Below are 128,011 nucleotides of genomic sequence, written 5' to 3'. Positions count from 1 at the left end.
CCCTTCCACCTCCAGCGTCCCCGGCTGGCCGGAGTCTGCAGAAAGAGAACAGGCAGAGGGATCGGGGAAGGGAGGGGAAAGGAGGACTAGAGGAACACCCAGTCCTGGAACACTTAAAATCCCCCAGAGCAGAGCGATTGGCAAATCTCAGCCCCACCACTGCTCACATGCTCTAACAGGACCCGGGGCTATCCACGCTGCCAGCCCCATAAAGGAATCTGGTGACCTAAAGAGAAAGGAACGGGCATGGTTCACATATGCTTTTGAAAGCAGAGGAGGGAAGTCGGGAAGAGAAGTGAGGTTCTGGAAACAGATTCTGGAAGACAGAGCAAATCTGAGTCCAGGGCTCACGCACAACCTCCAGTCCCCCTCTGCACCCCTGGGAACACCTTGCAAAGAGCTCAGAGAAGGCACCGATGGCTCCCTTTCTCTCTTCTCTGAGGGGCGAGGAGCCTGTCTTTATCTCTGAGACACAGGGTTGCTGATTATTTGGAATGAGGTTGTCTTAGCAGTAGTCAAAGATCATGATTTTTAAAAAATATCCCCTTTCCAAGCTTTCTTTCTCTGGTGTCCTCAGGGCCTGTGAGGCCAGACTTCAGAAAGCTCTTGGGGCAGAGTCAGGAGCAAAGGGCCTGCGTGGATTCCTAGCACTCAGGTTCCCACCAAACTCCAGTGAAAGGGACAAATAAATCTCCATGACATGAAGCTGTGGCCAGGATTAATGATTGGAAATCCCAACTGAGCCCAGGGTTAACAGGAGTATAGAGTAATTCTGGGAAAGGTAGGAGACACCAAGAACAGGAAGTGGGCGGGGCGTGGGGGGGTGGGGAGATGTAGAGATATGGAGGGGGGGGGAGGATAGAAATCACTTAAAAAGGAAGCCCAGAAGGCAGTTGAGAACTACTGGACTATTATCTGACTTCAAACTTATCTGACATACTCCAAATCCCACGATGACTCAGGCCACTTGAAGTCACTGTGGAAGATTTGTCCTTGTTTCAGAAATGGACAGAACATGATGTCTCCCTTCATCCCAGCTGACTCCAGTTCTTACTGGTTCCTTCGCTGTTAAAGAGCCCCATCTGGGCCCACGTTTCACCCCCAGGCAGAAACACCCAGCCTCTGAGCTCACCAACACCGGCAGCTTGCCGAGCTGACGGGCAGCAAGTAGCAGTGGATAAAGACTGCATCGTCTAGGTGTTTGACTCACCATCCAGCCAGTGAATGGATTTGACTGACAGATTTTAAGAATGCCTCGCTGCCGGCCCGAGAGAGCTCTGCTTTTGCCACTTATCACCAAGGTCACTGGAGAATCACACGTTTCTTCCCAACTCTGCTCTCAAGGGGAGAGGGGAGAACCGCTCAAAGTGGAAGTTAGAGGGGTTTGAATTGCCCAAGTTAATACTCTTTGTAGTTAAACACTAGGCAAATCACCATAATCCTGTTCTACCTGGGGGGCTGCTGTGTCCTACTGAGCTGTTCCACCTGATAAATTTAGCCACTGTTCATCCGTGCAGCTCCCTACGGTGGTTCCCTACCAAGGGTGGGTACACTTAAGATTTAAATTCAACTCCTGTTGAACTTAAAAACATAAACAGATTCCAGAGCCCTCTCCCCCAACCCCAAATCAATGATAGATTGTTCTGGGAAAAACCTCAGGTAGTTTTATTCTTTTTAAAGCTCCTCAGATAAACCGTTATCAGTCAGTTAAGCGTCCAACTTCGGCTCAGGTCATGATCTTGCCTTTTTTGAGTTTGAGCCCCACGTTGGTCTCTGTGCTTGACAGCTCAGAGCCTGGAGCCTGCGTTAGATTCTCTCTCTCTCTCTCTCTCTCTCTCTCTCTCTCTCTCTCTCTGCCCCTCCCCTGCTTGGGCTCTCTCAAAAATAAATAAACATTAAATTAAAAAAAAAATAAAACTTCTCAGACGGATCTGACTCATTTCTGGTTAAGAACCACTGTATGGAGGCACCTGGGTGGCTCAGTTGGTTAAGCATCTGACTTCAGCTCAGGTCATGATCTCACAGTTTGTGAGTTCAAGCTCTTCATCAGGCTCCGTTGCTGATGGTGTGGAGCCTGCTTGGGATTCTCACTCTCCTCTCTCCCTGCCCCTTCCCCACATGCATGTGTGCTCTCGCTCTCAAAAAAAATAAATAAACAACAACAAAAAAGAATCACTGTATGTTTTTAAATTAAGAAACTCTTTCTTAATAGCATTTACACATTCATGAATCCAGTACCCTATAGGTACTGGATAAGTATATGGTAGGTAGTTGTGGATTTGTGTTCAAATCCCAGTTCTGCCCCTCACAAGGTGTGACCTTGGACCAATTGTTAATTTCCCTAAGCCACAAACCCTTCAACTGTAAAAGTACCTGTCTCAAAGGATTGTTAGTATTCAGGATAACAGTATCTTCCTTCTTTGGTTGGGTGAGGATTATGTAGGTTGGTATCTAAAAAGGCTTAGAACACACTAACACCTAATAAACGTTAACTAATTAAAAATTATCCTCACATGATAAGTTGCTCTTCAAATAGAATGCTTAATAAGATAGTCACCAATGAGTTAAGAGAGTCACTGCCTAAATACCAAACCCCTTGACACTGAGGCATTCCTTACTCTACACAGTCCATGTTTACTCAACCTTGTCCTGTGGTTTGTCACTTTTTAAACTGATAAACCATGTTATTGGTAAAGGGACACTTTGATTTCTTAAAAGTTTAAGGAAATTTTTTGCCCAGTTTGGTATAGGCCTTAGGTGATTAGTGTCGAACTTCTCACGTTTTTTGCCCCTCCCTTTAAGCCAAATGCATTTCAGGGAAAGGGCGACCTCTTGAGGCCATCCGTGTCTGTCAACAGATTGTCATCAGGAAAACCGAGTTCCTCAGACAGAAGGGAATTTACTAAACTTGGAATGAATTCTAAACTGCTTTTAAAGGTAGCTGTCCCATTCTTGCTTTTCCCCAGGTCTTTCCGTGCTCTGTGGTTCTGTTCTTTGATCAGAGAGGGTAATCATTCGCTTCCTGTTTCCTTCTCACTTCGCAGGTGGGACTGCTTCCTAGAGAGCCTGGAGGGGAGGGACCCGAAAATCCAGAAGAGAGAGAGAGGGTCTGCACCCAGAAATCCACTGGAGTACTTCTCAGCTGCAGAAGCCCCGCCTCCCCAGACAAGGTTCCTGGCTGGGTTAGGTGCCTTCGCACATTCGGGCTCTTCCTCCAAAGTAAGTTGTTTGAAGGATTAGCTTCATTTAAAAAAAAAAAAAAAAAAAAAAAAAAAAAAAGGCACGAACCCGTACTAAGTGCCCGGCACCCTGGCCCATCCGTGTCTGCCCAGTGCCTGCACATTGTAGGTGCTCACCTTTCCTTCTCTGCACCACTTGGCAGCTTACATCTCTCTTCTTAAATGCTTTTTCACCTGGCTGATAGGCCTGCTCTCTCTGTTCTGCTCCTGCCTCACTGGCTGCTCCTACTTAGTCTCTGGCTAGTTCCTTTTCATTCTGCCGACTTCTCTACCGTGGGAATGTCCCAGAGCTTGGTCCTCTGTCTGGTTCTTCATCTACGTTCACTTCCTAGGCGGTCTCCTCCAGTCTGAGCTTTAAATGTCCATAGGCTAACGACTCCTAAATTTGTGTCTCCAGCCTATGCCTGCCTCTCTGCTGATCTCTAGTCGTAGGTCCACCACCAACTCAACATGGCCACAGGGTGTCTCACAAGCACCTCGGAAGACAGGAGCAAAATCAGACTCCCGACCTCTCCCGTATCTGCTCCTCGAGCCAACTCCCAGCTTCTCAAATCCTTTAGAGTCCTTAATTCCAGTCTTTCTCTCACACCCTGTATCCAATCCACTGACAAATCCCCTCAGCTCTGCCTCCACCATACTTCCAGAATACACCTTTTCGTCTGCACTGCCAAGTTTCCAAGCCACCGAAAGCCATTGCCTGATTTACTCCAGTAGCCTCCTGCCTCCTGGCCTCCTCTTGCCCTGCTCCCCTGGGTCCACACAGAGCAGTCAGTGCCCTCTGTAAAGGCCAGTCTGATACCTCTCCTCCAAACTCCTGTCGCCTCTCCTCACCTCTCCTCCAAACCACCCAATGGCTCCTTACCTCGTTCAGGAGTCACAGCCTTTAAAATGGCCTGCGAGGCCCTCTGTGATATGCCCCTGCCCCATGCTTCTGTGACCTTGCCTGCCTCAAGCCTCCTTGTCATCTTTGCTGTTCGTCAGGAATGCCCTTCCCCCAAATATCCACGAGGCTCACTCCCTCACTTTCTTCAGGTCTCAGCTCAAATGTCACCCACCTCATCACAGGAGCTTCTCTGACCGCCCAAATAAAAGAACAACCCTGCCCCCTCCCCAAGCCCTTATGATCTCGGAATCCTCCTCTCTCCACTGAGGGCAAGGGTGTAGTTCTGCTTACTGTTCAATTCCCAGCATTTAGTATCACGTGCCTGATGCTGTAGGCACTCTAGGAATATTTGCTGAATAAATGGGATGAATGAATGTTCTATTATTAAAGGCACATGGTCAGGATGCTACTTTTGAAAACATGAGAGTAAAATTCCTCAATCCACGATCTGGGTGCATTCAAGAAAGATTGCTTCAGTAAACTGCACTTGCAGAAGGTCAAGTGTTCCAATGTGAGACACTCATGTGAAAGCTGGCCCAACTGGGTCTAAGCAGAGTAATTTTTAGCCTCAAGATTCATATTTTGAGAAGATTTTGACCGAGGTGTAAATACTTAAAATTGATTCCCATGAATCTGGAATGCTTAGCCTTCGTCCAAGTTTGGATTTCTTCAACAGGTTACTCAGCCACTGGAACTTTGTCCTGACACCACTCCTCATGACAACTGTGAAAGGAAGGTGCATCTTTCTTCATTCCCTGGTGACTGTTCTGTTAGCATACAGAATTAAGTAAACAACCAGGTCACCTGATTGAAAAGCAAACTAAAAAGGACTTGAGACTTAAAGATGAGGAACCATCTTTATTCAAGTAACACGCTAAGCCCGATTTGCTCCACTCTCGCCAGTACAGAAGGTAAAGCAAGACACAGGTTGTGGAAGTGAGGGGGTGGGTGGTAGACACCTTTACAATAGAAACTATAATGGCCTCAATTAGTGGTTCTCAAAGTATGGTCTAGGGATCTACTCTTTCAGGAAGTCTGTGAGGTCAAAACTACTTTCATATTAACATGTTAACCGCCTTTTTCATGCCCATTCCCCTAGAAGTGTAGTACAGAATTTTTTAGAGATCACACAACATGCAATGTTCACAAGAGGCTGAATGCAGAAGCAGATAGGAGACTAGCTGTCTTCTGTTAAGCCAAACATGAAAGAAATTTGCAAAAATGTAAAACACTGCCACTCTTCTAAGATATTTTGTTAATTTTTCAACTAAAAATGTTAACGTGTAATAAAACCACTACTTCTAAATCGAGTAATACATTATTTTTTTTTAATTTCTTAATTTGAATTTCTGACATGGTAAATATTTTTAAGTATAACCCACATGAACAAAATCTCTTTGGCATCCTTAATTTGTAAATGAGTCATGAGACCCAAAGGTTTCACAACTGCTGCCTTAGGGATGTGGAACAGCATTCTTTCGGCTTATCATTATTAAGAAATCTCTCCGCTTCCAGGGCTATGATGGCAAGGTATCGTGCTCCCTTGCTTGAACCATAGCCTTCAGATGTCACTAAACTCATGCTAGACTAGGAACGAGCAGAGATCTCCCACTACTTATGTTCAGGGCTTTTCCAGGCAATACCCTTCCCACCTCACACAAGTACCAATCACATATGTGTGAAACCCAGACCTCACATTCTTGAACCAATTCCAGTCAGTGGGATGTTTTAGTAAAGAAGAAAACTTGTTTCGTAATCTACATAAAAATGAAACAAACTTTCTGTTAACATGATGTTAAAATGGCTGGACAGAGTCTCACTAAATCTGATGGGAATGCTTAGGATGGTTTGAATTAAAATGTTATGTGGGGGGCACCTGGGTGGCTCAGTCAGTTGAGCGTCTGACTTCGGCTCATGATCTCCCATGCCTGAGTTTGAACCCTGCATCTGGCTCTGTGCTGATAGCTCAGAGCCTAGAGCCTGCTTTAGATTCTGTCTCCCTCTCTCTCTGCCCCTCCCCTGCTCTCTCTCAAAAAAAAAAAAAGGCGTTAAAAAAAATCAAAACATATATATATGTGTATATATATATGTGTGTGTGTGTGTATATATATATATGTTATCTGGTATATGTAAAATCCACTTGGAAGCCACCTGAAAAAGTGGGATTCATCCTCCAGCTGAAACTCAGGATTGTTTTTTTTAAACCAAATTTTGGAAGGAATCTCGGGATGGCCAACCAGAAATACAGGATACATAGCATGTACAAAATAGTTTCAGGGTTGCTGCCAGGGAGGAGGGCAGTGCGAAGAGATCATATGCATCCAGAAGATTTGAAACTGAGGTATGAGATCCACATTACAACTGACTGAAACATGCCTCACGTGTTAAAATGCCAGAGCTGGAGAAGATGCATGCTAGTTTCAAACGTTATACCCCCTCCTTCCACTGAAGCAGCCCGCTCCCTGCTGCTGCCTACCTGAGGAACACGAAGGTAACACAGCCTCCAGGAGCCAAGCGCCAACAGGGGTGTTTTGGTGATGGTTAATGATTCTCTCAAACAATACAGGGCAGGCCAGCTAGTTTATTCATATTGAATCTAAACCTTAGGTCTCTGGCTTAACAATAACATTAACAAACCTTGAAAGACACAATCAACTTGTGTTAACTCAGAGATGGTTTAAACCAGTCATATAAATTCTAAGATTCTGGGCTGGCGACTACAGCATGACGAATGTTCGGTCCCGTTACGAAACGTTTCATTTTCCTTGGCTAAAAAATCTTAAACAGATCTGAAAAATGCACTGCTTTACAAAGGCTTTTACCATATAACCACTGCTACCAGTCAAGCAATTATGGTTTCTTCAACTCCCAGAAACTTTTCTAAATGAGAGGGGTTTTCCTTTGATCTGCTCGCCTTGGTGCGTATGTAAGAACGCAGGGAGTTAAGTTTAAAGAATGAAGATGAACTGAGATGCCAAGAAAAGTTTTTATTGCAAGCACAGTGAGCAGAAGGAGACGTCTTCTCACACAACGTGGCCGCAAGGTCTGCCATTAACTAAATCTCTCTGACAACCCTTCATTGGTTTAAAGCATATTAATGAGCTTCTTGCTATCAGGTGTACATCATTTCTGCCATGTGGGACATTTTCTTGGGAATATACAAGTAATATTCCATGTAGCCTGACAAGTCCTCAATGGTCACATCATCCACATAGACTCGAGCTTGCTCAGAACAGGAGCGGGGGGAGCCAGACAGAGTTCTGGTGTGGAGCGACTGAGAGTAGTCCTCAAGCATGGATCTTCGTTCTGGGGCCAAGGGAGGGACACTCTGCAGGCCTGAAAAGGAATATACTTCCATGTCCTGCCATCTCTTACACTGGCACTCCTTGCCTAAGCATGCACATGGCTTGCCCTGGTTTAGCTTGGAAACGGATTGAAAGTCAGAGAGATCATTGGCCTTGAGACTTGCTTGGGAGACTTGGGTAGCATCAGAGGAGTCTTCCTTCTTACTCTCTGATGGGAGCCTGGGAACCGAAGTTCTCAAAGGCTCAGCAACTGCCCCTGTATGATTAGTATCGAGAGAAGTAGAGCATTCTCCTGCATTGAACTCTTTAGGGGTGGAAATTCCCAGCCCACTGCTGCTATCAGGGGAGTCAGTCTGGCTTTTGTGCTTGAGCTGGCTGCTGGAAGCAGAAGCTATTGTACTGCAATGTATAAACTTTGGAGGATGAAGGACGGGAGACTTAGAACGTCGACGGCGCTGGGTCCTCACTGCTCCTCGTGAAGACTTCCTTGAAGACCTAAGAGGAAAACAACGCACAAGATGTTGGGATACACAGCTCCCCTAAACAGATTCTTTGCAATAGCTGGAAATTTACCTCCTCTCCTCTGGAGTCTAGGGTCATAAGTTTCCCCCAAAGAGATGTGCTTACCTCCATCTTCAAGCTGCCTAAGTCGGCATCTCAAAAACTTCAACATCTCCCTATCAGCAAGCTACAGAAATAGGAGAGGTAAAGGGTAGTTTTTAATTGCATTTCTTGGGCCAAACACTGGGTGCAGAACACCTGCCCTGTCCCAACCCTTGGCCTGGGAACCTTTGGCCACTGGGTCTGGGAAAGCACTCTGCACCAAACCGCTAAATGCTGTAAAGTCCAACTGTTGTGCTCTATGCCGTGAACGTAGCAGCTTCCGGACCACTGTGTGAGGCTGATGGTGCAAAGGCCACTGTGTCATGACTACCAAACAGAGCAGCAGATTTAGGATTCATTTTTTTTTTTTAATGTTTTTATTTATTTTTGAGACAGAGAGAGCATGAGCAGGGGAGGCGCAGAGAGAGAGGGAGACACAGAATCTGAAACAGGCTCCAGGCTCTGAGCAGTCAGCACAGAGCCTGACGTGGGGCTCAAACTCACAAACCGTGAGATCATGACCTGGGCCAAAGTCGAATGCTTAACAGGCTGAGCCACCCAGACACCCCTTTATTTTTCTTTTAAGAGAGAAAAAGAGAGGGAGAGAGGATCCCAAGCAGGCTCCATGCTCAGCATAGAGCCTGACACGGGGCTCAGTCCCATATCCCTGGGATCATGACCTGAGTGGAAATCAAGAATCTGACGCTCAACAAACTGAGCCACCCAGGTGACCCAGCATTCATTTCTATCACTAGTAACAGCTGACAAACAGATTTAGACTCCCTCAAGTTTTCAGATAGTGGGAATTATCAGACATTCTATATAACTTTTAATAAAATATTTAAATAAGAGAACTGAGCAAAGGCAAAAAAAAAAAAAAAAAGAGAGAGAGAGACTCAAAACCGCCAAGCAAAACTGACAACAGAACCAAAAAGAACTTTAAGAAATAAAAAAACTGTATTTGAAATTAAACTAACTGGATGGGCCAAGCAGCAGAATACATAGAGCTAAGGAAAGAAACAGCGAACTGGAAGATAAATCTGAATTATTCGTAACAGGACTGAACCAACTGTGGTCTGCGGGTCAAATCTGGCCCCCAGCTGACTCGCACTGTGAGCCACGGAGACCGGGCAGGGACACAGTCCACCCTGTCCTCTGCTCCCTGTGCCTGCCTTCCCGGCCAGGAGATGTGTCACACCACTGCCTGGTCCCACGCTGGCCGCCATCTACATGCTGGGGCTCTGCTGTCAGTAACTGCTGGGCCCTGAGAGGTGGAATCTCAGTTCCAGTCTGGCTTGTGCTGGGCTCTCTGGAGGAAAGAGGGGAATGCTGGAATCCGGGTACCACTGGGGCACAGGATAAAACTGACTCCGGTATTGCCAGGCTAGTCATTTCACGCGGACACTAAGCAACTGAACACAAAGTATGTCCACCAGCCAGGACAGTGTGCATCAGGCAAATGGGGCAGGGCAGGAATTTTCTCGCTTATATAAGTACCTACGTAGTATCCTTAGATCTCACCTCTTGGCCTCCAAAACCTGAAATATTTACTATCTGGTGCTTTACAAAAAAAGTTTGCCTACCCCTGACATGAGAGGTAGTAGAGGCTTGAAGACTTGGAAAAATGTAAAAGAAGTTAAAGAGATATGTAAGGGGTGCCTGGGTGGCTCAGTCATTTAAGCATCCGACTCTTGGTTTAGGTTCAGGTCATGATCTCGCTATTTGTGAGTTCAAGCTCCACCCACATCAGGCTCTGTGTTGGCAATGCAGGGCCTGCTTGGGATTCTCTCTGTCTCCCTCTCTCTCTGCCCCTCCCCCACTTGCGCTATCTCTGCCTCTCTCAAAATAAATAAATAAACTTTAAAAAAAAAAAAGAGAGAGAACTATTGGGACCTCATCAAAATATAAAGCTTCTGCACTGCAAAGGAAACAATCAACAAAACTAAAAGGCAACCGACAGAATGGGAGAAAATATTTACAAATGACATATCAGATAAAGGGTTAGTATCCAAAATCTATAAAGAACTGACCAAACGCAACACCCAAAAAACAAATAATCCAGTGAAGAAATGGTCATAAGACATTTTTCCAAAGAAGATATCCAGATGGCCAACAGACACATGAAAAGATGCTCAACATCACTCATCATCAGGGAAATACAAATCAAAACCACAATGAGAGACCACTTCACACCGGTCGGAGTGACTAAAATGAACAACTTAGGAAACTATAGATGCTGGCGAGGATGTGGAGAAACCGGAACCCTCTTGCACTGTTGGTGGGAATGCAAACTGGTGCAGCCGCTCTAGAAAACAGTGTGGAGGTTCCTCAAAAAATTAAAAATAGCACAACCCAGCAACAGCACTACTAGGAATTTATCCAAAGGATACAGGAGTGCTGATTCATACGGGCACATGTACCCCTTGTTTATAGCAGCGCTTTCAACAATAGCCAAATCGTGGAAAGAGCCCAAATGTCCATCAACTGATGAACAGATAAAGAAGATGTGGTTTATATGTACAATGGAATACAAGTTGGCAATGAGAAAGAATGAAATCCTGCCATTTGCAACAACGTGGATGGAACTAGAGGGTATTATGCTAAGTGAAGTCAGTCAGGAAAAGACACAGATCATGTTTTCACTCATATGTGGAACTTGAGAAACTTAACAGAAGACCATGGGGGAAGGGAGAGGGGAAAAATAGTTACAAACAAAGAGGGAGGCAAACCATAAGAGACTCTTAAATACAAAGAACAAACTGAGGGTTGATGGGGGGACAGGAGGGAGGAATGGGTGACAGGCACTGAAGAGAGCACTTTTGGGATGAGCACTGGGTGTTGTATGTAAGTGATGAATCATGGGAATCTACCCCCAAAACCAAGAGTACACTGTATATACACTGTATGTTAGCTAACTTGACAATAAATTATATATTAAAAAAAAGAGAGAGAGGGGCGCCTGGGTGGCTCAGTCGGTTGAGCGTCCGACTTCAGCTCAGGTCATGATCTCGCGGTCCGTGAGTTCGAGCCCCGCGTCAGGCTCTGGGCTGATGGCTCGGAGCCTGGAGCCTGCTTCGGATTCTGTGTCTCCCTCTCTCTCTGCCCTTCCTCTGTTCATGCTCTCTCTCTCTGTCTCAAAAATAAATAAAAAACGTTAAAAATAAAAAAAAAATTAAAAAAAGAGAGAGAGACGTAAGATAGAACAAGAAGTCTGGAGTCTCTGAAGGTAAGAATACAAAGCATGGGAGACAAGTGATTTTTGAAGAGGTAATGGCTGAGAAATTTTCTGAATTGATGAAAGAAGAGATCTACAGATACAGGCAGCACCCTGAAACAGGACAAATAAAGAGCAATCCACATCTAGACACACTGTAACAAAACTGTAGACTCTCCAAAACTGTAACATTTTAAAAGCAGCCAGAGACTAGACAGATTATTTCCAGAAAGAACAACAGTAAGACTGAAAGTAGACTTTTCAACATCAACAATGAATATCTTCCAGTGCTGAGAAAAAATAACTCAGAACTACAGCTTCAGCAAATCAGGTGTGTCTTTCAAGAACAAGCATGAAAAAAAGATATTTTCAGATAAATCAAAGCAAGGTATATTTATCTGAAAATATCTTTTCAGATATTGAACTGATGTTGAACTTGATGTTATACAACAGGGAAGAAGGGTGAGGGGGACACCATTCAAATTTATTCTATGGGTAGTTCTATAAGAGGCCCTATTTACTAACAGACCTTTGCTAAAGGAATTTCTGAAAGAAATACTTCAAAAGAAAGGCACCCTGTATGGAAGGTCTGAGTTGCAAGAATGGTGAGCAAAGAACTGTAAATGAGATAAAACTAAGCAAACACTGCTTATTTAAATAATAAAACCTAATTTGTGAGATTAAAAAGAAGCAAGAAAACTAAAATATTGGGAAACTACACATGGACATCAGGAGGTCAAAGTGAAAAGATTACAAGGAGGAGGATTAACATACAGTTGGGCCCTTGAATAAGACAGGTTTGAATTCCATGGACTCACTTATACATGGATTTTTCATAGTACTTGTAAATGTATTTTTTATTCCTCATGATTTTCTTAGTAACATTTTGTTTTCTCTAGCTTACTTTAAGAATGCACTATATAATATATAAAACATCCAAAATATGTGTTAGTTGACTGTTTACGTTATCTGTAAGGCTTTGGGTCGACAGTGGGCTATTAGTAAAGTCTGGGGGAGTCAGAAGTGATACATGGATTTTTGACCTGCAGAGAGATTGGTGCCCCAACCCCCATGCTGTTCAAGGGTCACTGTAATAACTTTTGTCTTTGTTAAGCATGTATGGTGGAATTTCAAGGCGAATTACTAAAAGAATAGAAACACAGCATATAATTTGTAAGCCAGTAGAAGGAAAAGTGGTAGAGGGGGAAAAAAACACACCCATTTCAAACAATTTTTTAAAAGGTGAGGAGAAGAGGGAAGGTATAGGAAGAGTAAAAAACTAACAAACAAACACAAAAACAGAGAGCAGGACAAACAGCATAAAGTAAAATTGCAGAAACAAGTCTAAATTTATCAACAATCAAAATAAATAAATGCACTGAACTGAGCAGTTAAAAAGATTATCAGATTGAATAAAACAAAACAAAATAAGCCATATGTATATGAGACACACACATCTAAAATTTTAAAACACACAGTGGTTGAAAATAAAAGATTAAAAAAAGATGCAACAGGCAAATACCAACCAAAATATGACTGGATTAACTATATTAATTCTGGACAAAATAGACTTTCTACAAAAGCCATTAGGAGGAATTAAGAATGTCACTATATAATTAAAAATCTCAATTCATCAGGAAAGAAAACATTCTAAGCTGGTATGAACCTACACTGTAAAAACCCAACAAAACAGCTTCAAGATACATAAAGCAAAAATACAGAATTTAAGGGGAAAATAGACAAATTCACTCCCATGGGGAAGATTTCAACATATATGTCTCAATTACTGATAGACTGAAAAAAAACTATTGAAAAAAAATTACTGGAAAAAGATTCAAATACATTTAAAGGCTTGATTTAATGGACATAAAGAAAACCCAAGAATGATGACAGAAGACCCATTCTACTCAAATACACATAGGACATTTAAAAAAACTGACTATGGACCAAGCCATATAGCAAGTCTCAGCAAATTCTCCATTAAGAACAGCTCTTCTCTAATCACTGGGTCTTGGGTTCTGTATCTAACATACTCTTTTCTGGATATTCAGGGAAGAAAGTCCAATACTAATTTAAAGTATTTGGGATCGGGGTGCCTGAATGGCCCAGTCGGTTAAGCATCTGACTGGCTCAGGTCATGATCTTGTGGTTGGTGAGTCTGAGCTCGGTGTTGGACTCTGTGCAGTTTGGAGCCTGGAGCCTGCTTCGGATTCTGGGTCTCCCTCTGTCTCTCTTCCCCTCCTCAGGTCACACTCTGTCTCTGTCTCTGTCTCTCTCAAAAATAAACAAACATTAAACTTAGAAAAAAAATAAAATAAAGGATTTGGGTCAAACGCCATCTGCAGTAAGACGCTCTCACCCATGCCAACTGTCTTTCGATGCACATGTGGTTTTCAGTTTGGCATCATCTGCTGCTGTTCTGACCGATGCTCTGGCATTTGTGCCTTCTCCAATAGACAGAGATGCTATGGACCTGAAGAAGAGAACAAAGTTTACCGCTTACAAAAAACCGAAAGGAGGAGAACTTACTGCTGTCACCAACTTAAACACAACTTGTATTAATACCTTTCTTCCTTCTCATTTGGGTTTCTCAAAAAAGTGCTGCTTTTATAGCAAATTTTCCTCTAAAACCAAATTTAGGGGATGCCTAAAAGCCCACGGTTGCAAAATCACAAACCAAATAGTAATTCCTGAGTATGACTAGCAACAGGATATAAACAGACTTTTAGGCTGTTTATCTGGGGCAGATAAGGCCTTATGTCCACAGAGAATGCTCATGACACTGACCACTTATTGTAGGTAGAGGCCAATCAGAGCCAGGAAAACTAAGCTGAGGGCAAAACCTTCAGGGGACTAACTTAAAAATGAGTATTTTTCACAACCAATAAACTTGAAATATTACTGACAGTTCAATCTTTGCAGTTTAAAACTACACAAGTAATATGGGTTCCCAGTAAAGAAGATGAAAAAATTTGAAAGAAAATAATACCTATAGTCTCACAACCCAGAGATTAAAAACATTAATATTTTGGTATAAATCCTTCCAGACCTTTTCAATGCACACACACACACACACACACACACACACACACACACACTGGGCTCCTGCTACACATGCTGTGGTAGTAATAAAAATCCTTTAGAAGGAAATATTAACCTACTAAAGTAAAAAGATGTTCACTGAAATAATCTAAAATAAAAAGTAACTAGGAATAACTTAAATTCCCAGTAGAAAATAGAAAATACTACATTATATAAGTGATGACACATCTATTCAATGGAATATTAGGAATTTTAAAAAATTAGGTGTACAAAGAACTTCTAATGACAGGAGAACGCTAATAACATTAAGAGAAAATAGCGTAGATAAACAACTATACGTGTATTATGATCTCAACTATGTAAATATACTGTATGATATTACGTACTGATGGTCTAGATGTTAACAACATTAATATAAACTGTGATTTTTACTTCCTTTTTGTTTTTGTGAATTTTTATAATAGAATGCATTATTTTATAATCAGATAAAAAAGATTATGTTGTTTTATAATATATATATAGAAATTTGTCCTGATAAAACAAATACCATTGGGAATCAAAACCTGTTGAACAGGATAGTGCTAAATTCCTGGCAAGGCTTGGTTAGTTTATGAGTCAGGACCTCAGATGTCCCATTTGTAAATCAGCAACAATATGAAACAACTAGAAACATATGATACATTACACAAGTCCTATTCTGCTTAGTCATGGTAATGACTCACCCCTTCTACTCTTATTTGATTTTCTCAAATGTTCTCCATCGCTCCTTCCCTTTCTGTAATTTTACTCCAGGCAGATCACACACTACAAAGATATAATATTTGACCACAGGCTTGAAGAGAGATATCTTCAAAGGTTTTTGTTGTTTTTTTTTTTAATGTTCCATGTCCCAGGTAATTTAAGGGTAGTGAGATAGCTTAATTTTATGTTCAAACTTCCTCAAACACCAGGAAAGAAATCTGTGTATGAAGAGTAACTCATATGAATTGATACATTAAGGGATTTATAAGTATATGTGTGTGTGTACATTACCAGCATTATTCCTATACCAGATATCACAAAGGAACGTGACCATAATCTGGAACTCCGTGTTTCTCTGCTTTTTGTTTCCCAAAATGACTTAAAAGGTACTGTTCAATTTTAATGGCAGATGACCATATTGGAAAAGCTACTGGGTGGAGAAAGAGATTTATTTGAAGTGTCAGGGAAGCAAATGTGAGCACCTTTAGCAGTTCTTGTGCAAATCCATTAGCACAAATCTTCTCACTTGGCAGGCCAAACCCAAAACAAATAGTATTAGCAGTAAGCAAACAGCTCGAACAACAACCATTTCATTTTTACTGTGTGCCAAGTACTGTATACAACTCTTCATGTTGTCTTCAAAGCAGCATATAAAGGAAGGGTTAAAAGCACTGGTTCTGGAGACAAACTGTCTGGGTTCAAATCCTGACTCTACCACTTCTCACCAAAGTGACCTTTGGCAAGTGACCTATCATCTATAGCTCATCAGTAACCTGGAATAAGAGCAGAACCCATCTTCTAAGTCAGTAGTGAGGATTAAGTAACGTGTACAGATGCTTAAACCAGTGTCTAGGGCACAGTAGGTGAGTGATAAATCTCAGTGATTATTACTTGTTGGGAAGTGTTCTACTCTCAGCTTCCAGTGTTTATTTTCCATTGTGAAAAGAAATATTCCTTATCTATCAAAGATTTGAGATTTTTTTTCTGGCCTGGGGTGAAGAATGGGGATGAAAAGAGTCCGGCACAGAACATTTTGCAAAGAGTGAAATATTAACATTCAGACAGCAGCTGGTCTGCAGGTGCTCTAATTAGTTTGGCCAAAGGGTCCGAGATTATTGATCTCAGTGACAGAACCCTAATGAATAGAGGTTTCCATAGTGATAGGCTCAGCAATCAGAGCCCATGAAATCAAGAATGTCTGCAGATTTCTATCGAGCCAATTCACTTTTAGGAAAAAATTATGGTGATTCCCTAGAGACGTATGAGGAAATTCCCAATGGGACACTGCTTGATAATTTTGATGAAAGACAGAGGTGGGGAACCCTCCTCAAAGCTAAGGGAAACCAAAACACCCAACTTGGAGTACAAATGAGCTGCTATTTTTTCAAAATTTAACATTAAGAGTTTCTTTAAAAAAAAAAAAAAAAAAAAAAGAGTTTCTTGTATAAGTAAAATAATGTTGTGCAAAATTAATTTGGTAGAATGTCACACCATTAATGTTTTTATCTTCTATGAATAATGAGAAATTTCAGAACAAGATCTTCTTCAGAGGAAAAGGCTATTTAAATCTAGTAAACAATCCCCAAATAATATATTACATATTTAATTACCCTGAGGCATCCACTCTTAATTTCTTGAAAGCAGTCTGTAGACTCTCCTCCTCTCCATCCTTGGCTTCAGATTTCATTGTGAAAGTTTTTACGCTACTATGGATGTTGCTGTTAATACTAAAAAATAAAATAAAAATAAAATGAGCAAGATGAAAACAGGCAGGTTCAAAAGTATACCTTTTGTTAAAGTCTATATTCCTGATACTATTACTGCTTGTTGGGGGGGGGGGGGGGGGAAAGCAAATTTCTATTTCTAAAAGGAAAAGTTTCAGTGTAGACAACAGGGGACCGTAGGTTTTATTTGTTAAGAAAAGAAAAATGAAATGATACAGAAACATATATTTATTAGAACAGATTTTTTTTATTGTAGTTGACACGTTATATTAACAGTTTCAGGTGTACAACACAGCGATTCAACAATTCTGTATCTTACTCAATTATTATCATAGAATTTAAACTGTCCAAAAATACTTGATGCCAATATTCTATTACACAGTTTTGGAAACTACATCACCTGAAATCTGTTTAAGTACACTTCTTAACAGGAAAGTAAAAAATCTGGTTGTAGAGGTCTAGAAACCCACAAACAAAATGTCCTTTGCATCAGAAATACGGTAAAAGTGAAAATCTCAACCTATATAGCACTTCCGATTCTTTAAGATGATACTGAGTATTTGTGTAGTCCAACCCTAAGTATATCCCGTTAAGTGTAACTTCATGACACACAATAGCATTTCTCTAAAGCAATACTGACCCAGACATCAATATTCACATTCATTTAAGTATCCATATTCAGATATCAAGATGTTACCATTGTGAAAGCAGCATTACAAATATGTTTCAATGATTACTGATTATTCCAGACTCTACCAATAAGGCTGATCCCTTCATTTTTATTAGCTTTGAAGCATTTTAATTATTACACAAGAAAGAGAAAATAAATGAACTATGCTTGCAACTCAAAAAGATAGATAGAACAAAGTTAGCCAAAATATAAAGGTGGGAAATAAATATATATAATAAAAAAATAATTTATATATATATAATTATAATAAAAAATAATTAATACGTATAAATTTATATGTATATGCATGTATACATATAAATATATTTATATGTATAAGTTATTTTTCTGATCTATATATATACACACATATATACACATATACACACACATATATATGTATATAAATTATTTTTCTGTAGAGGCACCATTAAATGACCTCCACTTAATCAACCAGTTTGATTAGCGAGAATTCTCCATTCTTCCACCTTGATTTTTATATTTAAAGAAAGAAAAGGGGAACAGGGCCCAACCAAAGCAATAAGAGACACAACAGAGAAGTCTGTTAATAAATCCTTCGAAATCTAGTTTCCTGACTTTTTCACTCAAGACAATAAATTAGCTAATATCAAATCTGAACAAAAAAATAAACAAATTAGTATCTATGAACATACCACAAAGAATCAAAAAGAAAAAAAAGGTAAAACAAAAAAAAGATGGCGGATTTGTGAATTAAAGGATTAACTTTACCTCTTCCTTATTTCTAACCTGCTAACCCCATCAAACCTCCCCCCACCCCCCAACCTCCCTACGGCACTCTCAGAAGGAGCAGTGCCTCTCTGTGGACCCTTGTAACTTCTCTGATTCCTTATCTGCTCATTTCTCAAGAGTGAGTTTGAGGTTATTGTGAGACCTCTAATATTCCAAAGGTCAGGGTGTCATAATATGTTTGATATAATGTAATCATGTAGTGCCAGTGGTAGAATAAAGAAGCAAGAAATTAAGACTATTCCTTTCATTTCACTTTTTTATTTACTTACATGTAGAAGAAAGTATTTTAGGCAGATCTTTCTGGCGTACATTGAAAAGTCTCCAAAGAATTCAGCTAGCTTTTACTGTAACTTCCTAAGTCAAAAAATTTAAACACACTCCCCACATATTTGGCTGATTTATTTAATCAGTATATGAACTTGAGGAAACATTATCAATTCCCTATTTCACTGGTTTCTAATTCTTTTGGATTTAGAGCAGGATCCTCCCCCAAATACGCAATAATATCCTACACATCTGGGGAGGGAGGTGAGCAAAGATCACAGATCCCAATATTTTTGAAGCTCCACAGAACCTAAAAGAGTGCTACTGTAGATTGTAAACAAATTCTTCCTGCTGGCAGAACTAAATTAAAGTTTGGCTTATAGTTTTCCTCAATTATTTTATGACCAGTCAGTCAATGCTCAGACTATTGGCCCTGACAGAATCAAACAATCTGAGACAGTCTCCCCATCTCCTAAGACCCCACACAAAACCTCTTCTAGGACTCTCTGGAAATCAGTACACATCACATCTAAATATACACTGCTGAATTCCACAGGCAGAAATGTATTCTGTCCACAAATATTTACAGAATTCCCACCATGTGCTTTAACACCAGACTAGATGTTAAAACAGAAGGATAACCTGACACATAACAGGGCTGTGAACGCCGTTCCTGTAAGGACTGGACTCTCATTCCTGCCCTAACATTGTGCTAAAAAGCTCTGCACCCAGATATGTAATTTTTAATTATATAGTGCTAACTTAATTGCACTGCAGGTGACCTCTAGATGTTAATACAAACTTAGTTAACATTCTTGTCGACACACTAAAAGATTATTTGAAAATCAAAATAAAAATTGGCTATAGACTAAAATTTTAGGAATGAAGCTCTAAGCTATTTCCAATATTCTGACTAGGCATCTTTTCCCTAAGTTATATTAACCAGAGCAAAAGTGAGTCTTAGACATGATCTTAAGAGCTAAATCAGAGCATGTTTGTAATTACAAAAGGCTCATAATGCTCCTCTGTATTCCTAGCTTCCCATTCACTCAAAACTAACGCCGGGACACTTATAATTGGTTTGGCCTTTTTTCATTAATATTAAATTTGTGAAGACATTCTTGCCGTTTTCACTGCGCTGACTTCTTGAAAACGGAACAATCCCCAAAGAGATCAAAGGCCTATTAGAAGTTACTTTGTATTGTTTTAAGTTAAATCACAAGGGGCAAAATTTGCCTCGGATTTTCCCAAACCTTTCAAAAATGACAAATAAAAATTTTCTAAGTTCCTCCATCAAAAGGGCAAATTCCTGGTTTTCTCTGACTTTCAACGAATAGCATGTGTCACAATCTTATTTACATCTTGTAGTTTTAACCAAGACCTCTTTGAACTCAAGCCTAGGTCCAAACATCCAGGACCCTGAAAAGACCGGAGATCGATCAATAAAGGATCCCCGCGTAAGCGTGTCATCACAATGTTAAAGATTTAGAAACTTTCCCAGCCTCCGGGTAAGCGTGGAGTGCGGGAAATAAAACCCTGTACAGCAACTCCCTAAGACGCAAACAAGTCTTGGTAGAAACAATTGGCCCCCAGATCAAAACACACATCTCTCTCTACCCACTCTCTCACCCCCTACACTCTTGGTGCTAGAGTCAAAGCACGAGGTTAATTTTGTCTCCCTCCCCCCCGCCCCGAAACTGGGTCGGTCGCGATTAAACGCGATCTGGGGAAAGGTCAGAACTGGGGTGGAGGGGAGGCTCGGGAAGTGGGGAGCGAAGGCCCAAGCTACGTCCGCTCGGGATCTCCAGCTGGAAAGGTGCCCCTGCTGGATACTCCCCGAGCCAGGATGGGAGGCTGGAGTGGCGCCGAGGCGCAAGGGATGCAGGAGGAGGCGGGAGCTGAGCCGAAGAGGCAGCCAACGAGGCTGGGTCTCGGAAACAAGCAAGAAAGGGCGGGAAGGGGCAAAGGGCGGCCAAGGAAGGCGAAAAGGGGAAGCTACAGCCGGACGGGAGCGAGCGGAGGGGCGGGACGCTGCGGGGTCCACGGGGGCGCGGGAAGGGGAGAGACAGCGGAGCTCGAGCCGGGCCAGGCCGCGGCGGCCAAGGGGGCGCGGAGAGGCCCAGGCCCGGCCGGGCCCAGGCAGTCAGCGCCGGGGGACGACGCGACGACAGGCGGGCGGGCCCAGAGGAAGCCACCAGCGGCCAGGCCGGGCGGCCAGGGCGAAACGGGGTGCCGCGGCCCCTCCCGATCACCTCCAGGTACTCACCTCCTCGCAGCTGGGGCACTCGGGGATCCACTCCCGTCGGTTCAGATCGTCTCTCCCCGATCGCTGCGCCTGACTGACCCGGATCCAAACCCGCGGAGGGGGCAGCCCGCGCCTCCGAGGTCGCACTGCGCCTGCGTCACTCAGGCACACGCCCCGCCTCCAGTTCATGCTCCACCTAGCCTAGTGACTCGGCAGCGCGGTAGGCGGTGGCTGCGCAAGCGCGAGGCGGCGGCCTAGCCTCTCAAACACCTCGCACCCGCCCCTCTCGGAAGCACGTGCATCTTACGTCATTTCCTGTTATTCTCTTCTCTGATTCCTCGGTCCTAGGAGGATTCGCTGGGGACCGCGTTTGGGGCGTGCCCGCTTCCTCCTCTCTGTCAGGTGAGTGAGTAGGCGCTGTTCTTCGCTGTCGCCCAGCAGCCTCACTTCCCGGGGTCTCCCTGCGCTTGGTGCTCGCCTTGGAGTCACGAAGGCAACGGAAATTCCGGTGCCTGAACCAGGGTGGGGAATCTTCGCGGCACCGGAGCCCCGCTGAGCTCTTGGCCTGAGTCTCCTTGGTGCTAAGGAACCGGACCGCCTGCGACATCTCCAGAGATCGGACGATAGCCCTCGTGTCCTGGACATCTTTCAAGGCCTGCAGAGATGAGGGGAGGTATCAGACACGGCCAGGGCTATGGATGTGAGGCTGGAATTGGAATGGCTCTCGTGCCCCTGTTGTTTGACTTGAGACATCTGCTTTTACCTGGCTGGGCCTCGGTTTCTCCAACTGTTAAGTGTGGAGGAAGTTAGACTATATATCAGCGAATCTCTCTCTCTCTCTCTCTCTCTCTCTCTCCCTCTCTCTCTCCCTCCCTCCCTCTCTCTCCCCCCGCCCCGTCCCCCTCTCTCCCCTCCCTCTTTCTCTCCCTCTTTTTCAGGCATGGACTCCTTTAAAAATCTACTGAGAACTCGACGGAGAAATGCACACATACACACACACACACAGACACTAAATTTTGCAAAAAGGTTTATAGGGCATTCACCCAAGTAAGTGATTTTTCAGGGATCTTTCCATTTGTATGACTCTGACAGTTGCTCAAATGAAAGGCAGAGAAGGGGTGATGTGTGCAACAGTTGCAATTACCCCCTCACCCCCCCCCCCCACCACCCGGACTGGTTCCACTGAAGCAGCTGTGCCTCTCTCATCACTCGCCATGGCACGGTTCCACGTCTGTATTTCCCTGGGCTTTGTGGAAAATATCGCTTTCCTGTATAGAATTGGTTAGAATTGGTTGTGGCCCAGCACTAGGGTGAGGGTTGTTACCTGAACCAAAATGGGACCCTTCCACCCCCACCCACTGATACTTAGGTATAGTCACCTAACTAGAGAGGCTGTGAGAAGTAGTTCAGTCTGTCCAGCTTAACCACGGCCAGACTTTGGAATGCCTGATCCACGTCTAGGAATTGAATCGACAGGTCATTGTACAAGGTTGTTGAGCATAAAGTGTGTAGTGGGCTTTGGGTATAACATTTTAAATTCTCCTTGTTCATACCAAAGGTTTAATAATTGACAGGGGATGAAAAAACTTGCTAACTGTAAAGTTCCAACATCAGGTCTAATGATGCTGATTATAATGGCTCCCCTCTACCATGCAGCAGCTGTGTGCATGTTCTCTCATTTAATATTCCTGGGATTTTATCCATCTTACAGATGAGGATGCCTGGGACTCAGATCACTTGTTCTAGCTCCCCTTGTCCTGTCACCCAGTGCTAGAAGTAACTGAGTCAGGATTTAATATGTCTCAAAAGCCTGTCTGTATACTGCTGCCCCTTTTTCAACATCTCTTAGGAAAGAAGAAAGGAGAGGGAAATGTGGTGCATTTTTTTCTCAGAAGTTGTGAGGTGAGTTGCATCAAGGCTAAATATGTGGTATTAAGCTATCATACTTGAGGACAAGAACTGTGTCTAGGTCAGTAATGAATCTCCAAAGCCAAACACAATTCCTGAGGTTAGTATGTGCTAAATACAATTTTGGTGAATTCTTCCTTCTACCTTAGTTCCATCCATTATGGCATTAAATACTAACAACCAAAAAAGTTTTAAGCACTTCATGTAAGCATAGCTCCATCATAAAGTCAGATGCTTTCTGAGAATGTGGCTCATTACTCAGGGAGTATTTGGAAGGTGAGAGCCTCTTGGGAATACCAAAGTCTGTTAACTCACACCACTTGCTATGGCCTGAGATCTCAAGTCATTACATACAGGCCTGACTCATTGTGTGGTACCTCATGACCGAATGAGAAAAGCTACGAAACATGTGATCGAGGAAACAAAAAGCCAGATATGCCTCCTGTTTTAGCAACACAGGGTCTTTCTAGCCATGGAGAAACCTCTGAGCTTATTTGCAGACTTTATATGTATTTAAGAAATTGACTTGGTATTAACGTAATATACATAGCAATGTCATTTAATCAGAAAGCTATAGCAGCTATAAAATTCCTTTAGCAGTACTTTTTATTTCATGTATCTTCTAACTGATTGAATAGAGGAGACTTAATTTCATCAAATTATACTGCAAAAACAATCTGTCTACATAGGAAGATAGCTTTCAATTTTAAAAAATAACTTTGGGGGTGCCTGGATGGCTCAGTCTGCTAAGCATCCAACTCTTGATTTTGGCTCAGGTCATGATCTCATGGTCATGATAGCCTGCTTAAGATTCTCCCCCACCCTCTCTTTTTCTCTCTCTGCCTATCCCTGCCTGTGCATGCACTTCCTCTCAAATAAATAAATAAATAAATAAATAAATAAATAAATAAATAAATAAATTTGGAGAAGGCAAATTCAAAACCTTAAAAAAAATTATTTTCTCAACAATGTGGCTGCCATCCTACCAGTTGGTAATCTGGAATCAGGGTCTTAAACATTTTATTTTGTTTTTTTAATTTTTTTAATGTTTATTTATTTTAGAGCCAGAGAGAGCACAAGTGGGGCAGGGGCAGAAAGAGAGGGAGACACAGAATCTGAAACAGGCTCCAGGCTCTGAGCTGTCAGAACAGAGCCCAATGCGGGGCTCGAACCCACAAACCGTGAGGTCATGACCTGAGCTGAAGTCGGACATTCAGCCGACTGAGCCACCCAGGCGCCCTGGTCTTAAACATTTTAAAGCTCAAATAAGTTTATTTGTTCCTTACCTTGATGTAATATTTAAGATGACTTTGGAGTAGATGATGGTGATGATAATGATCATATGTATTCTGATTTACAAGGACTGTTTCATTTAAACTTCATAATCAATTTGCAAAGCAGTTGCTATTTGTTTCCGCATTTTACAGCTGAGGAAACTTAACGATCAGAGCAGTTAGATAATTTGTCCAAGGTTACACAGCTTGTAAGTGGTAGAATTGTGATTCAAATCTAGGCCACCTGACTGTACACCCAACTTACTGATCACTGAGTTACACCACTTTTCTTAGCCTCAACCCATCTCCCCTTTATACACCCTAAGGAGATCAGGCATACTTACCTTCACCTAGAAAATACACTGGGCTTGAGGAAGTTGGCTGCCCAGGGTCTGGGACTGTGCCAGCTACACTTGACTTGCCTGTCCTTGAACTCACCAGGCACATTTCCCTCTTAAGTGTTTTGTATTTGATGCTCCCTCTGCTTGGAACGTGGTTTACTCATAACTATTCTCTTCATTCAAGTCTCTGCTCATATTAGTTCCCCAGCAGGACTTTCTTGGCTACCCCAGAATGCCTCTTCATTTGTATCCCTTCAGCTGGCTTTATTTTTCATTATAGCACCTAACACCTCCTGACGATATATATTCATTACCACTCCCCTCACTACAATAGAAGGGACCTGAGAACAGATACTTTGTCTCTTTTGTTTATCACTACTTTTGTCATTGAATCTAAGATGATCTTTCCCACAGTTTAGCACTCTAAAAATCTGGATGTGTCTTATAATTGACAGTTGTGACCTGATAGCATTTGGTTTTTTTCTTAATTATACCTACAAAAGATAGTGAGGGTTTAAAATGACGGTGTCTTAGAGTTGATGAAAATACAGTGTAGGGGCGCCTGGGTGGCGCAGTCGGTTAAGCGTCCGACATCAGCCAGGTCACGATCTCGCGGTCCGTGAGTTCGAGCCCCGCGTCAGGCTCTGGGCTGATGGCTCAGAGCCTGGAGCCTGTTTCCAATTCTGTGTCTCCCTCTCTCTCTGCCCCTCCCCCGTTCATGCTCTGTTTCTCTCTGTCCCAAAAATAAAATAAAAAACGTTGAAAAAAAAAATTAAAAAAAAAAAAAAAAAAAGAAAATACAGTGTATTCTCAGGGCCCAAACTCTTGCCTGGCACAGAGTTGGCACGCAGTAATTACTGGTCAAGTGAAATCATTGACTGTCACTATGTGCCAGAAACTATTTAAATATTTTTAATCTCCCCCATCATGCTGTTATGAAATATTTGTTACCAAAGCAACTTGGTAGTGGGTAGTAAATATGTGGTGTCATTTTGGAAGTCTGGGAAAGAGAGCTGTATCCTGGTCTCTGCTGTGGGACTGCAGTGTGTTACGTTTCCTTGTTTGTCCTCTGTCCCCACTCTTCTTTCACAGACTTTAGTGACTGCCTGCTGCTTGCCCAGTGCTGTGTATAAGCAGAGGCATAGGGTGCTGTGTGTAAGCAGAGGCACAGGGTGCTGCGTGGGCACCCAGAAGGGTTGCCTAGCCTGGTCTGGAGGTGCAGAGGGATGTCTCCAGGCTTCCTGGAGGAAGTTCTGTGTAAACTGGGTTCTGAAAGGCAGGCATTGACCTCGAATGTGAGAAGGGACTGGGTGAGAACGGAGGGCATCCAAGCCAACTCCAGGAGAGAATCGTGTTAAATAGCTTGCATTTTGTCCTTAAGCAAAGAAGTGATGTGCCAATGAGCCATATATATCACTCTGGCAGCCTCTTAGAAAGCAGGTGAGGAAGGAGGGGGATGTAAGGCCAGTTTGAAGACATTTGAAATAATGTAAATGAAGGCCAGAACTGGAACAATGGCTAAAGCGGGGAGAAGCATCTAAGGAGCTCTGGCATTTAAAATTAGCGCACTTGGCTGGGTATGCTGGTCAGAGAGCCGTCTGGCCTGAGTGAATGAGTGGCCTGTAGGTGGCACCATTCACCAGGGAGGGAGATCCATGAAGTCAGTAAGCTTGGGGAATGGGTGAATTTAGTTTTGGGCATAAGGGGTTTAATGTGCAGATCGAAAGCAGACCCATAACCAAGGGTCTTCATCTTAGAGGCCATGTCAAAGGGTTTATTTTCAGAATCGTGGAGACTATGGAAGAGAAGAGAAAGGACCACTTTATTTTAGAATGATTACTCTGGTTTCAGCCTGAATGTCACAGTGATCCCATCCTGAGTTGGCAGTGATCTAAAGAGCAGGTGGCTATAAGAATGGAGAGCATGTTAGCAGATTGAAAGGTGTATACATTAGGCTTTGGTGAGAGATTAAATGTGAGCAAAAGTGGACAATGAAAAGCTGCTTTCTGGATTGAGCCACTGAATGGGTATTATTGCCTATTTCTAATGTAATCCTACTGAATCCATTTGACGGGGAACAGATGAAAAACGATATTTAGATGGAGGATAATAATAAAAGCTAGTACTTTTACAGTCTGCAAACCCCGCCTGATCCTCCCAACAATCTTACGAGATTACCTTTATCATCTTCATTTTCCAGATGAGGAAACTGAAAGCAAAGTACAGTAACTTGCCTGAGGTCACAAAGTTAGTACATGCTGAGCTAGAATTTGAACCCAGGCAGTCTGGCTAAAGTCTGCTCTCACCACCTGACTGGAGTGAGATGCCTCTACATGAGGAGCTCCCTTTAGTCACACTGAACTTGAGAGATCTTGGGGCAGCCCTGTGGAGACCTGGGTTGGGGTGGAGACAGCCTGGACCTTGTGTTCTGAGTTTTGGATCCTGGCAATGTATTACTTAGGCAAAATAACAACCAAAAATGTAAAGAGCCCCTGCTCCAAGGCTGTTGGGCTAAGCATTTATTTAGGCGTTCATACTTTACCGCATCTGCCAATTGACTAGGCAATGGCAAGTTGAGTTTTTTAACTTAAGTCTTGATAAGTCTTCAACTTATTCTACATTTGAACTGTTGGATTATGGTTTCCTGGCTCCAAGAATTCTTTCCTTGCCCTGCATGGTCTCTTAACCAATCTTCCCTCTCAGGCATTGATGCATAGCTATAATTTGTCAAAATATTTCTTCATTCTCTGCTTATACTTTCATGAACATCTAGTTCTGCCTGAGGGAAAAAGAAAAGGTTTCACTAGAAAGGTGCACCTGTGTCCTGAGAAGCTTTGGATATGAGGTCTGTTTCTGTCTGGGCCCGTCTCTAGAGCCATGCCTTCCCCTTTTCTCTAAGACCGGTCCCTACTCTGACACCACTTTGCTTCCCATCTTGCCCCCGTTCTCAGGAGACTCACTCCATTTTTCCATACGTGCAAACACATACCGTGTCTTCCCCCATCCTTTAAAAAACAAAATCAATGGGAAAAAACCCACAAAACCCAAGCCCACAAAGCCCCCTACTACTCAGATCCCCCCTAAGGCTCCTGTCCTATTCTCCCCCTTAGAACCATAGTCAGTATCCCTACTTCTTCAGTTCTCTCTCTCTCTTCAGCCCACTGCAGCCCGACTTCCATCCCTACTGAAACACTTCTTGCCAAGGTCATGAGTAACTTTCTTCTTGCCGAAACTAGTGTCTCTTTCTCAGTTTTTAATGTTGCTTGAGTTCTGAACATTGTCTGACACTAGTCATGACCTCCCTCTTAACTCCACTTCCCTTCTAGTTTGTGTGGCCCTGCACCCAGGGCCATGCTCTTAGCTGCTCCTCCTCTGTCCAGCTGCTGGTCCTCAAGGGCCTTGCCCTGCCACCCTTCCCATCTCACATCCTTGTCATCCTGGGATGACGCTGTGACTCTCTTGGAGAGGCTACCAGAAAGCTCACTCTGCAAAAGGGAGTGCTGAACAACCAGGCTTTCTCAGACTGGAGACCAGAGCTTCTCCAGATGCCAGGAGTTCACAGGCAGCCTCTCTGGGGCATCGTGTGCAGAGTGATTTGGTCCCACACATTTTTCATTCTTCTGTGTCCCCCTGTACAGTAGTCGGGTTCCTCGTTTGGCCCCTTAGCAGCATCACATTTTGCCTGCTGCTCCTTGGGTGCGAAACCACACAACTTCGTGTTTCATGCAGTGTCACCTTGCTCAGACTTTCATCCTCCCCCAGTCCTGGGGGGCTTCCCTCCCTTCTGGTTCATACACAGTTTTGCACAAATATGCAGTATTTTAGAGTTTTCTTCCCTCCCTCTTCTCCTTCCGTTCCCCCCCGCCACACACACACACACACACAGAGTATCATCTGGGCAGGAGAAGGGGGCAGCAGATGAGCTTTGTGGTTCAGATGTGTTCCCTCCCCTTTGCTGGTCTCCGCTGCCATTTGGCTGCCCTAGACTTGTCCCTAGGCATTATGGATTCTGGTGGGGCCCACCAAGATGGGGCTGGCCTGATTTCGTTTTCTGAGCAAAATCATGGAAAGTGCTAGTGTTTGTAGTCATGAGGTCCTCGTGTGCCGCAGTTCTCACAACTTGTCTCCTGACCTTTCCTCGTCTGCTCTGCACGGCACTGGGACAGGTGTGCACTTCCAAGTCACTCACATGGCACACTGGTGAAGGGGAAGGGAGAACTCCTCTTGTCCACCACATCCTCTCTTGGGGCTACTTGTGTAGCCTGGGTGCCAACCTGGTGCCACGACCCGGCCAGCGTGGGTCTTCTCTGAGCGGCCCATGCTTGCCCCTCGGCTGTGCTCAGAGAATGGGGCACCAGTGTCCTCCAAGCCTGTCTAGATGCTTCTAAGCCCCATGCAAGGGATCTGGCCTTAGAGAAAGGTGGACCAGAACACTTGTATCTGGTTCTTGTCCTCCTCTTTCTCCTGAGCAAGCCTAGAAGGCCTTTTATGGGAACTTCTCTTTAATCTTACTGTGTCACCTCCACACTGTAACTTCTAGAACGTCTGTCCTCTCACCCTCAGTTTGTGCTCTTGATCTATAAAGAGCTTGGAAATTAAAAAACCCTTTTTCCTCCCCACAAGAGCCAGATTTTAAGACTCTTATCTCATTATGGACTCAAGAAAATGGAATTTCAGACTCAAAACCGAGCAATGGCTTCCCAAGCAGCGAAGGCCATTCACTAAATGGCTGGGGGCACTGGAGGCTTACTAGGAATCGTGAATTACCTGCAACAGAAGTACAGACTTTGACCTCAAGAAAAGTTCTCCTTTAGCTCGATAGATGTGCCCACTTCTTGGATAGCCAGGCACTTTGATTGCCAATCTCACCAGCACTACAGAGAACAGGTAGGGTACTTCTCCAAAGGAAAAGATGGGTTGTTGTTACGCAAAGAAAGGGATCGGGGGCAGGCGGACAGAGAGTATATGTACAGGGAATCTACACAGACAGCCAGAATAAATACATATGTCATTCTGAACTAAGGAGAAGGGAGCAGGAGCCTGGGACTTCAGAAGAAAGGAATGCGTTTCCCAGAGTGATAAAAAAAAAGTAGATGTTGGTAATCAGACGTTTGTCCTGCCATGCAGATGGGTCACTCAGATAAAGTTTATCTCTGCTAATAACCCATATTCTGGGAAAGATCCCCAATTTAGATTCTTTTGTATAGTTAAAGGGAGGGGCAAAAGTTTCTCTTGAGCTCACAGGGTCTCTGTTGCCTTCAGCTCACAATAATCTTCATGTCAAAATGGCCATCTTGGGGCAACCTGCCCTTGGCCCCTGCACCCCTCACCACACTTCTGTGTCCCGTGTCCTGCTGGTTGTCTCTACATGGATGTTCCACAATGCCTAGTGAAACGAGATGTATTCAGAATCTAACAGGTTATCTTTCCCGCTGAGCCTAGTCTTCTGGCCTTTCCTGATCCTTTCCCACTGTACTGGATCAAATTGGATCTGATTCACCACCTCCCATCCATCTGGCTCCTAAGTTATTTAATACCCTTTGTACTTTGGAAGTATTTTTAATGTATTTATATATTATTTTTTAATAAGGCATAATTTTCACAAAAGAAAAATGTACCTCTATAGAAAATTTAGAAAATATAAAGAAGAAAATTGTATGTCCTTCAGCCCCAGCACTTGGGGACGACCACTACGAGCATTTTTGTCATGGGGCTGCAGAGTGCCTAAGAGCCGGACCAGCTCTGTTCACACTCTGGCTTCACCACCCCCACCCCTGTGTGTGGCCCTGGACATGCTGCCCAAGCCCCTGTGCTTCCATGTACTTTTCTGAAAAATGGGGATAATGATAGTACCCACTTTAGAAGGCTTGGAGAGAGTTGAGTGAATAATGGGCTAGGACACTGCCTGACTCATAGTACCTCGTAGCTGCTATTATTAATATTACTATTATTTTAAATGTATATATTTTAATTGCTGATAAACTGTATATACCGTTTAATATTCTGCTTCTTTTCATTATCTATTGTAAGCATTTTCCAGGTCACACATATTCCCCAGAAACATGACTTACATGACTGTATAATGGTCCATCACTTAAATACGTTCATAATTTCCTCTGTAGTTGACCATTCCTCTATTTTTGGATAGTTGGTGTGTGTATGTTTGCTATAATAAAGAACTCTGGTCTGAAAATCCTTGTTTATGTGTGTATGTACATATAAAAATGTTTGCGTTTGTGTCTGTATCTACATCTGACCATAAGCCTGATTATTTTCTTAGAATAGGATTTTACACCTGAAGAAGGTATGGGCTGTCTAAAGTCTCCAGTAATGTGCTTAGAAATTACATAAAGGCAAGGTTATCAACCACTCACACACTCAGGGCCCCCCTCACTACTCCCCCTCCGGCATGAGATGAGCTCCTTTAAGTCTGCCCATTGTTGCTGCCATATTCTTCACAAGGCTTTGCTGCATTTCACTGGGATGGTAGGAAATGGAATTTTGCCCCATGTGCTTCTGCATACCTTACTTTTTATAATGTTAATAAATTGGAGTACCTGGGTGGCTCAGTAAGTTAAGCGTCTGACTTCGGCTCAGGTCATGATCTCGCGGTCCGTGAGTTCGAGCCCCGCGTTGGGCTCTGTGCTGACAGCTCAGAGCCTGGAGCCTGCTTCTGATTCTGTGTCCCTCTCTCGCTTTGCCCCTCCCCCGCTCAAGCTTTGTGTGTGTGTGTGTGTGTGTGTGTGTGTGTGTGTGTGTGTGTGTGTGTCTCTCTCTCTCTCTCTCTCATGAATAAATAAACATTAAAAATATATATACATAATGTTCATAAATTAACTGAATACTCCCATAAATCCTGGATGGACTATTAACTTGCTTACTGCCCAGTCCATTTTCCTGTGAGTAGAAATACAATCCATGGTGCTGGCAATACTCTTCACTTGTTTCCTTGTTCTTCTGCCCTAAGATGTTTAGCATTTTGGCATCTATCCCTGGTGACAGCACAGGTCCCAGAGCCCTGTAAAAGGTTCTGTGAGAACCTGGCTCAGGTAAGGTACTAGCTTAGGTGGACTGACCCATTTTCTGAACTCTGTATGGCCTTCTCAGCACATTGCAATATATTGCAAATCATTGTAGGGTGTTTCAGATTCCAGTTTCCATTCAATGCCTTCTCCCTTGCAGTCACCCCAGCAGTGTTCATTCTAATCAACCCCATGGGAAGAGAGCTAGAGTTTTATTTTGCTAAAATAAAATCAACTGGGGGTGCCTGGGTGGCTGAGTCGGTTGTGTCCAACTTCGGTTCAGGTCATGATCTCACGGTTCATGGGTTTGAGCCCCACGTTGAGCTCTGTGCTGACAGCTCAGAGCCTGAAGTCTGCTTTGGATTCCGTGTCTCCCTCTCTCTCTGCCCCTCCCCCTCTTGCACTCTTTCTCTCAAAAATAAACATTAAAAAATAAATCAACTAATATCTTCAAGAGCTTTATATTTTACAAAATGCATTCACAAATGTGATTGCTTTGAGTCTCAAAACAATTCTGGGAGTTAGGTACATTTATCTCCATTTTACAGATGAGGCCCAGAGAAGTGAAACCACTAGTTGAACTGGTGAGTGACAGGGACAGATCTCAAACCGGCCTCTTCCTAAAAACTGACCTTTGCCTGCAGCAAAGGAGAGCCAGAAGGAGGAAAATGCCCTTGGGGGCAGGAATATGAGCTCTGCTGGAGTGGATTGAAGGGGCCACAAGTAGGAGCACTGGGACATGGCAGACTTGTTGGGCCCATGGTTATGAGAGCCTGTGGCCAGACCTGCGCCTGTGACTTTGGAGTCTCTGGGACTGCTCCCTGGTATGGACCCTTGGGCAAATACTGCACTTCCCTGAGCTTCAGTTTCCCCATTTGCAGGATGAAAATAACTACTCCTCTGCCAACTAGAAGAATTGCTTTGATGATCTGGTGCCGTGGTGCCTATGATGCTGCTGTGGGATCTTCAAAGTGCAGGGCACGAGGAGTCCTTTAAGCCAGGTTTACTTACTCCAGGTGAGAGCAGGTGGGACTCCGATGAGGGTTCCTTTCTTTCTCTCCTTTTTTCCTTTTCGACTTCTTATTTTTACCTTCGTTATTTTATAATGTCCTTGTAAAACGATGCAAGTGATTATGAGATTAAAAAAACCCCTTTTTTTAATGTTTCACTTAATTTTTGAGATGAGCGGGGGGGAGAGGGGCAGAAAGAGAGGGAGACACAGAAACCGAAGCAGGCTCCAGGCTTTGAGCTATCAGCACAGAGCCCAACGTGGGGCTCAAACCCACGAACCATGAGATCATGGCCTGAGCCAAAATCCAACTTAACGGACTGAGCCACCCAGGTGCTCTGATTATGAGATATTTAAAGTAGAAATAGAAAACCCCAGGTACTCCCTCACCATCCCCCCCACGCAGGCCCCTCACCCCCACATCCTGCTCTGCAGAGAGATAGCCACAGTTTGTGGTTTGGTGCACCTCCTTCCAGGCTTTAAAACCATGTATCCATACATATTTTTATGCATATCTTTATATATATACATATATATGTATATATACGTGTATATATGTATATATATACATATATACACATATACATACACACACACTCATTCATACAATTTTGTTCTTTAAATTAAAAAAAAAAAATGTTCTCTACACTGTTCTGCACCTTGCTTTTTTCCCCTATAACAATTTTATCTTGAAGACCTCTATCTCAGAGCTGCCTAATTCAGTTGTATGTCTGGGCATTTTGTAGATAGATAGATAGATATATAGATAGATAGATATTTAACCAATTTCCTACCAATGTTATTTAGATCATTGCTAATTTTTAAAATATTACCAATAGTACTGTATTAACCATTAGTGCCATTAACCATTGTTACCATGAGTGCTTGATGGACAAGTTTGTGCCCCTGTAAATATATTTTGAAGGGTTATCCTTGTGATACACATTTTAATACCTGATAGGTATGTTAAACTGCCAGATTCCACTCCCACCGGTGGTGTTTGGGGTGTCCTTTTGTCTTCAGTGGCTCTGTTGGGGGAGAGGGTGATTTTGTACCCCTTCAGGGGACATTTGACAGGCATTGGAGACATTCTTTGTTGTCACAGCCTGGGAGGTAGTGCTGGATGCTACTGGTGTCTAGGGGACTGAGGCACCCAAGGATAAACAGGACAGCTCCCGCTGCAAAGAATTATGTCAGTAGTGCGGAGGTTAAAATACCCTGGCCTACACCTGTGCCAGTGCTGGATATTACCAGTTTTTTAAGCTGGCTATTTCTGATAGTTTGAAAAAATGATACCTTATTTTGTTTTGTACCTCTTAAAGAGAATGGAGTTATATTTACTGCTTATGTTATATATTATTTGAATTTGTTATGACATGTATTAATTTTGTAATTTTCTAGTAAAGCCACTGAAGATTTTTTAAGCAACACCTCTTTGATTATTACTATGCAATCTGTCCTTAAGATTTTGTCATGTAGGGGCACCTGGGTGGCTCAGTTGGTTAAATGTTCAACTCTTGATTTCAGTTCAGGTCATGATCTCACGGTTTGCGAGTTAGAGCCCCGTGTCAGGCTCTGCGCTGATGTGCAGAGCCTGCTTGGGATTCTCTCTCTCCCTCTCTCTCTGCCCCTTCCCTTCTCCCTCATGCTCTCTCTTTATCAAAAAACATTAAAAAAAAAAAAAGTCATGTAAGTGCCTGTTTGTCTTTCCCTGAGAAGGTGTAGAAAGAATCCCTCAGTGTAGGCCTTGAGAACTTGTCAATGCTCACATCCTCTGGCCTTCAGAATTTCTCTACTGCACTTCCAAGGCACCTTCTCCCCGTGAACACCCAGACCCAGGAGCCAAGTCCAAGAATTATATTAGCCCAGAGATATTCTTTATCACAGACCAGGGCCCCAAAATGAAATGTATTCTGCAGCTGACTTCAGGACACCTAGAATACCCACCATGGACTCATCTGCCCAAATGCCAGGAGAAAAAAACAACAACAATAAAAAATCCTCATGCTTATTTCTCAGCTGTGAAACCTGAGATCCATTCACCCTGTGAATTGTCCAGCCTGTCACAGCTGAGCCAAGCCCGTGGTGCTTCTGCAGAGCCTGAAGCTGCTGGCATAGGTTCTGATGCAGCATGAATGCTTTCACCTTCCCTCTGCTGGGTCCTATCAAATGGAAAAGGAGTGGAGCCCAGTCCTAAGTGCTGCTCAGCATGTCAAGGACTCCTGGAGAAGTGCCTACACCTTTCACTTAGCTCAGGGAAGCCGGAGCCATCCTGGAGGAAGTGTGCATGGACAACCTCTCAATAATCCCGGATACTCCCAAGAAAGTGTCCCACGTGGCAGAAATGGCACAGACTTGCCTGCAGCCTTTGAAGATCACCCAATAGCAGACTTTCAAAGTGGGAAGATCGCTCCTGGCCTAGTGCCAGGTCCAGGACTTCTGCCAGAAGTTCTGTGCCTTTGATCTGCAACCTGTTATGGTTATCCAGTAAGCAAAGGCATATGCGGAGGCTGCCTGGTCTGATGGCTCTCTCTACTCTGAAAGCCACACAAGTCATGTCAGTGAAATGAAGCATCCAACCTGTGAGGCCAAGAATGCCTGGGACACCCCTGCATTGCTATCTTCATGAGAGAAAACATTTAGAGGTTCAACATGGGAAGGGAGGGGAGTGATCTATGAGAAAGAACACTCATCTGCAAATCAGGGGCTGAGTTCTGCTCTTATCTCATGTACCCTGGGACAGACAACTGTTTTTCTCTAAGGGCCTCAGCTTCCTTGTTAAGTGGTTATTGGAAGCATTCACTCTGTATTTCAATGTGCAATTTTCTCAAATAATAACATTGCCAACTAGATAAAGCTGGCTAAGATAAAGGAGAGATCTAAAATAGAGTTTAAAACCAGTCCAATATCTGCTGGTTGGTTTTTCTCATTCAAAAGTAATAGATGTTCAGAACAGAAAAAACAAAACAGAACAAAACAAAACAAAAAACCAAGATATGGCCAAGCACAAAGTAGTTCATAGAGAACATTGCCCTGGAGATCATGCTGTTGGCATCTTTCTGGGATCCTTCCAGATAAGAGGTTCTTAACTTGGATTGTTTGGATGGGCTTTGTGGGAAGAGAGCCCCTGAATGATTCAACAACCCCCTTTTGTGGTCCATTTAGGATATTTGAGTTGTTTTGCCATTACAAAGAATGCCATGCACATACAAGCTGGATGAAAAAGAATTAGCACTTAATGAGAAAGCAAGCAGAAAAAATGGACAATTTGAACACCTGACAAAGGTGCTTTAAAGGGCACAAAAGGATGCCAAATTGCCCCACAGTGCATAGAAATTACCGATAAGAGACAAATAGATCAATGCTCACTTTAAGCCATTTACGTTTAAGTTAACACATACTTACTGGACAGGTGCTGCTGTATCTGTGCCAGGTGCTGTGGACTCTACAGGCAGCCCAGCCACTGACCTCACAGCTTTCAAACTGGTGGAGACCGACACGGAAATTATTTCATGCAGAAACCGTCATTTGTGTTTAAGCAAACTACCTTCATGCATGATTGGCACAGTAAAACCCTGAATCATTTTGTTCCCCAAGCTCTTCCTGACCCAGCCTCCCAGCCTTTGAGGGCCTGTGTGTTTCAGGTTTCAGCCTTGAGGAGAGTTCTCCTTCCAGCTCACATCCAATCCAGAGGTTCCCTCCAGGTGCCCCTGAATGGAGGCCATTCAACATTTATTTGTCCTCTTCAGAGAACAGGAAGTTTACTACCCTGGATTTGAACTCTACTTGTTTGAAACTTTTCCCTCTATTGAACTCCATCCTCCCTCCCGGTAGGCTCCTCTGATTGGTCCCAGAACCTCACAAAACAAGTCTGCATTTATCTCCAACCTGCAGGTCTAAAGAACTTTTAGATCTTCGGGGGAGGCACCCAATCCCATGGTCTGCCCCCAAGACAGTACCCAGCATCTGTGTCTTTCCCTGGCAGAATAGGCCTGCAGGTCCCCTGTTGATTCATCAAACCATGCGCATGCCCAGACTAAACAAAGTATCCATGAACAGATGGTCATGGCATGGGGGCAGCAAGGCCCAGACCTTTGAGGACAGATTATGCTAGTGACACTAGAAAACTTCCTGCAGCTTCAGGAGGGTGGATGGGGACAGAGAGAAGATGAGCCAGCCCTGATTGGAGGACCTAATTGGCTGTCCTCCCAAAAAGAGCCTGTGTGCCTGGAACAGTGCCTCCCACACTAATGTGTGTGCTAATCTCCTGGAGGTTTAATTCAGCAGGTCTGGCGTAGAACCTGAGATTCTGCATTTTTTCCAAGCTCCCAGAGGTATACTGATACTTCAGGGGATACTTTGAGAAGCAGAGCCCTAGGGCAGTGGTATCATAATACCCTGGAGGAGCTTTAAAAATACAGAAAGTTTGGCCTACCCCAAATTGACTGATTCAGTCTTCTGGTCCATTTATTGACAAGGTCTCAACCTAGACTGCACATTAGAATCATGTGAAGAGTTTTTAAAATGTTGATTCTCAGGGTAGAGACTCACTTGTCTTTCTCTCTCTCTCTCTCTCTCTCCCTCTCTCTCTCTGTCCCTCTCTCTCTCTCTCTCTGTCTCTGTCTCTGTCTCTTGCTGCTTTAGTTTGAAAACCTGACCGGCCTAATTTGTTGTGGGAGCAGAGGTTCCCAGCCCTAGCTGCACATCACCTGGGAGAATAATAAAATGTCAATGTCAGGTCACCTCCCTGCAGACCCACTGAATCAGAATTTCTAGGGGTTAGAGCCAAGAGATGAGCATTCCACAAAGCTCCCTAGATGATTCTGAGGCAAAGCCCCTGGTGTGGAGTCTGAGGGAAGAATATTCTGGGATTCCTGATACAGATACAGGTTACCACATGCTCCCCTGAACATCCGGGGACTTGAGTGTTTAACAAGTGCCATGGATGACTTATGAAATGGCAACTTTGGGAAACACTGGGGTAGAGGAAAGATCCCTGGATCAGAGTCAGAAAGACCGTGCTCCTGGTTCGAGACTTCTCACAGGTCGCAGGCTCATTTCCTCATCTGTAGAATGGAGGTGATGGTAATTGCATGGGGCAGAGATGGATAACTACCCCAGAGGTCTACATACGCAGTCTATAGGACAGTTTGTGTTGAAAACTGGCTGTCACAGGCTGTCACAGAGACTACATTTCCCAGCTCCCCTTTACATTTAGGTGAGGCGGCCACATGACTGAGTTCTGGCCAATGGAACAAGGGCATAAGTGAGGAGGGCTGCTACCCATAAAAACCTCCCACAATGTCCTCTGCTCTCTCTCTCCACTGTCTGCCCATTGGATATTAAATGTCCACTGGATAGCAATGCCTGGGTGATCTTGGAAGCCACATGGGAGGGTTAACAGAACTCTCTGCCCTTCTCCTAACTTGCTGCTAATTGGACCTCATGTGAGTGAAAAATAAACTAGTGTGTAAAGTCACTGTGATTTGGCAATCTATCTCTTAGAGTAGCTAGTGATTTGTTAACTAACATACTGCCCCTAGGATTGTGGCAAAAATGATCTCCTGCAGAGGCTGCAAACTGACAATGCGAGGGCTTGATCTAACCCACAAATATGTTTTGTTATTTCTGTGCCAGCCAGTGTTTTTGTTTTTGTTTTTTTCTCAACACATCTTAAAAGGAGAGATTTCATGTGATCATCTGGATCTCCAGGTTCCTGAAAACCTGGGATAGCTGGCAGCCATGTTGCAATCCACCGTGAGAGTAATTGGCTGGAACAAGGAGCAGCTATGCACCAGGTGGAGCATGTGCCCTCCCAGCCCACCATGTCTCCGCCACACCCTTAGGGCATTACTGGGACCCTGGTAGCTTCCTGAGTCAGAGGCCCTGATGTAATAGATGCAGATATTAGATGCATTCACTGTTAGGATTTTTTTTTTAAGAAAAAAATCTGTGTATTTATTTTGAGAGAGAGGGAGAGAGAGCATGTGCGCTTGAGTGGGGGAGGGGCGGAAAGAGAATCCCAAGTAGGCTCAGCACTGTCAGCCAAGGGCCCAACTCAGGGCTTGATCCCATGAACCGTGAGATCATGACCTGAGCCAAAATCAAGAGTCAATGCTTAACCGACTGAGCCACCCAGGCACCCCCCCACTGTTGGGATTTTTCACAGCACATTTCTTCAGGTGACTTCTAACTCCCAGGAAAACCATTCATCCTGCCCAAAACTTGGAAGCAAAATCTCCTGAGGGATCTTTACAGGCTGAAAGGATGTGCTCCACCCCCACCCCACCCCACCCCACCCCGCCCATAGCCAGGGCCCTTTCAGCATCTGCTATATATGGAGGCAGTGGTGTGTGGAGAAAAGGGCTCAGGTATATCTGGGGATAGATCAGACAGACCTGCATCCTGACCCCAGCTCTGCTTCATCCTAGATGGTGACTGGGGTCAGGCAGTTCGTGTTTCCTGAACCTCTGTGATCCCATCTGTCAGGTTTGGACATTAGAACTCTTCTCATAGGATTTCTGTAAAGTGTCCGGTGAAAGGACACTTAGACCATGTTAATTCCTTCTCCTTTCCCAGGCCTGGCTTGCCCCCGGGAGTGAGGGAGAAATCAAGCAGTATCTTTAGAAACAAAAAAAAAACCCCAAAACCGACTTCAAATTATTTTTAAAAGATATAAATAAAGTACTTCTATTGTAGCTGTATTAGTCTGCTCGGGCTGCCACCAATTAGGGTGGCTTAAACAATAGAAGTGTACTTTCTCACAGTTCTGGAAGCTGGAGTCCAAGATCAAGGTCCCTGTAGAGTTGGATTCTACCTCTCTTCTGGCTTATAGACAGCCCCCTTCTCACCATGTCCTCACAGGGCCTTCCTTTGGTGCTTGCTTGAGGAGATTGTGATCCCTGGTGTCTCTTGCTCTTGTAAAGGATTGGGGCCCTACCCCTATGACCTCCTTTAGCCTTAATAAGCCCCTTCATCACCAAATACAGTTACATGGGGATTTTGTGGGGGGACAATTCAGTCCATAATAGAAGGAAGACTGGAAGATCCAACAAAGAAAAAAAGAAGCACGTGTGATCTCCTCTTGCCCGTCTCCACTCACTGTGATGTAAACCACTTTTACTGACTATCCTTCTATAATTTATATACTTTAAAATTTAATTGTATGTATTTTTTGGCAACCTGCTTTTTCTTCTTTTTGTGTTTTAAATATTATAGTAAGCTAAACTAAATAGAGTTTTTAGAGTAGCTTATATAATTATAACCTGTTTTTAATTGTAACCTTTAAGTTGTAACCTTCCTCATTTGGTAGATATAAATTATTCCATGGCATGAACATACTCTAAGTTATCTAATCCCCTATTGTGTGGACACTTAGAACTCCATTTTCTATGGACTTGGATGTTAGCTCTTGACCTGGGCTAATAACCTCATTCACCTGAGCATCAGTGTCCCCATCTGTGTTGTCAAGATAGTAACAATACCACCTCAACTGAGATAATGACTAAAAAGTGCTTAGCACAGTGTCTGGCACATGGAAAACCCTCAAAGCTGTTACTATAATAACATACATATTATAATACCAGTGGTAGACCCAAGTGAAAAAGTTCCGTCAGGCTCTCCATCTCGCTGTGCACTGAGTTCACATTCAATGGCAACCCCTTGATGGCTGAGTCCATCCCTAGTTCTCTCGGAAGAAGGGCAGAAGCAATCCCATCACTGACAAGGAACAGCTAGTCTCCAGTGTGAATTCATGCACTGGACTGTCAGTATATGTATTTCAGGGTTTTTCAGATTCCTGGCACCCAAACTGAATGTTATTTTCCTGATTCAAACTCTCCAGTGACACCCCAGTGCCCTTAGCATGATGTGATAACTCCTAAATGTGGCTTACCAGGCCTGGCATGACTACTGAGCCTCAACTGTGACCCCTGTCTCCAGCCAGATGAACAGCCACGGGTCCCTGGAACACCCTACCCTCTCTCTCACCTCTGGGCTTTGTCCCTGCTCTTCTCTCTGCCTGGAACACGCATCCCTTTCCCCATCTTCTTGTATCTGGCTAATTCCTCCTCATTCTTAAATTCTCTACTTAGACGTCCTGAGTAGATGCTGATAGTGACCTATCTGTGTCCCCTACTTTCACCATTTCTGTGCACACCAGCTGACCCCCAGGTGGCAGCACCCACATTTATGGTCTGAGGGCTTTTCGTAGACACGGGAACCCACTCTGCCGACTGCGACTGCGGGGCAGGCCTGAAGTGCTGGGGAATCAACACTCCCTGCAAGGAACAGCCTTCTAACAACGGACTGGCAGGACTCAGTGCGTAAATACCCTGGCTCTCTTCCTCCTCGGGAGGGGTTTTACACCAGCCTCAGAATTTCGCTGCAGGATTAAGTTCCAGGCGCCCATGGTGCTAACTTGCTTGAACGTATACCTTCCAAGGCCGCCTTTCTTGTCTGTGTCATCCTGCCATTGCCCTCCCAGAGTTTCCTTCTCCCAAATTAACTGCTTGTCCTTGCATTCTTGTCTCAGGATCTGCTTCAGAGAAACCCACACTGAGAGCCATGGCTCCTGAGAGCCTTTCTTGGCAAGTGGGACAAGCAGATGTCCCTCCCTGACTTTACCACAGCCCCAGTCCTTACCTTAGCACAGCACTCGTCACATTGTGGTATAATTGCCCGGGTCCCCACAGAAACACAGACAATTCACTGGGACAAGTTAAAATGGATGGGAAACATTTGAAAAGATGGTCAACTTCACTTATGACTTAATGAAACTCAAAGAAAGAATGCCAGCCGATAAATACACATAGAAGGGCAAAGTAGAAAATATTTTTACAGCCTCTGATAACTGATTCAGCCAAGGACCATCAATGGAGGAGAAGCCGGATACCCATAAGGTCCTGGTGAGAAGAGGCAAAATGGGCATTTAAACATGGAGAGGGGTGGTCACCACCTCAAATCCAACTTGGCGTCATTAATAGTGGGACAACAAGACATCGTGGAGCTCCTGACACAAGGCAAAATGAAGCACATGGCACCACCCACGAAGGAATGATTAAATGTTTGCCCCCAAAATGCTTCACCCAAATCTAGTCTTCCCTTTAGACCCAAGTACTAGTTTATAGGAAATACAAGGGAGAGTATGACAAGTTAAAGGGCAGAACAGTGACCAATCAGACCCCCAAGTGGAACATTCTACAGGACACCTGGCCTAGTCTCTCTGTGAGTTAACACCGTGGGGAAAAAAAATAAAAAGAAATAAGAACATTCTCCAAAAAGAGACTTGAGAAGTAACAACAGAATTCATGGCATGGTCCTTGACTGGATCCTGGTTCAAACAAACTATGAAGATCATTCTGGTACAACTGGAGAAATGTGAGTATGAACTAGATATCAGGGCCTTATTGTGAATTTTTTTAATGTGAAAAATGTGTTGTTTATGTGAGAAAATGACCTATGCTAGATATAAATTATGTAATACTGAAGTATTTCACCAATGAAGTATCATGATGCCTATAATTTGTTTCAAAATACTTCAAACCCGGGGCGCCTGGGTGGCGCAGTCGGTTAAGTGTCCGACTTCAGCCAGGTCATGATCTTGCAGTCCGTGAGTTCGAGCCCCTCGTCAGGCTCTGGACTGATGGCTCAGAGCCTGGAGCCTGTTTCCGATTCTGTGTCTCCCTCTTTCTCTGCCCCTCCCCCATTCATGCTCTGTCTCTCTCTCTGTCCCAAAATAAATAAACGTTGAAAAAAAAATTAAAAAAAAAATACTTCAAACCCTCCTCCCTTAATTAAACAAACATGGCAAGCTTTAACCAATGATTATATTCAGGTGATGGATATATGGGTGTTCATTGAGCTGTCTTGTTTGCTATGTCATGTTTGAAAATTTTTTATAATAAAAACTCAAAAAGGAAAAGCAAATAAAAACCGTGATACACCATTTTTTACCCAGAGATTCAAAAAGAAACAAAAAAGTTTAACAGTACGCTGGGTTGGAAAAGTGCAGGGAAATGGCCCTCTTGTGGATTCTTAGTGGGGAGCGTAATATGGAATAGCCTCTTCCGAGGGAACTTTGACAGAGGCAAATTCTTTTTTTTTTTAATTTTTTATTGTTTTTTTTTTAATGTTTATTTATTTTTTTTTTAATTTTTTTTCAACGTTTATTTATTTTTGGGACAGAGAGAGACAGAGCATGAACGGGGGAGGGGCAGAGAGAGAGGGAGACACAGAATCGGAAACAGGCTCCAGGCTCTGAGCCATCAGCCCAGAGCCCGACGCGGGGCTCGAACTCACGGACCGCGAGATCGTGACCTGGCTGAAGTCTGACGCTTAACCGACTGCGCCACCCAGGTGCCCCTAATGTTTATTTATTTTTGACAGAGAGAGCATGAGCGGGGAAGGGGCAGAGAGAGAGGGAGACACAGAATTTGAAGCAGGCTCCAGGCTCTGAGCTGTCAGCACAGAGCCCAACATGGGACTCGAACCCAGACCGTGAGATCATGACCCGAGCCGAAGTCAGACACTTAACCAACTGAGCCACCCAGGCGCCCTAAGAGACAAATTCTTTGGTCTAGCAATTCCACTTATCGGAATTTGTCGTATAAATTATACTCAAACGTGCACAAATCTGTATGAATAAGGATTTTTACTGCAGCATTGTTTTGTGTGTGTGTGGTTTTTATGTGTGTGTGTTTTGTAAGTTGGCTTTACCCCCAGCGCAGAGGCCAACTCAGGGCTTGAACTCTAGACCCTAAAGTCAGACCTCAGCTGAAACCAAGAGTCAGAGGCTTAACTGACTGAGCCATCCAGGTGTCCCTGCAACATTGTTTTTATAACAAAAGATTAGAAACAGCACATGTGGCATAGGAGTTGTTACATTTATTATGGCGCGTTCATACAATGCAGACTGTTAGTATGGGCTAGATCTGTGTTGATAGGAAACTCTTTTCCAGATATATTGCTAAGTGAAATATGCAAAGAGCAGGTCAGTGTCTGTCTTATTTTTCACTGCATTTCTGACACCACTGAAGTGACTAGCACACAATGGGTGCACAATGAATATTTGTTGAGGGAAGGAATACACATTTGAGGTGTAACTGCTGTGGCATGGACACCTGTATGCATTCAGGTTGAAGACCCAGATAGGGACTGTGGGGCATCCCAGTAGGGTGCGGGGTCATGGCTCTGGTGGTATAAGAATTCACCCAAGGCAGAACAAAAGAGATAAAAGTTTATTGAATACACTGCAAGGCAGCACTTGTGAGACAGCAAAGGGGAGACTGCTGAGAGGTGGTGGTGAGGGGCTAAAGTTATAGGGTGGAGTAAAAGAGTTACGGGGATGTATGCAAGTGTCCTTTTTGGGTAATCTTAGGAACTGTGCCTGGTTGCAATTGGTCTCTTAGGGCCTATGGCTATTTCACGGTGGCTTGTTTAATGAACCTGTTTGCATCAGCTCGGTGGTCACTCTTTTTGTGACCCTTTTGCCTCGCTCTACATTCCAGTGCTCTCGTCTGTTGCCTAAAAGCAGCCTCTACAGGGACCAGATTTTTCACCTTGATGGAATATCTAAGGTCTTACTTCCCTGAATTCAGACATTTGAATTTTCCCTCAAGACACACCATATCCTTCTTTGTAAAACCAAATCATGAGCAACAATATACTTGGAGGAAAAAGAAGGAATAAAAATTTCCTGAAAGGGTGACAAAGAAGTTGCTGAACCAGGGAGGCTAATGTGGCAACTGGGAGTTAATAGAAAATGTAGCTCCAAGCCTCCTGGCAGCCAAAGCAAAAAAGGGAAACCCATGGACCACAGAACTTTTGTTGTCTGGTAGAAGGAAGGACACTGATTCCTCAAGAGCCATGCTCATCAATCTGAAAGGATGATGTGCTAAGGAGTCCTTGCTTGATAGCATCACATGAGGGAGGGAGGGAAAATTGAGAAGCCTATCTCCCTGGTGCATCTATTTGTTCAATGGTAAATAAATTAAAACAATATTTATATTAGGGGAAGCACGGGGGTATTAGGGAACTTTATATGAAACTCCCATGAATATTAAGCATAAACTAAGTGACAGCAGGGCATTACAGGCTTTCTTGGGCTCCTGTAGTTGTGCCTCAGTCTCCTGGGTGAAGATGTGACCTTGGACCAATGACTTGACATTTCTGAGCCTCACCTTCCTCCTCTAGTAAAAATGATTATTGTGCAGATGAATGAGATGATGCGTATAAAGTGCTTGGGCTGATAAAAAGCTTGCTGTGCTGTTGTTTATATCATTATCGTAGTATCATGACCTTATCACTAAGAGCATATATTCTGGAGCCAGACAGGCTGGGTTCGAATCTCGGCTCCACCGCTTACTAGTTAGGGGACCTTGGGCAAGGTCACTTAGCTTCTCTGTGCCTCAGTTTCCTCTTCTGTAAAATGAGGCACATAGGATTATTGTGAGGACTCAGTGAGTTGATGCTTGTAAAGCCTGGGCACACGGCAAGTGCTATGTAAGCGTTTGCTCTATATTTCATAGTTTGTTCCCCTCTGCCCTTAGAGATCCTTCAGGAGAAATGCTAGGAAACAACAGCTCCAAAGAGAGAAAAGCTATTTCCAGACACTGATTTATACAAGGAATGGGTCTCTATAACACCAGGTGTCCTAAGAGGTATTTGCTTCTTGGAAGACTGAGAGTCAGAATGCGTTAACAATGGTGGAGTCTTGGCAGGTAGCTGGCCAGATATGAGCTATTTGGGGGACATGGCCTATTCTCCTGTGGCTCCTCCACCCCTTCCACGGAGCCTGACGGAGGGGACTGGTAGCTTTTCTAGCAGGGGCCAGGGGCGTCCCTAGGGGAGGAGGAGGGAAGGAGATCCCGGGATCCCCCGCGCCCCTCCCCCACTTGCCCAGCGAGTAATGACATTCACGGAGAGGGGAGGGAGGGAGCGAAGCAGAGGGGCAGGCTCGGCGAGGCCATGTGATGCTGGGCGAGAGAGAGCCGCCGCCGCGGAGCCTCCTTCTTTCCTCCCTCTGATTCCGGGCTGTCATGGCGACCCCCAACAACCTGACCCCCACCAACTGCAGCTGGTGGCCCATCTCGGCGCTGGAGAGCGATGCGGCCAAGCCGGTGGAGGCCCCCGACGCGCCCGAGGCGGCCAGCCCCGCCCATTGGCCCAAGGAGAGCCTGGTTCTGTACCACTGGACCCAGTCCTTCAGCTCTCAGAAGGTAGAGCCCAAGGGAGCAGGGGAGCCGGATGCACCCAGTAGCGAGGAGGCTTGGGGGAGGGGATTCAGGAGGAGGAAGGGGTCCGAGGACCTGGTGAGAGGCTGGAGGGTGGCATGTGGGGGTTCGGGGACCCGGAGGATGGAGGATGCTGGGCCGCTCTCCAGGGAGGTGACTGGCGCTGTCTTGGGCCCCAGGAGCACCGTCCCCAATTCTGGGAACATCCATTCTGCCTCTTTCCCTCCCAGAAAGACCTGGTCTGTTGGAGGGCTGAGAAGAGAGACAAAGGCAAGGGGAAGGGAATGGGCACTGCTGGGAAGGCGGCCTGTTGGAGGGGGCGGCTGCTGCGGGAAGGGAGGAGGAGCGCTTCCTGGGATCCAGCCTCCAGCCCCGGTAGCCCGGTTGTGGGCCTCCCTCCACGCTGCTGTCCTGGATACGACAGGCCCTCCAGATCACAGCTTCTGCCCAGCTGGGAGCCTTCCTCTGGCTGGGGCTTGAAGGGTCTGTCCCTGGTCCTCTCCCGCACCCCCACTTATCTTGAGCTGAGAAAGGAGTTAACCCATCTCCTGAGGCAAGCTCAGTTCGGCCCCTAAAATCTGTTTTGCTCTTAAAGACAGAGAGGGCCCCTCAGCTCCTTCGCAGATCCAGTTGAGCTGGGTCGCAGTTGGGAATCCAGCCTGGTGCTGAGTTATCAGGGTTCCCGCTTCCTGGGGGCGAGGGCCAGGCACAGCGCCTGTGACAGGGGCGCCTCTAGGGGCGCAATCTCCCACCCTAGGCGCTGTCCGTCAGTGGGGCACGAATTCAGCACCATGGCCAGGGCCCAACAACGTGTGCTGCTGGGTTCCAAGTGGCACCCATTGTCAGACCCTGGGATTCCTCTTCTCCCTGGGAGATCCTTTTGTTCCATTCACTCATTTTCCAGATAGAGAAACAGGTTCCATAAGGAGAAAGGGCCTTGGAGCCAAAAGACTTGGGTTTGAGTCTTGGTCCATGCTCAGTTCATCATCTGGAAAATGAGGTAACAACAATTATAATAATAGCAGCTACTTCTAATACCCAGCCCTTCTCAGAGTTGCTGAGAGAGTTGTTGAAAAGGCAGTATAACTTCGTGTTCTAGACTGGCAGTACTCAAACTTGAGCATACATTGGAATCACTGCATGGTCCTGGTTAAAACACAGACTGCTGGGTCCCACCCCAGATGTTCTGATTCAGCAAGTCTAGAGTGGGGCTCAAGATGCTGCATATGTCCAGCCAACTACCAGTGATGCTGATAAAGCTGGTCCACTGATCCCCCTTTGAGTAGCTCCAGTTTAGAGTATAGACTGAGGCCAGACAGTCTCCAGTGGAAGAGCCATCCTCCCCAGTAATTCATTGTAAAACTTTAGACAGGTCGCCTTGCCACTCCAAAGCCTCAGTTTTATAATCTGTAAAATGGAGCTAATGGCAGTACCTTTCTCAGAGGGCTATTTTGAGGGTGAAATAAGGTGACACAAAAGAAGTGCTGATGGCAGTGCCTGGCACAGGGTCAAGTTTCTGATAATTATAGGTGTGATATCGCCACAGTGCTAGGTGAAGGAGGGGTCAAGTTAACCAGGGCCACTCTGGGACTCATCCGTAAATTTTACAAATGCCTGCTGAGCACCTACTGCATGCCAGTCTCCGTGCAAGTTGCTGGGAGTTTGGAGATGTATCCGACTGACGTCCAGATTTCAGAATACCTTCCTATCCAGAGCCTCAGGATCCAGACCCCAGTGATTGGGACTGGACAGGGGACAGAGGGATGGTACCTTCCATTACCATTCCCAAAGGGAGCTTCCTGCTCCTCCCCTTGCCCCCATGGAAGATTTCCTATTCAGCCTGCACTCAGGGCTCAGGTAGCCCCTTGTTCAGGCATGGGACTGCTCACTGCAACCTCATTTGTGACCAGGTCAGCCTGGGAATCCTCCTGCCTCCCCGTCCATGGACTTCCCGTTGCCTAGGGGCCGGTGGTGGGTTCTAGAGACAGTGTATCCTGGTGGAAAGGGCATGGGCTCTGCAGTCAGATGGTCTTGGATTCCATTCTCATCTTGAGTGCTTACTGGCTGTTTGACCTTGGACAAGTCACTTAACCCATCTGTGCCTCAATATCCTCATCTGGCAAAAGGGACTTTTGCATCCAACCCTGCAGAATTCCTGAGGGTTTGAGAGGACATGGACATATGTTAAGTGTCTTGCACATAGTAGGAGTTTAGCAGGTGAATTTCCTTCCTTTCAGTCCCAAAGGGCCCTGCCTGCATTCAGGGAGCAGTTCCCCTTTGTGGAGCATCTGAGAAGCCTGTCCTTAATGGTATATGAATAGCAGAAAATAGCCTACCTCCAAGAATGGTGGTGGCTCCATGGGACATCTGGGGACTATTCCAGAGCTAGAGGGCAGCAGGACAGTGAGGGGAGCCAGAGCCCAGACTCTGGGGCCAGACAGCCCAGGGTTCAGTCTCAACTCTGCCACTGACCAACTGAGTAATTCTGGGTAGGTTGCTCAGCCTCTCATGCCTCAGGCATCACGTCTGTAAATTGAGAATAATAACAGCACCTCCAGGATAAGGCTGTTGTGAGGATTCAGCAAATGTATCCATTAAGTCACCTAGAGCAGCACCTGGCACACAGAAAGTGCCCAGTAAGCGCACTTAGATTTACTAGACAGGAGAGCAAATCCTGACTGTGCCACTTCCCACTGCGTGACTGTGCACGTGTCTTCACTTCTGTAAGTCTCTGCTTCCTCCTGTGTTCAGGAGGAACGGTTCCTACCTCAGAGGGCTGTGAAGACTGAGATCATGCATGGTTACACACTTCGCACAATGCCTTAAAAATGACACGCTAACAGTGAACTTTCAGGCACCATCATAAGTGATCATTTGAGGCCACAGGGTTCAAAGGGGGTTCTAAATGCAAAGTGTCGATGTTAGCTTGCTTCTGAGGCTGTTTCTGGCCCCCCAGCCACCTTCTCTTTGGCTTGGGGGGGTGGGGAGGGGGCAAAAGGGTGAGACTGGAAGGAGCAAGAGTCAAGACACCAGCATCCAGTGCTGGCATTCTCATTCACTAGCTTGTGGCCTCAGGTAGTTCCTGATCCCCTTTGGTCCTCAGTTTCTTCCACATGAAGATGGACTACATGTTGATACAACTTGAATTTCTCCCTCCCCAGGTGGGAAGAATTACCCTGTCTCTGTGTGTCCCCATCCCTTTGAGCATCTTTCTGTCCTCACACCAGGCAGTTTTTCAAAAACCAAGATTGCTATTTACTGGCTGTGTGACTTGGGACAACTTAGCGCTGTCTCTGTGGCTATTTCCTCTTTTATAAAACGGGTGTGATACTAGTACCTACCTCATTAGGCTTTTTGTGAGGATTAAATTAATTAATACACATAAATGTCTTAGAGTAGCGCCTGGTACAGAGAAAGCCCTTTTTTGGGAGTTAGCTATATTGTTGTGATTTCCACCAAGGTGAGCCTCTGAGAGCCGTCCTTGTCTTCCTGCAACAAACTTGGTTCAAGTTTCCCTTATTCCATCCTCTCAGGGTCTGCCCTTTTCTTGGAGGCACCTTTGAGGAGAACCTGGCCCAGGCTTCTGCCCCCAGGAGTGAGAGGCCCAGGTCAGGGTCCTGTCAGAAGACAGTCCTGACACCCAAGACTGAGCAGGTCTTCCAGAGGCCCCTCTCAGACATGGCAGGAGGAAGTGAGAATGGAGGGTGATCTCTACCTCCTACCTGGGCCTTGCCTTTCAAGCTCTTGGGCACTGGCTCCTAGCCCTGTCCATGCTGCCCTTGACAATTTGCCCCACCCCCACCCCCAGAGGCTCACAGGTGGCAACTGCCGACCTCCCCATTCTTCCCAGAAGCCTGCAGTGGCTCACCAGGTGCCTCCAGGAAAGAGCCAGAATCCTCGTCATGGCCTCAGGCTCTACCTCAGGATCCTAACCTTCCTTGGGTCACAGACCCCTTCATCAATAGAGGGGAGCCTGTGAACCTTTCTCAGAATAATGCTTTTAATGAAATAAAGTAAAATACATAACATTACTAGAAGGGAAGCCAATCGAAGTATAGCTGTTGACATCCTTTTAAAACAAATTCATTATGTAATAATATATGTTTCTGGATTAACCCATTCTATAACCTTACCTGGTGGCAGGACTGATCACTGTAGTGTCAAAGTCGTGATGAGTGTAACCGTAGCAATGTGAAGTGATGAAAGTATCTGATGCCTTGTGGTGACAATATTTCAGGCACTGCGAACACTACCATGCTTTGTCGCCTACGCTCATAATTGAAGAAAATGATAACTGTCAGTATGAGATTATTGAAAGTAAACATGTGATTTCCCCATCTTAGTTCAAGGAGCCACGGAATTTATTCACGGAATCTGGGGTCTTGATTAAAATGCCCTGTGCAGCGCCTCATCCCCTCTCATCTCCCCGCCCACCCTGTTCCAGCCACACTGGCCTCCTCATTGTGTTTCAAACATGCCAGACACGCTCCTGCCTCAGGACTTTTGTGCTGACTGTTCCCTCTGCCTAGAACTCTTTTTTCTCAGATCCCTGTGTGGACCCCTCCTTCACCTTTATTAATTAAAAAAAAAAAAAAAAGGATGTTTGAGATAAATACACTGAAGCTCAGAGACTCTTAAGTGTCTTTTACAAAGTCATACAACAACTAAATGGTTGGGCATAGACTCCAAGCCAGCCCATTGCAATTGCCTGGTGAGGAGGGACAGTCCCGACTCTGAAGCACCAGTGAGCTAATTCCATGCACCTGCAGAGAAGATGGTTTGCCCAGGGGTGGCTGATGTCTGGTCACACTGAGTGGCGACCACCAAGGCTGGTCCAGCCTCCAGGGTGCAGAGAGGCAGATGGCCTTGGTGACTGCATGCCCTTCCCCTGGACCTGGCTTCCTCCCACACTCCCCTCCCCCGCAGGATGGCACATGGTTCTGGCCTGCAGCTCCGCTAAAGGAGAAAGTCTCCTTGGCCGCCTGCCGGCCTGACCCTGAGGCAGCTCCAAGCAAAACTGTTACATCTCTAAAGATAGTCCCCTCCCCAGGCACTAGCCCCATCTGGCACCCTCACTAGAGTTCCAGGGCAGGACCTGGGAGTGGTCCCTGGGAGCAGGTGCCCTGCCAGGATGCAAGGCCAAATGTCCGGACCTGTCAAGGACAGAGGCCTGGTTTGGTTTCTGTTTCCATCCATTCAGCGGTCCCAGCTTGGCCTGGAGGCTGGATGGCTGGGCAGAGCGCGATGGTTCAGGGCCAAGGATGCCAGGATGGGCCGGAGGAAGGGAATGGGCAGTTCCACTCCAGCCAAACTCCAGCCTTGATGGTTCTGGGGCTCCTCCTGGGCTCAGGCAGGAGAACATACACATGCACACTCACCTACACATACACACTAGGACACACACTCACACGTGCATATGCACACTCATATCCACACTAATGCACACGCACTCACACAATGCTTTAATACTCAGACACTCATCCACACACCCGCACTCATGAACACATGCACACACACACACACACACACACACACACACACTTGCACACTCATGCAGTTGCTACTCATGTTCAGGCTCACTCACGCACGTATACACTCACACACCCAGACCCAACAGATGCCACCCCCGGTGCTCTCTCTCTGCCACAACTCCTCCGCCTCTCTTAGAATCAGCCATTCCTCCCACTGTCTCCTGCGTGGTCCGAATGTAGCGTCAGCTGGCAGCAAGGCGCTCCTCAACGTGGAGTCCAGCCCTCATTCTACTCATGATGAAAAGGAGGCTCGGGAAGGGGCAGTGACACTCTAAGGTCACATAATAGCATTGCTGTGGCAGAGCCAGGGTGAGGACCTCCCAGCCCCATCTGTAGGACCTGCTTTTGGCTAATGGAGCAAACGAATCTGTGAATGAGCATTGGGGGTTCAGGGGCTAATTACTTCTTCCTCCCCACATGGAAAGAGGTGTTCATGTTAGCTGTGAGGGTTGGGCATGAAGTACTCTAGGACACCAATCATGATGGTGAGTGTGTGTGTGTGTGTGTGTGTGTGTGTGTGTGTGTGTAATAATGATGGTAGAATCCATGTATTAACCTCCCGTGCTGGGACTTTATCCATATGATCCCATCTCAACCTCATGTCAGGCTTGAAGGAGTGGATTACATTCCTCATCTCATAGAACCCAAGATTAGAGAACTCAAGTAACTCATCCACGATCACACAGCAAATAAGCAGCAGAGCCAGGCTTCAAGTCTAGATCTGTCTGCTTCCAGAACCTGATCTCATGCAAGTGGCTAAGACACAATATGCCTATGGGGTGCCAGGCACTGTTCTGTAGGGACTAATGTATCTAATCCTCACAGCAGCCTCTGCGGGAACTGCTAGTGGGACTCTCATTGGACAGATGAGGAAACTGAGGCACACAGATGTAAAGCCAAGTCACCCAGCAAGTAGGTGCCAGAGCTGGGATTTGAACTGACAGTCTGGCACTGAGTCCAAGGTCCGACTATGACACCATGCTGACCCTTCTGAGTGCTTAACTCCTGGCATCTGGGAGGGAGGCTGCGGACATCCAATCCCAAGAGCTACCAACCGAGTGTGTGTGGGGACACTGATGCTCAAGGAGAACCACTTTTGCTAGGCTCAGGGATGCCCTCCCTTCCCCCTGCCCTGGAGCCTTTGGTAGAGTTGCTTGCCATCTTTTTGCTAGGGAATTTGGACAAAAGTCATCTTTCTGAGTCTCAGTCCACAAGCAGGGGACAGTTGGACCAGGTGATCTCTAATTATCTTCCAACTCAGAAATGTTGGCCCCAACATTGAGGCAGGCCCCAGCCTCAAGGCTCTCCATTAACTTCTACCAGCTCAAATATTCATCTGGGACCCCCTAGAGACATAGGGAAAGACTAAGGAGGGGGCAGGCCCAGGATTCCCTGAAGGTACCCGCAGGAGTCAGGACCCACTGTTTCTGGTTTCAGGTCTACTGCTAAATTGCTGTGTGACTTTGGGTAAGTTACTTGCCCTCTCTGGGCTTTGGTTTTCTCATCAAGAAAAACAGGGAGATAGCCTCTGTTCTACCCTCTTTTGGGAAGCTGTTGTGAACAACAACCAGATGGGAAAGTGTCTGGGGGCAATAAAAGGCTCAGCTGATGTTGGCAAATTATTTTCCACCTTGCTTTGTTTCCTAAATAATTTGAGAAATATTGCTCAATAATGTTGATGATAAGAATTCCTATGAATTTCCTGGCCAGATGTACCCCTGGAGGCCAGGCTGAGTGTCCAGTCATAATAGTGAAACCATGACTTGAGTGCCATCTATGTGCCAGACACTGGCGTGGTACTATTAGTACTTCCGTTTTGCAAATAAGGAAACTGAGGCTCAGGAAGTTTAAGGAATCTGCCCAAACACACACAGCAGAGCCAGGAATCCTATCCCAGGTATGTCCAGCTGTGAAATCCAGTCCCATAACTATGAGGGAGCCCTGCCCCTTTGCCCCAGATAGGGCTGTGTTCCTCCCACCAAGAGGCGCCCGGGCCCTGGGAGAGTCCACCTGCCTAAAAAACGAGCAGGAAGCAACAGTGCCCCCTCCTGTGTGTGACCTCTGACCTCCCTTCCCACATGCCCCACCCCACCTGGGCAGAGTGTCCCCCGTGCGTCCGCCCGCCTTCCCCGCTCTGACCCTGGCGCCTGCAGGTGCGGCTGGTGATTGCCGAGAAGGGCCTGGCGTGTGAGGAGAGGGACGTGAGCCTGCCGCAGAGTGAGCACAAGGAGCCGTGGTTCATGCGGCTCAACCTGGGGGAGGAGGTGCCCGTCATTATCCACCGGGACAACATCATCAGTGACTATGACCAGATCATCGACTACGTGGAGCGGACCTTCACAGGAGGTATGGCCGCCACACCCACAGGGGCTCAGCCACAGACCCCAGGGACCCCACAGAACCTTGGGGAGCCTGAGGAAGCTCACTGGGACTGTGGACAAGGCCCAGTCTCCCCCAAAAGGAACAGTGGGATGGCAGACAGGGCTCAGATGCCTACCGCCCCCAGGGACCACAGGGCCACAGGTATGGCCACGATCCTTGGGATGCTACAAACCCTATCCCCAGGACTCCAGGGAAAGGGCTGGCCCAGACATGGCCCTAGGAGCAAGGGGGCTACAACCTCCGTCCCCAGGAGCTCTGGAGTCAGAAGCATGGCCACAGGCCCTCCGAGCCCCCAGGCAGGAGCTGGACCCAGACCATCCTAGTCACCAGGAGGGGCTCAGGTCTTCTGGGGATGCCAGGGCACAGGCAGGGCCCAGGCCTCTGAATCCCTATAAGCATAGTTAGGGCCATGGACTCCCCAGGAACCCCATAGACCTGGCCCCAGGTGCCCCGGAACACTGCAGGTGTGAGCAGGGCCCAGACACCCTGGAACACCACAGGACCCTATGTCCTCTCCTGCCCTCCAGCCTTCTTCAGGTTCAGAAGCCCACTGCCTATAGCAGGTGCTGCAAACTACAGCTGAGAGGGGTCCAGGGACCAGACATGCACTGTGGAGAAAGAATACGAATTAGTTGCCAACAATTAAGAATTAAGGAGAGTTCAGTTTTAAACATCCAGGTTTCTGGCTTCTCTTGAAGCCTGCCAACACTGGGCCTAGACTCCCATTGGGCAGCTCCTCAGCAGACAGCTTGGCAGGACTCCAGGGAGGTGAGGTAGGCAGGCAAGACCACGAGGATCCCCTGTCAGCTGGGGGGAAACTTTATCACAAGAGCCTGGGGAAAGGGGTGGCACCTGGGCCATGACGATTGGGGTTCCAGCACACCGGGGTTGAAGGACAGGGTGCCAGAGCCAGGTCTGTCTGAATGAGAGGGGCAGGGGGCCGGGGCAGGACTCATTGCCCCCCAGCCCAGCCCCGGCTGTGCCCCACAGAGCACGTGGTGGCCCTGATGCCTGAGGCGGGCAGCCCACAGCACGCGAGGGTCCTGCAGTACCGGGAGCTACTGGACGCGCTGCCCATGGACGCCTACACGCACGGCTGCATCCTACACCCCGAGCTCACCACGGACTCCATGATCCCCAAGTACGCCACGGCTGAGATCCGCAGTGAGTGCCATGGGTGACCCCTCAACGGGAGTCCTTCCCCTCCTCCACATCTTCTCCCTACTGTGTGTCTGTAACTCCCCCTCTTCCTCTTATCCTTCCTGGTCTCCCTCTTCCCGTCCCTGACTCTGTCTCCACCCCCTTTCTCTCTGTCTCTGTTCATCTCTCTGGCCCTCGCTCTGGGTGTCTCGTGCTCCATCCTCTGTCTCTCTCCCTTCCTCCCTCCTGCTTGCCTTCTCTCCACCACTCTCCCTGGCCGTCCATCTCATTTACCCGCTTTCAAACCAAAATGTCTCTCCCTCTCTGGCCGTCTCATTCCCCTCTCCTGCCCCTCCTCTTGTCATGCCATCCCGTACAGAGACTGTGGGCTGTCTGCCCTCCCAGAGGCTTGTCTTGTCCATGGAGAGCTGGAGCACATTTGTACTGGAGGAGTCCCAGCCCCAGACACCTGGGGTCAGGGCCCAAGGAGGTCAGGACTATAGCTGGTGATCCAGGGCAATGAGTGACTTCAGGGTTGGTGTCACCAAGGAAGGCTGCCCAGATATGCAAGACCCCTGTGAGGTCTCTTGTTTCTGATTGAAGCATCAGCCACGTCCTGTCCTAGCTGCTAGTCTGGACATGCCCATAGCCTGGTTCATCTTTTTGTTTCTAGCACCTGGTCAATGGGGGTTAGATTAAATCAGATTATCCATCAACAGTTATTTACAGACTTTGGTCCAGGCCCTGTGCAGACACCATGAGATCCTATAGACAGATGAAGTGTGATGATTCTAAGTAGATATTAGGTACTTAGTTAATGGTCACTTCCTCTCAAAGGAGTGAGCTGTTGTTTAAAGTGGGAAGGGGCAGGTTGTGGAACTTGATATTGTCCCTTTAGAGTACCTTTGAATAAGACCTGGAATCTATCAGTATCATCTTGTCTCCATTCAGTCAACATTTATGAGGTCTCCTACGCCCCAGGCACTGGGCAGGGGTCTGGGGACTGATGGGGACAGACACAGCTTCTACCATCCCAGGGTCACAGTTCCATCACAGATAAGCAGAAAGACAAGTGGCCAGGTAATTGCAGTGTGGGACTAAACACATTTGAACAACTTCTCAGGAGGACAGTCTGGCACCCTATATCAAACACAATAACCGTGGATATTATCCTGCAGTCACACTTGGATTTGTGCACCAAGAATCACCATTGCAGCATAGGTGGTAATAGCAAGAAGTTGGAAATAACTCAGCAGTGCATGAGTTGGGAACTGGGCAAAAAAATTCTAGTATTCCCACAATAGAATACTGTACAGCTGTTTTAAAAAATGAGTATAAGGGATGCTCCCTAAGATATGTTAGGAAGTAAGAATAAAGGAAGGCAAAACAAATGCGTCTAGTGTGCTATCATTACTATATTTAAAAGGGCATTAAATGGATACCCAGGTGCTTGCAAACACAAAGATACATGAGAAGCTGCCAATAGGGTTTGCTTTCAGGAAGCAGAACTAAGAGACCACAGACTGAGGGGGGGAGAGATTTACTTTTCACTGCACATTCTTCAATATTTGAATTTTTAAATTTTTTTAATGTTTATTTATTTTTGACAGAGAGAGAGAGACAGAGACAGAGACAGAGACAGAGACAGAGAATGAGTGAGGGAGGGACAGAGAGAGAGGGAGACACAGAATCCAAAGCAGGCTCCAGGCTCTGAGCTGTCAGCACAGAGCCTGACGCAGGGCTCGGACTCAAACCACAAGATCATGAACTGAGCCGAAGTCGGATGCTCAACCGACTGAGCCACCCAGGTGCCCCTAATATTTGAAGTTTTAAACAAGTATACATGTATAACCTGTTCAAAAACTAATTGGTTAAAATTTTTTTAACCAAAACCAATGAGTGTTATGGTAAAGGAAGCATGGAGGCTATGGGAAGATGCCCATTCCAGCCTCTAGGGGCCTGGAGGGTTTCTGAAATGAAGCAACATCCAAGGATGACCAGGAGGTAGGAGGGGAGGGAGAACCCTTTCATTGAGGGGAAGGAGAGGGTGTAGTGTGCTCAGGGAACTGAAGGAAGTTCAATGTGGATGAAGTGTAGTCCGAGGCAGGTATGAGTGGCCATGCTGTGAGTCTGGGGAGTAGGCCTGACAGAATTGGAATTTTGCCCAAAGAGCAGTGGAGAGACAGGGATGGACAGTGACATGATCTGATGTGCATTTTACAAAGATCCCTCACTGAGTTAGGAGGTCCTGGCTGTCATCTAGGTGAGCAATGACGGTGGCCAGGACTGGATGGAGGCAGTCCCTAAATGCTTCTGGGGGCTGGAGGCACTTCCTCATTCCACCCTGAGTCATTTAAAGGAGCCTAGAAGGCAGTGAGGGATCCAGAGAAGGCCTACCCTGCTCCTTCCTTTGAGAAGAGACAAGAACTCAAGGCCCCAGCCCAGCTGGGAGAGGAGAGGGATCAAACAGGATGTAGCAGTCATCCTGCAGTGACCCCTCCAATCAGTCCAAGGTCTTTCCTTGGCTTGGGTTGCCCTTCTAGAGTCTAAAGAGAGCCACGTGTACAGCCCTGGATGACTGGCAAGAGAGAAAATGCTATACTTGACCTTCATGTTCATAAAATATCAATGAGATTTAATATAGCCCCAAAGCTGGAAGGTCTGGGAGGGTATTTACTGTTTTTTCTAGCAGGCCAGGAGATAGGGTGGTAGATCGTGAGACGTCAGAGGGCAGTAGCTGAACACCTGCAGTCACTCATTCACTCACTCATTTTATTCATTCTATTCTATTCTATTCTATTCTATTCTATTCATTCATTCATTCATTCAACACTCACTAAGCTCTTGTTCTGTGCCAGGCCTGTACTGTGTTTTAAGGAAAAAGGTGAATCTGACATAGCCACTGGTATCCAGAAACTCAAATTCTAGGGGGATACATATACATTCGGAGAGAAGTACATCAGAATCTCTGTGGATAGCATTACAGGGTGTGAACTGCACAAGTCCAGGGGGCACTTTTCGCACAGATTGGAATGTGAATGGATTGGTGCAATGGCATCTCTGATTACTATATTTGCAGTTTTTGGCAGAAAACTTCAGTTTTGGACACTGAAGGACAAAGGCATTGAATGGTCAGACCTCTCAAAGGATCAGGATGGGATTTTTGGAGGAGGTGATCTTGTGCTGGGTCTAGAAGGGGATTTTCGGGAATACAGGAAAAAGCTATTCCAGAAGGTAGAAGTAGTGTGAGCAGAGGCCCTGAGGTTTGGAATGGTCTGGCACATTCAGGCCAAGCATTTGGGTGGATGAAATGTTTCCTCAGTGAAAGGTGGAGTTGGTGAGAAGAGAGGAGAGGGATCCTGCTGGTCTTTTAAGGCACGTTGAAGAGTTTGGAGGTTATCCAAGGTCAGTGAGGAGCCAGAGTGGGTTTTAAGCAGGGAATGTCATGGACAAGTGTGTGTTTGAGGAAGACCTCTTCAGTGTGAGTGGGAAGAAGGGCACAGAGTGGAGAGAATGCCAGTGCCTGGGGCCAGGTCAGAATCATCCAGTCTGAACTAAGGGAGTCAGAGGGTTGAAAAGGAGATGTTAAGTATGGGAAAGAATAAGAAGGAGGAATCAATAGGACCTGGGACTGATTTTGTTCAGGGAGGAGGTGAAGGAGGAATTGAAGGCAACCCCCAGGCATCTGGCTTAACTTGGTGTGGGGGAGGGGTGCTGCAGTTAGGGGAGAATGCAGGCGAGGAGCAGGGGGAGCAGGGAAGATGGTGAGGTCTGTTGGGTGAGGTTCAAGGAGCCTAAGAGATGGCTAAGTGGAGTTGGGGCCCAAGGGAAAGGACCAGGCAGGACTGGGGCACCACTCTCCACCTGACTCACCACACCCCAGACTCATTGGCGAAGAATTCTGGAGAAACCCCACCCCAGTCACAGAACAGACCCTAGGATCTTATCCTGCTTATCGTTTACTAGTGTGGGATATTTAGCCTCTCCTAACCCATTTCCTTAACCACGAGAAAGAGTAGGGGGTGGCATGCACTGAAGCATGAGTCTGTCCAGGTTTATAACCTATCCATTTCTGGCAAGCTCCCACTCATTCCCGAGTAGTCCCCTCCTCAGTGGGGTTTCTTGATGCCTTGTGCCCCAGGCAGGTGGCCCTCTATCCCACAGCATTCTGTTCACCCTTCATTGCAGATTGATGGTGCTGTATCCTAGAGATTTCTTTGTGTGTCTGTCTCTCCCACTAGCCTGATCCTAGGGCAGGATGGCACCTCATCCATCCCCGGGTTCCAGCCTGTTGTGCCTACCAAGTGTTGGCTGTCCATATTGTTACTTTTCAGACCAACGTTTGAATAGAACCTACTCACAAGTTTGTGGAAGAAGGGCTGGGGGTGGCACTGGCTATCAGAAAGATGGGACCTTCCTTATTCTCTCCCCAGGACATTTAGCCAATGCCACCACAGACCTCATGAAATTGGACCATGAAGAGGAGCCCCAACTCTCTGAGCCCTACCTTTCCAAACAGAAGAAGCTCATGGTGAGTGCTTCCAGACCTGCTCAGTTCCACTCCCCACTATCTTTCCCATGGAAAAGAACAAAGGCACGAGGCTGGTTCAAAGTAGAGGATCAGCTGATGACATGAAATGAAAACAACACTGGCTTGTTTTTCCAATTCTGTCTCCTCTTGTCATTTACTGGCTACTTGACCTTGAGCAAGCCACTGTCCCCCTGGAGCCTTGGTCTCCTCATGTCTTAGGTTGTGTCCCTAAGAGCAGAGCATTGGATGGAGGTTCTTGGATAAGAGTGACATTGAGGGAGTGTTCTGAGGAGAACCCTGTAAGGGTGGGAGGGATAGGAAAGAGGGAGGGGCCAAGTTCACCTCTGCAGCATGAGTGGCACCACAAAGTTGATCCACCCCAAGGCAAGGGGCAAGCCTTTTATACTTCTGTATCTGTCAGTCAGTGGTTACATATTGCCTGGCGGGGGCTTGAGGGGCCTGTATCTCCAGGCAGCTTTTCTTTGGCTGAGAGTAATTCTCAGGAAAAGGGGCAGCAATGAGCTCCTATTAATGAACCCTTACAACAGTTGGTATATGAGAGTGTCAGTCCTGTGAAAGAGGTCTGGCCAGGACAGCTGAGCTCAAGGGGCACTGAGCACCAGATGCGGGTGCTTCGTAACCATGGGGCACCCTCTACACTGAAGGGGATGTTTGGAGGCTGGGTTTGCCAAAGAGCGTCTGGGTCAAGCTCCTTCAATCCCAGGCCACCCAGGCTCAATGGAAGCCAACTCAACTCCTCTGGCTCCTGCCTGTCCTGTCCCCAGGCCAAGATCCTGGAGCACGATGATGTGAGCTACTTGAAGAAGATCCTCGGGGAGCTGGCCATGGTGCTGGACCAGATAGAGGCGGAGCTGGAGAAGAGGAAGCTGGAGAATGAGGGTGGGTGCCAGCTCTGTCTGGGGTAGGTGGGTGCTGGAGCCCATCCGGCCCACCTGACCCTGTTTAGTTCCAGCCCCTTTATCCCAAAGATGTCAGAGGACCTCCCAGGTCATTAGAATCACGGGCCATGGAGTCAGATACACTTAGGTTTAAGTCCTAGCTTGACCACTTGGTAGTTAAGTGATCATGGGTCAGGTACTTCACTTCCCTGGACCTCAGTTTCTCATCTGTATAATAGGGATAATAAGAAGACCTGCCAAAAGTGTTGAAATATTACATGAAATAATACACGAAGAATGTTTAGGTTAATGCTTAGCACACAGTAGATGCTTAACAAAGATTCATGAAGATGATAATGCTGGTGGTAGTTGGTGATTAACATGACCCACCACATCCTCTTGCCTTCCCCTGCTCAAGGGTGCGTTATGGCTCTTTCTGACCTTGATCTTTCTGTTTAAGTGGCTCTCTGGACCCTAAGTGTGCAGCCTCTTTCCCATCTCCACAACTTTGCTCCTGCAGCTCTTGCAGCCAGGAGTACAGTCTCCATGCCACTCTGCTCCTTTCTCCTTTTATGTGCTGTCTTTGCTACTTCTCTTCTTCAAATTTGATTCCAGACCTTCTTGTCTTGCTCTGTTTTAGGCGACCTGTTAGTCTTGTCTCCTCAGCTGTGCTAATTTATGGAGCCTATGCAACATGGAGTGCTACACTCACAGCTTCACATGCACACCCCATCTAAATGGGAAAACTGTGGGGCACAGTGCTGTAACAGATGGGTTTAGGAGCGCCTGGCTGGCTCAGTCGGTAGAGCATGCAACTGTTAACTCAGGGTTCAAGCCCCACATTAGGTGTTAGAGATTACTTAAAATAAAATCTTAAAAAGGAAAAAAAAAAGAAAGATGGGTTTAGAGTCAGGCAGGTTTAAGTTAGAGTTCCAGCTTTGCCGCCTGTACTGTGTGACTTGGACAAGTTGTTTTCCCTATTGGAGCTTCAGTTTCTTCATCTGTAGAATGGGATGGTAAGAACACAACTTAACGCCATCTTGTTGGACTCTTATAAAAAGTAAATGCACTTTGCACATTGCCTGGAACATGCTAGTTTAAACATATAATAGCTAACGGCATGCACATTCTCCACTGAGAAAAATGAGGCTCAGAGAGATACGTGGACGTGCTCAACATCACACCGCTCATAAATGGCATGGTTAGGGCAAGAACATTTTCCCTCTTGACAGGTCCAGTGCTCTTCCAGCATCTCGTAACTGAGGCAAGCACAAGGTACACATAGATACCTAGAGTCCTGAATAGGGACATTGCCATGAGTTCTAAAGTCAGGGCCCTAAATCCTCTGTAGAAAAAAGCATGGCAAGGCTTAGTAATGAAACTAATATACACATCTCAAGAAGGGACTTTCTCCTTCCTGTCAGGGAAGGTGCTTAAGGGAGCCCTTACAGAAGAGTGCTCAGAGGCGAGAAGGCATGGTGTTTCTAAGACTGCCTTTGGGGTCAGACAGAGTTCTAGCTCTGCCATTCTCTCATTGGTCAACCTTAATTCTCAGGCACATCTTATATATTCATGGGTTAATTTGCTTGGCTGCCATAGCAAAATCCCATAGACTGGATGAGTTAAACCACAGAGATCTATTTTCTCACAGTTGTGGAGTCTGGAAGTCTAAGTTCAAGGGGCTGGCAGGTTTGATTCTTCTGAGGCCTCTCTTGGGCTTACAGAGGCTTTCTTCTGTGTACACACCCCTGGTGTCTGTGTGGCAAAATGTCCTCTTCTTACAAGGACACCTCGGATTGGTTAGGGCCCACCCTGATGGCCTCATTTTAACTTATCTCTTTAAAGTCCCTTTCTCCAAATATAGTCACATTCTGAGATACTGTGGATTAGAGCTTCAACATATGAATTTTGGAAGGACACCGTTCAACCCATACTGCTTTCATCTTTAACAACACTTACTGTGTGTCGAGTACTATTCTGTTTCACATAGTTTAATCCCCATAGCAACTTTAGGAGATAATATGAGTAACTACGATGAAGAAACTAAGGCACAGAGAGGTTCAGTAACCTTCCCAAGGTCACACAGATAGAAATGGGGGAGCCTAGATTTAAACCCTGGCTCCCAGAGTCTGAGTTTTTAAGCTCGAGCTCTGCCACATCTTCTGTGATAAAATGAAAGCCTATTCACAGGGCTGTTGTGCGGCTCAATGAGAAAGTATGTGAAAGGGAATAAACACCTGGCCTGACACACAGTATGGAAATGTCCACAAATATTAGCTGCTGATATGATCAAGGGAGACACAGAGTGTGACCTAGTTGGAGAGCAGGGTTGATAGTCCTGGAGAACAGCTTTGGATGCTCAGGTGATCCCTAGATTGGAAGCCTCCTGACCTCAGTCTCTGTGTTCGTCATGAGCTCTTCCAAGAGGAGGCAACATTGTACTGCTCCATGGCAAGATGACTGGGGCTGTTCCAGATGGGGATGTTGGACAGTCCTGTGTCCCTCCATGGCTGGGGGAGGCAGCAAAGGTCCAGGAAGTAGCTGGGCCCACATGGTCTCTCACTCATTCACCCACTGGGGCGTCCCCAAACTTCCCTGGGGGGATCACTCATGCCCTCCACTTGTCCCCTTGTGAGGCAGAGCCCAGGGTTGGGAGGTATTATAATGTCACAGCTAAGACCCTTAGCATGGAGCCAGATGACACTGATGTGGGTTCTTGATCAGCTGTATCCTAGTTCTGTGACCTTATGGAATTCACTTCACTTCTCTGAGCTCTTCTACAAAATGTGGGTAATAATAGAATCCAACTCACAGGGAGGTTGTGAGGGTTCATAAAGATAATGAGTATTGGTCACTCTCCACATTACCTGGCTAAAAGTAAAATGTTCTAGAAATAGCAGTTTCAAAAATAATTACCATTACCATTCTTTTCATTCATTTATTGTAATATTTCTTGGACACCTACTGTGTGCCAGGTCCTGGGGATAAAATGCAAGAAAAAACAAGATATTGTTCTTGCTCTCATGGAGTTTACAGTCGTATGGAGAAGAAAGACATTAATCAAATAATCCCATCAGTAAAAACAGAATTGTACACAGTGGTAAGTGTTAAGATTGATAATGAAAAGAACAGGGAAAATCTGATAAAGCTTCTCTGAAGAGGTGACATTTCAAATAAGATTTGAAGGATATGGAGGGGCCAGCCTTGTGAAGAACCAGGACAGGTGTGTCCCACACTGAGGGGATACCATTGCAGTGGGGGGTGGGGGGGGGAGGGATAGCTGGGAGCTCTACAGTACTTGGCTACTGTGTGCTGAGTAATGGGGAGAGTGGCATGAGTGAGGTTGGAGAGAGCCAGAGAGATGCAGGATAATGGACCTGTGTTTAGAATTTAGAATGTACCCATATTTATATTTTATTCATATTTAGAATTTAGATTTTATACCATATACAAATCCATCCAATGGGGAATCCTTGGATGGTTTTGAGAAAGGGATTGTATCAGTTAGCTTTTGCTGCATAACGAATAAACTCTAAATCTGAGTGACTTAAAAGAACCTTTTATTTGTTCATGATTTGTGCTTTGGCAGTTTGGGCTGGGCTCAGCTGGGATCACTTGTCTCTGTCCCACATGCTGGTGGTGGTATCACTCAGGTATTTGTGGCCAGCTGGCAGTCAGTGACCTCCCTGGCATGTCTGGTGGCTGGCTTGCTGTTGGCAGGGCCAATGGGAGTAAGTGGGCTACATGTTGCTCATCGCCCAGAGGCTAACCCAGGCTCATTCGTATGGTGGTGGTCAAAGCCATTTCTGAGCAGCGAGGGAGCAAAGGCTCAGCACATAAACCCTTTCCCAGCTTCTGTTTGTGTGGAATTTACTAGAACCCCGTTGGCTAGAGCAAGTCTTGATTAAAGGGGTGAAGACTCTGCCTCTTGTTGGCAGAAGCAGCAAAGCTACATGCACACAGGATGGGGGAAATTGGTGGCCATTGTTGCAATCCACCAATGGTGAGGTGTTCTGACTTTAAGGGCACTCTGGTTGCTGTGAGAATGGATTTCAAGGGAGACTGATGGAAGGTTGTCACAGCAGCCCAGGAGGGATGATATTGGCCTGGACTGAAGAAGTGGCAGGGGTGATTGGGAGGCGTGGATGGACTTGAGAGGCATGTTGGAGACAGAATGAACTGGAACTTGCTGAATGGTCGAGTGAGGTGGGAAGAGTAAGGAAAAGGATGACTACTGGGTTTTGGTCTGAGCTACTGAGTGGTGCCATTTCCTGATATGGGCAGAGGAGGCTGAGTGTTCAATTTGAGGCACAGTGAGTTCAAGATGCCTTTCAGACACCCAAGAGGGGGTGTCACATAGCCATTGGTATTCTAGTCTGCCTTGTAATGGAGAGGTCAGAATCTGAAGAGAGATTGGTGAGACTCCAGCATATATGTGGTATTTAAAGCCATAGAACTGGGCAATTCATCCAGGGAGACAGTGGAGAGAGACAAAACAGAGGAGTCAAGGGCTGATGTGTCCTTTTGCTGCACAGCAAATTTCCCCTGAATTAGGGGCTGAAACAGGAACAAAACCCACATGTTTTACATCACACATTTTCTGTGGCTCAGGAATTCTGGAGCAGGGTAGATGCTGGTTCTAATTTATGGTTGCATGATGCAGGTTGCACTCAAGCTTGGCTGGGGTGCAGTCATTTGAGCTGGAGACTCCACTTCCCAGATGGCTCAGTCACGTGGTTCTTTTTTTTTAATGTTTATTTACTTTAGAGAGAGAGAGAGCATGAGAGTGAGGGGAGGGGCAGAGAGAAGGGGGACAGAGGATCCAAAGCAGACTCCATACTGACAGCAGCAAGCCCAATGTGGGGCTCGAACTCATGAACCGTGAGATCAGAACCTGAGCCCAAGTCAGACCAGGCGCCCCTCGTTCACATGGTTCTTAACTAAAGGTCTCAGTTCCCCGCTGGCCATTGGCAGGAGGCCTCAGTTCCTCATTACCTAAGCTTCAGTGGGGCTGTTTGAGATTCCTTACAACATGGCTGATCGCTTTCCCCTGAACGGGTGAACGCAGAAAGAGAGAGAAGCAGCCACAATGCCTTTTATGACCTACTGTTGGAAGTCACTGTCACTTCTGTCACATTCTATTCATTAGAAGCAAGTCACAAAATACAGTCCATATTCAAGGGGAGGGAAATTGGGTTCCATCGGAGAAGTATTGAGTAGTTCATGAGCGTATACTTTTTTTAAAGTCCACGTGCTTATTTTTGAGAGTGAGCATTTGCATGCAAGCAGGGGAGGGACAGAGAGAGAATCCCAAGCAGGCTCCAGACCAGGGGCTTGAACCCACGAACCACGAGACCATGTCCCAAGCTGAAATCAAGAGTTGGATGCCCAACCGACCCAACCACCCAGGTGCCCTTTGTGAGCATATTTTTAAAACTACCACACCTGCCCTGAGATCCCCCCACATCAAGGAGAGGGTAGAGGCAGAGGAGCCAGCAAAGCCAGCAGAGAGAGGAGCCAGTGATGTAGGACCCTTGTGTGAATGGAACCCAGAAAGGATTGTGCTTTAAGGAAAGAACAGTGTCAAGCCATGAATTTTGTCTCATGGCTGTTGGCTGTGACCTTGCCAAAGGCAGTTTAGTTGGAATGTGGGGGCTGAAGGCTAAAGAGTAAACACGAGGTGAAGAATGAAGACACCTCTTTTGCGACGTTTAGCTGTGGGAGTAGAGAGATGGGATGGTGCCTGAAGAAGGATGCGGGGTGAAGAGAGGAATCTTTTTTAAGATAGGTGATCCAAGGGGCACCTGGGTGGCTCAGTTGGTTGAGCGTCCAACTTTGGCTCAGGTCATGATCTCGCGGTCTGTGAGTTTGAGCCCCATGTCGGGCTCTGTCCTAACAGCTCAGAGCCTGGAGCCTGCTTCGGATTCTGTGTCTCCCTCTCTCTCTGCCCCTCCCCAGCTCATGCTCTCTCTCTCTCTCTCTCTCTCTCTCTCTCAAAAATAAATAAACATTAAAAAAAATTTTAAGATAGGACATCCAAGAGCATATTTCCAAGCTGGTAGAAGTAACCCAGTGGGAGGGAGAAATCAGTGCTGCCGGATGGATGGCACCCAGTCCAGGAGGGGACACTAGGGACCTGCTTCAAGGCAGGGGCCCCATAGGAAACAGGGCACCTCGAATCAGGTAAAGGTGAAAAGCACTTAATCAAAGGACTATTTACAAATATGTGGGCAGGATGCAGGAAGAGCACAGGGACAAATGCAGTGCCCTGGGCCTGAGGTCGCGAGGTCGTGAGGCGTGGGAGCAGCTTCAGGAACATGGACAGAGAGGCTGTGTGGAGAGGGGGACCCCCTGGCAGGAGCTGTGACCTTTAGTCTGTGGACACACCCAGTCCGTGGCGATGCACAGAGAGGACACTGAGGGAAGCAAGACTCTGACCTCACTTTCGCCCACCCTCCCATCTCCTGCCTCTGCTCCCCAGTGGCTGGAGCCAGAGGGCATGGAGCCCCACCGGTTTTTCCATCAAGTCATTCTCCTGTGGCACAGAGCCTCTCGGAGAAGGGAGGAGAGTAGGTCTGGAAGGCAAAGGGAAGATGTGTGGCCTCAGACAGGGGGTGGGGGGCAGAGACCCACAGAGGACCTGGCCATGAGAGGAGGTGGCTGGCGCCCTCCACCGCGGAGTGGCCCAAGGTAGTGTGCATGTAGGTGACTGGCTTTGTAGGTTTCCTGGTTGGAGTGAGGGCTTTTCTGGCTGAAGGTTCCTATTTTCTTTTAATTTTTTTAATGTTTATTTATTTTTGAGAGAGAGAGAGAGAGAGAGAGAGAGCAGGGGAGGGGCAGAGAGAGGAAGACACAGAATCCAAAGCAGGCTCCAGGCTCTGAGCTGATAGCAGTGAGCACAACACGGGGCTCAAACTCATGAACTGTGAGGTCATGACCTGAGCTGAAGTTGGACACTTAACTGTCTGACCCACCCAGGCACCCCCGAAGGCTCCTATTTTCTGAATGAAGCACGCGGTGGCATCATCAGCTGAGTGAGGACTGGGGACAGAGTGTGAGGAGAGGAGTGTGGTTGTCTTTGCAGGGCATGGGAAAGCCAGCCTACTCCAGAACTATCAGAGGCCCAGGCATGGCTGAGTGCTGTCTTGGGCTTTGTGGTTATGAATCTGAGGCATAGCCGGTCAGCGTCACTGTCTCCAGCACACTCAGCTGGCAGACTCGGAGAAGGCACAAGACAGAGTTTGTCCAGGGCTGGGGGCTTTCCAAAGGGAACGCATAGCTGGAGGGGAGGGGGAAACCGAATGGGTCCGGCCCTCTGGTGACATACCAGATGTCTACATACGTGGTGGTCATGGCTATCAGAATTTGCCCACAGACGTAAACACAGGCATGGCCACACTTAGTGACGTGCACATACATGCTCGTGAGCATCTGTCTGCAGGCCAACAGCCAAGTGGATGTGGGCAGGCACGTCACGTATACACGCGGGGATTCCACACCACACGGACACAGATGCCCAGGTGTGCGGATATCCACGTGTGCACACACAATCAGCTGCGGGGACTTGAGCAGGCAAACACATAGGCCAACAGACACATAGATCTGCACACAGACCCAACAAAGAATACACCTCTTTGTTTCTCTTTTTAGAGTTTATTTATTTATTTTGAGGGAGAGAGAGAGAGAGAGTGAGTGTGAGTAGGGGAGGGGCAGAGAGAGAGAGAATCCCAAGCAGGCTGTGCACCGTCGGCACAGAGCCCAACCCGGGACTCAGTCTCACAAAGCATACGATCATGACCTGAGCTGAAACCAAGAGTCGGATGCTTGACTGACTGAGCCACCCAGGGGCCCGAGTGTATGTGGAGATACATGCACATGCGCTTTTTCATCCGCACACGGAAAGAAGCAGTGTTACGTAGTGGTTGTAAGCACAGACTCTGCAACCAGATGGCCTGGGTTCAAATCCAGGCTCTGCTCTGCCGTGAACTAGCTGTGTGGCTTTGACCAAGTTACTTATCCTCTCTGTGCCTCGGTTGCCTCATGTGTAAAGTGGGGATAATAATCCCTACTTGATAGGGTTGTCATGAGGATTAAGGAAATTACAGCACGTGTCCTGGTTCGTCTCCCACCTCACAGGCTGTTCCTTCTCATGTGCCTTTGCTGGTTTCTCCTCGTTCACTGGAGAACCTTGGAGTGCCCCAGCGCTCAGTCCTTGGTCCTGTTCTCAAACCTGTCTGTCTCCTCCAGTCTGTCACTGGGGTCTACAGACCCCTTGGTCCTGCCTCCTTTCACTGCCCCTCGCCCCCATCCTGATCTCACCCTGCTCCGGACCTAGTGGTAACTCCCTTGTCCACCAGCAAGAGCACTCCTTGGCCTGCACCGTCGGCTTCCATGCCCTTCTCTTGCTTTATCATACTTTGTAAAACCTCAAACATGGTTATACCCGACTCTTGACCTAGTCAGCACCGGCACCTGTGAACCCAAGTTAGAGGCTAGAGAAATACACATGCATGCAGGCTGGTCTCACTTTGGATTCAAGACCACTAGCCTTAGATGGCTCTCCGGCTGCCCTGGGCTGCCCCTGTCCCCCTCCCCAGGTGACTACTTAATAATACTTTCTTCTTCCTCCTCAACCTTCTAACCACTGCCTCCACCCCTCCCCTCACTGACTGTTTCTATATCACTGAGAAAATGGAAGCTTTAGGAGGAGACCCTCAGATCTCTGACCCCACAACCTCTCCCCGACCAGCATCAGTGCCCATACACACACCATGTTTTAGCAGCTCAAAGGTGCACCTCTCTTATGTCACATCTCAGCATCTCTGAAATTGCAGTGTTTCTCACAAAGTTTAATTGGCACCATTGTTCCCTCCAGGGTGGATCTCTTATGTTTGACAGCAACTTAGATTTGATGAAACGTAGTACCGCACACTCCCCTGTATTCCCAAGAGTGAACTGTCCTTCAACTAGTAACTCTTCCCCGTGAATACTAGCCATCCTGTTCAAGGACTCACGTCAGTAATTCCCTCCACTGTCTTTTGTAGTGTCATCCCCTCTCTGCTAGAGCATTCCCATCAACATCCTGGGTTTCCTCTCCCAACTTGCAAAGACACTCTGGACCTGTCTCTCATATTGGCATATCCTTCCCATTACAGCGAAATTCCCTGAAAGAGTGATCTTCGCTCACCGTCTCCAGTTCCTCTCCTCCATTTCTCTCTTGAACTCCTTCCAACCAGGCTTTCAGCATCAGCATCTACTCTTGTCATGGTCACCAGTCACCAAATGCCACCACAGTTCTCAGCCTCCTACTTGACCTCTCTGCAGCGTTTGAACACAGCCGGGCACTCCCTTCTCCTTGGGACACTTCCTAACCTTGACTTCCAGGGTAACACAGTCTCCTGGTTCATCTCCCACCTCCCAGGTGCTCCTTTTTATGCTCCTCTGCTGGTTTCTTCTTGCTGCCCAATATCTAAATCTTAAAACCCCCAAGCTCAGTCCTTGGTCCTATTCTCAGATCCGTCTACACTCACTTTCTCGCTGATGTCCCCCCACCTCCATGCTGATTATGTACACCTGAACTAGGTACATGTACCTCTAACTGCTGACTCATCATCTCCCTTTGGCTATCCAACGGGCATCTTGAAGGTTATGTTGTTCAAGAACAAACTTCAGATTATTAGGGCCTTCATTACACTTTACCTCCTCGTTCCATGAAACCATCAACCCCTCAAGACACTGTCTTGTCCTGTGTCATGTCAGGTCAGGTCTTCATGTCCAGCACATACATAAACATTTGTTGGATTAATGAATAAATGAATGAACAAGAAGATACAGAGTGAAAGGGATGGAAGGGATCAGGCTTTGATGGTGGAGGGCATCAGATTCAGGAAATTTCTGAGCTGAAAGGGACACCTGCTCAAAGATGCAGAAGCAAGATTCCTAGGACAGCAGACCTCACAGGAAGTGGAGGCAGAGAGGAGGCAGAGGGGAGTCTCCAGGCATGAGACACAGCAGGGGCAAAGGCCCGGAGGTGGACAGGCAGCTCCTCTGGTCTCCTACATCACCTTTGTTCAAAACCCTGCCATTCTCCCCACTGACCATGTCAATGTCCAAATTCCTTTGCCTGGTTTTTAAGCCTTTTCACTAGTTTATCTGCATCCACTTCTCTAATCTTGACTTCTCATGAATCATCCACTTATCCACTGGGTCCCCCAGGCAAGCCATGCCCATTTTCAGTCCCTCCAGCTGCTATGTTGAGAACACACTCTAGGAAGTCCAGGGCAGAATCAAGAAGACCTTGTAAGAGGACATGATGATAACCCAGGTAGGAGAGAATGTTTGTTTGGACTAGGATGGTAACAATGGAGGTAACATCACACTCTGGATGTATTTTGAAGAGAAGTCGATGGGAATTGTTGACATACTGTACATGAGGAATGAAAGAAAGAGGACTCGATGTGGCATGGGGCTGTGGCCTGAGCAACTGACAGGGTAGGCATGTGGCTGCTGACATGGGGAAGACTGTGGTGGGTTTGGAAGTGACTATCAGGAATTCTATTTTGGACATACCGAGCTTGAAATGCATAGTGGACATCCAAGTGGAGCTGTAAAATGGGAAGTTAGACATAGGAGGCTAGAGTCTATTTTTTAAAAAAAAATTTTTTCAACGTTTATTTATTTTTGGGACAGAGAGAGACAGAGCATGAACGGGCGAGGGGCAGAGAGAGAGGGAGACACAGAATCGGAAACAGGCTCCAGGCTCTGAGCCATCAGCCCAGAGCCCGACGCGGGGCTCGAACTCACGGACCGCGAGATCGTGACCTGGCTGAAGTCGGACGCTTAACCGACTGCGCCACCCAGGCGCCCCTAGGAGGCTAGAGTTTAAATACATATATTTGCACTTAAAAAGTCAGTTGGTTCAAAGAAAAAATAGTAATAGAGGTAGTATAAGCGTAAGGCAAACATCATGAAAGCTGTATGGAAGTGAGTGACCTCAGGGCAGTGCTGTGGCGGGCAGGCAGAGGCTGGAGGAGTCCAAGGGAGAGAAGTCCCATCAGCTTGATGGGACGAAGCTGACCTGTCCACCCCCATCTCCTCTCCCTTCCCCCCAGGGCAGAAATGTGAGCTGTGGCTCTGTGGCTGTGCCTTCACCCTCGCCGATGTCCTCCTGGGAGCCACCCTGCACCGTCTCAAGTTCCTGGGACTGTCCAAGAAATACTGGGAAGATGGGAGCCGGCCCAACCTGAAGTCCTTCTTTGAGAGGGTCCAGAGGCGCTTGGCCTTCCGGAAAGTCCTCGGAGACATCCACACCACCCTGCTGTCGGCCGTCATCCCCAACGCGTTCCGGCTGGTCAAGCGGAAACCCCCATCTTTCTTTGGGGCGTCCTTCCTCATGGGTTCCCTGGGGGGGATGGGCTACTTTGCCTACTGGTACCTCAAGAAAAAATACATCTAGAGCCAGGCCCGGGCTCAGCGCCTGTCGGTGTCTCTGTACTGTGTGATTCCCAGCAAGCTCTCAGTAACGCACTGTCTCATGAACACTTGGACAGCCACTCCCCACCCCGTTTGGAGTAATTCTATCGTCAATGTGAAAACATTCCATAGTTTAGAAGTAGACGTTGCCAATGCCGTGAGTTGAGGCCACGGCTCTACTAAAGGAGAGAAAGAGTGAGCGTGAGTGTGAAAGAGAGAGAGAACAGAAAACACGAATGCCTTTTCTTTTGATTCAAGGTCTCAAGATGGAACTGTGGGGACTGGTTATGATCTGAGGTGAGTCCCAGGCTGTTTGATCCACCAGGGCCCAGATTCTGGGAGGTGCTGGGGGCTCAGAGGGCCTGATCCCCTCGCCTCCCCTTCCCTCTTGCCCAGGGAACTCTTCCACAGGACAAAGCCAACATCAACACTTGACTCTTCCAAGTGGTGCCTCCGGCTGGGGCTGGGGCTGGAGACCGCGGACCCTGGGGAGGCTCCTGAAGACCCCAAGGGGCTCCACTCTTCTCCTGCACGTGGACTGAGACAGCACTGGCACAAGCCAAGACAGTGGCACCCAACCACCAGGCCATGCCTGGGACCGACACCATGAGCACACCCTCTTGTCCCCTCCTGATTTGGCCAATGTGTTTGCTTTACCAGAAGTCCCTGGAAGAGCACCCACCCATCACCTCTTCCCACTGGGGGTTGACTTCCCACCATGGGAGGTGGACTTGCAGCGAAAGCCATGTTGACCTTCTCTCAGAAGGTCAGTCCTGGCCTGCGTGCAGGGGTGGGTCTGGAGGTGGATGGACTCAGGTCCTTCCCTCTGCCTCTGCCAAAGCCACCTCCTTTACTGCCCACCTTCCCCATCACACGTGGGGCTTCCCCTGTGCCCCACCATGCCACATGGAGCAGGGGAGTGTGGTGTCTCTGCATCCCTGCTGCCCTCCCTGGTCGTGTCTCACTTTCCTGTGCCTTTTGCATGTTGGGAGAAGGTCTGGGTGTCACTGCCGCTCATGCTTAGAAACCACCGAAAGCCCCCAATAAAGCATTCAGGAGGAGCAGTTGCTTTTCATTTCTAGACCTGTGTTGTCCATCCATCTCTCCTTTCCAAAGTTTGGGGCAGAGAGGCAGAGACTCGAGGTTCAGATTCAGCGGTTCACAAGAGTAAGCAAGAATAAAGTCCGGGTCTCAAGTTGCTGGTTGTGGGGATGGCTTCTGGGTGGACTTTGCAATGTCCTGACCTTGGCATAAACCCACCTCACTTGGACACAGGGCTTCTCAGTTTACAGAGCATGTTCACAACCATCTGCTTGTGTTAACCTGGACATAGACCGGGGTATACCCAGGTCACATTCCCAGAGGGGAAAATGAGTTAAAATGTCTGAAGAACATTAAACCAGGGATATACCTTATAGAACATAAAGCATAGTTTATTGATTTTGCAAAAATGTATAAGAATTTGCCCTTTTTTGTGTGTGTGATGAAAAGAAAAAAATAACCAGGGCCCTGATAGGACAAGCATGGGACATAATAGAGTCACCATCTGGCACTGTCCACCCCTTAGGCTACTCAAACATCTACACAGACTCTCCACATAATTAAACTCCACTTAAGAACAATGACATCATGCCTAATCCCGATGAGGTTGACTGATCTGCTTGCACCTTCTCTCCAAAATGAGACTCACAAAGCCTCATCAGTAACATCACTCTGGATGATATTGGATTCTACTTCTGGAGGGCACAGGCACTCCTCAGTATACTGTAATCTACATATTAAAATGTTAATTTATCCATCACTAGCATTCCTTGTATACAATGTAAACACACACATTACAAGCGAGGAAGAAAATCCGCATAGCTGCCAGAGTCCTCATGTCTGTTATTGATCCCAAGGCCATTGTGGATACTTATAGTTTCTCCTTTTTCCACTAGCTATCCCATATTCTCTTTGAGGACCAGCACCTCATGGTTGGGGTATTTTATCTGACTCAGGCTTTGGTGGTCTTGAGTTGCTGTGGTCGTCCATTAATCTTTTACTATTGGCCATGGAAATACCACGGGACACCCCAGGGAATCCTCTACTTCCTATACATAGTTTTCCATGCCACCATTGCAGCAGCAACCCCATTTACCCTCGATGACCAGGACCAATCACCCTAGTCTGTAAACTTTTTGCATGTAGTTTCAATGGTAGGAGATCAAAATGGCCAAATTATAATCTCAGCTTCTACTAATTTAGTTGAACCATTGACGTATTCCCCAACAGAAGCACTCCTTCCTTGGGAATTATAAGCTCTAAACCATAAAAGTCCAAAGATTCAGGAATGGATAGCAACATTTTTGTGAATGGGCTATTATGTGCAATAGTGAGAGCTAGTCTCCCATTCCCACCTCAGCACTGCTGAACCTATGTTTTCTGTATGGGGAAGGGACAGCACTGTGGGCCATACAAAGTTTATACTGCATCCTGTAGGACATCACCTCAACATTGCAGTGTCTCCTGGCTGGTGCTGTAATGGAGTCTTTAATAGGCCATTTCAATGTTCTGTAAGCATAGCTGCTTCTAGATAATAGAGCACATGGTAAGACCAGAAAGTTCCACAGGGATAATTACGCCGTTGCGTTTCTTTTGCAGTGATATCAACCCCTTGGTCAGAAGCAATATTGTATGGAATACCAGGACTGGAGCCAAGGTGTCCGTGGATGTCGTGGTCAAAGAAGGCAAATCCATATATAGGATATACAAATTGCTGCTCGCTGCTCTCTCCATGATGGAAGGGGTCAATGTGACCAGTTTGCCACTAGGTGGCTAGTTCCTACAGGGAATGGCTCCATATCAGGAATTCTGTGCATGTTGGGTACTTGATGCTGGTATTACCTAGATCAGTCTTGCTGAGAGGGAGTCCATGTTGTGTCCACCTAGAACTTCTAGCTCGATCACCGTGGCCATTTTGTATGTGAGCCCATTGAGCAAGCACTAGGGTGGCTGGGGGAAGGGAATGACTTGTATCTACAAAACAAGTCATTTTGTCCAAATATTTGTTAACACGCTCCTCTACAATGAGTACTTTTGGGGGAGATACAAACATTCTCTTTCTGTGCCCATTGTTACAGATTCGCCCACAATCTTTCTTTCACAGATATCCTTGTTACCAATCCTCCATTCTTGCTCTCTCCATGCTCTTGATCATCCAGCCAAACCATCCATTCCATGAATATGTGTAGATCCGTCTTTCTGGACTTCTGTCTCCATCTAGATATAGTGGACAACCACAGTTACTGCTTGAAGTCCTGTTCACAGTGAGGATTCTCCTTCTCCAATGTCTTTGAGGGCATTCCCCGTGGTGCCGCGACCACCCACTTCCAGCTAGAACCAGGATTGAGATTTTTCTTCCTCCATCGTTTTATCAGAGTGAGTTCGTCACAAGGCCTTAGGTGTTGGATGAGGAAGAGGTGGTGACGTGGCAGGAATAGTTGACATCCTCTGAGCTGTTTCACTTCCAATTGATAGAATGCTGCTCTACGTACCCAGCCTTACGACTTGATCAATCAGATGGCATCCAGTTCACGACAGGCAGCTCAGGTTGCTTAGTCATTTGGTGTCTCATGGTCAGGTGTTCAGTCTCTTCCAGGGCCCAGTAGCAGGCCAGAAACGAATTTTCAAAAGGACAGTTGTTATATGCAGAAGAGGACAGGACTTTGTTCCAAGAGCGTGGGGGTATGTGCTGAGAGTTTCTTATTAGGGCTGGCTGGAGGCTCCACCCACCATGTCTAAACCACAGACAATTTCAACACCATTGGATCTGCTGGGTCATTCCGAGCATCTGAACTGCAGCCTGCATCTACTTTGGGATCCACCCAAAACCAGAAGTTTTATGGGTTGTCCTGTAAATGGTTTGGAGCAACACACACAAAGGGGGGTACGTTGCCTCTCAAATCCAAACAGGGCCACCAATTACAGTGATTCCATCTTAGTGGCAGGCATAGCAACTTCTTCACTTGGAAGGCATAGCCTGACATTTCCTAACCCCCCGGGTCCCTAGAAATTTTAACAAGGCTACAGGTTCCTGAATGTTCCTGAGGTTTATATACCACCCTCTGGCATGTGTGGGTCTTTCTATAGCATCTGGTGCACTTGCCATTTCCTTTTCACCGGGAACAACATGATGTCATCAACGTGGTGGGTCAGTGTCTTATTATGGGGACATCAGGGTAATCAAGGTCTCTATACATGAGATTACAACAGAGAACAAAGAAGCTGACATAGCCCCACAGTAAGAAGCTACTGCTCTGCCCAATAACAGCAAATGGCTTTTGGTGGTCCTCACCAAATGGTAGAGAGAACAACAGTTTCCAGACCAGATGTTGCATTAAAAGTGCTAGACACTGTGTTGATTTTCTTTAGTAAAGAAGCCACATCTGAAAAGCGGCAGTTTGAGTCACCACCTGAAGGAGTTCATGATGAAACATGACCCTTCTCCAGACCCACCCATTTTCCAGTGTTGTAACTAGTCTAGTGTGTGGGGGCGTGGGGAGTTCCAGGAACTTTCCCTGGTCTACCCGAATAGCCCTTCTACCTAGTTGGAGAGGTAGAAATGTTGGGATGGCCTTAACACATGACTTTGCCTCGGGTGATGAGTGGAGGCTTAGCCTGGGATGGGGGAAGGCAGTGACTGACCAGCAGGAAGAGGTGGAGGTCTGTCTGGTCCTGCTGAGACTGTAAGGTGACTGCCCACAGCAAAGACTGAGAAGCAGTCAATCTCAGTTCGGAGACAGGGTCTTCAGCTGTTAGAAGAGCTGGCAGAGAGGCTGATGCCCAACTGAGCTGTGTCTCCACCAAACACCTAACACATTAGGGCATCTCCCAGGGCATCTGCCTGGAGAGCAAGGAAGCCAGGCCTGGAGAAGTGGGAATAAAGGAGATGGAGTACAGCAGGCAGGGAAGGCAGAATTGTTACAATGACCAAGTGAGTTTTTTGTTGTTGTTTTGTTTCGTTTGTTTTTTTATTACAAAAAAATTTTTAATGTTTATTATTTATTTTTTTCTTGAGAGAGAGAGAGAGAGAGACAGCATGTGAGTGGGGGAGGGGCAGAGAGAGAGGGAGACACAGAATCCAAAGCAGGCTCCAGGCTCTGAGCTGTCAGCACACAGCCCGATGCGGGGCTTGAATTCATGAACTATGAGATCATGACCTGAGCCAAAGTCGGACGCTTAACCACCTGAGCCACCCAGGTGCCCCCCAAGCAATTTTTAACAAGAGGGGAAAAAAAAACATCAAGACTTAGGAGAGTGGAAATTCAGTTTTGTCCCATTAATGAGGGGAGTGGTATAAACTGGCCTGGAGTCTGTCTCCTGTCTTTGTTCAGGGACCCAGACTCCTTCCATGCTGTTTCCCCACCTTCCTCCTGTGCACTGTCCTCATTCACAGGGCACGCGAGGCCCAGGTTTTATCTGATCAGAAGGGAAAGAGAGGCTGGAAGAGTGTGTGTCCAGTATTTTAAGGCCTACACTTGAAAGAGGGTCACATCACTTCCACTCACATTGCATAGGTAAGAATTTAATCGCACGGCCTTGCCCAGCTGCACAGGAGACTGGAAAATGTCTGCGGTTGCACAGCATTGCTAAGGAAGGAGAGAACAGATCTTGGTGCACAGCTAGCAGACTCTCACACAAGGAATAACTGAATGAGATGAGGCACAGGCAGGTGGTTAGAGAAAATCATAGACTCAAAGTCCAGGCCGGAAGACACCATGAACGTCCGCCCACCTGTTCTGCATATGGGGAAACTGAGGCCCTAGATGGGCTGGTTTCTGGTTTGGTCAGGATCCCACTATGAGTGAGCTAAAGCCAAGAGTCTTTTCCCTGGTCCCATTCTGTCTCTTGGAATGTCATGGAGAGAACCTAGGGTGGAGGACAAGAAGAATCAATACGCAAACATTTGCTCAGAATCCATCAGTTGCTGAGCCTTCTGTGAGGTGCCATGGAGGGAAGCAGAGAGGAGGAGGAAGTGGGGCTATCAGAGTTCAGTCACCACCACCACCCAGACGGTGGTAATGGCATCCCCAAAGTTTACACTGTTGCAAAATGTCCCTCCATCATTCACAGATCTGTAGCGGGGAGGACAATAAGGCCCTATTTTCTTCAGCTCACAGCTTTTACCCCCAAAGCCACAGAATACTTGTCCAGGTCACTTCAACATATCTCCAAAGACCTGTTTCATCTTTCCCTCGTAATCTAAGACCACACTGCCTAGAGGCCTCAGTTTTCTCATTTCTAAAATGGAGTTGATAATAATAATAGCTGCCATCCATTGAATACCAACTATGCCCTAGGAAATTCACATACATTATTTCTGACTCTGCAAAACATCGACTTTTATGTTTCACTGATGAAGAAACAGAGGCTTAGAGAGTTAAGCACCCAAGGCACAAGGGGTAGATTGGGTTGCTGGATTTCCTAACAGGATTGTACATCCACAGCCTTTGCCATATAATTTTGTAGCATGTCCCACTGTGGGTGGAGTTTTCTTTATTTCCTTTCCTGCAGATGCCAGGCTTGCCCAGATGACCACCTTGAGCCAGTGGAATGTTAATGGAAGGATGTGACACAAGCAGCGGCTTGCATGTACTGTTCAATTTGTCTTAGGCTTTCGTGCCCCGGGGATCATCACAAGAAGAACATGCCCCACGTAGTTGCTGCCCTTTTAGTCTGGACCCCAGAATGAAAGTAGAACAGACCTGAGCCCAGCTGTGGCCTGGAGCAGAGCTCACTAGTTAAGACCCGCCCACGTCAGTGAGTTGCAGTTACCTGTGAGCATCTGTGTTCATAAGCCATCACACTGGGGGAGGTTTGTTACAAAGCATTATTACAGCAATAGTTGACTAATACAGTGGCAGAGCTGGGATATGAAACCAACTGTGTTAGAAGCCAAAGACCTTCCTGTTTTCTCTATGGCCTAGGTTGAGATAATACAATAAAAACGTCAGGCACCAGATTTAAGAAATTAGAACAAATGCTAGTTGTTACTAATTTAATTCAATGTTGCATTTTTAAAATTATATTGATGACACCAGCTCATTTTAGGGTTCCTGGGGCCATGCAGGGGTTACAGGGCTCAGGCTTCTGAGAAAGACAAAGCTCTAGCTTTAGCTCTAGCTCTAGCTTTAGCTCTAGCTTCACTAGACAAAGGTGAATCTCTTCAATAATAAGCAGCCCTCGTGGGTGCCTGACATTTTAAAACTTATAAAATATTTTCCCATCCATGATATTCATTAAGCCACCCAAAGACTAGTGAGGTAGAAAAAAAGTCCTATCCCCATTTCACAAGCCCAGAGAGGCTAAGTGACTTGCCTAAGGTCACACAGCTGTGGACAGGCAGGAGTGGACAGGCAGGATTTGAATGCAGTCTGCTTGCTCTAATCCAAAGCTTCTACTAACTCCAGATGAGAGTCACCATTCACCCCTGCATTAGTCCCCAGGAGCAGGGGAGTATCTGGCAGACACAGAGCGGACACAGAATCCTCAGGCAATTGGAGCAGAAGTCAAAAAGGGATGGAAGGGTAGGGGTGGGGTGGGGCAGTGGGTGGTAGCAACTTGTTTGGGCAGGACCTGAACAACACTGCTCCAGAAATTAAGATGCTTATGAGGGGTGGCTCCCAGGCTTCTCCACCTGCTTATCTCCTAAGCACTCAGACACCTCAGCCACGCCCTGGCAGAGAAGACGAGGGAAGGCAGGCTCCATGATAAGGCACCCAGCCCGGTTCCCCAAAATAAGCAGCCTGGAAAGCCGGGTCAGCCAGCCTTTAGCTTGCCTGTGAGTGGACAGCACCTCAAACAGGGAGACCTACTTTTCCTTGCCCCCAAATCCCCACGGATAAACAGATGGCCTTTCCTTTCGGCTCTTCTGGATAACACCTCTCTTGCTTTCCCTCATCCCTCCGTGAGCCCTGAAAGCAGACCGCAGACTCTCAGAGGCCCCATTCCCACGCTAGGTCACTGGGACATGGCCTTCTACATTCATTACCTGTCCATTTTAATTACTTCTGAGTTGATCAAAATTAAAGTGCTGACATGTAAGGGGTTCCTTTCTTCTGATTTTAAAGTAAGTTATGGTAATGATGGCACGTTAGACTTACTGTGCCCTTGAAGACATGTGTATGGTACTTCCAATACACTAGGTCCTGTTCTAATCCACTTAAGATACACTTTACAGGTATCTATTCATTTAATCCTCATGACAACCCTATGAGCTAGGTATTATATCATCCCCATTGTACAGATGAGGAAACCGAGGCCAGAAGATTAAGGAACTCGCTCAAGGTCACAAAGCCAGAGTGTGTGTGGCAGAGCCAGGATTTGAACCCAGGCAGTCTGGCTGGAGTCCACGTTAATCTCCTCCCTCTTTTGCTTTTCTAAGCGCTTTATACAAACCATTTCTGCCTGGGCTGTGACAAGGTCAGAGTAGGCTGGGGGCACACCGTGCTTTAGAATCTCAGCACAGCTTGGGAGTTGCTCAATTCACTGCCTGCACCCAGCTGGACGAATCCCCCCAAAGGCACCGTGTCTCTTTGAATTAACACTGGACCTCACACAGTGCCTGGTTCCCTCAGTGTGTCTTGAACACTGAAGCCCCGAATGTTGGGTGAGGGAAGCCACCATCATCCCGACCTTACACTCCCAGGAGGAGAGGCTCGGAGAGAATGACTGGAGAGAGGACACACAGCCGTAAGTTCCAGGCAGTGCAAATCCGAGTCTGCCTGCCTCCAGATTCCATGCTGATACATCACTGATTCTTTGTAGTGACTGCACTGTTATTTTTGATATAGTTACCGTAATTTGGTTAGACAACAGATCGTGACAACTTCTTGCTGTTACAAGTTGCCGCAATGAGGTCTTTATACTCGTTTGCCTGCTTCTACACCCCTTTCCACAGCCCACGGCCCGAGACAGAGGTTGCTGGGTCCGCACATTTTAAGTTTGGACACTACTAGGTTACCTTCTAAACATGTGGTACCAATCTACTACCTCCCCTCTCCCCAGGGAAGGAGGGCACCTATTTTCTGCGCTGTGTGTTCAAATTTCAAAACTCAGCGACTGTATTAGGGGCTTTGGGGACATTTTCTGAAGGTGACTACACTGCACAGGGTTTCTCTGAACAGAACCTACCCCTTCCCTGGTCAAAAGTGATCTGTCAAAAACGGCTGGAGTTTAGGGGCGCCTGGGTGGCGCAGTCGGTTAAGCGTCCGACTTCAGCCAGGTCACGATCTCCCGGTCCGGGAGTTCGAGCCCCGCGTCAGGCTCTGGGCTGATGGCTCAGAGCCTGGAGCCAGTTTCCGATTCTGTGTCTCCCTCTCTCTCTGACCCTCCCCCGTTCATGCTCTGTCTCTCTCTGTCCCCAAAATAAATAAACGTTGAAAAAAATGGCTGGAGTTTAGAGACTTCTTTTGGTAAGGCCTCTGGAGTTCATCCCTCTGGGAATGAGGCTCAGCTCCCCATGTCCAGTAAGTCCGGATGAATGCATACAAATCAGGTCTGAACTACATTAGGCTATGGATGCACAGAAAAGCGGGGGGTGACAAAGAGCACCCAGAGGTGGGCTTCTCCATCACTCACTAGAAAACCAGCTGCCACCTCAGCTCTGAGTAGGAGTTTCTTTTCACGTTGTTTCCTAAAATAGGATCATAACCAGCTTGGGAAGCAGAACAGAGAAAGGGAATAGAGCAGACGCGTTGGTGAGATTACTCAGTCCACCCCCCTCTTTTATCAGGTAAGGAATTGACGGCCAGGGATGGTGACTGACGAATCCAGAGTCACACAGGAAAGCAGAATCAGCAGTGGCAGAATCCAGCACAAAGCCAGGTATCCTCACCTCTAGCTGCGGGCTCTCCATGTTATAGCAGGGCACATCCATCACCCCTGCAGTCCTTCATGCCTTTCTTCATGCTCCGTTGCTCTGGAAAATGGGGGGAATGTTATGTTCCTTGAGAAGGGATGTCTGGATAAAAGTCACTGTAGCATATCTTTGTGCCTTTGTGCGTCCTGTTCTCACTTGCTTGGATTCCCTTCTCTAACTGCCTGAACTCCTCCCCACCTTCAAGACCCAAAAGAGTGGTTATGTTCTGTGACAATATTTTCTAATTTCCCAGGGCATCTGATTGTCTCCTGCTCTATGTTCCCGGGCCCTGACCTTGCCACAGCACTCAGAACATTTCAGGGGCGCTGGAGTGGCTTAGCCTGTTAAGCGTCCGACTTTGGCTCAGGTCATGGTCTCGCGGTTCGTGAGTTCAAGCCCCACAACCGGCCACTGGGCTCTGTGCTGACAGCTCACAGCCTGGAGCCTGCTTCAGATTCTGTGTCTCCCTCTCTCTCTGCTCCTCCCCTGCTCTCTCTCTCTCTCTGTCAAAAATAAATAAACATTACAAAAAAAAAAAAAAAACACTTGATGGTGGTTGTTGATTCCTTTTGTGTCTCGTCCACAAGACTGAAAATTCCTCTAATGCACAGATGTATCAAGTTCTCTGCAACCCCAGCACCTGCCTGAAACTCTGAGCGGACAGACTTTGGACCACAAACTCCAGCGGGGAGGGAGTTTATGCTGACCATCAGCTCCTGGCTCACAGTACAAACTCAGGAAGCTCGGTGATGCTGACCAAATCTGCAGAGGGAAGTACAGCAGTCTAAGGAGCTTTTAATCCTACAGCCGTAGAGCTTTCTGGAGCTTTCAACAGACACTACCTGGAGGTGCCAACCAGGTGAGGCTGACAAACGAGTAGGCAGGCACTAAGAGATCTAGGCCTCCAGGGCACAGGGCACTCTCACAGCAGACCTCACTGGAGTGGACTTTGTACCCGCTCGTCAGTGTTACTCCCATGAGGCTCAACTCCTCTCCTTCTGCCCAGAAAACTCCCAAATCTGGTTGATTCAGACCTCAGGACTCTCAGACATAGCTATGACACAAAGGGAAGGAGTAAATCAAGCTAAGAAATGTATGACTGAAAAACAAAACCAAAAAAAGAAATAATATGACTGAACATATACTTGGTTATAGAATTGAGGAGGAAAAAAAAAAAAAAGAGTAACCATAGTCATGAAACACCCTGTATCTAACGAGTAGCTCAAGTAAGAACTATACCATTTTCATAAAGTAGGCTGCGCTTTCCTGGTTCTGGACTTTCTTAAGGGTTTTAGAAAGGAAAACATGAAACACGGAACGTGGGATTTCATTATCTCCGGTTTACTTAATTTGCTTGTTTACACACACGATCTGTGTGTATGTAACAGTGGCAGGAGCCAAACTCTAAATACAATCTGGTACTCAGACTACGACAGATGCACATGGAAAATGAGGTGTCAGTGAATGAACCTCAGTGTGGAGACGCCAAACAAGCATGGTGGTATTCTGGGATCACAGATGCCCTTCAAAGCCTCTTGCTCAGCACCTGGGGACAACAGACACTTTTCAAAAGATGATACAAGACTATTTCCACAGGAGACCCAGACCCCAAATGGTACTCAAAAGTAGATGTTCGTTTCCCTGCCTCCTCTAAGGAGCCAAGAAGTTCTAAAGGCTTTAGGTGAGGAAAAAGGAGATGAGGGATTTTGGTCCGCTAAGCACATGTGCTGGGTGTTTTACATACATCATTTCCCGTAATCCTAACGTATCATCTCCATTGTCCAGGTGTGGACACGAAGCTTGCCTGTGGTCAGACACCTCTCAGCGGTGGTGCCAATATTTGAACCCACATCTCGCATTTTCCTAAGCCCAAACTCTTTCACCAAACCACGCTGCCTCACAGAGAGGTAGGGAGCACGTTCCCAAGGAAAAGGCGAGGGTGCTAAGACTGAACAGGAAGTGATAGAAGACTGCTCAGTACACAAGGGTCGGTAACTGACACTTTCCACAGAGTTAATTTTAATGCTGAGCCTGAATCAGATCTGCCAGGGGGAAACGTCTGGGTATTTAAGTGTGACAAATAGACACATAGAGTCACCTTGTGTCTGTTGCCTTTTGGTGCTGAACATGAAACTCAAGAGAGACTTCAACCCCTTCAACAAGCCCCCCCCCCCCCCCCCGCCGCCTACTCTACCTCCCCGTTTACAGACGAAAACTCCAAAGGGCAAAAAAAAATCTCATGGGGCCCGTCATATCTTGCCAACGCTCCCAAAGTCCCAAAGCACCACGGGTGACACCTCCGAGATCTCAGAGCCAGCATTTCTGCCACCTTTCGGTACAACGTATATACCTCACATTTTGATCGATACAAATTAACATGCAGCCTGGTGGGATACCAAATATATATTTTAAATACAACTTTATAAGAAATACAATTTACCCTGAAGGTTTTTCAGGCCTCAAGCTCCTAACATGTAAGCTTGAGTTAAGGCAGTTAAGTGTAGTGTTTGTCAGGCTTAGCTTTGAGGGAGAGAAGGAGCATCAAGGAAGCTTCCAGGATGATTATCCAAAATGCAAAGGGCTGGGTACAAAAGGCCTAAGGAGACAGTAAATAGACAGCCTGCAACCTGTGGAGATGACGGGTGGCGGGGGGAGTGTCTTATCACAGAGCTGTAAACGTACCTTTGCGGGTGAAGGTGACAGGCCACAGAAGGACAGGCTGGACACTGAGAAGTGTGCAAAGGGGAAAGGAAAGACCGATTTCAAGGCCAGCTGAGCAGGCCCAGTTTGGGTCTGGTGGAGGGTAGGGCCAAAGTCGTGCCGACATTTAACAGGGACATTTTTGCAAACAGTAGGCTTCCTGCCATCAGAGACAATGGAAGACGTTTTCCTTCACCTCCAATTTATCATAATCTTGTCCAAAATGTTAAAATTCCTTGGGCCACAGCAGACTGGTCAATGTACTTATCAGCTGAGTCTGAAGGACACCGTTCAGCTTACACCACTGATGCGTGGTCAGGAAAGTTTCAGTGCAAGTATGCATTTTGCAAAGTTACTCTGACTCAGCTTAAATTTCACCAAGTTAGTATTAAAATGTCTGCTTTCAGGTTTTATTCTTAATAGAGAAAACAGCCCCATGAAGCGAGGGGGAGTTTAATACCATAATCCAGGAGTCTAGTTTATAAAAAGTAAATTAGTGTTCTAAGAAAACCCTCAAAGCTATCCACACACGTGCCAAAGTGCAGCATCGAGGTTGTGGGTTATCGTCAGGAGTTTTGTCAACACAGAACAAACGCCATAGTTGTTACTGAAAACAATAAAGCATTTGCTCAAAATAGTAGGGAAAAAAGGTAACCTTATTGCTCCAAAAGCCAGTAAAACTGGGCAACACAGACAGAAAACTGGCAATGTTCGTTACACAAAAATCATCCAATACTCAGCCACAGAGGCACTCCAGTTGAACTGTTTTGGTAGGTAATCACAAGCCAGTTGTGATATAGAACATTCTGAGGATAAACAAATACCACCACCAGAGAGTATCTTCGGGCAGGTGGTTGTTTTATAAAGAACCCTGCTGGAAATAAATGCTTACGCAAAGCTGACCAGAGGGAAATATTATTAAATAACAGCGTTAAGTCAGCCATTAAAATACAAGATGACTAGAATCAGGGAGAGAATGACAGTGGCAGAGAAGGGTGCTGAGGCCCTGGCCTCCCCTCCAGCCACACAGTGGAGGCCTTCCTGATTCTGTCGTCTCTCTGAGCCTTAGCTCTGCCCTCTAGGGACAAAAGGAACATTCCAGATTAAGGTCAAGTCTTGCCAGGGACAAAAAGTGCCCGACTGGGAAGGGTGGTGTTTGTGACACAAGATGACATGGCCAAGAAGTGTGGGGATTCAAGTCCCTCCCCAGACTCCACCACCACTCACCAAAACCGCCTGGTGAGCTCCCTCGCTGAAGGAGGACTGATGCTTTAGTCAAGTAGCCAAGAAAAATCATGAAAAATACATTAGCCATTGTCCTGCTATCTATCACCCCTTTTGTTTCTCTTTTATTCCTTGTAACTGTCTTGCTTCAAATTCAAACTAGAGCTCTGGGGAGGAAGTCCTGGGGAAAAGGGTTTCAGATACCAAAACCCATAGGTCCCGTACCAGCCCAGCAAACCGAACAGGGTGCCAAACAGTTTCTGGGACAAGTCGTGGAAGTAAACGGCCGTGCACAGAAACATCCACACCCAGATGAAGGTGAGGAAGCCCAGGGCCACCACCAGGGTGGTGATGGCGGTGTGGAGGCAGTGGCTTCGGTCCGTCTTCACCTCATGCAGCACAGCCATCTCCTCCACAATCATGAGGGCGCAGAAGGTCAGCAGGAAGGAGTGGCCCGAGATGTCAAAGCCATGCCAAAAGCCTCCTTCCCCGTGGCACTGCTTCTTACTCTGGTGCTCCTTTCTGACCCCCTCCAGGGCCGGCGACTGGTAGCAGCTGCCCGTGTAGTGTTCGATGTTGGAGAAGAGAGTTGTGCAGACATACCAGATGGCCGTGCCCACAAGCAGGGTGCTCAGCCGCCGCAGGACCAGGCCGGCCTTGCCTGTCAGGTGGTAGTTGGTGAGGGCAATGAAAGGCAGGAGGAGACAGAAGGTCCAGGCCCAGGCCAGTTTGACAAAATACCTGGCAGAGGAGGAAAGTGGAAGTGAAGAGAGGGGACATGGTGGAGAGGAAACAATGTCATGACTCAGGTCTCCAGACTCTCAAGGGAGGGGAAATAAGAAAAGCTGATAACAGCTACTGATAGCTACTTCACTTACTAAGTTCTTTAAATGTAATCTTTAAACAACTCTAGGAGCTGGCTACCGTTACTATCCCCATTTCACAGATCAGAAAACTGAGGTACACAAGTATTGTGCCCAAAGCAGAGGTCACAAGTGGTGCAGCTGGGATTCAAGTCCAGGGCCTGGGATCTTAGTCTGTGATCCAGGCTCTGGGAAAGTGAACACAAAGAACACTCCCACTTACCCTGGGAAGAAAGTCTCACTTGCCCCGTTTTATAAAGAATGTGAGCTCAGAAAAGTTCAATAACCTGTCCAGGGTCACAATCAAACCTCCAGCGAACCCAGAGTAAACCAAGGTCTGGCCAGCCCAAAGCCCATGTCTTTTCTCCCCCACACTGTGGCTCTTTCCTACATGGCAGAAATGATCTCAGAACAGAACCTGAGTTCAAGTCAGAAGATCAGGTTCAAATCCTGACTCCGACTCAACTTGTTACTACACTTCTCCAGGCCTCAGTTTCCCCAGCTGTTAAGATAGAGCTGAGGAGGCCAAGTGAGTTTTGAAATCCCTCCCAGAGCCAATGATTCACTGGTTCCCTCCAATTAGCACAGAGGCTTGGAACCAAACATCAGAACCTATGGTTACCCACACACAACAGGGACTCGTCTGCCAGGCTGCTTGGCTCCCAGCTCACCCAGGCCAGATAAGGTGGCAGCTGCCTGCCTGTCCCCCCTTGCTCATCAAAGGTGGCTGACCTGGGGACCGGCCACAGGAAACACACACGCAAGAGACTTGGGGCTAACAACCACACTCATCATCCATCTATTCTTAGCCCAGCCTCCATGGAGGCGTGAGGAAGGAAGGGGGGCCAAGGACAGGATGACTTTCTCCCAGGTTCCAAAGGCTTCTCACACACCACCCAAGAGCCTGACACTCACTTCTTCCCTGGGACTGATATGCAAGGATCTTGCCAGAGTCAAGATCTGTCAGGCATTTGACAAAACTGCTGCGGAGAGAAACCGGGGTTTTACGCAGGTAACGAAAGTTAGGTTGACTTTTGGGAGATGCTGCTGACACTGTAATTCTAAGGGAGAATCGAAGTTCACTTCAAGGGCCAAGTCTTATCTTCCAGAGTTTCCCTTTAAGAGCGCAACAGTGTTTTTGTGCAATAAACTTAAAATCCAGTCGTTAAACAAACAAACAAAAAGGCGTGAGTGGGTGGAGTTAAGGAGATGTCTCGAAGAGCCCCACTGGGCTTACTTTCCTGGGCCACTGCCATGAACTCTGAGTGGCTGAGAAGGTCCCAGGAGATCCAGGGGAAAGGTCGGAGGCTGGAGGGTTCCACTCCTGGGGGACTGTCTTGGAGAGGGAGTTGGGTCAGAGGCCGGGGCAAGGCTCGCAAAGGTTGCAGGGTCAGCAGGGGAAGGCAGGTCTTTCACAGGTGGTGACGGGATTCTGTCACAAGCTGGGACGGGGGGGACTTAGCGTGGGGTCTGATACAGGCAGGCAGGAGAGAGGTGGCATCTCCCAAGCAGGTCCAGGGCTGACTCCGGACTCCACGGGGAGGTGGGGGTGCAGCGACAGAGGCTAATTCAACGCCCCATCCCACCCCACACCCCGACAGGCGCACACAGACACGCACACAGCCCTGCAAGTCACTCCCTGCCCAGTCAACTCCGGCTGGCTCGTCTGGGCGTGCAAACGCCAACTGCTAGTGACACTAGCTATTCGGGGGATCCCTCGGTCGCGACACGCGTGCAGATGCACCTGTCACGACGGGGAAGGCCTCCCCTTCCGCTGACTCGTCCATCAGGGCAGCTAAGCCCCGGCTCTCAGGACGAGGCGACGGCGGGTCGGCTATGGCGGGGACAGGGGAGGACCCGGGACGCACTCACACGTTGAGGACGTTGCGCTTGTTGCTGAGGTAGCTCTCGGGCAGCGGGGAGAGCTCCTTGAGGAGGGAGCCCGCCAGCATGGAGGCCGCCAGCGCCCAGGGCAGGTAGCGCCGCACCGCCGCTCGCACCAGCGTCCCCCGGAGGAACCTCGCGCAGCACTCCAGATGCTCCATGCCCGACCTCGTCGGCCACCGTCCGCCTCCCGGTGTCCTCCCGGCTACCGTCTTGCCCTTCGCTCGGGAAGGCGCCGTGCCTCCTCTTGGGCGCATGCGCGCCTCCCGTGAGCCCCACCCCTCGCGGGGCGCTCGCGCTCCCCCTCCTGGCCACTGGCGGCCTCTGCAGGGCGTCCGCTGCGGAACGCCGCGGTCCTTCTCTCACTTCTCCCAGTCCCGCCGCCACGTGGCAGCCTCGGAGTCTTCTCTGGGTCTGGGAAAAAGCGCTCCGGGAGTATTTGCTGGATACCGGAAAGAGTTAAGTGCAGTATTGTAGGGATTGGAGCAGTGGCCACAGCACCATTTAGTCTCTTTTGGAAGCTTGGAGACACCTTGTCCATCTGCGCCTTAGTTTTCTCATCCGTAAATGGGGAGCCAAGAGGAGCTCAACCCTTCCCAAGAGTTAGTTTATGACCCCGAGGTCATTACGGTGATCCAGGTATAGGGACATGAGATTTCATTTCATTAGGAAAGAAGTGCGGAAAATAATTATTCAATTCAAATGTTAAGTTCCTGAATTTCTAGAAACTTTTTAAACAACTAGTGTATTGAGTGAAAATGCTGGACTCTGGGGGTTAAGGTCAGATGAGAGTGTTGGTGACTCAGTTGCTCAGTTTATCACAGAGCTAAATCCTCTCACCCCCATCATGGCTGGGTGCCCAATTCAGTGTTTCTCAAACTTGTAGCTTTTTTTGTTTTTGTTTTTGTTGTTTTTTTTGTGTTTTTTGGGTTTTTTTTTGCCGCTGTATCAGTTTCCTCGGACCGCTGTAACAAATTACTACAAACTGCTTAGCTTAGAGCAACAGAAATTTATTTTCTCACAGTTCTGGAAGCCGGAAGTGCCAAGCTGTTGGCAAGGATGGTTCCTTCCGGAGGCTCTGAGGGAGACTCCTGTCCAGGCCTCTCTCCCAGCTTCTGGTGACTGCCTGCAATCCTGGGCGTTGCTTGGCTTGTAGCTGTGTAACTCCGGTCTCTGCCTCCATCCGCCCGCAGCCTTCTCCCCTCTGTGTGTCTTTCTCCTTCTGTCTCTAACCAGGGTAATAGTCCTTGGATTTCGGGTCCACCGTAAATCCGGGATAATCTCATTTTGAGACCCTTGATTATATCTGCAAGGATCCCATTCCAAATAAGGTCACATTCCCAGGTACCGGGGGTTAAGACACATCTTTTTGAGGATCACCATTTAGGCCATTACGGCTACCTTAGCTGCTTTTGCTATGTCCACATACCACCAATACTAATATTTATTTAAAGCTTTTCTTTAAACAACACACATTTCAAACTTAAATACCTCCCGAATAGCTTCCCGAGCAAATATATCCTTGAGATTATGGATTATGTGTGCCAATTGTATTTATCACAAATAAACATTTATATTGAAATATTCATTATCACTAGCTGTCTAAAATATTCTCATGCCCCTAAATCAAGGATTCATCATCACTAGCTGTCTAAAATATTCTCATGCCCCAAACTTGGGAAGCACTGACCTGATCTATGCCTATAATGGACTGACATTTAAAATCCCTCATGCAGAAGGGCACCTGGGTAGCTCAGTTGGTTAAGTGTCTGATTCTTTTTTTTTTTTTAATTTTTTTTTCAACGTTTATTTATTTTTTGGGACAGAGAGAGACAGAGCATGAACGGGGGAGGGGCAGAGAGAAAGGGAGACACAGAATCGGAAACAGGCTCCAGGCTCTGAGCCATCAGCCCAGAGCCTGACGCGGGGCTTGAACTCACGGACCGCGAGATCGTGACCTGGCTGAAGTCGGACGCTTAACCGAGTGCGCCACCCAGGCACCCCAAGTGTCTGATTCTTGATTTCGGCTCAGGTCATAACTCATGGTCTTGAGATTGGGCCCCACATCTGGCTCTGTGCTGACAGTGTGGAACCTGTTCCGGAGTCTCTCTCTCTCCCTGTCTCTGTCTCTCTCTCTCTCTCTCAAAAAATAAAAACAAAATTTAAAAAAACCTCTCATGCAGGGAATTAATAAACTAATGAGAACAACAGCATTAATTCCTTAGAACCATCTCAAGATGATCTTCATATCTGAAAATCACACTTATCTAATTGGGGTTCTTCTGTAACAAGATATCTCTGGGCCTTCAAAAAGTTACATTCTTAAAAATATATATGTATAATGGTGATCACACCAGCTTGGCTTTTCATGGTCGGGAATGGGAAGTACACAGCTAGAAAGATGCCATTTGTGAAGGCAGCTTGTAAATAGTATCTGAAACCATCTCTATCTGCTGAAGGTTGCCAGATGCTCAACCATTGTTACTTTCCATGGAAAACTGCATAATGGTCAAGAACAGGGAGGTAATTGGATATTATTAAAACGGCTCCATCAGTGAAAATCCAGATGCTGATCCCCCACTCCAAGAAAAGGTGAAAGAGCTCTGCGTGAACAGAAACTCTAGACATCACCCAAATGAACTTTCAAAAATGTACCTCCTGAAACTTTCAGGATTTGTATTTCTGTACAAAGGATATGGGTTTGTTCCATTTAAGACTATGTCGTTTTATCCCTGGAGAATTTTGCAGACTAGGTTAAACCCAGACTTGAAAAATTATACGTCTTTAGAGCAGTTTTCCTTCCTTCCTTCCTTCCTTCCTTCCTTCCTTCCTTCCTTCCTTTCTTTTTTCTTTCTCTCCCTCCCTCTCTTTCCCTCCATTTCTTTCTCTCTCTCTCTCTCTCTCTCTTTCTTTCTTTCTTTCTTTCTACCTCAACCCATATTAAGAAATATATGTTTATGTTGTGAACTCAGTGGTGTCCTGGGGCCAACTATACAGGCCTGTGACAGCAAATTGTTACATTTTCAGGACTTTGGCAAGATGATTGTTAAACATGGCCATTATTAAAAATTACATTATCTAAACTAACAGTGAAACTCAACGTTAATATTCAAAACCCATTGGTTCCTAATTACCTATCCTTACGTATTCTAATTACCTGTGCTTATTATCTATGCTCTTGGGGTTACTTGTATCTGTTGTATCTGTATGGCATGTTACTGCACAATTTTCCCAACTGCATGTTCAGTGACATCACACTGGAAGCTCAAAACCATCTGTGGTGGATGGGGCGCCTGGGTGGCGCAGTCGGTTAGGCGTCCGACTTCAGCCAGGTCACGATCTCGCGGCCCGTGAGTTCGAGCCCCGCGTCGGGCTCTGGGCTGATGGCTCAGAGCCTGGAGCCTGTTTCCGATTCTGTGTCTCCCTCTCTCTCTGCCCCTCCCCCGTTCATGCTCTGTCTCTGTCCCAAAGATAAATAAATGTTGAAAAAAAAAAAATTAAAAAAAAAAAACCATCTGTGGTGGGAGTCTTTTCACCAGTTACTGCAAATCAAGGCTTTGTTTGGTTTGTTGATTGTGTAGATTGAGATACAACTCCATTTGTCAAGTATGGTTGAACTGAAACTATAAATTGTCTACAGATACAAGAGTCTAGCAAAAAGCAATGAAAGTGTTCTGTGAGAATCAATCCACTATATGAAATTTACAGTGAAGAATACTTGTATATTTTATTATTTGTAAATTATGTGCTACACATTCTGTATGTTGAGAAAACTTTATGAAAAACCTATGTATATATATACTTATACATTTTCTTAGAGAGCTAGTTGTTAAACATTTATCAACAAATCACTGGCTGTAATCCAGTAAACACACAAAAATAGTATGTAACATATGAATGAATATACATGCTAACAGATAAATAGACATAGCTATAAATACAGCTTCATGACAGTTGATGACAGAATTTGCCTCTGCTGGTGTGAGGCGCTCTCATATTTTCTGTTTAGTCATAAATTCAATTTTTAGAAATGCTGGTCATGCCCCCTGAATTATTTTGCAACTCACTAATAGGTGGGGATCTATAGTTTGAAAAACACAGAAGATTTTAAGGCACTGCAGGACAATGCCCCGCCCTTCCCCACCAGAGGGTGATAGAAGGCCACAATTTCCAGAGTTCTTCCCTTCCTGCTGCTTTCATGGTACCACCTAATTGCCGATTTTCATTCCTTCTTTATCTAGTCAGCAACTACTTAAAATCTAGTGGTCTCTGACCTCAGGGAACTTAAAATCCAGTGAAGGTGATCATCATTCATTTACTCAGCCAAGCAACACTTATTAAGTTACTGATGAACCAAGCATTGGGTTAGATGTTAGCACTTCCAGTGTGTTGAATAGGTGAGTTTCCTTGATAACCAAAGATTTATCACCCTTTGAAAACACAATCTGTTCTAGTTGGAAGCAGAATCACTAAGTGTGGAATGGTTGCGTGGAAATCATCGGACGTTACCATTCATTATGCTGTAGCCAGCTTGGACAGGCATATATATACATATAGATATATACATATAGATATGTATACATATATACACATATATACATATATATACACACACATATATATATAAGCTCAAGATTAAATAAAAGGAAATATAGGGGGCACCTGGGTGGCTCAGTCAGTTAAGCATCCAACCTTGGTTCAAGTCATGATCTTGCAGTTCGTGGGTTTGAGCCCGGCATTGAGCTCTGTGCTGAGAGCTCAGAGCCTGGGACCTGCTTCGGATTCTGTGTCTCCCTCTCTCTCTCTGCCCCTCCACTGCTCACACTCTGTCTCTCTCTCTCTCTCAAAAATAAACTTTAAAAAAATTTTTTTAAAAGGAAATATAAGTTTGTGCTGCCTTTTCATAAAGAATTTTTCTTCTTTATAACATTATACTGTAGTGCCACTGATTTATAAGGAGATTACATTCTGCCCGAGTAGAATAAAAAAAAAAAAATCTGATGTTTGTTTTCATTGGAAAAGAGATCTTTATTTTGACAATGATCTTGGTCTGTTTTAAAGTATATTGGTCTGAATCGCTTGATTAAATGGCAAAGACTAGGAGGCCTTTATGAATTAGGAGTATCATTAAGGGTCCTTTAAAAAAATACACTTTAGGGGCACCTGATTGGCTCAGTTGGTTAAGAGCCTGACTCTTAACCTGGGCTCTGGTTATGAACTCTTGTGGGATTGAGCCCCAAGTCAGGATCTTGAGTAGCGCTGTCATCGCAAAACCTGCTTGGGATTCTCTCTCTCCTTCTCTCTTCCCCTCTCTCTCTTGCAAAATAAATAAATAGACTTTAAAAAATACACTTTGTAATTTACTTATTCATTTGTTAAAATTTCTGTCTCCCCTACTTGAATGTCAATTCCAGAGAGCAGGGAACATTGCCTTTTTTGTTCACTGATGCACCCCAAGTGTCTAGAACCATGGCTGGCACCTCCTAAGCACTCTTTTTGTTGTTAAACAAATTAATGAATCCTTATTAATATGCTTATGTAAAGGAAGTTATTTTAAACTTAAATCGCTTTTTTACAAACTGAGGGGAGATGACAGAGAATAATAGTTATAAAATTATTATTATTTATCTTAAGATCAAAAAGATTATAAATCACCAGGAAAGAGATTTTCTGGTCCATAAAGTCTGAACAAAGCTGCAGCAGAATGACAATGGATTAAGTAGAGGATGCTCGAGGCCACTGAGGAAAAGACCACATAGGGCCAGGGAAGGGTCAGGGAAGAGTTCTTGAAGGAGATGATTTCCATCTAAGTGGACATCTGAAGAGGAACCCCTGATGGGGTTCGACCCCTGTTGTCCAGAAGAACAGTGGGAAGCGATCATTCCAGGAAGAGCGACCAGCAGGTGCCCTTTAGTTGGCTGGTGTGTGGGAAATAATTCACTCTGGGTTGGGGGAGGGGGTAGGCAGCCGGGTAATTCTCCCAGTGGGCAGCTGGCTCTGTCCACAGCTCCTGGCCAGCCAGGACCAATTCCTTCCTTCTGAACTCTCCTCTGCAATGCCTCCCCCATTCCTAACCTCTGGCCACCTCTTTCTGGCCGGAGGGGACAACCAGCCACTCCCTGGGGTGAGGCAGCTGAGCAAAGCCTGTGTCTGCCAGAGGCCAGACTGCTAACTCGGAGGGGATTGTGTCCTCTGGCAGTGCCCCCAACACACACAACCCCCGACTGCTCATCATGTGGGCACAGAGTCAGAAGGGCTTTGCAGGAGGACAGGGATCTGGCTTTGCTCATCTACGGGCCACAGACACAGCAGTGCGAGGAGCTGCCTGGAACCTACCCCACCCCCAGCACCCCCACTCCCTCCACTGGCCACAGACTCCTGCAGACCCCAGACCCTCCTGTCTCAGGTGGCCACAGGGCTGAGGTTTGGGGTTCTGAAAGAACGTTGGTAAAACTAGAAAGAAAAGAAAGGAACCAAGTATCCCAGTGTTGTTGAGCAGTTACCTATAGGATGAAGGGAGGGCACTGGGATCACAGAGAGTATGGGCAGTTTTCTAGTTCTTTACCTGGGGGTTGTCAGATGTTCACTTTTAAAAATGGATTAGGGGCCCTTGGGTAGCTCGATAGGTTAAGCGCCGACTTCGGCTCAGGTCATGATCTCATGGTTCATGAGTTCAAGCCCCTCATCGGGCTCTGTGCTGACAGTTAGGAGCCTGGAGCCTGTTTCAGATTCTGTGTCTCCCTCTCTCTCTGTCCCTCCCCCACTCATGCTCTGTCTCTCAAGAATAAATAAACATTAAAAAATTTAAAAAAAAATAAAAATGGAATAAACTGTATATTTGTATTTTATAAATCTAGTGCCTATGTTATATTTCACAATTTATGAGAAGGTATACATTTCAAAAAGGAACACCAAACTGGGAATAAAATACTTAGGTTCTAAGAAGAACCCGTTTTCTTGAAACTTAACTAAGTGTCTGGCACTAAATGCTTTACTGTATTTGGCTGTTATTACTTCATTCTGCAAAGACTGAGGCACAGAGAGGCCAAGAAACTTAGCCAAGGTCACACAGCCAGCAGGCCATCAGAGCTGGGATTCAGACCAGGGTAAAGTATGCCTCACAGGGTGAAGCGCTTAACCAGTAGCCACCACTGTCCCCTAGGTCTGGGGGTTGTTGCTCTGACCTCACCGGCCCGCCAAAGAAAAGACGACTCACAGGGTCACAGCACTCTGCAAAGCTTACCACTGGCGCAGTTGGGAAGATTTAGCAGCCATGTGGTATGTTGGTTAAGAACACAGCCAGGCAGACACAGGGTCAAGTCTAGACTCAGGATTTATTACCTATGTGTCCTAGGACAAGTCATTTATCTCTGTTTCTTCATCTGAAAAATGACAACGCTGGAGTGCCAGCCTTGTTGCGGGGATAAATAAGTGAAACCTTATTGTACTAGGTGTGCATACAGTAGGCACACAAGAGATGGTCACCCCTGAAATAAAGACGCTCATCTTTGCTCATAGTAACTTGTCAGACAGGCACAGCAAAGTGTCACTGTCCTCACTGAACAGATGAGAAGTCTGACTCAGTTTTCAGGCCACAGAGTCTCCCCCTGGTCCCTTCCCGCCCCCGCCCTGCTGAATTCTTAGGGTCCGGAGACGGAGCCGGGATGTGGCCGCGGGGCTCGAGCTCCGCGCCCGGAGCAGGAATGTGGGGCGCCTCGGTGGTGGTGGCCAGGCAGGGGGGGGGGGGGGGGAGCTGACACAGAGGCTTTTCCGCTCCAGCTGCAGCGGCCGGCGACACAGCAAATTCCGCGACCACACCTGGCCATGCAGCTGTCCAGGCTGGACCCGGAGGAGGATTCCCCAGTCCTCTAGCCGCGGGCCCCCAAGCCGCGGCCTCAGGCAGGGATGGCGCGCCAAGGCGCAGGATCACTGGGCGCCCCCTCCCCCAGCTGGATCGCCCCTGGCCAGACCCTTCTTCCAGCTTCCCCCATCTCTTTTCGAGGGGAAAGTCCTCTCTGACACCCTCACCCAGGCGGTGAGGGGCTCCCTGGTGCGAGGGCTCTCTCTCTCTGCCCCTCCCCTGCTCTGGACTAGGGTGAGGTGCCCCCTTTCCCTAACGGGCTACGCCCTGGTCTGCTCTCCCTGCCCCCCTCACACTCCCCAACCCCCACCGGCAGGACTGGGCACAGGGCAAAGCAGAAAAGGAGGCCCTCAGGTCATCGCCCGCCCTGGGGCTGGCATGGCCTCCAAGGTCTCCAACCTGTAAGATGTGCTCCCATCTCTCAACTAACCCCTTACACACTCTTACCCGGAGAGTCTTCCCTAACCTGCCTTTTTTTTTTTTAGTTCTTCACACCCACCCAATTCCTGCCTGCTTCAGAGCCTTTGCCCAAGCCCGTCCAGTGCTTGTACTGGTGTCCCTGTCCCGACCCTGTGTCCCAGCTTCACCCCCAACTCATGTCTCTGCTTCTCCTTAATCATCACCTGTTGCTCATGTTTCAACTGGTAGAATGTCTTGAAAACTCTTAGGCCGTGACTCTTCTATACAAAGCTTAGAATCAGCTTGCCAACTTCCTCCAAAATAACTTGGAATTTTGGTTAAATGCGTCCTGAAACTAGAGGTGCCTGGGTGGTTCAGTTAGTTAAGTGCCTGACTCTTGATTTCAGCTCAGGTCATGATCTCAGGATTCGGGGCTCTGGGCTGACAGCGCGAGGCCTGCTTGGGATTCTCTTTCTCCGCCCCTTCCCCACTTATGCTTTCTATCTCTCAAAAATAAATAAGTAAACTTTTTTAAAAAGCTACATAAATTGCATAAAATAACTACGTAAAGGCTATTAAAATCATGTCCTTAAAAAAAAAAAAAAGATGCTTTTGAATCTAAAGTGTAATTTGGTGAGAACGGACAACATACTCAAGTTCACTAATAATGGCGTGATGTGCGTCACTGAAGACAGAGACACAAAACACACAGCGCCTTCCCTCAAAGCGCTTATTTGCCCATTGTCTTCCTTTTTATTGTATTTTATTTCATGAGAGAAGATCTTATTGGGCCCATTCTGCGGATGAGGAAACTGAGGCGCAGAGGAATTACATGACTTGCCTCAGGTCCTATGGTGAGGAAGTGGTCTGACTCACGAATCTGCTCACTGAATCAGTTTGGTCTATGGGTTTGGCGTGTTTGTGTGTGTCTGTTTGTGTGTTTGCACAGAGGGTGTGTTTCCATGGGCCTGGAGTGAAAAGTATCTATATTTGAATATGGATGTGCTATGGGGTTGAGTGGGAGTTTGCAGATGTGTCTGCTCTGTTGGATGGTGACTTCTGTCTGTGTTGATATTGGGGTCTTTGGTTATGTGTGTAGACTGCTGGGGATTTAGGTTGGGTGTATGGGGGAGAATGGATGTGTTGTTGGGGAGACAAGAATGGGATATTTCTGTTGGTATGTGTTTTTTCTTACGTAAGACTTTCATGTTATACTTGTTGAAAGAACTCTTTTACGTTAAACAAAGACTTTTTTAACCATATATAAGTCCAACTTTTTTTTTTAAATTTTTTTTTCAACGTTTATTTATTTTTGGGACAGAGACAGACAGAGCATGAACGGGGGAGGGGCAGAGAGAGAGGGAGACACAGAATCGGAACCAGGCTCCAGGCTCTGAGCCATCAGCCCAGAGCCTGAAGCGGGGCTCGAACTCCCGGACCGCGAGATCGTGACCTGGCTGAAGTCGGACGCTTAACCGACTGCGCCACCCAGGCGCCCCTAAGTCCAACTTTTAAAATTAAAGCATAACTTAATTTTAAGGGCTGAAATCTCAGGTATACAACTAGATGAAGTTTTACATACACACACCCTTGGATCCACCACTTGGATCAAAATAAAAGACAGGTGCAGCCCCTCAGTGGGAGCCCCCTCCTGCCCCCCTCGGTCAGTACCCCTCAGCGTAGCCTCTGTTCCGACTTCTGTTATCTTCCATTAGTGTTACCTGCTTTTGCGCAGTGTGTCAATGGAATCACACCGTGTTTCTGTTTGGGGAGGTTAACGGCTAACGTTGAACAAACTTTGGCTTGTGTGCTAACATGTATCACGCTGAATTTCTCCTAATAGCCAAATAAGGTAGTGTCTATTTATTGTTCCCATTTTATAGATGAGGAAACTAAGGTTTAGAAAGGGCTCAGAGCCAGGTCACATGTCTGAAACCACAGCTCTGCTCCTTACCCACTGCTAGACCATCTTGCCCCCTCTTGGGTAACCTGCCAAGAAGGTGACACTGCTATCGGGCTGCAGAGAGAGCAGGAGGCCGACCTGGGAGCCCAGAGGTGCTTCTGAGTGTGATTTATTTTCTAAGGCGTGAGTTTCTCTGCATCTGTCATGAGGCCTTTCCGATTCTCCTTGCTGGGCCAGGAACTACCACCGGCAGCCGAACCACCGCTGTGCTGCAGAGACAAACCATGCCACAGGGGTCGAGTCCCAGCTCCCAGACTTATTTGCTGTGTGACTGTGGGCAAGTTGCCTCCCTCTTTGAGCCTCGCATCCTCTAACTATTAAAAGGAGATTAAAATCCTCATGCATGGTTAAGGTGGTAACAGATGGAGGATGTCATTGTATAAATGACTCCTGCTGTTATGTTTTTAAAAGCCTGTTTTATTGTAAAATAAAACGAATACAGAAAGTCACACAAAACAGAGAGGGAACCCAATAAAGCAAACCACTTGTAACCACCAGTCAGACCAAGAAATAGGAACCCCTCAAATGTCTCAGCCTGATCACAGTCTGACTTTGACAGTATTTCTTTGTGTTTCTTTATAGTTTTATTGCCCAAGTACACATCCCTAAAGACTATAGGTTAGCCTTGTCCATATTAAAAAATGTGTATCTTTTAAATCTCTACTGATTCCTCCCTCGTCCCTTGCATTTTCTTAATTTATCTTTTGGAAGAATCTGGAGCATTTGACCTGAAAAGTTTTGAAGAGTCTGGATCATTGCTATTATTTTTCACATGCATTGCCCTCCTTCTAGCTTCCTCCCTCTCCTCCTTGGATTTGGAGTGATGCGGATCTGGGTTCCAGTCCAGAGTCTGCCAGTTGCCGTGTGACTTTAGACAAGTCACTTAACCTCTCTGAACCTCTTTCCTCAACTGGCAGATGAGGGACCTAGAAGCTCTCAGCCTCCTTCCTCGAACACCAGACTTCTGTCCTGCAGTCTACTCAAAAGCAACTTTACAGGGTGAGGGATCAGAGACCTGGCTCTGGAATCCAGTTTCCACTGGCACTAGCTGTGTGAACTTGGGCAAATTACTTGACCTCTCTGAGTTTTCACTTCCTAGTCTATAGAATGGGGATTCTGATACCTCACCCAAGAAACTGGAGCCCGGCTTAGATGAGATCAGGCCCCTAAAGCATTTAGTGCCCGGCACCTAGTATATGCTAATCACGGTTGACCGCTGTTGCTATTGTTGTTAGCTGCTCTTAGGGCTACGGTACATTGACCGCTTACTCTGTGTCAAGTGTCTTCAGATGTGCTAACTCATTTTATCCTCACAACAGTGCTGTGAGGCAGCCCCATTTTACAGATGAGGAAATTGGGGCACAGAAAGGTTAAGTAACTTGCCCACTGTCGCACAGATGGTAAGCCACGAACCTGGGTGTCTAGATCCAGAGCTGTGCTGGTAGCCACTGAGCCCTACTGCCTCAAATACGACTACTCTCTGGAAGAATTTCCCTTTGCTTGCCCAAGCCCGGAGAGAATTCCGACAGGGAGGAGGGTGACGTAGTAGCTGAATCCAGCTGGTAAAATCCAGAGGTGAGAAGGTGTTCTTACCCTAAAATGAGATCCCGGCCCAGGACATTAATCTGGGCCATCCCTGGTTATTTCCTGCCCCATCCCTACCGTTTTGATCTACTGAAAACCTGCCGAAGGGGGCGCAGGAACAGGTTCAGACCAGGAGGACAGCAGAGACGTTCCCACCTGGTGGAGTGGCCTGGGGGTGTTGCTGTGTGTTTGCCCGGTGCAATTTTCTGGGTTTCTGTGGATGTGTGAATGTGTGTGGTAGGAGATGATGCTTTTGTATGTGGAGCTGTCTGTCTGTGTCTCTGTGCGGAGGCAGCGTGGCCAGCCTGCCTGGTCACCTGACCCATCTGTGCCACCCACTGGATGTGTGACCCCAGGCAAGTGACTCACCTCTTTGTGACTTAGCTGCCATGTGCATATAAAAGTGGATATGATGACAATATTAGTACCTACCTGATAGAGTTTTTCTGAAGATTCAATGAGCTCATCCAAGTAAGTGCTTAAAATAGTGCCGAGCACTGAGATAGGAGCAAGTATGGATGGCTTATATGTTATCACAGGATTAAATGTGTAAAGGGTGGGTTCCTGTATATTTATACAAGGGCACCCTAGGGGGCACAGTAGAAAGGATCTAAGGGGATGGGGAATTGAGCCGTCTCTGTGGTTTGTAGGAGGAGGATGCGCTTGCGGGAGTGTGTATATGCAGGTGCGTGTGGTGTGTGCCCAGGGGAGGCATGTGCATTCTGTAAACGTGTGAGGATGTTCACTGCAGAGTCCCCTTTACCACACAAATAAGCTCCCGGCCCTAGGACAAGTCCCCGAGGCTCTGTGTGCCTCAGTCTCCCCAGCTGTGCCATGGGTGGGGTTACTGCCTCAAAGGCTGCTGTGAAAACCAGTGAACCGTGGATGTGAAGCTCCACTTGTGTGCAAGCCATAGAAGAAGGTCCGTTGAGCGTGCTGACAGAGGGGGGCATAATCGTTGGCACTCCTTGGTCTGTAAGGGCCAAGGCTGTTTGCGTGTGCCTACCCTGGGCTGCAGAGTTCCCCCTGGGTGCTGTGGGTCCCAGCCTGCCATAGGCGGGTAAGCCCTCAGTCCAGCTTTTTTCATGGGACATCTGAGGCCCAGAGAAGGATAGGACCTTACCTCAGGACACACAGCACTCTGGAGGCAGAGATGGGGCTAGATTGGAGCCCAGCCCCCTTGTCTTTCTGGCACGGTGGTGAAAGCCTGTCCAAGACAGGGCCAGCACCCCCAGCCCTCACTGCCTCGGCCTGCCCCACCTCCCCCAGCGTCCAGCAGGCAGCCACTCCGGCAGGAAGATGTGTGCTTTGGCAGCAGGCATGGTCTGGGCCGGGAGGCTGAGGCTGGGTGGCTGCCGAGGGCGGGAATGCCATGTGTCTGGGGAGAACCCCAGCCCCCAGCGCTCCATTGCCACCTGGCTCAGCTGGGGACCCAACACTGAGTTCTGGGGATTCTCAGAGGTCACTGGAAGAGGAGGCTGAAGGCTTACAAATGCTTCGACTTTGGGTGTTTTTATAGAACCTCTTTCCTGTAAGTCTACTGTCTCCATTACAAAAGTATTGCTTGTTATTTGTGAAGAATACAAGTAATCAGAGAGGAGAAATTAAACTCCTGTCTTAACCTAGAAATACAGCAACTCAAAGACCAAAGGGGCTTTGACAACACACACGTGCACATGCCTGTATAGACATCTGCATGCTGGTGCATGTGTCTGTGCAAGCACACACACACACGCATACGTGCGCGCACACACATACACACACGCACACGCACAGAGCACACGCTGTGTACCGGCATAGTTCTGAGCGCTCCACAATGTTAATTTGTTTTATCTTCACAACAGTGCTAGAAGGCAGGTACCATTATTACTCCCATTTTACAGACGAGGCACAGAATGACTGAGTAACTTGCTCAAGGACACCTAGTTAGAGAGCGAAATAATGGGGATTTGAACCCAGATCCATCGCTTAATTCATTAGGCTGCATGGTGCTCCGTTCGAGTGGCATGCTAGTGAACATCCTCCTGGGCTCTTTCTCTGGGCTTCGATGTTGGTTTGGTTTAAAAAAATAGCATCCTTAGAAACAAACAAAGAAACCCAGAAAATGGCATCCTTTTTACATACTAACAGGGCTCTGGGGTCAGATTTGGATTTGAATCCTGTCTCTATTGCAGACGGCTGGCTTGGCTTTGGGCTCGTCCCTTCATCTCTTGGGCTCAGTTTCTTCACCTGTTAAATGGGGAGCTATAGTATCTGCTTCTGAGGGTTGGCTGAACTTGTGTGTGTAAAGCACTCAGCCCAGGCCTGGCATATAGTAGGTGCTCATTAGATGGGACCAAGTTAATTGCCTACTCTGAGGCTGGACGGCTTCGTAGGGAAAACAGTCAAAGAATACTCTCCCAAAGCAAGGTGGCCTTAATGTTGGGGTCTGGAAGGCAGAGAAAAGCCTCTGTCTCTGGGGTTTCCAAGGTAGGAGTGCTATTTCCTCCTGGAGTCCCTGCCATTGTCACATCCCTACCCCAACCAGCAGCTCAGCCCAGCCCTGCACACCCCAGGTGGAAGCAGGAAGAGCAGAGGCGCCAGAGGGCGGGAGAGGAAAGCCCACAAACGGGCAGGCGGAGCCTCGGTCCAAGCCTGGCCTGGCTGGAAGGGGAGGGGGCTGTGGGGCCCGGACGTCAGATGCCATCAGCTCCCAGGGGACCGTTAAAGTCGCCGCGCTGCCAGGCGGGCCAGGGTGTCTGCAGAGGTCCCTGCCTCCTCGACGCCCGCTGCAACCCGCCTGGGCTGCCCGGCCTGGGTACGCGCCCCTGGGAAGCCTGCTGCGTGGTCGCCCGCACGCATGCCTCTCTCTGGCTGTCTTCTCTTTAACTGTTTTCTCCCGCGTCTTCTCTGTTCTTCTTTCCCCTGTCAGAATTTCTCCCTCTGCTTCTGTCTCTCCCATGCTCTTTCTCTTTTTCCCCGTCACTGTCTCCCATTCTCTCCTTATCTTTCCACCTTCCAATTTCCTTCACCCCTGTTCTCTGTCTTTTTTTCAGACGGCTCTTGGGTCTCTTCTCGTTTTTCTTCCTCTCTGCTTCTCTCTTTCTCTGCCTCATCCTCCTCCATCTCCTCTGCCACCCGATTCTTCCTGTGTCTCACTCTCAACCCCCAAAACACAGCAATTCAGGGATGACAGGGCCTGGCAGTATGCCCCGGGGAAGGTTGGCCCTGCCCTCTGAGGGCATCGATGGAGCCCACTGGGAGCAGGATTGGTGAAGAGGGTGTCCGGGCTGGAGAGGACAGGTGTCTGACTCCTGGGCTCGTGGGATGGGACCCTGGCTGTGATGCCAGCTCCATCTGTGTCACACGGCCTGATCAGGATTAGCTGCTGTCCGGGCATGTCCCTCCATCGCCCGATCCACTGAGTCCACTGGGGTGGGAAGGACAGGGTGTGGGGGCATCAGGACTAGAGCTGAGTCAGGAGATCTTTGCCAAGTTCCCAGGGGTTAGTTAGCACCCTCGGGGTGGCAGTGTTGGAGAACGCTCAGGGTTTGGTGCCCTCACGCCCACCCCCTCCAGGCAGCCGGCGCTGACTGCACGAGGTGACGCGTGACCCTTCCAGCCAGCTATGCCCCTGCTGCCCAGCACCGTGGGCCTGGCAGGCCTGCTCTTCTGGGCAGGCCAGGCAGTGAACGCCTTGATGCCCAATGCCACCCTGGCACTGGCCCGGACCGAGGGCACAGCCGTGTGGCCCCTGAGTGGCCTGGGGGTGCCCCGGTACCGGCGGAAGCGCCACATCTCTGCCCGGGACATGAGTGCCTTATTGGATTATCACAACCACATCCGGGCCAGTGTGCACCCACCTGCGGCCAACATGGAGTATATGGTGAGTTCCCGTGCCTTCCCCTGTGCCCTTTCCAGCAAATGTCAGTCAACTCATCGTGTTCTGGAAGGGCTGGACCACTTGCCAGCCTGGCCCCACTAGCCAGTATCTCGGTGTCTGGGTCCTGTGCAAAGGGCAGGAATTACTCTCCCCATTTGATAGATGAGGACACTAAGGCCATGCGCACAGGTTGTCTTGGGAAGTGGGGTCAGCAGACTGCTGTTTATGGGGCATCTACTGTGTGCCTGCACCTCACCTACACATAACCCTGAGGGTTCTCCTCTGCCTTCGATGTGGAGATTGCAGTCTCCTTTATCCAAATAAACCAAGAGGCAGAGATTTGCCAAAGGTCATCTGGTTGGGATTCTAACCCAGGTCAGCCTGCTGCGAAAGGTTGTGGTCTTAACCAACACAATACCTTGCCCAAGGATTTTGGCTCCCTGCTGGGGTCTGCAGGGGGTGGGTGGCTGGAGAGGTCCATGCTATTGTCTCTTTGCGGTAGGGGTCTGATGGACACTCACAGACTGTACTCAGCAGGCCTGTGGGGGGAGAGTTTGGAGCAGCGGGGACTGGTACCTGGGGTCTCAAGCTGAAGAAAACTGGCAGCTGAGCGGCTGAAGAAGCTGAGAGATATTCCCTTAAGGAGGCAGGACCAGTGGCTGTCACCCCAGCCCCACAGAAGCCAGACTCTCAGAGTGGAGGAGGGGGACTTTCTCTTTATCACAGTCCCTCCCCCAGGACCTTTGTCTCAAACCAGCCTGGAGAGATAGGCTTCTAGCCCACCCACAGATTTCTTTACAGAAAGAGATGGCCAGTCTCCCCGCTCCAAGACAAACATGTTCTTCTCAACAGCCTGCAAATCCCTATGCTTTTGCAATGTGTCCATTCACTTAGGTAGTAACCGCTGCTCAGAGGTAGGCAGTACGCTAAGCCTCATGGAGATGCTGAGAACAGGATGGAAAAGGTGTCTTCCCTCATGGGGATGATAGAAAACAAACATCCACAACATAACAAATGGGTAATACAATGTCAAGTAGGCATAAGGTGTTGGGGAAGGGCGGGGATAGGAACCAGAACGGCAAGCAGCTAGAGGTGGGGGAGTCATTTATTTGTTCATTGACTGACTCATTCATTTATTAGCACAGGGGCTGGCACACGGAAGGTCCTCCATTTTTCAAACAATGACCCATTTATTGTGCACCAGCGTGTGTGTAAGGCACTCATCCCAACGAGTGTTTAATTGTTGCATGCGTGGTGGAACAGAGAGAGTGAAACAGCTCACCATGGACCCCAGCAGGGTCAATGAATGTGGGTTTGATGTTAGCATGCTCTTTCCCTCATTTTACTCCTCTGGTGCACGAAGGAAACACTCCTCTGCATTCCCTAAGAGTGCCAGTTGGACAACCCTGGAAACATGTTTGGACCCCTCTCTTGCTATCCCTGTGGCTTCTTCACTAGCTGCCTTCTGCCCGCAGGACAGGCATCTGGCTAAGCATCCTTTGCCCAAGGAATCCTTTCTCTCCCACAGCCTCCCCAAAAGTTCCCGTCGCCTGTTTCACATGCTCACACCCACCGGGATCGTAATGATTGTTTAATGTCTCATTTCCTTGCTAGACTGTCAGTTCTGGGTGCCTAGAAATATTGTTCAGTATTTGCTGAGTGAACAAATATGATGAATGAATGAATAGTATCTCAGAATCCTAGGAAGTCAGAGTGGAAGGAAACTGGTATTTTTCTAAAAAAGTGGTCCTTTTTCAAGTTATAAAACTTGCGGCAGTCACACATTGGAAAATTATGAAGCTGTTGGGAGGGAGGAGGGGGTTATTCTTTATGTGTTGATGTGGAATAGCCACTAAGATAACCTGTTTGGTTGAGCAAAAGCAGCCAGGAACCTGATAGAAGGTCTGGTTAGCTGCCATTTGTCAACAAAATGTATAACTTTTATATTAAATACAATTATATATTTATATACACTTATATAATTATATATACTTATATAATTATATGTATTATATATAATCATATATTTTACATATACTTATATAATTATATGTATGCATGTATATTCATGTATATTTACTTGTACAGGTATAGAGTGTTTCTGGAGGAGGATGCCTCTGTGGGGCAGGATAGGTGGGGGAGGAAGTCGAGGATTAAGATGAGAAACTTTCGGGGCGCCTGGGTGGCTCAGTCAGTTAAGCATCCGACTTCAGCTCAGGTCACGATCTCACGGTCCATGAGTTCGAGCCCTGCATCGGGCTCTGTGCTGACCGCTCAGAGCCTGGAGCCTGTTTCAGATTCTGTGTCTCCCTCTCTCTCTGACCCTCCCCCCTTCATGCTCTGTCTCTCTCTGTCTCAAAAATAAATAAATGTTAAAAAATAAAAATTAAAAAAAAAAGATGAAAAACTTTCTACTTTTCCTCCTTTAGGCATCTCACATATTAAATTTGTGCGTGTTTTCACTATTCAGGAAAAAAAAAACCTTTTGAACTCAAAATGCTTAATGTTAAAATAAACACATTTTAAAAATACAATAAATAAAATAATAAACCAGTTCCTTCCCCATCACCCTGGGCTCAGTCACTTCCAGGGACTGCTAGGAACTCCCGCACAAACACCACAGAGCCCGCTCAGAGCCGAGAGCCCCCAGCCTGAAGTCCAGAGGCGGGAGTGGGGGTGGGTACCAGACGAGGAGTGGGAGGTCAGGGTGGATCTTGGCTCTGGTGTGGACTTGCTGTTGACCTTGACGTCATAGGCCTTCTCTGACTCTTAGTTTTCTGATTTGTCCAGTGGATTTGGCGCAGGGTTCCAAGCTGATGGAGGAGAAACAGGACCAGGACAATGCCCATCTCAGGACACCGCTGGGATAGCGGTTCCCCCTCCTCCCTGCCCACGCCGGTGCCCCGGCCCCAGGGAAGTTCATGACATTTCTTTCCCCAGGTCTGGGACGAGCGGCTGGCCAGGTCTGCCGAGGCCTGGGCCACCCAGTGCATCTGGGCCCACGGGCCCTCACAGCTGATGAGACACGTGGGCCAGAACCTGTCCATCCATTCTGGCCGGTGAGTGACCTTTTTCCCTTCGTCCTCTCGGTCACTCGATGAGGTCACGGGGCACGGTGGTGGCGGCAGGGTAGCTCCTCCATTCCCCAGCCAGTGTACCTTCCATCTGCTCTGCCTCCCCAGGTACCGCTCGGTGGTGGACCTCGTCAAGTCTTGGTCTGAGGAGAAGCGGCATTACTCGTTTCCGGCCCCCAGGGACTGTCGCCCACATTGCCCCTGGCACTGCAGCGGCCCTGTCTGCTCCCACTATACCCAGGTACCCCTTTGTTGGGAGGAAGGGCCGAGGGAGAACAAATCCTGGGAGCCTAGAAGAAGAAGAATGTGGTGGGACAGAAATTAGAAATAGACCAGAGGGGGTGCCTGGGTGGCTCAGGTGGTTAAGCGTCTGACTTCAGCTCAGGTCATGATCTCTGGGTTCGTGAGTTCGAGCCCCCGTGTTGGGCTCTGTGCTGACAGCTTGGAGCCTGGAGCCTGCTTCAGATTCTGCCTCCCTCTCTCTCTGCTCCTTGCCTGCTTGTATTCTCTCCCTCAAAAATAAATAAATAAACATGAAAAAAATAAATAAATAGAACAGAGGCTCTATGGACTTCCTCTCACACAATAAGCATATTCCTGGAAGGTTGTGTGTATGTTGAACTGAGCTAATTGCATCTTGCGTTGAGTGTCTTGTGTGGGTCCGACCAGATTGTTTGACCCCCAAAATGGAGATGTGTGGTCTGACGAGTTCAAGATTGCTTTAGAATTCAATAGGTCCAAACACTTTCTAGTATATTCTAAGAACCCCACTATCTTAAAAAAGTGGTAAAATAAAATGACAAAATTGTAGTATATTTTGAGTGCTAATATTGAATATGTTACCACTTGTTACACATAAAAATATAATGCCATGTAATGTAGGAAATGGGACCGAAAATTCCCATCACAGGACCAATATTTTCTTTTTCTTCTTTTTTCTTTTCTTTTCTTTTTGAGAGAGAGAGAAAGAGAGGGAGAGAGAGAGTATGCATGAGTGGGGAAGAAGGGCAGAGGGAGAGAGAGAAAGAATCTTAAGCACTGAGTGTGGAGCCTGACTTGGGGCTTGATCCCACAACCCTGGGGTCATGCCCTGAGCTGGAATCATGAGTCAGACGTTCAACTGACTGAGCCACCCAGGTGCCCCAGGACCCATATTTTCTTTCAGTCTGTCTATCTCTCTGTGACTCATTTGGAATTAATGTCAAAACTCTACATTGGAGACCCTCTAGGAAATATGAGGCCTAGACAATGTCCTTCCTGATATCCCAGAGGACATTATTGCCTTCACTTTACCAAAGAAACTGAGGTGCGGAGTGGTGAAATGACTTGGTCAAAGCCACACACTAGTGATGCTGAGATTCTGATCCAAGGCTGTTTAACTCTAAAGTTTGTGTTTTAACTCTAACACAATAATGATTTTCAAGCGGCAGTTACTAGGAAACAAAGAAAGAAAGAATATTAATAGAACAGTATAGAAAATATTAGCATATGTCACACATGAAAATATTAAATATGGGTTCACAAAACTTGTGTTCCAGCTGTGTGTGTGTGTGTGTGTGTGTGTGTGTGTGTATTTTGTGCACTAACAATTGGAAATTCATTCCTTACTGTTGGTTGTAGTAAAAAAACAAAAACCTTGAGAAACATTATAGCACAATGTGTCTCCAGGAACAGGAGGCAGATGGCTTCCCCAGAAAGACCTCACGTAATGCCCACACCCTGAACCACAGCCAGGAGCCTCCCCGTGCCAAGGGGCCTGGGCCCCCCTGAGTTCTTCTCTAAGCCTCCCCTGTCATTGTCCTTCCTCAGATGGTGTGGGCATCCTCCAATCGGCTGGGCTGTGCCCTCCACACCTGTGGCAGCATCAACGTCTGGGGCAACACCTGGCATCAGGCAGTGTACCTGGTCTGCAACTATGCCATTAAGTAAGTGCAGCCCCCAGGCAGGGGACCGTGGGGCACAGGGGTGGACCCTGAAGGTGGAATGGGCAGAATTCAAAGAAACCTCAATACCATACAACTTGGTAGTTTTAGAGTCAATTGATAATTCTTTTTCTTTACCCAAATTGCAAAAGTGATTGGGAGACAGAGGACCAAGTCAGGTGGATAGGCAGCCGCGCTGATGAAGTCAATAGCAGAGAAAGTGGTTGAGATGTGCCAGGCAAGCAAGCTTGCAAATAGCTCACTCTCAAATTGGACCTGCACACCGATTGACTGGGGACACCTGACAACCGCAGTCCTCTTCCAGTAAGTGCATTGCTGGCCCCTCCAAGCTCGTCACAGGAACAGAGCAACTGAGAACACACGCTCCCTGCAGCCAGGCAGATCCCAAGGGAAAGAAAGGAAGGCTAGAACGAGCACACTCAGTTCCTTCCTCCAGACTCTCCAATCAGCTTGGTGGGAGGGAGGTCACGAGTGGCCTTCGTATGTAAGCCTCTTGGAAACATGGAGAAAGAGGAATGGAATTTACAGCCGACTTACACTATACAAATTTGCCAACATTCTAGACTCTCATATAAAAACAAGAACAGGGGCACCTGGGTGGCTCAGTTGGTTAAGCATCTGACTTTGGCTCAGGTCCTGATCTCATGGCTTGTGAGTTTGAGCCCTGAGTCAGGCTCTGTGCTCACAGCTCGGAGCCTGAAGCCTGGTTCCGATTCTGTGTCTCCTTCCCTCTCTGCCCTCCCCGGCTCATGCTCTGTCTCTCTCTCTTTCAAAAAACTAAGTAAACATTAACTAACTAAATAAATAAATAAAAACAAGAACAAATTCTAAGTAAACATAATATTTAGAATTTCAAAATCACATGCTGATAATCACCTTTTACTCTCAAGTAGTCCTTAGCCATTTACAAAATATTTTCATCTCATTATCTCATTGAAGAGATGAAAGAGAAAGAAGGAAGAAAAAATGAGAGTGATACTGGGAAACTTTTTTCCTTTTTTAAAAGAGTAAGAAATTGAGGATCAGGGAGGTTAAGTAACTTACAAAAGTCACAAAGCCAGGAGGTAGCAAAGCTGTTTGAAACACAAGTCTTGATTTCAAGTCCTATGTTCTTTTTTGTTTTTCAGTTTATTTTTGAGAGAGAGAGAGAACAAGCTGCAGAGAGATAGAGACAGAATCCCAAGCACGCTCCATGCTCTCCAAGCACAGAGCCCAAAGCAGGGCTCAAACTCACACAACATGATATCATGACCTGAGCCGAAATCAAGTCGGAAGCCCAACCAACTGGGCTACCCAGGTGCTCCTCAAGTCCTATGTTCTGTCTACTACATTATTATGATATTCTGGAAGTCATTGGTAGCCTGAACACAAATTCTCAAGCCCTTTACCTGTTAATGGTGACATCTATTAACAAAGTATCAGCCCAGCTTTATCAGACACAAAAACACAAAGCAAATTTCGTTACAAATGGCTTAAGGGGCTGTTCCAATTTGCTGATACATCAAACTTTTGCAGCATTAACAGCATAATTGTTAAGATTTTTATTATCTGGAGTCAAGACTGTCAGGGTTCAAATTTGTGATTTCACTTCACTTCTCCATGCCTGTTTCTCCACTTGCAAAATGAGAATAAAATAGTACCTACTCGTTATTACTGAGAGAAGTAAATGATTTGACCCAGGTAACACCCCCGGGCTCATGATAATGTCAGAATATATGTTGATGCTTACTGCTGCGACCACGTCTGGGTTTAATGTCCAGCTCTACCATGTGCATATGAGGACTTTGGAGAAGGCATTTCATCTCTACAGGCCTCACTCTCCTCTTTTAAAAGAGGGCTAATCCTGGGGGCAGTTGGGTAGCTCAGTTGATTGAGAGTCTGACTTCAGCTCAGGTCATGCTCTCACATCTCATGAGCTTGAGCCCCGCATTGGGCTCTCCACTCTCGTCGCAGAGTCTGCTTTGAATCCTCTGTCTCCCTGTCTCTCTCTCTCTCTCTCTCTGCCCCTAAATAAAATAAGACTAATCCTACTTACCTCACAGAGCATCACAGCACATAGTTGCCCACAGTACATGCTTAGTAAATGGTGGCCACGATTATAACTAGGTTATAAACTCTTCGAAATAGACCTAATTCATTTCTATATCCTTTTACTACAATGATTTCAACCCCCTTTTTTATTTTTTTTATTTTTTATTTTTTTTTCAACGTTTTATTTATTTTTGGGACAGAGAGAGACAGAGCATGAATGGGGGAGAGGCAGAGAGAGAGGGAGACACAGAATCGGAAACAGGCTCCAGGCTCCGAGCCATCAGCCCAGAGCCTGATGCGGGGCTCGAACTCCCGGACCGCGAGATCGTGACCTGGCTGAAGTCGGACGCTTAACCGACTGCGCCACCCAGGCGTCCCTCACCCCCCTTTTTTAAAAGCAGAACTTTTTCCCCAGTGGTTAAATTAAATAAAAAAAAAAAGAATGACTTTTGTTCCATCACCCCCAGGTGTCCCCACCGCCCCCCCCCACACCGCCCCCAAACTTCCAGAAGCACCTTTTGGAAACTATGGACTCACAGCATCTGGCTCAAGTCTTGGTGCCCTATAGCTGCTCCTGAAGTGTTTGTTGAATGAATAAGTGAGTGAACTCCATATAAAACCAGAAATGCATACTTTTCTAAGCACTTTGGCTGACTTTATTTACAGTTGTTAACCAGCACTTTTGGAGATAAAAGGTATCCTTTCTGCCCACAATGAGTATTCATATGAAGTGCGAGAAAATAAGGCAAAGTTAACAGTGGCGAGATGATGAGGCAGTCATGAGCAAGAGCTAGGGAATGATTTTAGGCCTTGAGAAGAGGAGGGAGAAAAAGAAAAATCTGTGGGCTGGGATGGGGAAGAGCGGGTATGTAAGTTAGATCTGTTGGAGCAGTCTGCAACACCTGCCCAAAAGCTGCACATGTGCTTCTGTGAGCTGGGGGTCAGCCAACTATGGCTCATGGCCAAAATCTTGCGTGCTGCTAGTTTTTATAAATAAAGGTTTATTGAAACACAGCCACACCATTTGTTTACATATTATCCAGGGCTGGTTTCAATGCAGTAGAGATAGACGGCCCACAAACCCTAACATATTTACTATCTGGCCCTTTACATGAAAAAAATTGCCAACCCTGGGGCACCTGGGTGGGTCAGTTGGTTAAGTGTTTGACTCTTGATTTCAGCTCAGGTCATGATCTCACAGTCATGAGATCAAGCCCCACATGGAGCTCTGCACTGACAAGGCAGAGCCTGCTTGGGATTCTCTCTCCCTCTACCACTTCCCGGCTCATGCATGCCCACATGCGCGCATTCTCTCTCTTTCTCAAAATAAATAAACATTAAAAAAAAAATTGTCGACCCCTGCACAGGCAATGGGAAGCCACTAAAAGTTTTTGAGCAGGAGAAAGTGATGAAAGTGGTTTGTTTGTTTTTAACAGCTTTATTGAGATACAATTCACATACCATACAACTCACCCATTTGAAGTGTACAATTCAATGGGCTTTGGTATATTGTTACATTATTAATTTTTAAAAAATATGTGTAACATAAGATTTGCCATTTACCATTTATCATTTTTAAGCATACAGCTCAGTGGCATTAGTTACATTCACAATGCTGTGCAACCATAACCATTATCTGCTTCCCAAACTTTTTCATCATCCCAAAGAGAAATTCTGTAAACACTGAACAATCAACTCCCTATCCCACTTCCTCCAAAAGGCCATCATGGTCTCTTGAAAGGACTAACTCAGGAGCAGGTAGGATGGATTTGGGATCCGGCTGTTGAAGAAACGGACAGCAGTGGCCATGATGAGGCTTCAAGGGCATGTGCCCCCATGATTGAATTATACTCGTCATCTGATTATTCTAGCTTCTATTTGCACAGCACTTTTGAAGGTCATAAAGTGTTCACACATTTTTGCAGATACCATTTTATTTATTTATTCATTCATTCATTCATTTTGAGAGAGAAGGAGGGGCGGGGAGGCGCAGAGAGAGAGAGAGAGAGAAAAATCTCATGCAGGCACTGTCAGTGCAGAGCCTGACGCAGGGCTTGATCTCACCATGGCGAGATCCTGACCTGACCCGAAATCAAGAGTCGGACACTCAACTGACTGAGCCACCCGGGTGCCCCTCATTTCTTTATTTTATTCAGAAGAAATGAGGTGGTTTATTCTGTTACCAGCTGGGCAGAATCCCGGACCAGAACTCAGAGCTGCCTGAGTCAGGAATGGGAGGTGGGGTGGAGGAAATAAGAAACCCAACACTTACTGAAGAGTCGCTTATTCGCCAGGCATGGTGTTGGGTGCATGCACACAGGGCTCCCTTATTTGATCTTCGCTGCATCCCAGTGAGAGAGAGGAGTCTTCTCTTGGTTTTATAGATGAAGAGACCAAGGCTTACAGACGTGACTTGCCCAAGGTCACATAGCCAGTCAGTGGCGGTGCTGGGATTTGGAAACCTGTGTGAACATTGCTCACATAACTCTCTGTCCCCATCTCCTTGGGACCTTTTCTCTTCCAGGGGCAACTGGATCGGCGAGGCACCATACAAGATGGGGCGGCCGTGTTCTGCCTGTCCCCCAAGTTACCAAGGCACCTGCAGTAGCAACATGTGTTTCTCTGGACTCAAATCCAATAAGCTTCTGTGGTTCTAAATTTCCCCCAGGCCCTGGCGGTGCCTCTGGCCTCCTCCAGAGGATCGCTTCCAAAAGACCAGGTCAAAGAATAATTGTTTTTTTAAAGGACATAATTGGGTTCACTCCTCTGATCTGAATTTTCCCTCCTGACTCCTTCCATTCCCAAAATGTCCAGCATGTGCCTGAAGAAAACAACCTTTTCTTTCTTCCTTCCCTTCTTCCTTCCTTTCTTTTTCTTTCTTTCTTTCTTTCTTTCTTTCTTTCTTTCTTACAGCTTTCTTCTCTCCAACTTCTGGGAAAGAGGCCCATATCTTTCATTGACTCAGTGCTCAGAGAGCCAGGGCTAGATGGGGCTGCCTGGCTAACTCTCAGGTCCCAAACCCACAGGTCTTTGTCCATCCAGTGAAGAGTATTTCTGAAACGATCTTTCGCCTGAAACCCACTTTCATTCACTCAATAACAGCCAAACTTTGAGGATTTGTGGTTCACTCCCATTGCGTGTTACTGGAGCCACCTGTCAAGCTCCTCTTTTACAGATGGATACACTGAGGCTCAGAGGAGGGTGTGACCTACTGATGGCTTCACACTTTGTCTGCAAGGGCACCCAGCTGGGAGCTCAGGTCCTGACATGCCCTACAGGCTGTCTGACTCCTTTGTGAGTGCCCAGATGGAGTGCAAAACCAAAGCTCAGCCCATGCCGCCTGAGAGAATTGTCTTCTTCTGAGCCTGTCTTTTTCTCTACCACTCCACATGTTGGTCTGTCTCTCTCTCTCTCTCTCTCCCCCACATCCCATAGAGCCTCATTCTCATTCCCATAAACCATTTCCCCTCTCCCCGCCCCACTCCACCCAGATATCATAACACACAAAAGTCCTTTTGTTTCCAGAGATAGTAAAATCTCCCCCACAGACCTTGCCCTCCAGCTGGGGACCACTCCCTGCCTGACCAGAGAACACTCCATTCAAAGACCTGGATGGAAAAACAGCCCCTTTCCCTAGACTCCTTACATCGTGCTGAATGGAGTGAGTTTTCTTCCCACTGGTCATTCCCACCTAGGCCACGACCTGTGCATGCCAACACCTCTCCACCCTCTGTCCCAGGCCCCCAGTAAAGTCCTTTGAGATCTGATGTGGTGGTTCTTTCTCGTTCCTCCTTCTCTTAGGTCTCAGAAGGGGTCAAAAAAGGAAGGAAGGGAATTGAGGAGGGGGAGATGGAGTGAGGGTAAAACCAGCTCCAGAGGAAGACCAGAAGAGGGGGCTAACGGCCCCTCAGCCCCTGTTTTGTGCCAGGCACGACGAATAGATCAGCATGCAACTGCATGTGTATGTATTACTGTTCCATTTTACTGGTGGGAAAAGTGAGGCTTGGGATGAGTGCCCATTTCCAAATGCGGGAAACAGGTGAAGGGAAACAAGTAGACTGCTGTGAGTTTATTATTCGCAGATTATATCCTTCCTACTTTTTTTTTTTTTGGATGGAGTATTTTCATTTGTAAAACAGTGGTGATGATAAATGTTAGTTTTTTAAAAAAAATATTGGGGTGCCTGGGTGGCTCAGTCAGTTAAGCACCCGACTCTTGGTTTCAGCTCAGGTCATGATCTCACGGTTCATGAGTTCGAGTCCCGCATCGGGCTTTGTGCTGACAGTGTGAAACCTGTTTGGGATTCTCTCTCTCTCTCTCTCTCTCTCTCTCTCTGCCTCTCCCCCATTTGTGCTGTGTCTGTCTCTCTCAAAGAAATAAATAAACTTAAAAAAATTATTAACGTCCTTATGTTGGGGGGAAAAGGCTTGCCACCCTATGCCAATTTCCCAAAATGTTCTGGAAATTTAAGTGCCATGAGATCCCCTGAATTAAAAGGTATGCACAAGGTCATATAGCTAGTAGGGAGCAGACGTAGGATTTGAATTCAGCTTCATCTGCTCTCAAAGCCTGTGTTGTTTTGACATTGCCTTCCTGTGTCCCAAGTACCAGAAGAATGGCAAGGACAATCACTGGCATCTATGAACTGTTTAGTACACTCTCAATCTCATTGAATTATCACAGCTATCTTAAGTGATAAGCGCTGTTCCCATCTGCCCTTTACAGACATAAAAACTGAGGCTAAAGAAGCTGGATTTGAATATGTTCTATGTGACTCAAAACCCCAATGCCTTAACCCATTTGCTCTCTGCTTCTCAGCTAAGAAGGGAGAAACTCAGAGACTGGACAAAGGTAGGGACGATTAAGCAAAAAGTGACATTGTAGGGACGGGAATTCCAGGTGACCTCCCGGGCTTCCCTCTCATGAAACTGCCCTTGAGCAGAGCCCACGCTGACCAAGAAATGAGCAGGTTGGGCTTGCTGATGCTAGCCAAGCCCTGGACCCTGCAGACCCAGGGTGAGGGCTCAGGGTGAGAGGAGTTGCCATAGCATCCTGGTTTGTTGCTTTGCTGTTCCCACTGAAGGGCAAGAGTGCTTCCCACTTTCTCCTGCAAGAAATCTGCAAGAACATTGAAACCTCTGTAGTATTTTACTTTTTGAAGATTTTCATACCCCAACCTCATTTGGTTGTTCATTCACCAGCTGAGAGTGTTAACAGCATAGACTCTGGAGCTGGATTGCCTAGGTTCAAATTTAACTTCAGGGCTAAGTGTGCTTGGGTAGGTTATTGTGAGCTCTCAGTGCCCATCTCATCTGTAAATGGGGACACTAATAGTATCTGCCGCATGAGGTCCTTCAAAACATTAAATGAATGAATACATGGACAGCACTTAGAACAGTGTTTGGTATATAGTAAGTACTATAAAAGTGTCAGCTCTGAGCACAGTGGTCACTAATATACAGATCAAGGTGGACAAACTATGGCTCACAAGCCATATCCGGCCCACTGCCTGTTTTTATAAATAAAGTTTTATTAGAACACAACCAAGCTCATTTGTTTTTATATTGTCTATGGCTGATTTCATGCTCCCACAGCAGACAGGAGTAGTTGCAAGAGACCACATATCTAAAACTCAAAATATTTACTCTCTGGCCCTTTATAGAAAATGTTTATTGACCCCTGAGATCTATAATGTTCCCAGGCTCCTAGAGCTTGTAATTCCAGTGTGACAGGGAGGCATTAAACAGAAGATGAATACAAATACTTTATTGTAACGGAAGTAAGTGCCATCTGGGAGAAGAACAGGGAATTACAGGCTCCCATAAGGACAAGGGGGCAGGAAGCTAGGGGAGAGAGCACAGGGCTTTGTCAGGTTCTAAAAGACGCCCGCTGGGTGAGAGGGAAAGGGAGTGAAGTGATCCTGGGAAGAGAGGCAGGGGCCAAGTCAGGCACAACCTTGGAGCTTCACTCAAGGACAAGGGGGAGGCACCACAAGATTGTCATTTGCATTTGAAAAGATAATTCTGGCTGCATTCAAGGGGAATAGACTTGACAGGGTCAGAATGGATCCTGGGATCTGGGTGAAAGGCTATTTCAGTCATTCAGGTGAGAAATGAGGATGACTCCTACCAAGAGGATGGCACTGGAGACAAGGAGAAGTGGATGCCTTGGTGAGATGTTTAAGTGGAATGCAGGGGGATTCTGTAGTGGTTGGGTGCGGGTGTGAAGAAAGCGGAGTAGAGAAGGGTGCCATTTTATCAAGACGGGGAATTTAGGGGAAGGAGCTTCGATGGAAGTGAAGACCAGGAGTGCAATGATAGGGGAATATCATATTTGAGATTGCGAAACATACCAGTGGAGATACCTAGGAGATAGATGAGGCCAGTTGGATATATGAATCTGGCCTCCAGAGGAGAAATTTAGGTTGAAGATACATAATTGGGAGTCACGAGTATACAGTTGGCCTTGAGGCCATGGTAATGGATATGATTATGGGAGGGGAGATAACAGAATGAAAAACAAGAAGTAAATCTAGAATTAAGCTCCAAGTAACTTTAGTATTCAAAGACAGGTCGAGAAGCATGAAATGTCAAGAAACAGTCAAGAAGGAAGGAATCCAGAAAACTATAGTAGTGTGGATGCTAACGGAAGAGGAGTCAACTGTCAAATGCAGCCAAATGTCCTTTGAATGCTTCAGTAAGAAATCATCTCTTCCACCAAGGAAGACTGTGTGTGTGTGTGTGTGTGTGTGTGTGTGTGTGTAGGGGGCAGTTGGAACAGAAACCAGACTGAAGTGGGCTGTGCCACAGGAGATGGGAAAAAAAGAGAGCCCTGGTATAGGCAACTATTTTGAAAGTTCAGCAGTGAAGGGAGGAGAGAGGTGATACAGTGGCAGAGATGGGAAGGAAGTTATTAAGGGAGGATTATTTATTTATTTATTTATTTATTAAAAAAATTTTTTTAACATTTTATTTTTTGAGAGACAGAGAGAAACAGAGCACGAGCAGGGGAGGGGCAGAAAGATAGGGAGACACAGAATCCTAAGCAGGCTCCAGGCTCTGAACTGTCAGCACAGAGCCCCACGTGGGGTCTGAACTCACAAATCATGACATCATGACCTGAGCCAAAGTCAGACACTTAACCGACTGAGTCACCCAGGTGCCCTGGAAGCCTTTTTTATTTTTTTAATAAAAGAGATATTATAGCATATTTCAATATTGATAGGATTCTGCTTCTAGAAATTTCCTATAGATATACTCCCCACATGCGGCTCAAGACCCGTGCAGGAAGACATTCACTGTTTGTAGTGACAAAAGCCTGGAAACATCCTAAATGTCTAGCAAGAGGACACTAGTCAAATCAATTAGAGGACATTCACACAGCTGGATCAATACTCAAGTGAATGAGGTAGGTATGCCAGGACGGACACAGCCCTTAGATACCAAGCGAGGAAAGGAGCAAGTGGCATTAAGAGTGTGTTTAACACGTTCCTGTGCATTTTATGCATTTACATTTGTGTCTATGCATTAGTCAGCTTGGGCTACCATAACAAAATACCATAGGTCAGGTGGCTTAAACAACAGAAAACTATTTTCTCATGGTTCTGGAGACAGGAAGTCCGAGATCCAGGAGCCAGAATAGTTGGGTTCTGGGGAAAACGGTCTTTCTGGCTTGCAGATAGCCACCTTCTCACTGTGTCCTCCCACAGTCTTGGAAGGACACTTATCCTATCAAAGCAAGACCCCACCCTTATGACCTCATTTAACCTTACTTACTTCCTAAAGGTCTTATTTTCAAATACAATCACATTGGGAGGTTAGGGCTTCAACATAGGAATTGGGGAGGATACAATTCAGTCCACAGCAGTGTGTACGTGTGTGTATATGTTTAATTTCTGGAAATATAAACAAGAATTTGTATTATAGGAGATGGGCTTATTGTTCATCATACGCTGTTTGCACAATTTTCTTTTTCTTTTATATTTCTTTTAACGTTGATTTATTTTTAAGAGACAGACAGAGTGTGAGCAGGGACGGGCAGAGAGAGAGGGAAACAGAACTGGAAGCAGGCTCCAGGCTCAGAGCTGTCAGCGCAGAGCCCAGTGTGGGGCTTGAACCCACGAACCGCGAGATGATGACCTGAGCCGAAGTTGGACGCTCAACCGACTGAGCCACCCAGGCGCCCCTGCACAATTTTCATTTTTAATACGTGAACATATTACTTTTTTCATTAAAAAAAAAACTAGTTTAAAACAAGTGAAAGCAAAAGGAAAGATCATCTCACATGGTTAAAGTTAAAAAGACTGACAACAATAAACAGCGATAAGTGTATAGAGCAAACAGGAGCTCTCTTACCCCACTGGCAGGAATACAAAATGGTATTCATACAAAAGTCTGGCCACTTCGGTGAGTTTGAGAGTTTGAGAGTTTCTTATAAATTAAACATACACATACCTGATCAACCAGCAATTCCTTTCCTGGAAATTTAACCAAGGGAATGAAAACATATGCCTTCACCAAGGCTTGTTCATGACTAGATGTAGCTTTGTAATTCACAATAGCCCCAGACTGGCAACAACTTCAATGCCTGTGACTGGGTGAACCAGTTACAGAGTATCTATTCAGTGGAATACGAGGTAGTACCAGGGGACCTGAAAGTGGGTGAATCTTACCAACATTCTGAGCAAAGGAAGCCAGACACAAAAGAGTAAATGCTGTCTGATTCTATTTCTATGATATTCTAGAAAAGACAAATCTAATGTAGAGTGACAGAAAGCAGGTCAGTGTTGCATGGAGAGGGAGGTGCTGGAGGATTAACAGCAGGGGAACAAAGAGAAGTTTTGGGGGGTCGTGGAAATTTTCTGTATGGGTTTATACACTTACCGAAGCTCATGAAACTGTGTACCTAAAAAGAGTGCGTTTGATTATATGTAAATTATACTTTCAACAGAAAGTTGATTTTAAAAGTCTAAAGAGGGAGAGGTCAAATATGTAGGAGAAACCCCATGGGCTCACGGGGGGTTCCTGAGCAGGGGGAAGAGGCAGGTGCAGACCAGGTGGATCTGGGTGAAGGAGGTGCAGGTGAATTTGGGTGAGGCGTTTGGGCATGTCCAGGTTTAAGGCTTCTTCTCTGTGCAGAGGTAGTCTCGTCCTGCTGAGGATGAGAAAGGAAAAGTTGCGAGGAGTGAAAAGATTGGAAACAGAGGGGCGCCTGGGTGGCTCACTCGGTTAAGCATCTGACTCTAGATTTCAGCTCAGGTCATGATCTCGCGGTTTGTGAGTTCCAGCCCCATGTCGGGCTGGCTCTGCACTGACCTCACAGAGCCCGCTTCGGATTCTCTGTCCCCCCTCACTGCACCCCCCCCCCACTTGCTGTCTCTCAAAAATAAATAAACATTAAAAAAAAAAAAAGATTGGAAATAGAGGTAGAGACTAGACAAGCCAGGAGAAAGGAAACAGTATAGAAGCTCGGGGTGGCATGGAGGGGTCTGTCGAAGCTGGTGATTTCAGAATCCCAAATCAAGCCACTGGGCACAGTGCTGGGACAAAAGAAAAGGGACTGCTCCAAAAGAAGCCAGGGAGCAAGTGTGCATGCAAGAGAGCTGAGATGCAGGAGGGCTCTGCCGTCAGAGAACAGAATGCAGATTTCAGCAGCAGTTGCCTTTTGAGTAAGAAGGAGACCAGTGGACCAGGAGAGGGGGTGGGCAGAGTCTGCCATTTGGTTTGTGTTTCTCCGTCCCTCATCACACTCACCGGTTTGTAATCAGGTCTGTGTCATAATATCTTTGAATAATCTTTACTATCGTCTGATGAATGCCCATCTCCCCCAGTCGTCCACAAGTTCCATGGGTGCAGGGCTGATGCCTGCTTTGCTTGTTTCTGTATCCCTGGAGTCTAGCACAGGACCTGGTATACAGTGGGTGCTCAGTAAATATATATTCAATGAAAGGGAGACTGTGGTTTGTAATGCTAACTCAACTCCTCTGTCACCAGCTGTGAGATTACAGGCAGACCACGTCTCTCTGTGGCTCAAGTTTCCTCACAGAGGCTTAATTTAAATGTGGCAATACCTGTGTGCTACTCCCAGCATCCAGTAGGTGCTCAATAATACAGTCCTCCACTCCCCTCCTTTTCTCTGCTACCCCTCCCTCCTGCCACAATGCCACACCCATTATGAGGAGCCATAAAACCCAACCCAGGTTGGACTCTCACCTCCTCATCGCCTCCTGGCCAGTCCCTTACCTCAAGTTGGGGTGAGGGGCTGATGTCCCCTACATCTGGCTCCAGGTGCCCCCCAACCCCAGAGAGCAGGACTGGGGCCCAAGTGGACCTCGGATCTGGCCAGGTTGCCATTGCCATGGTAACAGTGACAGTCCTCAGCCGCAGGTTCCCTAAGTGACTGGTTACTCTTTAACATATCCACCCACCTTGGGTGATTAGAAGAATCAATAAGATAACCAGGCGGTGGCAGCTGGCTGTACTCACTGCCTTCCTGGTGGACTGGCTCCCGGTGGCCCTGCTGCCGTTGTGTGTGGGGCCCGGCTCCTCCATGCCCCCGCGTCTCTGGCTGGGTGGGCTCGGCCATGGTCAGTGTGAACGCGCCCCTCGGGGCTCCAGTGGAGAGTCCCTATGGTGAGTGGGACCAAGGGTCGGGTGGGGGGAGGACTGGACAGGACAGGACCGTGGTCAAGTTTGGGAGGCCATGGGACGCCCCATTATGTGTTTCCGAGGAACGCAACGACTCTCTAGGGCCTCCTCCAGAATGGCAGGAACCTCAGGGGATGCATGTGGCTTGCTTCGCTAACGTCCCAGAGGCATGGCAGATTTGGTCTGGGAAGGGCTGGGAGGGGCCATAGGAGCCCCCCCGCAGGGGCTTGCTCCTTTCGCCTCGGCCAAGAGAGACTGCTTTCCTGGGCACGTGTCCCAAGGGTCTTTCCAAAATTCCACAGAGGGCGGGGCTGGAAATACCAACCCATTTGCCAGGGCCGAGTGGAAGCCGACCGGAGCCTTGGTGGGCCTAGCACAGAGCTGGCTCAGGGTCTAGGCGGGATGGGACCCCGGGGGAGGGCGGGGCAGGCCGCTCTGATGAGCTCTGGATAATTCACCAAAGGGAAGCCAAGTCAAGCAACACAGCGTGGGGCGTGGGGCGTCGGAAAAGAATGGTCTCTTGCTAGATGTATGAAACTTAGGTGCAAGGCCAGGGAAGAACGTGTCACTGAAAGGTGAAAGCTTGGGCTCTGTGGCTGGGGTGACTCCATACTGGAGGTAACGCAGCAAATGTAGAGGATGGGTAAACACAGCGTGATGCATCTTTAGCAAGGAATGCTAGCCCATTGTTGAAGGAGCAAAAATGTAGATCTGTTTGCAGATAGGGAAGGACCTCCAGGTTACACCTAGTGAAAAAAACAAACTGAAGCACTGTGTGTAGCATTTTACATTTCTGATAACAGAACGGATATTCGCATGTATATGTACACACACGTTTGTATTTTCATAGAAAGCCAGTAGACAGACAGGAGGAGACTGGTAACAGAGTTGTGTTTCTGAGGAGGGAGGTTCAATAAATTTTTTTTTAACCTTTTCTTGCACATTTTGGATTTTTAAAAATTAGGTGCGTTTTGTTAAGAGATTTAAATCACACAAACACACATAGTGTTTGGCCTCTGGAATCCAGGCTCTAGTTCTGTGACTTTAGACAAATTATTCAACATTTCTGTGCCTCAGTTGCCTTCTCTTTGAAGTGGAGATAGGATGTCTTACAGGCCCTCACAGAGGACTAAAGGAGACCAAGGGTGTAAGCCCTAGGCACCAGGCACATGATAAGGACTCAACAAATATTGTTTAATATTGTCATTAGCTGAGGACAGATGGCCTCAAGGAATCAAGGACTGGTCTCCTGACTGGTCCACTGGGGTCTTTCTTCGACCCACCACCAAACAGAAGTTTGTGCTATAGTGGAAGGAGCAGAGGCTAAGGAACCCAGAATAGCCTGGGGAATCCATCCCCATTCCAGCTGTATGACCTTGGGCAAGTTACTTCCCCTCTCTGAATCTATTTCCTCACCTGGAAAATGGACCTATCTCACAGAGGGTGGTGCAGTGAGAGGAGACAGCACAGTTGAAGGGCTAAGCATGTCTTAAGTGCTCCATCCAAGGTTGAAACACAATTATAAGACTTGGTTGACCCTGTAGCCAGAACAAGACTGTGTCTTGCATAGGGACCAGATAGTCAGCTGCTGTGGAAGGAGGGCCCCAGGCCACAAGCCAAGGCTAGGGATGAACAGAAGGCCCCCCACATTTCTCCCAGGGGGGTACTATAATAATATAACCTGACAGCTTCTCACTGTATTCCAGGTCTATGTACTTTGTAGGGTGGCCTCATGCCCCTTCATCCCGACCTGTACGCAGTGCTCACCACAAAGCAAGTGTTCGACACACATTTGTTGGATGGTTGGATGGATAGATGGTTGGATGGATGGACGTTCTATGCCTATTACTTTAATTCCTACAACAGCTGTTCCAGATAATAATATTGTTATCTCCAAGGATAGAAGAGAAAACTAGAGCTCAGGATTGTTTTTTTAAAAAAAAAAATCATCTGACTTCAGTCCGTTTGTGACTCTCTTGACTAAGCTACAGATCTGGGCTGGGCAGAGAAAGGAGAGCTCCTATGGCCAGATTTGTAGCAAGCATCAACAAAAGAACATTGCTGTCCTGGGACAGCTGGGCATTTGTGTGTGTGTGTGTGTGTGTGTGTGTGTGTGTGTGTGAGATGGTGGCTAAAAGACCTTGCTTTCGAGATAAAGTAAATCTGGGTTAGCATCCTGGATCTGCCCCCTCCTTTATTTTTTAAAGCTGTGTGGCCTATCCCTCTCTGAGCCCCACATGTTGAATGAACTAGGAAGCTCTAGGGAAAATGCATCTTCTGAAAAAAGAAATGAGTGTTTTGAGGAGAACCCCTTTTCCTAGGCTCTGTAATCAGGATAATACTAACCCCCCACCAAAGGCTGCAACTGCAGAGGTAAGCTGTAGGGGAAGGGACGAGGTCCACAGCAGAGCCTCAGGAGGGGCAATGGCAGGCAAGGCTGTGGAGAGGATAACGTGACTTAACACACGTGAGTTAATACACAAGTGCTCAGCGTCGTGCCTGACACAAGGCAACCATGCAGTAAATGTCAGCTGCCGTCTCACATCTTTGAACCCCAGGAGGACAGTCTTTAGGGAGCTGATCTTTGGTGGGGTGATGCTGGGTGAACTTGACCTTCCCCTGGACTTGCAACACACTCATGGCACACTGGCTTCTGGTTTGTAGCTCTCATCATGACTCTGATCAGACAGCATTGGTGTGCGTTGTGGCCTCTGTATCCCCCACTCGACTATAAACTCTGCGAGCCTTGCACGTCTCACACAGAGACTGGCACAGAATAAATGCTCAGTAAGCATCTGTTGGATGCATGAACTGAGGGAGGTTTTAAGAAACAACCGTATGACAACGGTCAACAATGTCAGCCAGACCCATGCTCTACCTTCCTGTCTCTCTCCATGCTCACCGTGCAGACCCAACGTGGCTGGCATGGTGCGGGGCATCACGTCTGCCCTCAAGCACCTGAAGCTGGAAGGGATATTCCTTGAAGTACTTGTTTCTTTTATCAAAAAGCAAAATTTCCCCAGAAACCTCCCAGCAGACTTCCCTGGTTCAAGGAAAGCTGGGAATTCAAGGGTCTAGTGGAAAGAAATGGGAAAGCCAAGACTGACTTCGACCAACGATACTGTTTTCTTGAGGTCTAGCACGATGCTGTTCCAAACAAAATCGGGGTTCTCTCATAACGGGTCTCTCAGCTTCAGCACTATTGACATTTTGGTTCAGATGATTCTTTATTGTGGCGGCTGTCCTGTGCATTGTAGGATATTTAGCAGCTTTCCAGACTTTGACTCATCAGATGCCAGGAGCATTCTTCCTCCATCAGCTGTGCCAACCAAACATGTCTCCAGACGTTTCTCGATGTGCCCTGGACACATATAACACTACTGTGGTATAAGGAAGCAGGGATAGCTTCTGCATGATGTCTGCCACAACTGAATATCCTGTGACTTTTCTGCTGTGGTTATTTGCTTCAGGTGCCAGAGTCTAGCTCAGAGGCAAATCTGGAGCTGCCCTTAACAATTATGAGGATAAGATGCTATTGTGTGCTTATCTGTATGCTATCCAGACTTCTGGCTTCATTCTTTTCTTACCCTTTCCTATGCTTTTTCTTTTCACAAGTTCCCCTTAGCTTCCCTTAATTATCTGTCTTGGTCCTTTGGAAGTTTGTCATTTTTGTAAGCATTTCAAATCTCCTTGAGGGCAAGGTCTGTATTTGTATGATCTTTGTTGTTTTATTCTAGGATACTCTAGGACCTGGACCTATATTGACTTTGAGGGAGGTTTATTGAATGAATGAATGAATGAATGAATGAGTGAATCAGAAAATGGATGGATGAATGAATGGATGTCTGGGTGGGTGAGTGGATGGGTGGGTATGGTGGATGATGGATAAATGGGTAAGTAGATGGATGGGACGGTGGAGAGATATGTAGATGAATGTGATAAGTGGATGAATAAGCAATTGGTTAGCTGGGTGTGTGGGTGGAGGCACAGATGGATTGGTGTTTGGATGGATGATATAGGCTGGGCTGGGCTGGGCTGGGCTGGGCTAACAGAATCTGCAAGTGCTGAGGACAGAACAAGTAAGGAGATTGGGTGCTTTGGCCACTGGTTGACAAACCTCAATTAGGCCAACGACATGAGCCTCAGGCCAGATCAGAGGCTGTTGTCGGGGGCAGTTTGGTTAAATGGCACTCCCACTGAAAACTGTATAAGTGGTTGACACTTTGCTTCGCCATCTGATTCTGAATTTCTTCCTCCATCAAATAAAGTTGGTTGTTGTAAGGATTCGATGAGGTAAGGAAGGAGAAAAGTATCATAAACTAGAAGACGCTTCATTTCCTTGAAGGGCTGATGGGCCCAAAGTTGGATAGGATGCCAGAGGCCGGCCAGCTGTAGGACCGTGTCGGATGTCAGGCACGGCTGTTTCCCTATGTAGAGTCTCCCCCATCGTTTTCCCTTTTCTCACCTCTCCACATCTTTTCCCATTTCACCTCAATTTAATTTCAGCCTCTATAGTTCACTGGTTCACAAACCTGACTGCATATAGAAAACCTCCTTATCAATGACATATTTTGGGGCCCCACCCCAGACCTGGTGAATCAGGATCTCCTGGGATGAGTTCCAAGAATCTTTAATTTTTTATTAAGTCCTTACGTGATTGGGGATCCAGCATAGAAAACCATTGTCTTATTTTGTGCCATTTTATAAAGGGAGGATATGGGTACCCAGAATGGGTCCTGTCTTTACGCAGGAGGCTCCTGCATTCACTGTCACTGTTCATTTATTCACTTTTTCAACAAACCTCTACTGAGGACCTATGGAAAACACAGCATTCTGTTAGGCACTGGGGGAATGGAGGAGAATAAAACGTGGCTTCAGATCTTGGAGAGCACCCAGTCGGGTGGGGAAGACAGACAGCCCAGCCACAATGAAAACAGAGTGCCACGATATGGATGGATAGGGCATGATGGGGACACAAAGGAACTTAGGAGGAGGGCAAGAGATCAGGGACCTCCTGACCCTGGAGGAGTGGACTGATATCTAAGCTAAAACCCAGAGGTTTAGTAGGAATCAACCAGGAGAAGAGAGGGGAAGGGACACCATATGCAAAGGCCTAGAGCCTGGCCTAATCTGTACAGATTTTACTTACAGTTGACTGCAGCTCAGTCCATTCTTCTCTGAAAGTATTTTGGGACTTCTCTGATTGTTTCATGAAAGATTCTGAGATGCTTACATGCAGGAACTATGCCTTCCCTTTCTTTTTGACTCACACTCCTCTTGCATGAGGGTGGGCCTGGGAAGAAGAAAGAAATCTGTCCCCATTTAAGCCCTTCCTATGTAACAGGCTGGACTCTGGTTACTTGAAGTGCTTTCTTCCTTTTATTTATTTTTTTACATCTATGTATTCATTTTTTTAACTTAAAAAAATTTTTTTAACATTTATTTATTTATTATTGAGAGACAGAGAGAGAGCGTGAGCAGGGGAGGAGCAGAGAGAGGAAGACACAGAATCTGAGGCAGGTTCCAGGCTCTGAGCTGTCAGCACAGAGCCCAGCACGGGGCTCGAACTCACAAACCGCGAAATCATGACCTGAGCCGAAGTGAGATGCTTAACCGACTGAACCACCCAGGTGCCACTAACTTTACTTTTTAGAGAGAGACTGTGAGTTGGGAGGCAGGGGAGAGAGAGAGAGAGAGAGAGAGAGAGAGAGAGAGAGAGAGAGAGAATCTCAAGCAGGATCCACTCTCAGACAGAGCTTGATGTGGGACTTGATCCCATGACCCTGCGATCATGACCTGAGCTGAAATCAAGAGTCAGACCCTCAACCTACTAGGGTTGCTGTGAGAATCACAGGAGGTTTATATGTAGAACATGGGGAATGTCTGGCTCATAGAAAGTGCTGTATACATTTTAATTATTATCATAATATCTGCAGAGTATATACCCACTATGTGAAAGGGACGGAATGCTTACTGTGTGTTAGGCATCTTTTAGCTGCTGTGAGACAAACTGAAATGAATGAGGGATATGTAACTGGTCATTCCAGGATGTAATTGTCTGGGTGGAGAATCAGAACGAAGCTTAGTTCCAAGCCTTCAGATACCCTCTGGAGCCTGTCAGGGGGGTATGCTCTTGGGGGCTCAGATCATGCACATAGGCCTGTGGGAGCAGATGGGAGGCATGGAAATGGTGGGCACAGACCTGTCCTTGCCACAGACGTGGGAAATGGCTCTGGCCCCAGCCAGCTTTTTGTGATCCCACTCAAGTCCTTCTGTTGGGTCTCTGCCTCCTCTTCTGAGAAAAGGAGGCATGTTCCTTATTCAGGGGTCATCATACATTATTCACTGGAGCCCTAGGAGTCCAGAAGCATGTCTCAGGGTTCACTTTTGAGGCCAATGTGGGTGTTCAAATGAACCAGGCTCCTAGCCTCCCCCACCCACAACCTCTGGTTCAACCAGAGAAGCTCCATGTTGACTTTGAATGAAACATGTGATGAAAGGAAAATTTATGGTTCATAAATTTTTGGAAAGCCAGAGAACCAGTGTGTTTCAAGCTGCGATCCTGACCCATTAAAGGCTCATGCAACTTATTGGGTTTATTATTCAGGGCAGCACTAGCTGATGTAACAAACCCAAA

General features: G+C 46.9%; 4 protein-coding genes and 1 long non-coding RNA gene across 7 annotated transcripts; 3 read left to right on the top strand and 2 right to left on the bottom strand.

Annotated features, from left to right (window-relative positions):
- Positions 1-6,683: 6,683 nt before the first annotated feature.
- OSER1 (oxidative stress responsive serine rich 1) lies at positions 6,684-20,854 on the bottom strand. Its single transcript, XM_047852019.1, has 4 exons — positions 20,723-20,854; positions 16,638-16,754; positions 13,604-13,717; positions 6,684-7,922 (listed from the first exon to the last, which is right to left on the bottom strand). The coding sequence occupies exons 2-4, from the start codon at positions 16,712-16,714 to the stop codon at positions 7,235-7,237; spliced, it is 879 nt and encodes a 292-aa protein (XP_047707975.1). The 5' UTR covers positions 16,715-16,754; positions 20,723-20,854; the 3' UTR covers positions 6,684-7,234.
- A 129-nt stretch (positions 20,855-20,983) lies between these two features.
- On the top strand, positions 20,984-38,280 carry LOC125161839 (uncharacterized). Its single transcript, XR_007150776.1, has 3 exons — positions 20,984-21,103; positions 32,128-32,262; positions 34,275-38,280. It is a non-coding gene; the product is annotated as an uncharacterized LOC125161839 (long non-coding RNA).
- A 4,936-nt stretch (positions 38,281-43,216) lies between these two features.
- Positions 43,217-72,532, top strand: GDAP1L1 (ganglioside induced differentiation associated protein 1 like 1). 3 transcript variants are annotated; one of them, XR_007150775.1, is made up of 7 exons: positions 43,217-45,472; positions 53,172-53,364; positions 54,367-54,564; positions 58,974-59,071; positions 59,857-59,971; positions 71,082-71,739; positions 71,839-72,532. XR_007150775.1 is itself a non-coding variant. In XM_047852016.1 (6 exons), exons 1-6 carry the CDS (start codon positions 45,293-45,295, stop codon positions 71,423-71,425), a joined length of 1,128 nt encoding a protein of 375 aa, XP_047707972.1. In that variant the 5' UTR covers positions 43,217-45,292; the 3' UTR covers positions 71,426-72,532. The 3 variants fall into 3 exon arrangements, 2 of the variants coding, with proteins under 2 accessions (XP_047707972.1, XP_047707973.1); XM_047852016.1 differs by having other exon boundaries at positions 71,082-72,532; XM_047852017.1 differs by having other exon boundaries at positions 43,224-45,472; positions 54,391-54,564; positions 71,082-72,532.
- An 11,196-nt stretch (positions 72,533-83,728) lies between these two features.
- On the bottom strand, positions 83,729-88,231 carry FITM2 (fat storage inducing transmembrane protein 2). Its single transcript, XM_047854526.1, has 2 exons — positions 88,000-88,231; positions 83,729-86,005 (listed from the first exon to the last, which is right to left on the bottom strand). Exons 1-2 carry the CDS (start codon positions 88,170-88,172, stop codon positions 85,390-85,392), a joined length of 789 nt encoding a protein of 262 aa, XP_047710482.1. The 5' UTR covers positions 88,173-88,231; the 3' UTR covers positions 83,729-85,389.
- A 15,194-nt stretch (positions 88,232-103,425) lies between these two features.
- R3HDML (R3H domain containing like) lies at positions 103,426-113,385 on the top strand. The gene is made up of 5 exons (XM_047854420.1): positions 103,426-103,683; positions 106,621-106,739; positions 106,863-106,995; positions 108,564-108,679; positions 113,253-113,385. Exons 1-5 carry the CDS (start codon positions 103,426-103,428, stop codon positions 113,383-113,385), a joined length of 759 nt encoding a protein of 252 aa, XP_047710376.1.
- Positions 113,386-128,011: the final 14,626 nt, after the last annotated feature.

This window comes from Prionailurus viverrinus, chromosome A3 (genome assembly GCF_022837055.1).
Source record: "Prionailurus viverrinus isolate Anna chromosome A3, UM_Priviv_1.0, whole genome shotgun sequence".
Taxonomy (NCBI): domain Eukaryota; kingdom Metazoa; phylum Chordata; class Mammalia; order Carnivora; family Felidae; genus Prionailurus; species Prionailurus viverrinus.
This window is presented reverse-complemented; position numbering and strand designations above follow the sequence as displayed.

What these genes read in the sequence shown, in the direction of transcription:
- OSER1 (XM_047852019.1), bottom strand. Translation starts at nt 16,714, where the DNA reads ATGAAATCTGAAGCCAAGGATGGAGAGGAGGAGAGTCTACAGACTGCT. An exon ending in TTAAGAGTGGATGCCTCAGG is followed by an intron (nt 13,718 to 16,637) that starts GTAATTAAATAT and finishes TCTCTTCTTCAG; the next exon opens with GTCCATAGCATCTCTGTCTA. An exon ending in TCGAAAGACAGTTGGCATGG is followed by an intron (nt 7,923 to 13,603) that starts GTGAGAGCGTCT and finishes TTTTCCTCTTAG; the next exon opens with GTCTTCAAGGAAGTCTTCAC.
- GDAP1L1 (XM_047852016.1), top strand. Translation starts at nt 45,293, where the DNA reads ATGGCGACCCCCAACAACCTGACCCCCACCAACTGCAGCTGGTGGCCC. An exon ending in GGAGCGGACCTTCACAGGAG is followed by an intron (nt 53,365 to 54,366) that starts GTATGGCCGCCA and finishes ATTGCCCCCCAG; the next exon opens with CCCAGCCCCGGCTGTGCCCC. An exon ending in GAGGAAGCTGGAGAATGAGG is followed by an intron (nt 59,972 to 71,081) that starts GTGGGTGCCAGC and finishes CCTTCCCCCCAG; the next exon opens with GGCAGAAATGTGAGCTGTGG.
- FITM2 (XM_047854526.1), bottom strand. Translation starts at nt 88,172, where the DNA reads ATGGAGCATCTGGAGTGCTGCGCGAGGTTCCTCCGGGGGACGCTGGTG. An exon ending in AAGCGCAACGTCCTCAACGT is followed by an intron (nt 86,006 to 87,999) that starts GTGAGTGCGTCC and finishes CTCCTCTGCCAG; the next exon opens with GTATTTTGTCAAACTGGCCT.
- R3HDML (XM_047854420.1), top strand. Translation starts at nt 103,426, where the DNA reads ATGCCCCTGCTGCCCAGCACCGTGGGCCTGGCAGGCCTGCTCTTCTGG. An exon ending in CGGCCAACATGGAGTATATG is followed by an intron (nt 103,684 to 106,620) that starts GTGAGTTCCCGT and finishes TTCTTTCCCCAG; the next exon opens with GTCTGGGACGAGCGGCTGGC. An exon ending in TCTGCTCCCACTATACCCAG is followed by an intron (nt 106,996 to 108,563) that starts GTACCCCTTTGT and finishes GTCCTTCCTCAG; the next exon opens with ATGGTGTGGGCATCCTCCAA.